Source organism: Asterias amurensis, chromosome 17 (assembly GCF_032118995.1).
Source record: "Asterias amurensis chromosome 17, ASM3211899v1".
Taxonomy (NCBI): domain Eukaryota; kingdom Metazoa; phylum Echinodermata; class Asteroidea; order Forcipulatida; family Asteriidae; genus Asterias; species Asterias amurensis.
In genome coordinates this window covers 3,420,128-3,526,440 of record NC_092664.1, presented here as the reverse complement: position 1 = coordinate 3,526,440, position 106,313 = coordinate 3,420,128, and the positions used below count along the sequence as shown (strand labels likewise).

Here is a 106,313-nt window from a genome sequence, read left to right as displayed (position 1 = left end):
GGAGGACGTCAACATTGATAAATGTTTACACAATTTGATTTGCGGAAAAATTGAATTAAATGCCAGATATACCGGAATAGCTTTCCACATCTTACGGAAACATTTTTCCCCTTGACCGGAAAAAGCCCGTCACTGGCCGCGGGTCGAAAGTGCATTCTCGGTAGTCGTGGTACACTCATCGGCTAAGCATGCGGAGCACTGGCGCGTCTTTTATTTATACATCGTGATTGTGGAGTCATATAGGCTGGATGACAGCGTTGGAAATAAAATGGAAAATGAGAAGGAGAGCTGCTCAGGGGAAAGATAATATACTGACTGACAGTGCGGTTGTCTCGGAGAGTGCAACTGGCTTACATTGGGATATCTGAACATCTGACGTCACACTTCGAGGCTCGTGAATTACTCCAGAAGAGATCAGGGCCCAATTTCACAGAGCTGCTTAGGCATAAAAAGTAACTAAGCACAAAAAAATTACAATAAAATTGTGCTTACAAGTATAAAGTTACCAGCCAAACTACACCATGTCACACGTACAATTTGTGAGTGGCATCCTGTCTGCTTATAATAGACAAAATAGTAAGCCTTATTTTCTGCTTAATCTCAGCGCTATGAAAATGGGCTCTGATGATGGGCCCAGTTTTTAGAGATCTGCTTGAGCAGATATTGCTCAACAATTTTCTGCTACGCAGAAATGAGCAGGATACCAGTCACAAATTGTGACATGTTAGTTTAGCTGGTAACCTTATTCTAGTAAGCGTTATTTCGCTATGCTTTGCTACTTTGTGTGCCCAAAATTAGCAGTTCTACGAAATTGGGCCCTGTCGTTGAGTCCACGTTTAACCTTTGGCCTCACACGGCCTTCATGGTTCTAGAGATTCGCAGTAGAATCCGACGTCCTTGGAAATAAAGTATGACAACAACTCTTGAGTACAAGTCTTGTTCATTGCGACAATGGTATATATTTTTAAGGTCATTTAATCACCTATGTTCCTGATTTTTCAAAAGGCAAAAACATCCAGAAATCAAGCTTAAGTATCATGCCTGCAAATATACTGCATTATTTTCGACGGCTGGTACAGAGTTGCAAATTTGAAGTTCGCCAAGGTGGAAACAGTGCAAGATCGGTGTCAACTACTGTTCAAATACCCAATGGTGCAATACAATAAACCTCGCCAGGTTGCATTTCCATCCCGCCGCGAAGAGTTGAAGATTCTGTCAATCCAATAAATGTTGAAGTTCAATGTTCACTGGCATATTACAAGCAGTACTTTGAGACGGCTTCAAAATGTATAACACTTTAAAGTCACCTGGAAATATAATTTGTTTTTCTTTCAAACATAAGAGTATATGCTTACGAACAATAAAACAATTTTTTTAGTAATTGTTTGTCACGATTTATGTGTTTAAAAAATATATAAAGTTGTTTGGGGGACTGACTCCGCCTACCCCTTTTGTGACGTCAATCGAGGCAGACTTTGCCTGCAATGCGTATAGTAAACACACGTGCAAAGCACATGTACGTCTAAGTCGTGAGTTGGTACATGTCAAAAAGTGTGTCTGCATTCAGCAGCAATACACCTGGTCGGCATTGCCGGAAAAAAAAAAAAAAAAAAAAAAAATGTTTTTTTTTGAAACGTACAAACTCACGACTTGGTCCGTACATGTACTTTGCAATTGTGTTTACTCTACGCATTACAGGCAAAGTCTGCTTTGATTGACGTCACGAACAGCGCCCTCTCGGGTCAGGGTCTACTCTTAAATTTGTAAATAACATAAGAACCGATTTTTTAAAACCTTAGTTAACTGTTTATTCATATTCCACTCATCAAAACACATATATTAGTGACAAAAGCTTTATTTTGAAAAAATACCACTTCCAGATGACTTTAAAGTCACATAAAAGTTGTTAATTAATTACAAATTATTTATGTGTGTTAGCGTTGTATACCCAGTACTTACATGAGTTTTGTGGGGAAAAAATCACAGGCATATTACTCGGGTGGGATTCGAACTAAAAACCTTTGTAATTCTATATAGCAGTGTAATACCATAGACCAACGAGATTGCCCGGTAGCTAGAGGCAGTTCGAATACTAATTATACTTGCTTCAAACTTAACAACTTTATGTTTCACTTAGTTACCTGTTCATGTTTGTTGTGTTGTAATTTAGCCCTAGAGAAAGACTCTGCTAGAGTCGAAACATCAGGCCATTAACAATTTGTTTGCATTTTCAAACTTAAAGGCAGTGGACACTATTGGTAATTAATCAAAATAATTATTGGCATAAAACCTTTCTTGGTGACTAGTAATGGGGAGAGGTTGATGGTATAAAACATTGTGAGAAACGGCAGCCTCTGAAGTGCCATAGTTTTCGAGAAAGAAGTAATTTTCCATTAATTTGATTTCGAGACCTCAAAAATTTGATTTCGAGACCTCAGATTTAGAACTTGAGGTCTCTAAATCAACCGTCTAAACGCACACAACTTCGTGTGACAAGGGTGTTTTTTATTTCATTACTATCTCGCAAGTTCGATGACCGATTGAGCTCAAATTTTCACAGCTTTGTTATTTTATGCATATGTTGAGATACATTAACTGTGAAGGCTAGTCTTTGGCAATTACCAATAGTGTCCACTGCCTTTAACAACATACACTAGTTACGTAAATTTGTGATCACTGAAAATATCAGATAACGGGGTCATGCTGTGCCGCAAATTCATGCCAGGATAAGGGACTGAATCGTAGCAAATAGTATTTATACTAAATCGAAAACTTGTTCATGTTTGTTGTTTTTTGTGTTGTCCCCATTTAGCCTTCGAGAAAGACGCTGCTGTAGGGTCCAAACGTCAGGCCATTAAAGGCAGTGTGATGGACACTATTAGTAATTACTCAAAATAATTATTAGCATAAAATCTTCCTCGTTAACGAGTAATGGGGAGAGGTTGATAGTAAAACGTTGTGAGAAACGGCTCCCTCTGAAGTAGCGTAGTTTTCGAGAAAGAAGTGTGTTTTTCCACGAATTTGATTTCAATACCTCAAATTTAGAATTTGAGGTCTCGAAATCAAGCATCTGATTCTGAAAGCACACAACTTCGTGTGACAAGGGTGTTTTTTCTTTTATTTTTTTTATCTCGCAACTCCAACGACCAATTGAGCTCAATTTTCACAGGTTTGTTATTTTATGCATAATGTTGAGATACACCAAATGAGAAGACGTGTCTTTGACAATTACAAATAGTGTCCAGTGCCTATTACTATTTTGTTTTTGTATAATAGGATTTGAGGCATTGCATGGTGAGGTATCAATAATAATGCATTTGGTTTGCGGTAACACCATGTGTGTGTGTCTACTTGCCAGGTAGAGTTTGTTCAACTGCCTTGGTATACATTGTACTATACCGGAAGAACAAACCGGAACATCACTGTGTCATTCAGGTGTTAACATTACTATGATATTCAGCGCAGCAATTTTATGTCAACTCGCCGCCTCAATATTATATTTTTCAACATGAACACCACATTGTGACTTTATTGTGCGTTTTGAAATCTACAGAGCGGTGGTTTACTAATCTAAATCTACAGAGCGGTGTAGTTATGGAACAGACAAGACACACTGGAGAGAAATATAATGCACTCGCTGTCAGTATACAACATGATATGCATTTCCTATCTCATATCTATACTAAGTTCAGCACCGTGAAAACAGACTATACACGAAGAGGAATTCCATCTTCATAGATTAAATCATGACGTCACCAGTGACCCCCATCCCCCATGTTCCCCGTTTCCATGGCGATTAAGACAGCCCAGGAAAAACAGGCCAGCTTGTGTTTTATACCCCGACGACGCATGCCTGAGTCGAGGCAAAGGCAAACCACCGGTGTTTTCGACGCGCTGCCACTGGGCCCCCTGGGCACAATCATACTCTCAATGATGACTGGGCGAGCAGTTTTTAATAATCTTTTTTCCCGCTTTTTCTTGCAAAGCAATCGCTATGGGTAGTCAAGTGTTACAATTTCAGCAAAGTGTGGCAGGTAACGCCTCGCATTAAAACCCGTCACTGCGTATTAGTAATAGGCTTTTGGGCGAGTTGCTGATACTAATGAGTTTCGCGCCCGACGACTGTTGCATGTACTCTTTATTTTCTTCATATCAGTACAACTGCTATACGGTGCCTCGACGACGGACTTTGAAGTGTTGAATTGGTAAATCACGTGGTATGTACAAGTGTACGGCCAAGGACACACAACTCTTAGATCACCACTCCTTGATTGATGGCGTTGACATTAAAAGCCGTCTGAGTGCGCCCTCTAGCTATTCTGTGTTTGATACTAATGATCAAACCTGTTTGACAACTTGAACTCTACATGTGGCCGCCTATAGCTGAGCATGGCTAATGATTCAGTGCGTACACCAATAAACAGTCTTAGGTTAAGTGACCTCATGCTGGCGACCCACATTAGCTAAATCCCTGCGAAGACGTCAAACGGACAGCTACCATACTCGGTTGGCATGGTCGGCCGAATGTTAGTAAAACACTGAATCGTAAAAACAGATGTTTTATCAAAAATCAACATTTTCTGCAAATTTTCAATCAAATAAATCACCTCTCATGATAAGTTGTTTTGTTTTAAACAAAATCAACAAATTTGGTTACATTGTTACCAAAAATAGCGATCTTTTCTTGACTTGCACTTATGGCTTTCCATATTTTTCTAATCTGGGTTGGCAAAAACTCGGGCTGTGACGTTGCAAAAGAAAGGTCTATATGGGCAGCACGCCTTAGAGACTGGTCCCCGCAAGGATAAAGACACACACATGTTTTACAGACCCAATGGTCATAATTTCATAAAATGATTTCATTGGGTTAACGTGTAGTGACGTTAGTTTTCCATGTGTTTTGATTGGTCTGAGGTGATGTGTGTCAGTTGCACTTTCGGTCGTCTGCATGCAGAGTGCATAATGTTTGTACATGCTCATGTATGACATGCATGTTTCATGTGTGTACATGTGTGTACATGTCAGAGGATTTGACTGCGAATCTCAATGTGAAATGGATGCAAGGTCAAAGGTGCCTTTAGAAGGACCATGACGCAGGCTTGAGGCATGTTTCTGGCGTAGATCACAAGCCTCGAAGTGTGACGTCAGCATTCAAGCTACGCGCCCTATCGTTTACCTCTCATCGCAAACAACGTGTGCAAGAAAAACAACAAAGTTAATGGCGAGGCGAGTTCGATCTCGCCTTGGAACGAGGTTGCATGTAAAGTTATGGCGCCACCTTGCCACGGACGCGGCGGCTAAAATGGGTACCGTCAGTAACACAGGAGAAACCGGACTTTCAAAATGGCGCACAAGGGTTATCGTGGGTGATGACGTCACGGGACTTGTGTCATTGGGGAGTCACAAGTTAGTGTCGAGTATGAACTTCGACTACAGGTTATTTTTCAATTAATCGAGTATGAACTTCGACCTTGAGGTCCTACGATTATACACTGCAACGCATAGGTACCGAGAAGAGAATCAAAGTTATGAATACACCGATGTAGTCGCCTTGGCAGAAAAAAGTTTTATTTTCACTTGGTATAAATCTTAACTCTTGTGGTATATATTTGTTCATTGCAGTACTCCAGTTTTTGCAGTGTGGGTACCATTAACATGGTACTCAAGTAGCACTTGAGTAGTACGAGTTCCAGGTACAACTATCAACATCGAAAAAAAAGTCTGCGACAAGAGGTACTATTGTAGTGTTGTGTTCAATTAATGACCAACGCAGGATGAGCATCTACCATCTCAAGTAGCACTTGAGTAATAGGAGTTCCAAGCACTACACACCAAGAAAGGGAAAGTGTGACAAGAGGTATAAGTTAGTATTTTGTTCAACAACCAATTCACGCAGTATGAGCATCTCCTACTCATCTTCAAAGAGCTGTTTGCAGTGTGAGTACCATCAACATGGTACTCAATAGCACTTGAGTAATATGAGTTCCAAGGACTACAACACCGATAAAGAGAAAGTGTGACAAGAGGTACTAGTTAGTCTTTTGTTCAATTAATGACCAACCAATTCACGCAGTTTGGGTATCTTCAATGAGCTGTTTGCAGTGTGAGTACCATCAACTTGGTAATCCAAGTACACACCAGAGAAAGTGTGGCAAGAGGTATTGGTTAATCGTCTTCTGTTCAATTAATGACCAACCAATTCACGCAGTTTCGTCACCTTCAATGAGCTGTTTGCAGTGTTTGAGTACCATCAACTTGGTACACAAAAAGTAGCACTTGAGTAATACGAGTTCCAAGTACTACAACACCGACAAATGGCAAGAGTACATTTAATAGTATTCTGTTCAATTAATGACCAACCAATTAAACGCAGTATGAGCATCTTCAAAGAGCTGTTTGTAGTATGAGTACCATCATGGTACATGGTACTCGAGTAGTAGCTCTTGAGTAGTAAGAGTTCCAAGTACTACAACACCGAAAAAGAGAAAGTGTGACAAGAGGTATCAGTTAGTCTTCTGTTCAATTAATGACCAACCAATTCACGCAGTATGAGTTTCTTCAATGAGCTGTACTATTGTCAGTAAATTCAAAGGGCGTACCTTTCAAGGCCCAATGCTTTCCCGTATTATTTGATCTCGCCATTATTTCCCCATCACTAATCGCAATCATAAATTCACACTTCGGTGCCTGCTCTAATTTACGTTTCAGATCCGACTACCAAGGGCATCAATAATAGGGTTTCGCACATAATAGCTCTTGACAACGGCAAACTGTCGGTGACGGTCACAAACCAAGAAAATAAAATCATCCACAGAACAGCCGTCGAGAACCTGCCCGACGGCTAAACCATTAATGAACGATGTTGTAAATTGCCTCGCTGATGAATATGTGCGTTTTTGAAAGAGTTTTTATATTAAAATTCCCTCCCCTCAATTTATACAATAATAATCGATGTAATAAAAATATTACAATCAGACACGCAAGCTGACGCCTAAAGATAGAGTCACAGATTGTTTTTTGTTGTCAACTTATTGCTGATAATGGGCAACAGTATAAAGACCTAAATAATAAAAGTCACCTGTGAAACTTTCAACTGAATTCAGTGTCTACTTACCAGTAGTATGTGTTGTTGTTATGGTCAGTGCATTTTTGGAGTACCAGTCTATGACATTACTTTTAAAGGCACTGGACACTGTTCGTAACTAAGTAAAATAATTAAGTATAATAGCATACAACCTTACTTGGTAACGAGTAATGGAGAGCTGTTGAAAACAGTGTGGGAAACAGCCCCCTCTGAAGTGGCGCTGTATTTTTCGAGAAAGAAGTAATTTTCCACGAATTTGATTTCGAGACCTCAGAATTAGATTTTGAGGTCTTGAAATCAAGCATCTGAAAGCACACAACTTTGTGTGACAAGGGTGTATTTTCTTTCATTATTATCTCGCAACTTCGACGACCAATTGAGCTAAAATTTGCACAGGCATGTTGAGATACGCCAAGGGAGAATACTGGTCTTTGACAATTACTTATAATGTCCAGTGTTTTTAAAGACACGTTTGGTACTTTTCAAAGACCCGAATTCAAACCTGTAAACAAATTGGTCAATGTTGGTCATCGCAGTTGCAAGAGAATAATGAGAGAAAAATCTACTTTGTGTGCTTTCATCAGATGCGTAATAAAAGGCTTCGTATTTTATTATTTGAGTGAGAAATTACTTTAGTTATTTATGCGAAGAATTATTTTGAGTAATTACCAATAGTGTCCAGTGCCTTTAATATGCAATGTGCATTTCAGGAAATGCACGCGCGATCCGACATCACAAAACTTTACAGGCAAGTTTGACTGCCAAAAATATGACAGACCAATCCATCATGCGCAGATTGGCGCGTGTGACGTCAGAGAAGGGAGTCTGTATAATAGCCCTTTGTTAAACTACGGCTACGGCCAGTAAGCACCGGCTTTTAGGCACCGGTGGTTGTTAGAAAGCCCGCGCTTTCGGCAGAGCTTTAGATGGAGCCTAGGCCGAAGCGCAAGCCTAAGTCGTGGTTCACGACACTGCTTGTATCGGTTTTGTGTTTGAGTTGAAGTAGGTTTGTTGCACAACTGCTGATAAGCTAAAGGGCCAACAAAGTGGCCCAAATCATAGTTTGTCCTTAACTTGTTTGGTGATTGTCAAACAGGACCTGTTAACATGTCATTTCATTCGTCTCCAAGCTTTCTCACGTCACTATTTTTTTTCACAACAGGGATGGGTTTTTGTTAACACTGAACTACCCAGCATAGATACCACATGATCTTAATGTCACATCGGCTGGTTACTCTACGTTTCGACTACGTTGCTCCAGTAGTCATCAGTTCGATCATAGGTTGACCATTTATAGCGAGCTTAAAGGGTAAGGTCATCGTTTTTTTGTTCATGGAAATCACATATAATGGGAGACTTTGGAGCGCTAGGTGGCATCAGACTTACAAGGTAAATTTCCATTGTTTTAGTAGTTCTGAGCCTGCGCACATTACCGAGAACAATGGATTTTACCTGGTAAGTCTGCTGCCACCAAGCGTCCTAAAAGTCGTCTATTGTAACGATCTTTATTTGTCAGTTATGGTGTATGATCAGCAGAGTTCGAATCCCCAGTCGTGACACTTGCGTCCTTAAGCAAGACACTTAAACATGATTGCTTCGTTAAGTTGGGGAAGTAGTGCTTTCTGCTCTGCCAGCCAGGCTTCTGATGGATGATACCCAAGCCTACATTCATATTGACCGTAAAGGGGGTAAACCTGTTTCAGCCCTAGGAGTAGGTGGCAACGGCCCCTGGGAAAAAAATTGTAACCCACACCTTGAAGTGGCCTTCAGGCCTTCTGTGTCTGGCGTCTTGCATAAATCAACCTAAACAAAACAAAGACACATTTCTAGAGTGGGAATTAAACCAACGACCTCCGGATAACCAGATGAGCTATCTATAATGGCCGTCTCCCAGTTTTGTCCATCTGTGTTCAGGGGTGCAAGTCAGACGAAGCCATTCGACCTGCAATTACACCCAAGTTTACGGTACAGCCTGGGAAGTGTCAGCAGAGGGATCACCTTAAAGCGGATGAAACTTATTATTTCAAAGTCATCTTTCACTGCAAAGATGTGCATCTTCTGTTTAAAATTAAAAGCAGAAAATAATACTTGCTTTGTGGGGGTGTTAGGCCTTTCAAAGTAGCGATGTGGAACAGTGTCTTAAGTTGTGTGCTTTGGTAGATCTTTAGTTCTCATGAAACAGAAGTCTTAACAATTTTCGAGCCATCAATGTTGCAAATCCAGAATATAGTGCTGGTAGGGTAAACTGAAACAAACAATAAATACATCCGGAACATTAATAATAATAATAACAGCAACAAGCTATTAAATAGCGCTTTTCTCACCCGGAGGGCGTCCCAAAGCGTTTCGCATTATTACCCTAACCCTGATCACTGTGCCTTAATTCACTCCTTAAACCATCTCAGCTCTCTGGTTGGGAGTATGCAGCCTGTGCAACATTAATATGCGCTCCTATAAAGCTAAATCAATCACAAGAACCATTTCTGCCCTCACAGGTACCCATTTACCCCTGGGTGGAGAGAACTTTAGAGGGTGTTCTATCATTAATGTAATAAGTTTGTAGGACCTCACCTTTTGTTAGATTAACTAATTAATTTGTATTGTGATAAACATTTTCTGCTGCCATAGTTGTGACGAGAATCTATTTTTGTTTGTGGACAAATTCAGCATAAACGCAACAGCCGTCGTGTATACCCAGTGCCCGTGCAGCCGGGGTGAATCTCAATGCGTTTGCGCCACATCTGACATACACGGCGCTGGGCTGAGCTCAACCCGCATCCTTCCCTAAACTGGCATTAGGCGCCACATTTCCACACATAGCCATGCCTGTGTAACTAGTAGACCTGTCTCTTTGTGTGTGTGTTGTATACGTGGGGGGCTCCATCTGCGAGAGCGAGAGAGAGCCCGTATGGCCGATCACACAACTACAGGGCCAGCCTCATTGCCGTTGGCATCATCAGTTGCATCAGCATCATCCGTGCAGCATATCGTCTACTATAGATATAGCAGCGCTAGAGCATTCCAGTGCGACGCAGTGAGAATTATGGTTTGGACACAGCACCCATTTTTGGATATATCCTGATGATGAACGTTTGGGCGGTGGAAAAGAATGAAGCGACAAAACGTTCGCACCTTGGTTCTTCTGGTGTCGACATTTTTATATCTCCTCGCCGGTGCGGCCGTTTTCGACGTGCTCGAGTCGGAATATGAAGCGCGCGACAAGATACTTTTGAGCGGTGTGATCGACGACATACAGAAACGCTACAACGTCAGCTCGGATGACATGGCCTCGTTGCAGGAGACTATCATCAAATATGTGCCGCACAAAGCGGGTGTACAATGGAAATTTACAGGTTCTTTCTTTTTTTGCATGACGGTGATAACGACAATAGGTGAGTTTGTTTGTTGTTTATTTAGATGATCTTCCCATCAAGGGAACTCAGCAAACTTCCACAGCCAATCTCTTTCACACAAACATTGGTTTAACGTCATGATTATGAATTGCACAATTCAAGAAATATTGTGATTCAGTAAAATAGACGGCAATATTTATTCTAGTCATTGTGAAATCAGCGGTTAGCACAACACCCTGGAAATATGGAGTGTGTTCTGAACAGCCGTTTGTTTTTTTCTTTCTTTGCAATGATAGCGTAAATTATTAACCCATGGACAAATGGCTTGACAATATCGCCGCACCTCCTTAGCGAGCCCTTAGCGAGTGTATAACAGGAATCCATGCAACGGTCGAAATATGATATCAGAATAGAATTGGTGTCCAATGCATCACGCAGGTTCACACACGCTGTTGCACAGTCGTACCGTGTTAGTGAGTTTGCATTCACCAAACAAATTACATATCTATAAGCAAAATATGGCAACTAAATCAATTGCCTATCATAATAATAACGAACTGTAGGTGACACTTTCAACCCAATGCCATTGTGTATAGGCGCTACCCATATACACAACACAACACAAGGAGTTATTGTCGTTGATCGTATAAATCGAATGGCTCATTTTTTGGCCAAAAATAGAATGACACAAGTGTTTGAACATGGTTCACAATGGCTTACTTTTAATATGTCGTAGTAAATGGATATCGCGAGAACCCTCTGCCGTTTTAAAAATAATCGTAAAATTTCAGGATTACAAGATTGATCAAACTGACAAAATAGTCACAGGCAGTGTTGTGTTCCTTTTGTGATCAACCATGATACAGGAAAATATGCGCTTAAAGGCAGTGGACACTATTGGTACAAACTCAAAAATATTATTAGTATAAAACCTTACTTGGTAATGAGTAATGGGGAGAGGTTGATAGTATAAAACATTGTGAGAAACGGCTCCCTCTGAAGTGACGTAGTTTTCGAGTAAGAAGTAATTTTTCCACGAAGTTGATTTCGAGACCGCAAGTTTAGAATTTGAGGTCTCGAAATCAAGCATCTGAAAGAACACAACTTTGTTTGACAAGGTTGTTTTTTCTCTAATAGTTATCTCGCAACTCCGACGACCAATCAAGCTCAATTTTTCACAGGTTTGTTATTTTATGCATATGTAATTGAGAAACACCAAGTCAGAAGACTGGCCTTTGACAATTACAAATAGTGTCTAGTGTCTTTAATCCAATTATGAGTCATGAGAAGAAGAAAAAAGAACAAATAACAACAAATGTTCAGCCTGTAAAACGCACTGACCTTGATTTAGGTAGGTTGTATGTACAAACCGAAATATGCAATATTATTTTTTTATAGGTTTTTATGTACAGTTCTCTTGAATATAACTTAATTTCAAAGGGAATATTTTACAATTGTTCTAGTATGATTTTCATAATCAGTAAGCTTTCAGACTAAAATAAAACAGTGATAATTTGTATTCTTACCAATCCTGTATATTACCTTTAATAGCAGAGTGTAAATTCATAAAAACCAATGTTTTCTCTACCGTATTCAAAACAGCTGTTAATATTTGACTACAATTTAAGTCAACAGAGGCAATAAATACATCTCTTTAAAAATTAAACACAGCTTGAAACAACATAAGTGCTCTGTGTTATTGTCGTTATACGTTGCGACGCTACGGCGGGTAATACAATGTTGACGTACATGACAATACACAATCATACAATGACAACAGCAATGTTTAAAGGGATGGATGTAACGGTGGAGTGCCCCCAGATAATAAAAATGGGAAACAAATACAGCAATCATAAAAAAGGAGTAATCAAATAGTACTCTGAACATCATCCCGGAAACCTATTGTACCCTCTTAATGTTATATTTGCTATTAAGGTGCTTCTCTGATCGGCTGAGTGTGGGTTCGAGTCCCGGTCATGACACTTGTGTCCTTAAGCAATACACTCAAGAATAATTGCCGCGTCCTTCGGATTGGTCCTAAAGCCGAAGGTCCTGTGTTATGTGTATTGTAAAAGAAACCAGTTACACTTATCGCTATTGAACAAAGGGGGTCTTGAACCTGCGACTTCTGGATTAAAGTGCAAGCGCTCTACCAATTGAGCTATATAGTCCTATGTTGGCAATCTCCCTATTAATCAATAATTTATTTGTGTTCGGGTGCCAGTCAGAAGTCTTAACTGCCACTATAGACCCTCATCATGCTGCCACCATCTTGGTCATGTTCCCTGTATCCAACGACAGTAATGGATGCTAATTTCCATTGCACAAAAAGGAACCATGCAGACTAACTCTTCTTCCAGCCTCAGTTTGGTTACATTGGTTTGAATGGGAGAAAATCAAGATGGCCGCAACATGATAAAGGTCTATAGCTAAGGATCACACCTAAATTTACGATACAGCATGGGTAGCAGCAGCCAGGGGGTAACCTTAAGGTGATGTGACTTTTTTTTTCTTTCAAATACCAAGTACAAAACCACTAAGGAAAACTGTGACTGTGTACATTTTGAAACGAAATTTTTCAAACAAACAATAAATGAACAGTAAATTCAAAACGACTACCGCATGATTGTTGTATACACACGGATAAGTATCGGGCCGTCTGTATAAACAAAACCAACGTCTCATTTTGAGTCTCAAGCTCGGAAACCCTGCGGTTAAAATCCTCCTCGCATTTTTAGTGACGAGAAGGATTACATACTTATATGGGCATCCAGCGATTTCACTGTGTAAATATAAGTATGGCCATGATAGATAGGACAGGTTGGTTTATCCCAATTATTTAGTTTTCTTTTTACATTCCTTTTTAAGCAAATTGTAACAAATCAGCACACTTTATTTTCTTTCTATGTGCAAAAAAAACCCCAACAACATTGCGTTTATGTTCAGGGTTTTGTAAACGTCGTTTTATAAATTCAGAGTGTAATTTTAGTAATTTTTGAAGACCAGTACCGTCACTTGGTTGGTGTATCCAAAAATATGCTTACAATAACAAACCTGTGAAAATATGGGCTCAATTAGTCTTCGAAGTTAATAATGACAGCAAAACAATCTTGTTGCATAGAATTGTATGCTTTCAGATGCATGAGAAAAGCTCCATGCCTGAGGCATTTCTCAGATTCAAAAGTGTTTGTGACAAATTCCCTCTCTCTCTTCACATACATTACTTCAAACGGGGTCGTTCGTATTAATGTATTACCACATAAACATCTCTACAGTACTCTTTATCAAGTTTTTTTTATGCACATTCATTTTGGAGTAATTATAAAGAGGTATACCCTGCATTAAAGCCAAACAAGTGCTTTAAACGTACGGCTCAAGAATTGCTTATCACAATGCAAGCCATTGGAATTCTCGTATCTCATATTGCTCTTAATTAAACAGCAGTTCTTAGTTCTCCATAAACAAATACGTCCCTCGTGGCATTAATTATCAGGTCAAATTAATCACTCAACAAACCCCACTTTACAAATCACCCATCACTCTTCCCACGTATAGTAAGCTTCAAAGAAATAGTATTATGCAAATGAAGTATGCAAATGGAGTATCAATGCAAATTAAGTATGCACATTTTTCTAGCTCAGTTAGTCGTCGGTGAAGGTCATGCGCTTTTTGTGCATAAACACTTTAATGACTTGGCGTAATGACAAAACGTAATGTCCCACAAATCGAATTGTGCCTTGAAAAAAGACTAATACTATACCACCTATTTTTATCGTATTTCAAATCGATTAAGCCAATCCGAGTCTGGAAGGCAAAATCCATTGTGTTTCGCATATAGGGGGCATGTCAAAGGTGGTTAAGGAATGCCTGTATTAATATACGTCGTTCATCAACTATCTTCATATGATAGCAAAACACCGTGCCCAAACGATATAGGGTTTACTCGCTAGACAAATAACGTATGGCAAACATAAACACATGATTATTACATAAAGTCCTCTTTATTTCCTACGACCAACTGCTGTATTTTTAAAACAGATTGTTGTATTTACATACCCGTATAGCTTCATATTTGAATTAAAGGAACACTGTGTTAAAAAACAGAATCATCTACATAAAACTATGATACAACTTACACGGTCTAAGTTGATGGATAGTAGAAATTTTTCTGTCATTTTTTGATGAGAAATAAATAAAACTAGTTTCCCGTTTGGAGTTTATCGCTCAGTGAGCATTTTATTCATTTTTATTTTGCACCGAGGTCATGCAAAATGTGTAGTCGGGTTTTTACTGTTTTTTTTATCGTGACCCAGATGGCCGATCGATCTCAAACTTCTACATGCTTGTCAATTTATGTATATGGTGGATAACATAAAGTACTTAAACTGCCAGCAACTGTTTTGATAGCAAAAACCAATTATGTACTGATGCTTTAAAGACCTGCTTGAACGAAAATGTCAAGTCGTGAACTTTGCTGAATTCCACTTAAAATGTTTTCGATGAATAAGGAAATCGAGTCATATGATTATAAATAGGTTTCAATTGTGTAAAAAAAACAATCATTTTGTACGCCCTTGTCCAGAGCTTTTCTGCGAGATTTGCGAAAAGCCCCGTTACGTAATCACTCTCAAAACGTCATAAGTAGATAAAGCCGCTTTGTTGCAGCGTGGATGTATAACAAAGCAAACTCCCACAAATGACGTCAGCGGCATTGTCCTTTGACGCCCGCTCTCAACGGCAGAAGTGTTTTTAGTTTTTCAAAAAACCTTTAGGTAGGGGCCTGATTTTTTAGTCGATAATTCCGAAAAGTTCAGAAGTGTACACATATCAAAATTACATTAAAATGGTGAACGAGTGCATTATAAACAAGTAAAAATACCATTTCTGTTGAAAACATTCCGCTCAGGTAGCTGTTTAAGTTGTTACACACTGGAAATTATAATCATCTAAAACAAGTAGTGTTGTTGAAGATTACATCCATTGCTTCTTTAAAGGTAATAGTCATGGATTGCCTTATTTCAAGGTAAGGCTGACTTATTTTTCACATGAATATCAAATCCATCCACGTTTGAGGTGACAGCGGGTACCAACCGCATATCTGGCCACAGCATTCGCGAACGGACACCAACCCTCAGAAATCTGGGAAATGATTCATGCATGAACCATTTCTCAGATTCAAATGTTTTGGGGTTACAGATTAAACAACCATGGTACTTTACAGGGATCTCAAAATAATTCATACTATATCAACAGCTGCAGTGCTGCTCACCAAGTAAAAGACTGTAAAAGACTTGTCTTGAAATATTATTCAATGAAATGCTTTACTTTTTGAGAAAACATTAAAACAATTATCAGTTCTCGACAACGAGAATTACGGATTTTAGTAAACACATGTCATGACACGGCGAAACGTGCGGAAACAAGGGTGGGTGTTCCCGTTATTTTCTCCCGTCTCCGATGACCGATTAGGTCTAAATCTTCACAGGTTTGTTATTTTATAAATAAGTTGTGATACACGAAGTGTGGGCCTCTGGACAATACTGTTTACCGAAAGTGTCCAATGGCTTTAAAGTTGGATAATTAACATAAACATGTTTCTTGTTTGACATTATTCCCATCAGAGTGGTAGTTCAAACACAGCTAATGGGTATAGTAATTTCCATATCCAGAATCCCTTAAGTACAGCCATGCTTCATTCATTGCATACATGCTGAATTAATGTTGTTTTACTTATGTCATGTTTGCTATTATGGCCCTTAGCAAAATCACTCAAGTAGCTTAATTCTATTGAGGTTAATTATTTCAAAAGTCGAAAGTAAAGCCGAAAGTTAAACTGTATGGATTTTAATGCTGGCTTTCTACCCATATTTTGTCCCTTTGATTACGTCTATTTTTATTAAGTCTCATTTTTTTAGTTAGGTACTGGTTGCTTGTTTGTTGTATTGATTGTTTGTAATACTTGCTTATTATCTATTGTGTGTTTCAACTGTTAAACCTTTTAAGATTTTTTAAAGAATTCTTTTATACTGAACATGTTCTAGTGCAACTCAACCATATCGGTTGTCATTCCTTTGTAATGTTTTTTTTAATGAAATAAACCAATAAATAAAATATAAAACATATATTGAATTTTCCTCGGAGGGTAGGCCATACAATCCCACAAACACAAACACACAAATCAACAGCAGACAAACAAACAATTCTATTTCTAAATATTTCTGCAAAAAATAGTTAAGGGCCTGACGTTTCGACCCTAGCAGAGTCTTTTTCGAAGGCTAAATATTTCTGTGACATAATTACAAACTAACTGTTTTTGCTTTGCATTTGTTGCTTTCCATGGTTTTTCAAGCCTCGGATAACATTTTAAAAAAACAGGCTGTAATGTTTCAAAGAGAAACCTTCGTGAAAAAAACCTAGGCTAGCGTTGCCATATTGTTGGAGGTATGGTTTACAGGCGTGCATGCATCAGCAGGCAGGGTCAGCAACAGTAAGTGTTCTGGCGGTGCCGTACCACGTCGCCTTGGATAATGTGTAATTAAATATGCTGACACGATTTGAAGCAGGAATTTCAATAGCGATGATGCAACCTCGGCGCGTGTAATTTAATTTCTGCCGGTCGCTCAGAGTGTTTCTAATTTGCATATCAATCAGTTTAATGAAAGGGAAAGAAACCAATAAGGATGTTCATCTAAAGCTGGACTAGTCGAATTTTTCTGCAAGAAGTCACTGATTCAAAGTGGTTTTTTTAACACATATTCAACAACACACACTTGTTTTGCGTTGTTATAATCTGAACAAAATTTCAGCACATTTGAAAAATAAAAATAATAAAAAAAATAAAAATTTACATTCGAAAAAGATAGCTATAGTGTTGAACCGTCACGATATCAGCCATTTTCTGCATTTTGATCATGGTCCTGATACCAAACTTTTGACTCCCATAAATGGCCGACCGTGTTAGTTCGAAAAGTAATAGGAAAACCACGCAATTTCGAGTGATACTTGTGTGGATCATTATATTCTACTTTTAAAACATCTTTCCAACCATTATGCATTTTTTTTTTAACGGTTACAAACACTTTTTATGGACCAACTCGACCGATCCAAGGCAACATGTTCCTTTAATGTGGAACCAATTTGCTGAAAGCTCGTATCAGTATTACACAAACCACTAATGTAATATCCCCAGTGCATCATCATTATGCTGCGACTATGCAGGATAACTTATATAGAATACTCAATTGCTATGCTGAAAATGCACTAGTTACTTTTTATTGTTGATATATTATTCTATATTTATGTTTTTAAGAAGTTTTCTGAACGACATTTTTAATATACATGCCATACAGAATGGTTTGTTATAAATTGTCCACAAGCCGCATGCTAACCCTAACTTTTGTAGAATACTCAATTGCTATGACCATATAAAGCTCAAAATACTTTAGCTGCTTTTCGCTGTTGTTATATTATTATATGTTCATGTTTGGAGCAGCGCGTATTGCACGTGGTGGTTTGAACATCGGCAGACCTTTTAGATAGAAGTCACGTGACAGTATTGTTAAAGATGCTATGTCAGATTTTTGGCCCCAAACAATGTGAAAATAAATGATTATTGGGCACAGTTACCGCCCATCTAAACACATACAGTAAATCCGCATGTTTGTCTCATACACTGTTTAAACACACATTTGACGTAAAATCATTGAATTGATGCAGCACGTAAACCAAGCAATGACGACCGGGTCCAAGTATCACCCACTAATTTCTATAACTCAAAATTAAGACAATTCCCCCGAGTTGATCAGGATTCCCTTCCATAAGTCAGAAAGCATCTGCGCTTCAACACAAAAGAAAACAATAAAACCATAATTCCTCAGATAGCTCATTATGTTTGATCCAAAACGCAGATTGCAAAAAAACGGATACAGCGCAATGACCATGTATGGGCCAGGCCACAAGGCCTAGGGTGGTGAAAACTCCGCCGCGTCCGTGGTTGATGCTGAAATACAGTTTCCCCGTAGGCGGGAACAACACCACGGTATATCGCTCAGTCACACCGGAGACAGACTGTTTACTACTTGGTGAATGAAGTAAGAGCACAGACTGCATGAACCATCCATAGGGCTCTACTACTAGAAACAGAAAGCTAAGAAAGGTCGCGTCTTCCGCAAGCTGACGGGGGATTTTTTTTCGATCGCATAATATGCCCCCCGGCTAACCACACAACAGAAATATGCAATTCGTTCGGCAACAATGTCGTATAGATGGCATTGCTATAGCTAAACATTATCATGCTGACGTACAATATGAAAAGGAGATTTAATTTTGAACCCTGGACAGTGGTTCATTTCGATGAAGAAATCTAGGTTGAACCTTTGATTGATGACAGCTAAAAAGGAAAACAAATCACATCCCAAATTAATTATTCAATTTGTTGTATTGCTGTCGGGATTTAAGACCATTCATCAATCAAACAGAATAGAAATTGATTACTTCTTACATCTGGCTTGTTGGGAATGTTTTGTTCATTGTCTCTGTAACTTTTAAGTGTTCGATTTTGTATCATTTGTAATATTTCCTTGTGATACTAACCGACCATCATGTTTTCAAACGGAAATAATAAAGAATGCATAAATAAACACACAAACCAATACATACATTCATAATTTTTAAACCGGCAAACGCGGCATACCCTCAAACCGAAATAATGTACCAAAATTAAATATTCATAATTTCTTTCAAATATCTTCTTGTATTTTATGAGTTTCGAGAATGAATTTCGAGAACTCAACTACCACAATGTTGCTCATTCGGTAAAATTATGGCATCATCGTGGAGCAGTCAACCACATGCTAATTTACATGGTTTTGCCCATAAATATAATTCTTCTCTAATGACAAAGTAGGCTATAAGCCTGCTAGGAGTCTTAGATCTTCCGATTTGTCCTTTCTTGTTGTCTCTCTCACTCAAAAATCCTGGGGGATCGATCTTTCTCTAATGCTGGTCCTCTTTATTGGAATAAACTTCCTCAAAACATTCGCAAAATAGTTTATATTCTTTGAGTAGTTTCAAGGAAACGCTCAAAACATGGTTGTTCACTCAAGCTTATAGCCCATAAAATTTGTGTTCTGTTTTCTATTTGGTTCTTGTAGTAGCTTTGTATTTATTATACTTTCTCTTTGTATTAAATTTCCGGTTTGCGCCATAAGCATCTTGTGTGATGGATACCGACGCGTTATAAATATTCATATTATTACTATTAATTATGTTTGATTGATTACTTTATTATATACAACAAAGGATTCGAACCATGACTCAAAAACCGTCCGACGACCGTTTGAAATAAAATTTTCACATGTGAATAGTTTTATGGTATTTATACATCTAAATTCAAATACGATTCAAACAATCCAACGGTTCAAAAAACCAAAGGTAAACTTTGCCCTTTAAAGGCATGTAGACATGATGACGTCATTCTGAAAACATATACTTACAAAAGATGGATTGCACGTGACGTCATTGACCGCCATCTTTGATGAAACGTGCTTAGAGTTGTGCACTGTGCGTACACGCGTGCACTTTTCAATTATTGATCAACAAATATGGCGGTCGATGACGCTATGTGCATCCATCTTAATACATTAATAAATCAAGTAGAGGGCGCTGTGCAAAAAAATAAATATAACAAATGTAACGACATTGTTTTGTTAACCCAATGATTCATTCACTACCCGCCTAAATATCTGCCATTCAATGCTCTTTATGGACAGGCCGGTCTTGTTGCCTTGGTAGCCAGGGACAATTGCTGCAAATATCCTGGTAGAATCATCGCGATTCAATGAACGCTAATTAATCAGCCCACGGCACAGCGGGGCCGCCATAGAAGCAGAATTTGTAACATCTATCTTATCTGCCTGCACAATCTATATACAGCCATGGCAATGGCGTGTGCGGCATATAGAGCTCATTTTTAGATAGACCAAGGACATAACATAAAATGGGAAGTAGAAGGTCTCCATATAGACCGGGACGATCAACATCAAAGGAATTTGTGCACGAAGTCTGTGGGAAAACAAAGGCAGGGACAAAGTAAAGGACAAACTCCTACAATCTAGACTGTTTTAAGAGGAATACAAATTCCTACCTTCAGCTCCCCTCAGTTCTGTTCACATTAAATACTTGTTATTGTTGTAGCCCCCGTCCAAGAGTGGCTTTTAGCCTGTTTGGGGCGAACATGCATACATTTTTAACAACAAATAATGCTCCACAAGGATGCGTTTTTTGAGAATACGTGACCGTATAACTCTAAATCTAACTAGAAAGGGGCCGATGCGAAAATTTAACACAAAAGTTAGTAGTATCAAATATTGCCAACATTCTATATGTTAAAATAACAAGAACTAAGGAATTGAATTTGTATCTACCCTTACACCGATGTGTGGTACGCGGTATAAGGTTTAACCTATTTATTAAAAAGAAATTTAAAGGACTTCTCATTCCCCATGCAGCATGGTTTCCTAGCGCCCAAGTTTTTCCCTTGCTATATAAGACAAGTCAAACCATAGCATTGTTTATCCTTATGCAAACATGTTCACATCTATAGGAGCGTCTCGTCACACTTTAACGTGATAATTTCCTAGTTTCAACAGCTATCAAATAACTTGCAATAATGGAATAGCACTATAAATAAATTGAATAATGAAGTATACAGGGTGTATATAATATAGTCTTTTATAGTATTAGTGTAATATATAGTGGAAATATAATTGAAATACGGGGTTTATGCCATGTTCGCTGTAGAATGCATTTTACGACCATGGTCGTATAAATGGATATTAAGGCGTATCAAGCTGTACTTTCTGATGGATTGTGGTCATTAGGTCGATCGTTCGTAGCCATGGCATCACTGACGATGCTACATTATAGCTTGTTTGATTTTATTACACCCCTTACAAATATTCTGTTTTTTTCATTGGTTTAGGAGCGCGTCACATGGTATCTTAGTTTTAATAGACGGCGGCCGTGTGATAGTGCATCGTTTGCTGTGTGGTAGTGCATTGTTTGCTGTGTGATAATCCGACGACTTCTGGCGTGCAGTACCCAGACGTCTTTTTAACCACCTCGAACCCAATCAGTTATGCATCTGTGTATCTGAAACGCGCGTACGAACGTTACGTGTACGACGATGATAAATAGTCTGTTGGGGGTGTTAACAAACAAATATTGACTGCTTTAACTCGTGCTATGGTTAAAACTAAGACTCCCTCGGTGATCCCCGGACCGTTCCATTTTCCCTCGGCACGCTCCGGGGATCACCTCGGGAGTCGTAGTTTTAACCATAGCACTCGAAGCAGTCAATATAATACGTGTATATGCCTGCAACCGTGTACCTCCTATGGTCCCTCTTGTTTATACTAACAGCTCCCATTGCTTTGTACACGTTTTTCATCGTGGAGCTTTCCCGAACCGTGACCCCTTACGTTTGGTAATCACTTCGAAGTAATTCTGTTTTGTAAAAAGATATCTAGTTTTATGCCACACAATTTGAATCTGATAAGCGTTACTGTCGTAACGGGTCTTATTTCATAAAAAGTGTGAGTCACATTTAGTGCGGCTGTTTTTCAAAACAATGCTGGCAACTTTTAGACGAAGAAAACAACCATGCGTAAACGAATTTATACTTCACGACTTCAAAGAAAATACAATAATTTGATCTATTTTGTTGAAGACATACCAAACAAATCCCTTAATCTGTATCATTTCAGAGGATTTCATAAAACACAAATTCTTATAAGTCTATTTTGAAAGTAGTCTCCGCATAACGGAATTAAATTTATCTGCGTAATACATGATTTAATACAATATGATTGAGCAAGGTCGGCGGCAAGTAAAACAAAAAAGCAACAAAAAAGCCGACATTGCGAAGATTCTCACAGCGTAATCCGAGGTCACGGTGCTTAGCTTGGATGTCTCTCCGGCCGAATCAGAGCCAGAGACAATCCGGAAAGGATTTGTCGTTAGTCTCCGGTCGGTCAATATAAAGACTCAATTTTGATTAACAAAGTACTGCCGTAATTTCTGCTTTAATTATAAACCCAGTTAAAAGGAAATTAAAGCTCAATGAGTTTCGAGTATAAAGCTCACCGGAGATCCAATTCATTTCCGTAGTGATTTATTTCTGTTATGAAATACCGTCAAAACTTAGAAAAATGGCACAAAATAAAAGGTGTTGCTTACGTAGGTTGCCATAATCAAAATAAGCCTAAAATAAACATGAAAAAGCATATCATTATCGACCCCCCCCCCCCGAAAATGGAAAAACACAAAACAAAAAGCAACACATCAACCACCCCTAACAAAAACAATAACAAAAAAATTAACAAACAAACAAACCAACACCCCCCCTCCCGCCCAAAGGAAAAAAAAGAAAAAAAAGGGGGAAAAACCACACAAACAAAATAAAAGACTGCTAAACTAGCCAGCAGTCTTTTATTCCTATCTGAAAGCACACAAATCCCTCCAAATAGAATGTTTTTTTCTTTCATAATTTTCTCCCAACTTCGATGACCAATTTAGCTCAAATTTTCACAGGCTTGTCATTTAATGCTTATGTTGAGATACACCAAGTGAGAAGACTGGTCTTTGACAATAAATTACCAAACCTGTAACTTCCCTTTAAGCTTTTTGAAAAATAACGTGTGTCATGACTCACGTGTGTGAGTACAAATCTCTCTGTCAGGTTCGGATGACGTTTCGCATACATACCCCGGGCACGTCCCGCTATTCTAATAATTCCCACTGCAGTAATTTATGACCGGGATATGTCCACAGTATTTTGACAAATGAGGTGTTTAAAATGTGGACCTCTGAATTAAGCCCTTCAAACTACGATGTTTTTGTCATTCAGTAAGATAATAATTATGTGATCGCGACTCGCGTGTCTAATAAATGAAGTCCCTCATAAATAAATCGCCAACAGGCACATACATAAATAAATACCGGGGAAACAGAAGTTAGTATGCGGCAAAGTCAGTTTGTGTAGCTTGATTTGGAAAATTGGAAAGTACCTTTGTGCATTTTGTGCCATTAATTTATTGTAAGCAGACAATAAAGTTAAAGGCAGGGTGTAATTTTGCTAATTGTCAAAGACCAGTTTTCCCACTTGGTGTATCCCAACATACACAAACCAACCTGTGAAAATGTGGGCTCAATTGGTCTTCGAATTTGCAAAGAAATAATGGAAGAAAAAACACCCCCTGTTGATAAGACAGGCAAATCCGAATCATAATAAGCAATGAGTTTAGTTAAAAAACCGGGTTCCAAAGGTTGAACATTAACATCAGTCAAATTATTATAAAATGAATTCCCATGTGAACTTGCGAACATTTACGAGAATTAGTTTTTAGAAAGCAGTATTCTTTAGTTGGGCCCGACCATTTTTAGTTTTGCTTTCAGCTTAATAATAATATTGTATGCAATAAGTAGGAATTGGATATCAATGAAACTACATCAAACATCATTCTCAATTGGCCAATGTTATGAATTCGGGTACAGATGCATTGTATGTAATCCATAATAAAAATGCTAGGAAATAAAGATCGCTCATAAATAGTATGGGAAATGATGCTTAGCAAAAGCCGGATGCCAACCAAAATACCACGTCATCTGGCTTCGACTTGTTACGTGCAAAGAATTGGATATCAACAAAACTTTATTCTCAATTGGGCGATGTCATGAAATTGGGCCCAGATGCATTGCTCATAAAACGGACAACAAGGCAAAGTATTGGAAGATTTATCTCCTACCGGCTGGAGGCAATTCCTAGTTATTAGTGATAAATGCTGTCTAAGATATATATATATGGTAATCTGAGTCCTCAAACTGAGCCCAAGTGTTGATCGGATTATATTAGGAAATCATAATGAACAGAAACAGGTGTGTCACACATTTGCGCTAACATATCATATCACCGTTGTCAATATCAATTTAATACAGTTCCATGTCAATAAAATGATGCCCGACTTTCTGGACCTTCCCTTTGGTTCACACGTGCTATTAATATTGTGGCCTAGATACTTCCATATTAAAGCAATGATACAACATTTTGTCTCAACCTAATTTTGCACATACTAGCTGATCGATGTTGCGTACAGTTCGGAAAATGTCAAATTGACAAATAACGCTTACTATAACGAGTACACCAGTTACAGGGCCTTGTCACACGTGGCACGTTTTACATTGAGACAACCAACTGCAGTGCTTGCTACAATCTCACTGTGGTAGCACACGAGTAATTTTTGGAACAGCCAGGGGTGAGAGTCTTTACTAACGAAACGAAACTTGGATACAAATTCAAAGGTATGCTGAAATGATGGCATTTATACTGTTTGGTAACCCCTGGGGTTATAGATTCCAATGAGCTTTTGGAAACAGTATCCAAAGCACTAGAGAAGTAGACAAATGAGCAGGATTTCTTTATTTGTGGAAACAAATATTGTTTGATTTTCTTCACCAGGCCGACATCCAAAGTCTGAACTCAGCCAAATGTCTGAACAATCTCATCCCTCAACAGCATATTACGATCAACAAGAACAGTGTGAACACTGAAGTATTATTGGTGGTGTTTTTTTTTTGTCTTGGATACTGCCTGGAAAAGGTTGCCTGTTAATTGTCTCGTGTGACAGAGCCCTTATATTCCACAACTCAAAAAAAAACCAGGCGGTACTTAACCATCACTAATTAAAGTTATTCTGTCCGAATTACTTACTGCCTGATGTTTTTAGTTCATGAGTATTGTTTTGTGGTTTGCAAAAGGGAGGAAGGTTCGGAAAAAAATCTCTATTTTTTGGTGAGCGAGATGCATTGCGGTATATTTGTGCCGGTGCATATTGGCACATGTATCAAGACGTCTAAAAAATAAGGGAAGCAATATATTTGATATTTGAAAGTCACACTTCCAGGGGTTAAAATGGCAGCGAGATAGAAACCACTGAGAACAAGGTTGCACCCTATACTCTAATATGAACTATCAAGGGCATGATGTAAGTCCTACAAGGTCCCCACAACCCCCCATCCCGCATGCACCATGCGTCCGTCCACCGTGCCCAATGAACCACTGCCCTTAACATACATCGTAATTGGGTTTCAATCTATTAAATACTCATACAGCCAGCGAAGGGTGTCGCAGGCTTCACACGTACCCCCCCCCCCCGTATTCCCGAAGGGATCTATGAATAATTAAATGAATTAAAAACGTACAAAGTGATTTAAGCGGATCGTTAAGAAATGAATAGGTCAGATAGATAATAGAATTAGGAACAAACCCGCTCACCTGCTGTAGTATTTATATGATTACGATTAAAATGTTTAAATGCAACAGTAAACGGTGTGTTTCACAATAGAGGGTGTAGACTGTGTCACAGCAAGGGGTACATATACAAGTTTTTATCACAGCAAAGCAAAGGTTGTACATTGTAAACCAGCAACGGGTGTACATTATATCCCAGTAAAGGGTTCACATTTCGTCCTTCGGATGGGACGTAAAGCCGTCTGTCCTGTGTGTTATGTAACGCACATAAAAGAACAGAAAGTGGGGATCGCCCCGGTGGTACTGGTTTAATTGGCAGCATATTGCGCAACAGCACATTGTAAAAAATTACATGGTGCTTTGTAAAAGGAGTAGGTCTCATAATTTAATTCCACACACCTTGCGGGACAATACTGTATGTTAAAGCACTTTAAGCGTTACTGAGTGGATGGTTAGAACGCTATATAAGAAGCCACTATTTGCTGCATTATTCATTTATATTGTTTTCAGTGAAGGGTGCACACTGCATAACACCAAAGGGTGTACATTAATATTTAATCCCAGTTACGAGTAAACATTAAAGTCACCTGGAAGTGGTATTTTGTCAAAATAAAGCTTTTGTCACTTAATTATATTATGTGTTTTGATGAGTAGAATAAGAATAAACAGTTAACTAAGGTTCTAAAAATTTAGTTTCCATTTTATTACCAAATTTAAAGGAACACGTTGCCTTGGATCGGACGAGTTGGTCTATAAAAAGCGTTTGTAACCATTTTTTATAAAATGCATATGGTTGGAAAGATGTTTTAAAAGTAGAATACAATGATCCACACAAGTTTGCCTCGAAATTGCGTGGTTTTCCTTTGACTGTGCGAACTTACACGGTCGGCCATTTATGTTTTGACTCCCATAAATGGCCGACCGTGTTTAGTCGACGAGGTAAAAGGAAAACCGTGCAACAAACTATTTTATTGTGCATTAACTTATACTCCAATGTTTGAAGAAAACATGGACACATATGGACACATATATTTCTCATAACACTCTGACTGTGTGACAAAATTCCATATCATCAAAGGTACAATCCCCAAAATACTGTACCACTAATGTGTCAGTTCTGTAGCCCGAAATGTCCCCATATTGTAACCCTCCACGCTGTAAACACCACACGCACAAAACTCTTGAATGCCATAACCTCGGCTTCGGGTCTGCGTAGCATATTGGATTTCAAAGCACGACCTCAGTAAGTCCTACAGGCTGTATGCTAAGTGTAGTTTTACATGATTGTGTTTCAAAAGGAAACATATGGAGACTCCCATGTTTGTTGTTGAAAAGTGTCCATATTGTATATCCAAGGTTCTAAATGCTAAAATGTCAGGGTTTTTGTTAACATTTGGTTAATGTCGATTGCAAAACGAGCGTCTTAAAAATACGACCATAACCTGACATGTACATTCTTTTACGTGTAGATAATTTCAAAAGAATTTAACAAGTTTTCACTGAAAATTGAAAATAAATAGAGCTGAAAATGTAACAGGTTAAAGCACCAGGGCCCAATTTCATAGAGCTGCTAAGCACGAACATTTGTTTAGCATGAAACTTCTTCCTTGCCTTGATAACAACAGGATTACCAACCAAATGTGATTTTCAACAGCTGACTACTAGTAGTAAGCAATATGCAACAAATAGAAATTTTGATGGTAATCCTGTTTGTATCAAGGAAAAATATCATGCTAAGCAAATTTTTGTGCTTAGCAGCTCTATGAAATTGGGCCCAATTGTCAATTACAAGTAGCCACACTTGTATTAAAGCAACATACATAATATAGCCCACATGAAATAACAAACCTGTGACAGCTCAAGTTTCATTTAAGTCACGAGAAGAAGAAAAACTGGGGAGGGGGACCTTAAATGTTTTACCTGTTTGCAAACATTGAGTTAAAACAAATTGCTTTACCTTTGCTAAAAAAAGTAGTGCACTTCAAGCAAAGAAATTTCAAAGGGGTTTCCCAACTTGTCCGCCTTTATATCATTACATACGTTGTTTGCAAATCTGAAAACATTTTTATATTTACCCTTATCAATGTTGTACACCCACCAAGACAAAACAAATGCCCCTAAACCGTATATCAATTATTCTAAAGTGCACTGCTTTCATCCCACGATAAAAGACAGTCTTCACATGAACAGTGAGTGCAGACCTTTGACCAAGTGGGCTCGTTCACATCTTCTTATACTACTAATAGTATTGCCACAAAGTAGCTCTTAATAATATTCGCTCATCACGACCTATTTTTGGCATAGACCTCATGTTGTTTAGATAGTCATCATTAAGTCACTAGACTCTATTCTAACCCATGACGCACGAGTTGTTTCTGTGCACAGCTATCTTGGGTACACTTGTTTTGCTACAAAGATGCCGAATACACCACAGATTAATATAGGTTGTCTCTGCCAATTTCGGCAAATGAGCAGCCAGTTTGAACACCAAGCTATTCTATTTCGCGCGAAATCGAATGCTACTGAAAAGGGTCATTCGATTTCGTTTTATGATTAGTCAAATGTAATGTTGCGTCATTCGATTTAACAATTTATAATCATTCACTTTAACAATTCACAAAAGCAGCATTCAAATTCACAGACGCTTCATGAGGCGTGTGTGTCACGAAAATGAAAGACGATACGCTAAATTGAACAGAGTGCTTTAGGAATTTGACTCGACTCAAAACGAAATTGAATGGCCGAATTCTGAATTTAAAACGCAGAAACAACTGGAAAGGAAAAACAGCATGAACATGAAATTGGCTGCTCATTTTCTTAAATTGACCGGGAAAACCTATATTGAGTAACTCTTCGCAGATCTTGTGTTCGACAAACTAGAATGTTTTTTATTCATTATCCCACATTGATACAGCGATTGTTATTTGATGCATTAAACGCACCGGACACTATTGGTAATTTCTCAATTTCTTAGCATAAAAATCTTATCTGGTAACGAGCAATGGAGAGCTATTGATAGTATAAAACATTGCGAGAAACGGCTCCGTAGTTTTTGAGAAGAAGGAATTTGTCACTCAGCTGAAGCCTTTGCATCTGAAAGCACACAAAGTAAATGTAATGCAACAAGGGTGTTTTTTCTTTCATTATTCTCTTGCAAATTCGATGACCACATACCCCATTAGCCCAAATTTTCGAAGGATTGTTATTTTATGCATATGTTTGGACTTGGGATACACCAAGTGGGAATACTGGTTGTTGACAATTATGAAATGTGTCCAGTGCCTTTTAAGGATTTGTGTACTTTTTGTTACACAAAACGCAATGTCCACGGATGTACATTAAACTTGCACCGTTTGAAGAGGATAATCATAGTAGAAAGCGTATCTTAAAATGTTAGTTGCTGGGGTGCTGTAGTTTTTGAGAAATGGGTAAAACATGAAAACTACCACGTTTTTACATGCTAGAATAAAGTTCGTCTCTTGATCACTGAGACAAAAATTATTGTCATGACTTACACCTCAGCAAGTAACATTTTTAGGGAAGCTAATATCTACCATCTTCAAAGTGTGTTAATGTAAATCTGTGGACATTATGTTTCTTGTCCTACAAAAAGTACGTAGACCCTTAATATAACATTGGTTTAACTGCTACGTCAGTGGTTTTTAAACAGTTTTTCATACATTGGAGACACCAACATAATGTGTACTCACGACCGAGGTTCTGCACATCTGCAGTATGCTTCAAACTGGGCGTAACGCGGCTCGCAAGTATAATTATCAAGTTTCTCAACTCAGTTGTTTGAGAACATCTACGTTATTCTAATGGCAGAAACACCTGTTTATGAATGGGTCTCATGCGTGAAATTAATTGCAAACAAGACACATAAGTAATCTACTTCGTATGGAAAGTATGTTGACTGGTAACGTTGTGTTTCCAATAACGTCGGTTTAATTAAAAAAGTCAGTTTTCATAATGCGCCCAGTTTTATAGGGCTGCTTAAGCAGAAATTAATGCTTAAATAGTAACTGCTTAGCAGTAACGAGCAGGATACCAAGCACAAATTGTACATGTGATATGAAGTTTTGGCTGGTAACATAATTCTGGTTAGCAAAATGTTGTTTTGCTTAGCTTGTGTTTGTGCTTAAAGCAGCTCTGTTGTTTTGGGCCCAGATGTCCATATAACGTTACTTCATGAGCTAACACAACATCTTTTCCCTCTGTATGAAATTAAATCCAAACTCATTTTGTCCGAGTAGTTTGTTGATGAGTTTTCAAATTTTTATTCAGTAAAGGTATAGGGTGTGGCATTTGCATTCAGAGCAGTAGACTAAAATTGAGATAAGAAGCTACTTTGCAGGGGAAAAAAGTATTCGTGAATACAGGGGCCAGACTAGTCTGTCGAATGGGTTTTACTGCAAAATGGCGTCAAATAAAAACAAAAACCGCATTGGAGAGGTCAGTTTGGCAGACTAGTCTGACCATTGTGTTGTGCTGCATTTGAACCAAAAATGGTGTCCATATACCACGTGACTGACGAAAACAGGTCCCTCAAGGGATTTAACAAGGGGCCCTGGACACTCCATAAAAATGATTGTCCTTTCACACGAGGTACATTTTGTAAAATGTTACAACCATGCTACATTTCAGCAAGGGACCCTGCTAAATTGCTCTCGTGTGAAAGTGGCTTTAAGTCGCAACTCTCTACAGCTCTAATTACATTACTCACAATGACTGGAAATCCATGTCATTATAAACACACTTTAAACTTCCACATTTCCATTGCCGTATACAAAAACATTACAGAACTGCAATAATTACATTCACATTGTCATGCGTATTTTCTATACACACCAAACTGAGAGCGGTTGCGCATTATTATTCCATGAGCATTTCATCAATTTCAAGTATCTTGGAGTATTTTGAGAGTGTTGTTTTGCCTGGAGGCTGTAGTAACCTCGCTGCAGTGCAATCTATTTATTTGATTTGAAGGGGGAATGTCTATTGTGTTTTCCTCAGCGGATGTCAGTGCAAAACAACAGTGGCTTGTCAATGTGCAGCCTATTAATTAAAATACATGTTATTCACGGGCGTATGGGTGCGGTACCTTATGGACCATTGACAAAACAAAAAAGGAAATACAATTTAAGGCACTGGACACTATTGGTACTAACTTAAAATAATAATTATCATAAAACCTTACTTGGTAACGAGTAATGGGGAGAGGTTGGTAGTATAAAACATTGTGAGAAACGGCTCCATCTGAAGTGACGTAGTTTTCGAGAAAGAAGTAATTTTCCACGAATTTGATTTCGAGACCTCAAATTTAGAATTTGAGGTCTCGAAATATTAATCTGAAAGCACACAACTTCGTGTGACAACGGTGTTTTTTCTTTCATTATTAACTCGCAACTTCGACGACCAATTGTGTTAAAATTTTCACAGGTTTGTTATTGGATGCATATGTTGAGGTACACCAAGTGAGAAGACTGGTCTTTGGCAATTACCAATAGTGTCCACAGTGTCTTTCAGCATTCTTGTTTTTCTTCTATGATTTAGGTTACAGAAAACAAAATTGTTTGTTTGGTATCATTAATTACAGTTACAACTTAAAATTACGTTGCCATACAATTAAATACTGTAATTAGGATTTGAAACTTTGCATGGTGGAAATACGATATAGAAAGGTTTGCGGTAACGCCATTAAATGACTATCTCTAAAGAGTTGGGATGGTTCTGAAAAGAACCGTTGGTTTCAACTCGACGTTCCGATCAGTACGCTCTGATCGTCTTTTGGAGAAAGCTGAAGAAATACTGAAATGTTGGTTTTAAATTACGGTTGCGCTCTACCACGTCACACATTACGTCATTTGAGTTGTGTCTTTGCATATTGCATTCTCATGGAAAGTGAACTGTGACAAAATAATCACTGAAGCGTGTACCACTGGTATAAGAACAATTGACGTCACGTTTAATTGGACAGTGCCTTAAAAAACATCAACATGTTTGTGATGTCGCAAAGCTATTAAATGTCGCAAGCACAAACATTCTTCCATCGGCTGATGTTTCAGTTCAACCTATAAATGTCAACTATTCAGTGCAGTATTTCAAGTTGATGCTACAAATTTGTGTTGTGTTCCGCAACGTAGAAAATATATTCTCCATAAAAACGTGACAAACTCATACCATATCTCAAATTGCAGAATTAAACGATACAACAATACCTTTCAATATCAAGTATATGGCCAAGTTTTGAAACAACATTCATATTCAAAGCTGTAAAAGCCGAGAACAAAGTTTTTAGTTTGCGTCGGCCATGTCTCCCCAATCCTTATGTTTAATATAATGATTGTTACATAATCTAATTTTAGTGCAAAATATCACCAAAGGCTTCACCCATTTAAAGTCAGTGGACGCTATTAGTAATTGTCAAAGACTAGCCTTCACAGTTGGTGAAAATTTGAGCTCAATCGGTCATCGAAGTTGCGAGTAAATAATGAAAGAAAAATAACCCTTGTCACACGAAGTTGTGTGCGTTTAGATGGTTGTTTCGAGACCTCAAGTTCTAAATCTGAGGTCTCGAAATCAAATTCGTGAAAATTACTTCTTTAGGTTCGTAAGGTTTTAAGCAAATAGTAGTTACCAATAGTGTCCATTGCCTTTAAAACACAAGACTTATCTTGACTCATCTTGTTCCATTGCAATGGTAAAGATAAAAAACATGGTTCACATTTCCCTGGCCCCATGTCCCATGGTGGACATCATGCGACTCTCGGTAGCAATAATCCGGTTGCACTTCAGTGCTAATCCAGTTCCGTAAATGCCGTCCCGATGGTTTTGTAAGGCGTTGTTGTCTGCAAACGATGTAGTAATCCCGTTTAGCAATCCCTCCACGGATTCATAGGGGCTTAAAATAAGTAAACTAGACATGGTGTGTTTGTCGTGTGCCCGGACAAAGGACTTTAAAGGGTTAATATACGTTTGGTAATGACTCATGGTGAACTAATGGCAAAACACATTCATGTGGTTAGAATTAGAAAAACAGCAACTTAGGATAGTAAAATGCATTTTGAGAAACATTTCACTTCGAAGTTATATCATTTCCATCCCCTAAGATTTGTAAAGCTTCTCTTATTGTGTATTCCTATCGGGCATACTGTATGAGAAGCGATACTGACAGCAACGTTTCTTAGATAGTATTCCGATAGCAAATTTCAGATACAGTCTCGAATATGACTTCTATTCAAAAGAAATATTTCAGAAAACAAATGGTTCTAGTCTGAACTATGTAGTCATAAAGACACTGGCCACTATTGGTAGTTATCAAAGACCAGTCTTCTCACTTTGTGTATCTCAACATTAACGTAAAATAACAAACCTGTGAAAAATTTGAGCTCAATTGGTCGTCGAAGTTGCGAGATAATAATGACTGGAAAAACACCCTTGTCACGCGAAGTTCTGTGCTTTCAGATGCTTGATTTCGATACCTCTAATTCTAATTCTGAGGTCTCGAAATCAAATTCGTGGAAATTTACTTCTTTCTCGGAAACTACGTTACTTCAGAGGGAGCCGTTTCTCACAATATTTTATACTATCAACATCTCCCCATTACTCGTTACGCAGGTTAAGTTTTATGCGAATCAATATTTTGAGTAACAACAATTATAGTGTCCACCGCCTTTAAGACGAAAATCAAACGATGATGTTTTTATGGTTACCAATATTACTTTAAGCATTTAGTGTAAGTACATTCAGAAATTGTACCCCAAATAACATCAATTATTAGTGGTTTCTTTTAAATCGAACAAATCTGTGACTCAATGCCGCTCAAGGCGCATAACAAGCAGTTTTTCCCCTGCAAGTGTGCGGAGCAACGTTTGAGTTATGAGATGTGTTTAAATAGTACATACACTTAATATCCGTAAAGATTACGCCTCTTAAGTGCCGTCAATTTCACGATGGAAGTTTCGTAAATTGTGCCTTGAAGGGGTAGTTTAAAAAAACTTCCACCGTGAAATTAACGGCACTTTACCTGGCACCCTAGCTGCCAGGTAAAGTGCCGTAAATTTTACGAATATGTTTTACACAATGTAGCACCATGGAACGCTTTACAAGGTGCTGTGGAAATATGCTATTTATAGTGAACATACTGCAGAATATTGCGGGTACCAACACTCACCATTGGGCAAAAAAAAGCCCACACTTACAATACCATATAGTTGAATGTGTACACTGTCATCATTTCAATGTAATATTAATTATTCGTTAGTTGCTTTAGAACACAATGAACATGCAATCTGTAACGAGCGTCCTTTGTCTTGACGCTTCCGTCTAATTGTTGCTCATTTCGTCTTTTATTGAGTTCCTATATAATGGTTTGCGTCTAAATAAAGACAGCTCATTAACATCCATAGACAATTCCTCTTGTTTCAATAAAACCGTCCACTTAGCTTGTTTGCATAATCACCCAACGGCTTTTTCACTTTCGACCGCCCTCTAAAACTACCATACGGCTGTTTCGATTTCGACCGACCTCTTAAAGTGACCGTTTGGTATTATTACTCCGCACATATTATCATAAAAACTTACTTGGTATAAAGCACTGGATGGCTGTTGATATTATAGAAAATTGTAATAAACGGCCCCTTTGAAGTAATGTAGTTTTTAAGAAAGGGGTATTTTCACTCTAAAATCTGATGTGAGAAATGCTTTAGGCAAATATTATGGACTATAGCAAAATATCTTTCTCATGACATACTCTAACTATAGAGGAAGGAACACTATGCGCTGACTATATGGCAAATAACAAGCCTGTATCATCAAATCCCCATCACATCTGCTGTACTATATTCTGCTGTACTATATGGTATACTTATGATGTACATTGTACAGTAAAGTACACTCGTTTACCAAGAGGCTACGCAAAACAATATGCAATGTAAACGGTTTTTTGTAAAACGGGTTAAAAAAAACTACACAATATGTGCGTGTTTATCAGCACAGCAATCTCACACACAAATTTGAAGTTCCAATGGCGTCGAATTTTGCAATTCAAGTTAGTCTAAAGTCGTGAGATGAAAACAAGATGAGTTGAGATGAAAACAAGATGACTTAGCACCCAAAATATTCCGGGGTGTAGGGGCCTACACCTGAAATCGGTCATTTATCACAACCCTTTTTTATCAACATTCAGATCTAGGGTCTACATCAAATTTGGTTCACAATGTAAGCCGAAATTGGTTTTGTTGTGTCGTTTGATTGTGAGCTTTACAATAATTTATACAGGCTATGGTGTACTTCAGTGCACTGGCTTCCGTTTCGAACCAAGCCCGTTCTAAAAGTGTGTTGACAGCATAGATCAGCATAGCTTTCCTAGAATCGTTAATATCAAGAGCACGATTAGGTTTATTGGCCGTGTCAGATAGATCTGCGCCTGCAGTGAAGACTACAGAGAATAGAACACAAACCAATGCAGAGTGTAGTGTGGACATGAGCGCTAACCGCGCCTGGATGCACCGAGACGACTACTTTGCCTTTGGCTTCGAAAATGAGATTTAAACTGCTTAAACCACATTGATCACATTACATTCATATGCTCTTCCTTTCGTCCGGTCTGCTTTCTGAAATATAATTAGGTTGAGTCCTAAGTACAGTTTAGCAGAGTGCTTCAAATCAAACTGTCTTCCCCAAATGGTTTATTATTAAGTAAACGTATTATCGGTGTTTTTTTTGTTTCCCTTCCGACGAATCAAACGTGCAGGGGTCGAAGCTTTGCAAGGAGAACATTCTGAACACATTCAATAAAATGGTGTTATATACGAATTTGAATTCGGGATGGAAGTCGGTGTATGCTATCGGAGTATAATGTACAAATAAGTGATGTGAACAGTTACACAAAACGTGTACGGGAGGGCTGGTGACACTAAGTCATGGCACCTTGTATTCATGTCACTGTTTTCTCCAAAGTGCATTGCCCTGGGAGAAAAAAATCATTGATATCATAGACTGGACTGTTCCATTTTTCTAAGAAGGGATCGGTTGCAAAAATTGTAGAATACTGGTTCGACATTTACCAAACGTGTCCAATGCCTTAAACGAATCATATGTTTCAACTTTCGTGCTTTTTACTTATACGACACTTTGTCTGTTTTTTATTCTCCCCGCAGGATACGGTCACTCCTACCCTCTCACGGATGGAGGAAAAGTCTTCTGTATTATTTATGCCTTAGTCGGGATCCCATTGAACCTCGTCATGTTTCAGAGTGTCGGCGAGCGTCTGAATATATTCATGGGATTCTGCGTGAAAAACTTCAAGCGTTGTGTACGCTTCAAGAAGGCCGAGGTATCGCACACGGAGCTTGTGATGCTTGGAGGTCTGTGCACGATGTTGATTACGTTAGGAGGCTCTCTTGCGTTCGTCAAATTTGAAGAGTGGACACTGCTCGATTCTTTCTACTACGTGTCTATAACGTTAACAACAGTTGGGTTCGGGGATTTTGTAGCCTTGCAGCAGAATAATATGCTACAGGAACAACCCGAGTATGCAGCCTTTGCGATTATATATATCTTAACGGCCTTAGTGGTGGTTGCCTCAGTTATGAACCTCCTTGTGTTGCGTCTACTAACCCTCAACACTGAGGACGAGAGGCGCGAGGCTCAGCAGCAGGAGATGACGTCACGCAGCAGTGGCCTGGACCTCAACCACATCGACGGCCACCTACCCTATCACCATTTGCACGCCGGGGGTGCCCTACTCGGTACCAAAACGGACCCGCGGCTATGTTGTAACGACTGCAAACATCCACACAGAACTCACCAAGATCCGTTTGGGATCGGGGCTAATGCAATACACCTCCAGCGGATGGAGACAACTCTATACCACGCCACCAACTCGGACGATGACACCTTTGAAAATTTTATGGCGAGTGAAAGGGCCACGAAAAGGAAGTCCATATAACGTGTACAAATTATTAAGGTGGGATTTTTGAATCTGGTTGGAATTATTAATCTCTCCAAAGATATCCTTGCGACCCTCTGACCCCAAAAGGGATGCCGTTCAAGGATCCATCGGCCTATCAATGTATGGTGTCTGAAGTAAACTCTGCGCAAATATCTCTAAGTCTAACGTGTAGAAATTTTGGAGAGTGGTGATTGAGTTCTAATTTCGCCATAAGAAAATACGATCCTCTGACCCTCAAAGGGATAACCCCAAACGGGATGCAGTTCAAGGATCCATCAGCCTGTCAAAGGATGGTGCCTGAAGTAATCTATGCGCAAAACTCCATCTGTTTATAGTCTGACGCCACAAATTTACTGTAGAATAACGTGTGCTGCAATGAGTCTGGGAACCATACCGAATGCGCCAGACTTATGTTTTCCCTCAGCGCGGTCTAGTTGGCGGGTAAATGAAAGACATAAGGTACAGGAGTGATACAAAAGGACCAAACGAGATATTTCATATTGGTTAAACTCTACTGCTTTTTTCAAATTAGGTGTATATCACGATTACATAAAGATGTGCTGTAGGTTGTTTCAAATTAAAGCTCATGCTCAAATGGTATCAACGCCTGACCAGCTTCAGTTACGGGATATAATATAAGCCACCTTCTAAAAACAGTAATACAGGAGGACTTGCGGATAGACTTCTCCGCAGTTGATTTACCAACCAACAAGATATCCGGGGGAAAATCCAATACATTGCGGATACGTTTGCGGGGAAAGTCAGGCAATTTATTTGACAAGATGACCACACAGACTAAAATATTCCCATCTATTGATAACCTCTTAGTGGTCGAGGCTATGCTTTCATTCACATCCCAGTACCAAGACTAACGTGCTACGACTGGTACTGAGTACTAACACTAAAGTGCTAAGACTAAGTGCTAAGACTAAAGTGCTAAGACTAGTACCGAGTACTAAGACTTAAATGTCATTGAGCGAAATTCATGTTCCATAACATTAACAAGGGCTATGAGACATTTAATATCAGTTGGCCAAAAAGCTGACTGCTCAGTTTCGAGTCTGTCAACAAGTTTGCGGATAAAATGAGCTTCGTATCGGGCAAAAACCAAAATCCATCCGCAACTTATCCCCAATGACTTTTCCTTTGTGGACAAACTTTCCCGTAACTTATCCTATAATAGTTTTGAGAGAGTTCTTTATTTCACACAACTCGTAGCCACTAAGCCAGTAAACATGTAAATACAAGGGCTTCATACACTGGACATCACGGTAGACATGGCAAGGTTCTTCTGTCAATTTGCTTTCATGGTGTTATAAGTGCTACTATGCCTTGTTATGTCAAAAAGCCAAAATGAAACAATAAAGGTACGTCTTTTGGACCTATCTAGATTTTGGTTTAAAGGCTGCCTTACAGTGTGAACAATGTACTATGAACAACTTGTGGCAATCGCAGCTATGCCTTTGTAATGTTAAACAGCCAGTTTGCTTTTTTCAATAGTTATAGATTTCCTATTGTTCATTGATCTTATGATACCAACTGTTGATTCTGTACAAATTTTTATTTGAAAAAAGTTACCATTCTACAACGGTTAGATAATTAGTTAATATGGATTGTTACGTAACATCTGATGATGTGGAGGCTAGCAAAACAACCGAGGTAAAAAAAAAGTAGTGTATGTAGTAATTATTTGTTGAAGTTATGTACCTCTTTAATACTTGGTTGAGATTATAAAAGTATTTTTAACAGGGGGTGAAATGATTTGACACGTGTAAGTAATAGTTAAAAAAAAAACTGGTACAACATTGGTAACCCGCGATTACAATAATGAGCGTGTAGTTGGTGGTTGCAGAAGTCTCCTTGGAGCTATGTTCAGTTTGATAGTCGTCGCTTCTTTAGGGAGGAAGGAGGGCTGAACGCAAAGTAATTGTCAATTTCCTTACTGAATGATAACTCGCGGGCCGGAATAATCGACCTGTTTTAGCATCACATGGGGCCACATCCATGTTTTTGTTCTGAATTTCTCGACCGGTTATATAGAATGATAAAAAGAGCAATCGAAAAGACTCCAACTACTTGTCGATTTGAGTATATTGAGTTCTAAACTCGAATGAGTTTAGATTTCCCACGGCCATAACTTACACAATCGAAGTAGGTCAAGTGAGTCTCCCATTTCAGATAGTGCTTGTGTTTGAATTGTATTTTTTTGTATTCACAAAAAACATGTACAACTAAAAATAAAACTAGATTAAATAAAACTAGCAATAACGTATACTGCTGTACTGTACGAGTTTAAAGTTACTATATCCTATCCTTTGTCAAACTGATCACTAAAGTTAAAACTACAATGCGTTGGTTAAATCAGTTTCTCATCTTCCCCAATAAAAAATGAGCACATGAGTTTGATACAAAAAGAAACCGAACAATACTTTAAAACAGAGGTCTGACGGGAATTAGTTGTGACAGAGAGTCAAATGCCTGATGCGGATATTCTTTGTCTTACCTTTTTTCAAGTCGAACCAATTGTACGTTTTCCGTAAATTGAACATTCACTACTGAAACAGTTCATCTCTTTCTTAGAAACTGGTCAAACGATTGGAAATAATTATTTGTTCTATGAATTAATCCTGTATCAATGTAAATTTACTTATTTTCGAGAACTCCGAAACATTAAATGCATTCTCTGCATGTTCTTCGGGCAGTCACAAAATACCATAAACATGTCAACAAACCCTGCAAAAACGGGCGTGTTAAAATTGACAAAATGTGCGATGTCACTTAAAGATACCGAAGAGAGAATCGAAAGCTGGTGTTAAATACATACCAATGTAATTGCTTTTATGAGACTGTGCAGAAATTAGTGTTATTTTAACACCCAATGGTGGAAACATTGATTCTTGTTTTATATCAATATGTGACAACACCCACGGTAGCGATCTAACGCCCCAGTTTTGTCAGTGAACCTTTCAAATTCATTATTGAGTGCTGGATGGCCAGATGCAATTCTTCCACATGACAAATTAATTAGATCTTAAAACACTTTTGTAAAATGTCAAAGACATAACTAAGAAGGGGGAGTTGAAACTGCTTTAAATGATTGAAGCCAAAAGAAAAAAAAAGTACGAGTGTTCAAAAAGGAATCAATATACTAGGTCATGCGAGGTCTCCATATGTTAAAAGTGGAATGGAGATACAGGCAGCCAGACTGTACGGCAGCATTGCTTCTAGCACCTAGTGTGGAGAGCTGTTGCGCCCGTTGTCTGTTAGTCCCCATCGGGAGGTGGACCGGGGAGCTCATCCCCAGGGGACAACTCGACCATTGAATGGCTCAGATGCGTCAATATTAAAGTGCGGGCATTGAGCTACAGGGATTCAGCAAAACAAGGTATAACTCGAGTCCAGTCCCCAAACTCAACCACTCCTCCTGCACGTTAAGCAAATGGAGCGTGGCACTCCATGCGTTCATCGATATAAAAAGAATCTGTCGGTATTTATAGAACCTGCTTTTTCCTAAAGTCAAGCTCCATGGGACATTATCAAACCGGAACTGATATGGGATATCCCCGTTCTGATGGGATACGCCCACGATTACCCGTAGCTGTATATCATAGTATCGTGGTACTATTTGTGGGTAATATTGCGAAAACAAAGAACTAGTGTTAATCTAGAGCTTGCATCAGACGGGTACAACGATTTTTAACGTAGAGAATGTTTCCGTCGGAAATATTATTTTTCCTTGAGAAGAAATTGTTAATTTTGTTGTCTTAAAGGAAAGAGATACTAAACCTACTAATGGTGTATGTGAACCTACGCAAACTACATGTCATTTAAAAGTGTCATGTAAAGAGAATAATAATACACTCTCCATGAACCGAGTAAAACGTGACTTTTAGTTACCTATGTTAGTTCACAGCAACGATGCTTTGTAATTGATCGTTTCAACGCTCGTAGTAAGACAAGTCTACATTTGGAAATGTGACAGAGTGGATATAAGTTTACTTAAATAACTCCTCACGTTCAAACAGCTTTCATACTGAGCTCGGTGAGCCGTGAACAAGAACACCTGTGCGTGAAATATTACATTCATTTCGACGGTTTCATCTTGCCTTGATACACAAAATGAGGGCAGGTCGAGGTCTAACGATTGCATCAATGCAGATATTGCTTATACCTGTATAAAATTACTGGCATGCATGACGTGCCTTGTGTATTCAAACAGAACGGGTTAATTTTTCCCGTTCAGCATTATTCACTTGATGAATTACAAATGGTATTATTTACACATCTGCATAACACTTTGTCTAGCTTTGAAGAGAGCAGACGGTTGTCTTGTTTTGAAGGGTAAAACAAATGTTTGTTACAAATGTGCATAACATTTCACACACTTTGTCTAGCTTTCAACGAGAGCAGGCGGTTGTCTAGATTTGACGGTTGAAATAACTTTAAGGTTTGAACGGTAAAATAGTATCCGTTAAAAAAGTGCATAAAGTTTGTCTAGTTTCAAAGAGAGCAGACGGTTGTAAGGTTTTGAAGGGTGAGTTTACTTTCCCTTAAACAAGCACATGGCCTCAATAATGTTTAAAATAAAGCAATAGAAAAATATCTGAAAGCTATTTTTACTGGGGACCATTTACACACATTGGCGATGGTAACTATAAACTTGGTATTGCAACAAATTGGAACCAGACTATTCTCCCTAACTGGTTACACGTGGCACACTTGGGACGTCAGTCAAGATGGCGGCAAAAAAAAAAAAAAAAAAAAAAAAAAAAAGGTTAATTGACTCACCCCTGCGCAGCAGTCTGCATACTCAGGTTTAATATGCTTTGACCTCGCGTATGATGAGGGTCTCCTGGCTCATTCTTCCCTGTCAAAGCTCACATTGGTTGCCTCTTGATACCGCCCCGAGAATGTAAGGTCGGTCTCATTCAAGTAGATTACATGATGCATGTTCCTTCCGGAGTTGTTGCACTGACGTATGTACTAATATGAGGACAATACATACTACATGTTAAACCCATGTGTAGTGTACGTGGAGTTATTCGCGCCTCAAGTTGAGGAGCAAATGAGGAGTTTTTAATACAATTCAATAGAACACTTTTTCCACATTTGCACATGTCAGCATCATCTTAAAAGCAGCGGCTTTTGAAAAATGTGCCCGTTACAACAATACAAAACAAGATAAACAACACTGGGCTGAGTTGGTTCATCCAACATGTATACATTAAAAACAAAATGTTAAACAATTTTACCAATAATACATATAGTATAGGAAGGACTCTGAAATGTGAGGCAAATCAAAACGAACTAAACAACACCAAACGAGTTCAGTTGGTTCATCTAACACCTGGCATCTTCAAACAAAAAAATAATATAAAAACAAGACTACGCATTTTACAGCTTTGTGGAAAGATATTGAAATGTGCAGCAGTCACACTTTAACAAGTAATACACTGTTTGATATAACTAATCTAGTCCAAGCTTCTAGAATTACTACATAAAACCATTTTCGGAGTGCGCAATTTGGAGTCCATTTCTTTAGAGAAAGTTGGTCATCAGTCAATAGCTCGTTTCAATTTATCTATAGATTTATTTGGCGTTTCTTCTTCGTATAACTCATTTACAATTAAAATCACAATAAAATCACCGAACACATGAACAAAAAGGTTTGACAGGTACAGCTAAGATTGAACCCTGTTTCTTCAGAAAGGGGGTTTATATTAAAAACTATGGACCATTCTTTTGCGAATCTTGGTCATCAGTCAAACGCTCGTCTCAAGTTACCTATTGATTTATTTGGCGTTTCTTCTTTGTATATTTCAGATGCTGCATGTACTTGCTCCCAATGGAATCACTGAATAAATGAAAACAAAATCTGACAAGCGCAGCTTATGATTAAAGCCTGCATCTTATCAAGCGGGTTTATATTAACAGCATTGGACCTTGTACTAATCAGTCTGCCTTAACTCGTTTGTAATTATAATCATGTAATAAAAGACAAATCGGTTGTGTAGAAGGACGCGGCCAAATGCGCTCAGTGCCATGACTTATCGGTGTAGTTATCTTATTGCTCAACTATACACTGGGAACTAGACCGTTATTGAGTGTCCATCCTGGCTGGTCTCCCATTCAATTGAATGCATTGATACCGAGGTCGAAAGGGAACTTTGTGTGGTACCGTTTTTCGGAAGAAAGGGAACCAGGAGTAGATTGTACAACGAGTTTAAAGTTCTCGTAAGAAACTGTATTATTCTCGAAAATTTGAATTGCTCGTAATTGTTCAAAAAGCGCCCAAAAATATACAAAAAATACAAAACATTGCACAACAAACAACGCACAAGGATTTAAAAATATAATCCAAACACACCAGGTCAGGCCATGTATACATTGAGATAAAAAATATGAGGGTATTAGGACTAACCTTACGGTTCTAATAACTCCTGAAAAGTCCTAGGACTAGTCATAAGTTAAGACTTTCATTGTGAAATCAACCCCAGAACTAATGATGTCGAGATTATAGGAACACACGATTGGAAAGTTGAAACCAACGAGGTAGTGTAGGTACGTCAGATTTAATTGTTATCGGGTTTTCTTTAACAAAACCAATGTTGTACCATTTTTTTATAAAGCAATTGATGATAGAATTTAATGGGACTCTTGTCTTTCGATGCTACAGTATCAGAAAGAATCATGTAGGTTTCAACCATTCACCTTTTTCCCAACTCAGTTGTGTTTGAGTTGTTTTAGCAATTAGAAACATTTGTAAGAAAAATAAGAAACGACAACAAAACATTACGGGTGTCAACGACTTTTACATGAGCTTTTAGTAAAAAGAATTTATCTGCATTAATACTGGGGAGAGAAACAAAATCATTCGGTCCGTAACTGGATACCAATAATACAGTTTGTATTTACTCCCTGCGGCATTTTATCTGCAAAACAGCAAATAGGATTTTATTGCTGACCAGACGGCTGTTTCAGTTGCACTTCTTATTACAATTTATTGTGGTTTCTTCGGTATCACGATATATAAAGGTTTGGTCAGTTTGGTGACAGAGAACCTTGAAGATACAAGGGATTCGGGAGAACATGACTCTACTGGTTGAACAGTTAAAGGGATTATATACGTTTGGTAATGGAACCTACTGTTTGTTTCAATCTTATTTGTAAATAAACACCATGGAATTAACCTGTGGAAATTTCATTATACAGAAGGTGGTAGCGTTGTAATATATACACGGAAATCCAGAGCGGTTATGTCCACGCAGGAAGAATAATATGCAATTGGAATACACAAATTGAGATACATTACTGCTGTAACGTATTTCAGATTTACATTTTTGGTAATAAAAAGTGATATCTTTTCCCATAACCGCAGTACTTCGAGAAGTGAAAATGTTCTCAAAATGCATCATACTGCTGTACTTCTTACCATTGTATTGCCTTTAATTTCCAGAGTCATTACCAATCGTATGCATACCCTCAAAGTTGCAGTAAACAACAACATAGCCAGCCACACTAGTCATTTTAGACACGTGCGTGGCGTCTATAGAGATCCTATGCGGGAAAACAGTTGTAGCAAATTTGTAAAGCACTCTAAAATTTATTTGTAAATACATAATTAATATATCGTTTCGGGACGAAGGTTCAGCCTGAAAGCCATCAGTGTGTCATAAAAGTATCAGTGTAAAAAAATAATGAGTACTTTCTGTAAATTATTTATACGGTCATCCAGGTATACTAAACAACATACAGTTTTAACTGTTAGGCCTGACTCTCTTTTAACTATTTTCAAATTAATATTTCCATTAACTTCTTTTATCCAAGATCCTTTTTCAAAGTTTGATATGGACAACATTGACATTTCTTCGAGATTTTTGGTTTCGTGATAATGTTATATAGAGTTTAGAACAGAGTAGTGATTCGGGCTTTTTCCCCTTCCAATAGAAAGGACACTTCGTTTCATGGAGTAAACCGGTTCGGGTAGCCAATTTATTATGACGTGGTGTACGTTGTAATAAAAGCAAATGTATAGAACAATTAGATTCGTAGCGCATTTGATCTACGAGTTGGTTTGCGGAGCAGTTGGGAATCTTGGATGAGTTAAACATAGGTTGGTGTTCAAAGCACAGGAGGGCAGCAAATAATACAACTAATATCATTTGAACAGTTACCCATTTTAGGCAAACATTTTTGTACTTGTTTATTGTTTTATTTCATTATTTATTAATAGCAAAAGAAATTGACTTAAGAATTGTGCACAGCCTCGAATACACCTACACACTGTTTTATGAACAACAGTTTGAAAGCCAATTAAGTGGCATTTACCTCATTGTGATTATTATAAATGAACAATCGCTGGTCAATGATGAATAACAAGTCACTGAGTTTTTCCAGAACATGATCTGCAAAGAGTTACTCAATACTCTTCTTCAATTGGTGTCCTTGTAGCGACAAGTGTACCAATGCTTGTGGCTGTGCACAAATACAATTGTACAATCTATTTATTGGCCTTTTCGGGCCTTATGCTTCGTTTTTGAAATGGCAAGGGCACCAAGGCGTTTTCCCCCTTGGTAAGGGTCACCCTATGTGGAAATTATAAATCAATACTGGAGCATTGTACGGGCACCAAGGCAATAACTAGGGGGCATGGATGCAATCACCTCCTTTGCCTCCGTGAAGTATCAAGCCTGCATTTTGAATTGAATGTTTGCCGAGTACCACTGTCATTCGATACCTTCATAGTTAGTGTGCATTACAGGAAGTTACCGTATTCATCCTGGATCAATTTCTGTGCCAGTATTGTATTAATAATTAAATATCAAACCATATTTGCAAAATGTGTTACCAAAAAGAAAGCCATCTGTTGCCGTCTAGAGTTTTTGTATCTTTGACATGCAAGACATTTGTTGCATCTGTGTTGTTAAATTGATTTAAAATGCCTGGACAGTTTGGCAAGATGGGGTTGAAGTTTTGAAAACTCCCGGATGGAATTGATTCTGGGTTCCAGGGGCCTGTGGTCGGTGCCCCCCCCCCCCCGGAACTGGCGACCAAAATGCGTTTTTGACTAAAATGTGCTTTAATTTGACAATTATTATGGTCAATGTGACACAAATTGGGTACGTTTGACATAAAATTGGGTAAATTTGACACACAAATTTGCTCAAAATGTAAACTCACTCATATGTATCACTATCCGAAGGTTGGGCTGATTGTTCGTTTTCCCGCTGTACCATTTAACTTCTTTATTCTTGAAAGTAGTTACAATTTTTAACCTTAAACAGAAACCTGCAAACTTTACCCAAACTACTCAATCTAATGATTAATGGCATTGCATTTGTTGCTGTCGTTTGCAACTTGCCGTTAAAGTAATTACTAATTTAATATCATGTACGAATTTCACTTTGAAAGTGCAAAAGGGGAAATTGAAATTTAACCGGTGCGTTATAAGCCAATTAAATACGTCCAATCAGTTATTAACTGTAAAAAGGAAGTACAGTTGCTCTTCGTTTGTAAAAATGTCACGAATGAATTTTATGGGACATGAATGAATGACCAGTTTTCCAGGACCCCCGGCCATTTATCTGTGTAAGGTGTTGCGCAATACAGTATTTTGCCTATGGCCGAAAGACTACGACTGCATATGCCTCAATTATATCAGGCACTGCAAACCCGTAGTGTTTAACTTGATTCTCAATTGTCATACACAGATCCGAGCAGACAATCAAAATTTACACCACTAATTTATTTGCAAAAACAATTTCCCATGTCTCAGTATTACCGTTAGACTGCAACAACTGAGGTGACACCATTGGTATTGTCCATTATAAACATGTAGACACCAAAGAATACAAATCTACACCAAAGGGTGTTTAAACAACCCTAAATTCTCCTCAATTTCATTGGTGTAATTCAACACCCAAAGATAATATTTTGGAATTCTGTTTCGGTTTGTATGTGACAAGCTGAAGTCGCAAGAATAGTTTTTAACAGCGAGAATTAAGGGAATGCATTTCAGTTTAGACGAGGTGTTTTTGTTTGTACGAAACGAACCAATAAAGTAGTACAACCACTAGGGCTTGCTAGAGTAAATGTTTCCAGTTTAGATTAACCTTCTAGAATTCGTTCAATATCAAAGTGGAAAGTTAAACTTTCCTCTCTGTTTTTTTAAAATAAAATCTTTCTCTTTTTGCTATAACAATGTTCTTTTGTTTGCTTATTCTCTATTGATTATAACAAACTATTACCATTTTGTATAAAGCTTTCAGAAAGGCTAGTTATGATAGTATTTCTTTTTTCATATACAATGACATAATTGGAGTTTGTGGTTAAAATGGTAAATAAATAGAAGATGGTGTTTTCCTATTACCGTAAAGGGTTAACTTGTTTTAATTGATGATAAAATGATTTCTACAATGTATGAATTTATGTATAGGGAGCTATGACAATGGCGAAACGGGACGAATAAAATATTGAGCTTTTTATCATAATTATGATGATTTTCAAACTGTTTCATTTAAAATTTATATTTGTTGTTTTAAATTGGAAGGGAAAAGGCGTGCTCAATGTCGAGCCCAATGAGTAATGCAAAACGTCATTCACTTTTATAGGTATATTAACAATTCATTTGTGATAAGATAACCCGATGACTATTTCATGGCAAGTTTCAATATAAACTTGTTGGCATGTTTCTTTGAATTGCTGGAGCCAAACAAACACCTTTGGGTATTTTGAAGCAAGTTACCAATCAAATTCCCATAGCAACTCCACAAAATGGTGGACCGTGTCACACGAAGTTGAAGGAAAACCCCGCAATAATGAGGCATATTTATGTGGACCATTATATTATATATTTTTATTTAATTTTTTTAACCATTTCGTTTCATAAGGAACGCCTTGAGGCGCCTTTTATAGCCCAATGCGCCCAAATCACAGGCGCAAAGCAAGTCCGGTTATGGTCGACCATTGGGCGACTTTGTTTGGTACCCAGGATGAATTGCATGAAGAGTTCATCTTTGAACATTGACAAGTGGTCGACAGATGGTCGCTGCTCGAGCATGCCAAATGTATCCCTTTAATGATAGAGTTTTGTATCTGCCAAGATGCTCAAGTAAACATTGACGTCGCTGTGTGCTTGGTAAATAAGTCCCCGCTCCCTCTGTATATTTTACCGACGCTCGATACATGATGTTGATTTTTGAAGACTTACATTCGTGAGGTATTACCACAAATGTATTGATTCTCAGAGAGCTGCTTCTTTGAGAGCTGCGCTGAAGAATTAGTGAAGTTTTTTAGTGAAGAGTTGACATTCAGCAAACCATGTCAAATCATGCGGAGTGACTCCACATGAATGATTGTTTTTCACATTTAAAATCATTTGTTTACTGTCGATCATGTGAACTCATTTTTCCTTATTGATTGAACACATTTAAAATGAATTTCAGCGAGAAAAACCTTTTTGTCATTTCCTCAAGGACTATCAGTCTGTAATTGCGTTGCAACTATTTAACTGTAGTGTTCAAAAACAAAGGGTATTGCGCAGTACTTGAAGGTTACAATATCATTTTTATTGCCGCATGTAAAAAAAATTATCGAAAAATGCGCTGGTATCTCGTAGATATCTCACGATTTAGGAGATTTGGGACAAAAAATCTTAACAGTCAGATAAAAAATTGCAATCAACATAAGGACGAACTTTCCATAATTTAGGGAGATCATCAGAACACGAAAATATTGGATTATTTTGTGCAGACGCGGGACAGTTGGCAACTCTACTATAAGTGAAACTGATTCAGGTACCAGCAATACGTTATAAAATGTTCATAAAAAACTTACCTTGGAAGCTCAATATGGTTGAATGTCATTAGTTCACCATGAGTGATCGTGCTTTCTGCGAACTGCAGAGACAAATTAAGACAAAAATATAAATTTATGTTAGACTTTGCACCAAACTTCTACAACTCCCGCTGCAGGGTGAGGTGTGGGTAAACTAACAACTGTGGTAATAAATCATTCTGGTATAGACAACACTTTCCTGGTGTTAAGTATCCCAAAAACTTGGGTAATGATTAGAATATTCTGGAATAGACAACACTGGCATGGTGTTAACTATCCATCTAACTATGGACAGTTGGCATTTAACACCCTGTCAGTCTTGTCAGATAACAATACAAATAAAATCAAGTTAACACTTGAGTTTTCACAGATTGGTGTGGGGTGGATGTTGGGGCACCCTTTGAAAAAGTGCAGTCTTAGAAAAAGTGGTAACTGTTCAACAAAACATTTGAATCTGAGAAAGCTAGAAGCATGAAAAAAATATTTGGCAAAGATACTTTGATATTAAAAACATTGTGAGAGAAGACTTCCTCGCATGAAGGCATACATTACTATATAATTTTTTAAGTGATGTTTTTGTAATTAATTCCTCCAATGACCAATTGAGCCCACATTTTCACAGCTTTGTTATGGTATGCATTATGTATAAGATAATGCCCGAGTGAACAAGCTTACGTAATACATACAAACAATTGACTTAAAAATTAAACAATATCGCGCCATTCGTGCGAAATAATGGAGCGATTTTAACAATAGCATGACGTCACAGGTGTGGGTTAAGTCGCATAATGCCCTCGGTGAACGCGCCATTCGTGGGTACGAATGGCGCGCACCTCGGGCATTATCCTATACATACACCAAGTGATGGTAAACCTAAATAATGGGCCGACTTTCATAGAGTCGCTTCAGAGGAACATATTGCTAAATAATTGTCTGCTTATCAGAAGTGAGCAGGATACCAGTCACAAATCAACCTGTGACATCATGGTAGTTGGCTGGTAACCTTATTCTGGTAAGCGTAATTTTGTTGTGCTTACATACTTCCTGTGCTTAAGCAGCTCTATGAAATTTTGCCAAAATTTGACAAAGTACCACAAGTATACACTACCTTTAAGAGCCACATGGGAGGAAATATATTCCTTCATTCTATAAAAAAAATAGCTTTTTTTTAGTCATAATTATAAATACAACCTCGCTGATTCTCGATCGGTTTCACGCGAAATCAATTAAACTACACCACACCGACCAAGGTCGGACATGCTATTAATAAAACATGCTCCGTGTTCACCAATGTAGGATTGGGGCTCATAATTGCTGATTATAAACTACGTGGGTTAGTCACATAGCATGGACAACTCGACATTATAATGACTTACTATACGCGGTCAGCATCTGTCGTATTCATTTGCTCACTATTGATTAGCGTCAGAGTTTCTTAATTTTGAACCAAGGCTTGTTTTGTATTTACATAATGCTACAACAACACCATACCGTACTGCTATTGTATAACATGATTAAATAGCTGGACTCAAGGTGTGCATAACATTGGTAAGATTGTATATTCAATTCATGTCAGGGCCTTTGCAGCGATGGAAATAAGTAGCAAGAAAAATTCCCAATGACTAAAAACCGTATACAATTCAGCAAATACAGAGACAGGGTGTTTCACATGCAATGCATAAAAACAAAAATATTTTAAAAACTTAAATTAAATCTGATCACAGATTTGCAAATGGTCAACGAATTTCTTGACACCAAATCAACACGCGTGTTAAAATAACACAATGGTAATTTGTTTTGCAGAAATTAGTGTTATTTTAACACATATCGAGGTACAATTTGTATATATACTGTATATTATTTGACAACACCCATTGTGTACATTTAACACCCCATGCTGTTGCAGTGTAGTTTTCGATAAATGAGTAATTAGTTTTTATCTCGCTAGTCAAAAAAACTGATGCTTGAAAACTGAGGAAAAATGTATTTTACATATTGTTCGTTACCGTGTAGGCCTACTTGTTTTCCGGAGTGGGCTAGATAATGTATTGACTGGTTGTTGTAAAAACAACGGCAACTCGAACATGTTTCGACTCAAAATAAAATTACAATTCTCCATCTACATCAATAACACAGGGTACCAGACCAAACTGTTGTTTCTCATAAAAATGTTCAACCATAAATCCGCCAACGGAAAATTATAAAATTGACACAGGGTGTCAGACCAGACTGCTGTTTGCAAAACAGCAGAGGGTGCCAGACCAGACGGTTGGTTTTCGTTAAGTTTTCAACATAAATCCTGAAATGAACACAGGGTGCCAGTCGACTGTTTGCAAATTGACACAGGATACCAGACCAGAACGTTCGTTACATCACCGTATCATTTTTTTTTTTACCGAGTTCAACAGCCTGGAAACCGAACTACCACAAGCATGTAACAAATATGGATGTCTAGCAAATTGAGAATCAATACATACGAAGGCCGAACCGGCGTACATTTTTTTTTAACTGGGCGCCAAAAAATTACCAAGGTTGGTCGGTGCGTTCGACCTTTTGATGTCGTCTGCTTGAACACACTTGTATTGATTGGACATCCACAGCTGTACATTATCACATCATGTGATAGTATTTCTCTTCTTAAAAGCGAGTGATAAATGACACTTTCCATTTAGGGCTCGTCCATCTGGTAACTCGTGGTGCGTCTTAATTTAATAAATTGCAGGACACACGCCGAATAAGAATTCATTTGTATCGCGGGGAATAGTAAAACAAAACAAAAATTGCGATCGGAACTTCGGAGCGGGAAGCAGTGAAACTGACGGCGTACAAATATTGATCAATAAACAAGCGACCGGGAGAGGTCACTTGACATCACGAAACATGATTTGGAAATTTGACGATCATTTGACTCACACGCATTTGTATTATCATGTACGTCTCAACACTGGTTACGAGCCCCATAATTTCATGGATTCCAATGTTCGCACATGACTTTCACAGACTGTACCTCCAGGCCCCTATTTTTTTAGGACAAAAAGTAGTTAACAAGCACAACAAAATGATGCTTACCAGTTATCAGCCCAAATACCAGGTCATGTACAATATATTACTGCATCCTTCTCACTATATCAGCCAAGCTGAACATTGTTAAGCAATATTTTCTATACTGCCAGGCCCCTGTTCTTTAAGCACACAAAGTACATCTAAGCAAAACAAAATGATTCTTACCAGAACAGGGTTACCAGCCAAAATACCATGTCACGTGTACATTGTGTTACTGGTATCCTTCTCATGTCTGCTAAGCTGAAAATTGTTGGCCAACATTTTCTGTTATAGCATCTAGGCCTAAATGAAATCGGGCACGAGCTATTCTCCCTCAAAAAGAAAAAAACACCCTAAACCGCAGTGTCATATTCCAAACATCCGAGCATCAATCTTGCAAATGTCACTACACCTCTCGGCAAATAGGGCCATTTATTTCAGGGCCTATTGTCCAAAATACATTGAGTTGGAAGCCAACAACACTCAGGTTGCAATTGGGCATTTTTCTGTATGCTGTTTCCCTTTTATGGGTTTTTCAAATTTGTCTACAAAAGAAAACTCCGATGACAAACAAAATAGTACTGAGGCTGACGTTCTGGGTTTTTTTTTTCCTTTAAAGGTAGTGGACACTATTGGTAATTGTCAAAGACTAGCATTCACAGTTGATGTACCTCAACATATGCATACAATAACAAACCCGTGAAAATTTGAGCACAATCGGTCAACGAAGTTGCGAGATAAAAATAAAAGAAAAATAACCCTTGCCACACGAAGTTGTGTGTGTTTAGATGGTTGATTTCATGACCTCAAGTTCTAAATCTGAGGTCTCGAAATCAAATTCGTAGAAAATTACTTTCTTCTCGAAAACTATGGCACTTCAGAGGGAGCCGTTTCTCACTATGTTTTATACAATCAACGTCTCCCCATTACTCATCACCAAGAAAGGTTCTATGCCAAAAGTGTCCACTGCCTTAAAGTGGTGCTACCAAAAGGCCTTCTGGGGAAATAAAGAAAATGACGCGGCGAGATCGAACGCTTACACCACTGTGACTGCACGATGCTAGTCGATGCAACAGTGCTTTGCACTCTTTTAACTTGACCCTGCAGTAAAAATTAATGATGGGATTGATTTCTTGCCCGGATATTGCCGTATTAAACCTGGTAGGTTTGACGACTCCAAAATATAGTAAAGAGAAAGCCAAATTTGTATGGAAGTTAATTAAATGTCTATTTCCTATGAAAATTATTCCATAATGTTGCTCATTTATGAATGGATAGGCCTTTATAGTTGGCCGGTTGCGCGTGAAGACCCAAACAAAAATGTAAAATTTTGCTAGAATATTGCTTTATAGTTTTTACATTTGTCAATTAAATGATTAATAAAACAATGAACACAACTTTATGTTTTGCATATCCATCGCATTTATTCTTAATGAACATCTGACATCAAACTTCGAGGCTCATTGATTATTACACCAGAACTATGCCTTGAGCGACCGTACGGTTCCGTGCGGATGTACCATTGACCTCGCATTAATGTCATGTGGGTATTCGTAGTCAAATCCTACTTACATGAACATAACAATATACCACAACATTACACGCATGCTGATACAATTGCATGTACATGAACAATATGAGCGAACATTATGCCAGCAAAATGCAAACGACATCAACTTACAGCTGACAAACGACACCTCGGACCAATCAAAACAGATATTTGCAAATCTTACGTCACTTCAAGTGACGTTTATCCAATGAAATCATTGCGTCAAATGATGTCATCGGGTATGTAAAACCCTTGCGTATAAAGACAGGGGCCAGTCTACATAGGATTTGGCAATAAAGTGGTGGGATAAAAAGGTGAAGGCGGACAGGAAACGACATTGAGAATAAAGAAAGAAGACGAAACAAATTGACACACAATTCTGGCGGACCGGACATTGTTGCCCTAAAGCAACCCAACCATGCTGAGGGTGGTAGGTATGGATATTGTATAGTGTTTCAAACCGAGCCAAGAATAGGAAACGAGAGGTCATCGATTAGATTTGTGTGCAAGACCAACTGTTATTGTTTTCTTTGGCGAAATAGTATCCAAATATTGACTGCTTCGAGTGCTGCGGTTAAAACTTCGACTCCTAGGGTGATCCTCGGCGCGATCTATTTTCCCATCAGGGAAAAAACTTTCGCTCGAAATTGCACGGTTTCTCTTTTACGTCGCGAACTAACACGGTTGGCCATTTAATGGAGTCAAAATTTTGACTCATTAAAATGGCCGATCGTGTTTCTTAGAAACAAGAAAAACCGTACGAGGCATGTGTGTGTTGATCAGTATATTCTACTTTTAAATATCTATCTAACCATATGCAATTCATAACAAATTCAAACTCTTTCCAAAGACGAACTCGACCGATCCAAGGCAACGTGTTCCTTTAAACAAACAGTATTTCAACAAACACCCACTTCTTTATTGAGGCAAAAAAAAAGAGAGTGGGTGTATATTCATAGGAAAGGTTACGTCCAGGCCAATAAAATATAGATGGGATATTGGAAGCGAGCGGTCGATGTTGCCGATACCTTGTAACCTGATACACCTCAAATATTAAAACAAGTATTGCAAGAAGGTTGTGTCAATCCGTGCACGAACGACAAGATAATCATTAACTGACATTGTGTTTATTTAAGACAGGATGTATCAGGATGCTGTGTTTCTGTTCAAGAGATGGCACAACTTCAGTTTGTATGAAATTTTCACCATTTGCATTTCTTAAGCATGTCGGTAAGAACCATTATGTAAAATGTTCTGTAAATTAAAGGCGTTTTTCGTGTGTGAAAGATATCTAAGTACGGCATCTTAATTAAAGCAGACATTGGTTAAACAGACTGCCGAACTTGCAATGAAAAGGTTGTGGGCTCGAATCCTACCTAGCTAACCGCTGATTTCACTTATGACTAGAATAGTAAATTAATATTCGTTATGCCCGATGCAAATTTAACATCCATTATGTCTTTGCGGTGCCCGCTGCATACCAAAACATGGGATTCGGACTGCCTCTGGCTGCCGGGCAGCCTCGGTAGTCTAGTTGGTAAGACACTGCTCTAGAATTGCAAGGATCGCGGGTTCGGGTCCCGCCCGAGTAACATGCCTGTGATATTTTTTCATAGGACTTGGGAAAGTACTGAGTAAACAGTGCTAACACACATCGGTGTATGGGTAACAACCAAAATTAATATGACCAGAATAAATTATTGTCGTCTGTAGCTATCGGAATCACAAGTTCATTATTTGTGATATTCATATTCATAAACCAATGTATGAGAGAGATTGGCTGTTGCCGGCTTGGTGATTATATGCTGTTGGAGATTGTTGAGTTCCCTTGATGGGAAAATCAACAAACAAAAACAAAACAACAATGAATATAGACCCAATCGCATATCATTAGCTGAAGGCCTGGCCAAGAGAGCCAATCCGCCTGTCTGTTTTTGTAGGCCGGGCCTAAACCCACCCCTAACGCGCGTCTAACAATAGTTTTGACATAAATGTACCCCAAATATTGCCCAGGTCAAAATGTATAATAGGTTTTATGCTAAATAAAATAACTTTGCGGCAAAATAAAAAGCGGAACTACATTACATTGTGAATATATTTAAACTTATAAGAAGAAGCAATATGTAGCATCAACACCCAGTATTACGTTCACAAAATCAACATACGACGGTATATTCCCTTTAAACTAAGTTAGCTATGTCAATTTATCAGCATCTGCATAGAGCCAATGTCACGGACTAATAATATAATGATAATCAAATTGTTAAGCTAAGCAAATATTTACGAGGAGACCAGTTACAATCGTAGATCAAAGGCATGGTGTACTTTTTGTAGCTGTCGAAAACCAATATCCTCACTTGGTGTATCTCAACATATGCACCTGCTCAATTGGTCAACAACGTTGCGCGACAAAAAATAGAAGAACAAAAATACCCTTGTTGTATCTTGAATTGTGTGATTTCAGATGCCTGAGAAAAGGGTATGCCTGAAGCATTTCTCACATTCAAAATGTCTTGTTGAAAATTACCTCTTCTCTAAAACTACACTACTTCAGAGAGAGTCTTTTCTCGCAATGTTTTACATTATCAAAAGCTCTTATATAAGTGCTCATTTCCAAGTTTTTTCAACTGTCAATTACCTGTGCATGAGCAATTACGAAACTCTGCATTAAATATGCAACACAATTGATGTTAAGCTGTCGTTAAAATACTAATGCTTTTAAAGTATTTCCAACCACGAGAGCGAGACTAACTCGATGCCCGGGCAAATTATCGAAGATAAGCATGATGCCCGTTGCTAGGCCCGTTCCCGCCACCGAGCAAAATGCCACGAGTTGTTTGTTCAATCCAAGGTGCTTTAGATTGTGCATGACCGCAGTTTGGAGTCGAACATAGTTTTTTTTTCTGTTCCTAAGTGTTTCCGACAGGTTGCAGTGCAGTGCAAACGCAATGCTCTCAACGGGATGGGGCGACGGTATTTTGTTATCAAAATGCTGACGGCAAGTAGAATTGTTGATGAACACAGCTATATAAGGGAAACGCGGGTAGTTTAGTGTCCCCTTAAGCGAGCACTGGTAAACCTAAATCAAGGCACGTTATTTCAGTTTTTTTCCAAAGTGCGATGCCCTGTGGACTCATGGTCCTTGGTATCCAGACTGCACTCTTCCACATGTATACTAGGTATCCAGGTACAAGAGATGTGGAAATAAATGTATACAAACTTTGTATTCATATTTTTTTTTAACAACTATGGGTGTAATAGATGTTAAATTTGCATCGGGGATAAAGAATATTAATTTTTGGTTTTTACCCATATACACCGATGTGTGTAGCATTGTATACTCAGTACTTTCCAGAGTCCTGTGAAAAAAATCACAGGCATTTTACTCGGTTGTCTAGTTGGTATGACACTGCTCTAGAATTGCAAAGGTCGTGGGTTCGAATCCCACCCGAGTAAAATGCCTGTGATTTTTTTCACAGGACTCGGGAAAGTACTGAGTACACAGTGCTACACACATCGGTGTATATGGGTAAAAACCAAAAATTAATATTCTTTATCCCCGATGCAAATTTAACATCTATTAAAACTATGGGTGTATTATAATTAAAAGAAGATTATGCAAAGTCATTGATATCCTAGACTGGACTTTTCCACATTTCTAAGAGGGGTTCAGGTCCCAACGTTGTGGAAATTGTGTTTACAAAAAAGTGCGATTGGTATTGCTATTGTAGAAAAAACACTGAATACTCTTTAAATAATATTCAAAAAGAAGATAAATTCATAGACTAATAATTGTCTTTCTGATATCGAAAAGCATGACCCAGTATTTTGAGCAAAACAATGGTCGGATGATATAGCAGACTGCATGTCAACGTTTAAAACCAGACTGAACTCACACCAAGTCAAAGGACTTGGGAAGTCTACTACAATTAGTCAACAACGTCTCCAACATGGAACACTAGAATGAAGTAGATAACATTTGGGCGTTGTCCTTTACAGCAAGCACTAAGCCGTTTTCAAACTGTATTTTCTGGCCTTTTTCTAGGAAGCACTATGCCCGTTTTCAAACTGTAATTTCCGGCCCTTCTCTAAAACAACCCCCCCCTTCAACAAGCATGATTCTTTTTATTATTATTTCTTATTTTATTTTATTTATTTTTTTGAGGGAGAAAACCCTCGTGGCACAGCAGGGAACCAACGCACAACTCAACTCACATATGGCCCCGACCGGGAATCGAATCGGGGTCCCCTTGGTGAGAGGCGAGCGCTTTGCGCACAAGCCAACCGTACCACTGGTACAAACCAAATTCACACAAAAAAACTTCCTCGCAGTCGTGGTAACATAATTCTCGCATGAGTTAAATTAACACGACTGTACTGAAGTGTAATAATTTCCTGGGCTTTGCCTCACTTGCCTCTATATTGATTGAAAGGGTCATGCCATCTCTTAGATGCCATTGCCCTCCCCTCCCCTCCCCCTAAGGGACGTACTACGTGGAAATGTGCTCTGAATGGTTAGATGGAGAAGACCTTTTTTATATGAACTTCATGACTACATCTTCGACTTCAGTAAAGTGGAGAGTGCGGACATGCCCCAGCTGTTGTGTTGCTGAGGAAGGTACGTGCCTTGGCAACAAGGTCTCGGGTAACTGCAACATTATTACAGCGTGCTAGCTGAGGGTTAACGGCCAAGTTTAAGAGTTAATGCTATGGCGTGCGGGTCATTGCCATTATGTGGTAAAGTCTAGTCTGGGAAATCAATGACTTTGACTTCGAATCCCCGGGGCATTGTTCTTTGGAGAAAAACTGTCAGTGAAATAAATAACAGTTCTCGCAACTGCAACATTATTACAGCGGGCTACCTGAGGGTTACCGGCCAAGTTTAAGAGTTAATGCTATGGCGTGCGGGTCATTGCCATTATGTGGAAAAGTCTGTTCTAGGAAATCAATGCATTTGACTTTGAATCTCCCTAAGGCATTGTACTTTAAAGAAAAACTGTCAGTGAAAAATAAAAGCTATCGGGTAACTGCAACATTATGACAGCGAGGGACCGGCAAAGTTTATGAGTTGGCGGTGGCGTACAGGTCAGTGCCACAACAGTCTAGTATAGGATATCAATGACTTTGAATTCCCAAGGACATTGTTCGGCCATTTATGGGAGTCAAAATTTTGACTCCCATAAATGGCCGACCGTGATAGTTCGCGACGTAAAAGGAAAAATGTGCATTTCGAGTGATACTTGTGTGGATCATTATATTCTACTTTTAAAACATCTTTCTAACCATATGCATTTCATAACAAACGGTTTCAAACGCTTTTAATAGACCAACTCGTTCGATCCAAGGCAACGTGTTCCTTTAAGGCTCGGGCTACATTTAGGTGGCGCACAGACGGCCTTAAATATACATTTGAGAAGCGTTACTGTCAGTGAAGTTTCTCAGATTGTGTTTTCCTTCATAGGGATTGTTCTCCCTGCGTGCACATATTGGCTAGGGAATTTCTAAAACTGGAAAAAACTTTTAAAATGAAATTTTCACATGCTAGTTTTGTTGTACACATTTACATTTATAAAGGAATAAAACAAGCGAACGGTTACCAAAACGTATTGCCTTTTAACCGAGTTCCCAAAACAATAATGATATGATTCATAAGATATTGACTTTTTTATTTAAAGTTTATTTTGACTCAATAGATTTGCATTTCACGTAACGCAAAGTTAATGACATTATTTTGTTCTTCCAGTGTCTAGTGAGATTGGTGGTAATCGAACCACGATAATATGGGGAACAATAGATTCCATTAAGAAGGTCTTTATTGGATTATGACAACACTACAATAAGCCCTCAGACGAAACTGCATTAGATTTATAGAAATAGAGCTGTGGGAACACAATGAACATAGCGATTTGCTTAAACTTCAGGAAACGCCATCACATGTTTAAGCCATTTGTGAGTTAGATTTGAAGAAAAAAACATTAATAATAATGTTGGCGCAAAGACTTGCTTAATCGTGGCATTTAACTTAAACTTCAGAGTAATTTTTTTAGTCAAATGACACCATCACAGACGCACAATCTAACAAATGCGCTGCGATTATGAGAAGTGGTAAATACACACTGTTTTTACATTGACTATGCATGTTATGGTGAGCTTAAAACAAACTCAATTCTTAAAGGCTTCCATAACGAGACACAGAACGACAACAAAACACACCAAGCTGTCCTAGTCCTATGATAATACAGTCTGTTAAACAAAGAATTACTTGGAGTCTGTTGTCTCCGATTCTCCCCAAAAGCACGGCTTGTCAATAACACAAACCACTTTGTAGGTTTTCTTTTATAACCCAGCACGTCTGGACCAAGTCAAGGACCGGAGCCATTTGTGACCATTTTGATCAGGCACTATCTTAACAAAAACCTTTCTTCCTAAGTCCGGTCGGACGGTATCTAAAATTGTTTCAGCTCGGAACATCTCGAACGGGCATTTATTAATTTTATTTATTTGTTTATTATTTTTTTTCATACCCCTTTAAAGACACTGGGCATTATTGGTAATTGCTGTCAAAGACAGTCTTCTCACTCGGTGTATCTCAACATATTACACAAAATAACAAACATGTGAAAATTTGTGGACAATCAGTCATCGAAGTTGCGAGATAACAATGAACGAAAAAAAAAAAAACTTGTCACACGAAGTTGTGTGCATGCTTGATTTCGAGACCTAAAATTCTAAATCTGAGGTCTCGAAATCAAACTCGTGGAAACATCTCGAAATCTACTTACTTCAGAGGGAGCCGTTTTTCACAATGTTTTATACTTTGAACAGCTCTCCATTACTCGTTAACAAGTAAGTTTTTATGCTAACAATTATTTTGAGTAATTACCAATAGTGTACACTGCCTCTAAAACTATGACATTGGGATTCTCCAAAGTAGGGACGGTCTCAAGGAAATAGGGACAGTTGAGAGGCATAGATGTTACAAGTGACATCGTGTATATATATATATACACACCTCATACTATTTGGATGATATTACTTCAATTAAAGTGGCTTGTAGCAGGAGACATGCTCCAGCTAACTAGCTGACCATGCTGAATGATCAATAACGGGTTGAACGATCAAAGAGCGGTGCATGACAGCAAATTAGAAACAAGTTAGTTCTGTCATGCATTCCTATTGCGCATGGTGGGTCATTAAGGGCAAATCCATAAGGTTGGGATGTAAGGTACAATTACTCGAACTTAACTTCCGTGCTGCAGTTTACTTCCACATGTTGAATGTATTATATTGTGTTCAGTGTGTATAACAGTGTACTGGTCGATATAGTCGTTGATAAATGATGATCATTACCAGACAAACCAAAGACATGTTTCAGTCTAACCCATAAGTAATATTATGTTGGTTAAGCTACAATATCTTACAGTGGCAATTCGTACTTCATTTTCTGAGCCAACTCATCGCAGACATATATACGTAAAATTGATACAGTACTCGGCATGTCTATCTACATCAACAATTACGTATTTGCGTATGAGCGCTTACGTCGAGGAGATGAAATTACTTGAACACGACGTTAATATTGCCGGAATCTGAGCTTTAGTAGTTAACAATGATGTCATAGTGAAATCAAGTAATCGCAACGTTCAAACAATACAAATAATAGTTTAAACACAAATGTTGTATGCCTACCCACATTTTTAACAAGATAAACAAGTTAAGGAAAAAACTCTGATCAATTCGCCACCTGCTCAAATTATTTTAAGCATTCAAACAAACACAAGAATCTAAACATGTTTTAGGTTATAAAATATGAAAAAGTGGTTACAAAACGTATGCTTAAATAGGTGTTGATATTCTACACACTGTTTTTAGAGTGCAGTTTTTTGAAGCCGCAATTTGTAAAACGCTTGTCAACAAACGTCAATATAAATTGGGTCATTTTTATCAGAGTGACAGCAGAACACTCAGAAACATGACATGCATATATTTTGGTTTGTGCACATCAGAGCTGACTTATGTTGACACGCCGCTCGCTATTACGTGTGTGCCTTATCAATTATTTCCCAAATACTTCAAAATGTTAAGGTTTGTGTCAAACACAACTGCCGTATACTATACACGATTGATTTTTAAATTGAAGACTGATAACGGCAGCGGTGAATAGATAAGGCACATTTTTAAGAACCAAAAGTGGGTGCAGATTTCTTTCTGATCGACACAATCACTAACATTCTTTTAAAATAATGTTTACAAAAATCGAGTGTCCCGACAAAAGAAAACTTACTACTATTCTGTATTTAGTTCTTTAAAGGTATTGGTCAAGCTTGGTAATTGTCAAAGACCAGTATTCTCACATGGTGTATCCCAACATATGCATAAAATAACAAACCTGTGAAAATTTGAAAATAATGAAAAAATATACACCCCTTGTTGCATTATATACTGTAGATGCTTTCAGATGCGTATTAAAAAAAGGCTTCAGCTAGTGAGTGAGAAATTACCTCAATCTCAAAAACTACGTTAATTCATATGGAGCCGTTGCTCATAATGTTATACCACCAACAGCTCTCCATTGCTCGTTACCAAGTGAGTTTATATGCTAACAATTACTTCAAGTAATTACCAACAGAGTCCAGGGGTGGATTTCACAAAGGTAGTCCTAACTTAGGGTAGTCCTAACTTAGGACTAGTCCTAGGCAATGCTAAGAGATAGGACTGGTCCTAACTTAGGACAAAGGCAGTCCTAACTTAGGACTAGTCCTAGGCAATGCTAAGAGATAGGACCAGTCCTAAGTTAGGACTAGTAACTCATTCTAAGTTAGGACCAGTCCTATCTCTTAGCATTGCCTAGGACTAGTCCAGAGTTAGGACTACCTTTGTGAAATCCACCCCAGTGCCTTTAACACGATTTTTGATTTTGATCGAGCTGATCTGCAACTGTAATTTACAAAAGGCACACATAACGCAGAATTCCCCCAGTGGCAAAAAGGGTGGCGTTTTTTCTTCTTCTCGTTTTCGCAAAAGCACCTGATTTTCCAAATCGATTGAACCAAATTGAGGCAGAGCTAGCCGAGATGAGTAAGTGCATCTTGTGGATGAGGCAACATGATCCAGGAGCGCGTGGGTGGTATCTTCTAGTTCACACCACTATCGGCTCTGGTGACTTGGAGTCAACTCTTGAACGGGGCATCAGCCTGTAGCTCAACCCGTGTTTGTGCTTACGTAGCGTCCCTTAGAAGAATTTCGATTGCATAAAGCTGTTAACCGTAAGCAAGGGAAAATTCTGGCTGACCCGCGGTTAGCACACGAGTGACGTAACAAAGCAAATACATGGTGAACGTGCATGCACGGTTAGAAACTTTCTGCTAACTTGAGAAATCATGGTGAATACGTTTATGCTTACGCAAACTTGTCTTCAACAGTACGAACAAAATGTTTTTATCGGTGAATAGCTTCATAGAGCTGCTTAAGCATCACTAATTGCACAAAAAAATCTGCTTAGCAGAAATGAGCAGGATACCTATCATTGTACTTGGGACATGGTATTTTGGCTGGTAACCAATATCCTGGTAAGCAAAATGATGTTGTGCTAAACTTATTTTGTGCTTGAGCAGCTCTATGAAATTGGGTCCAGGCTAATGAGAAGGATACAAGTCACACATTGTACATGGGACATGGTTGGCTGAACCAATATTCTGGTAAGAAAAACAATGTTGTGCTAAACTTATTTAAGCATCTCTATGAAATTGGGCCCATGCCATGCAGAACGTGATACAAGGTAGATGCTACCGAAGTGATATCACTCTTAGACCGGCTAAAGGAGCCCTACACAAGAAGACGACACAGGGATATAACCTTACGCCGCGTAACGACAGGTGCAGTGCCGCAAGGGAAGATGCCCAACGGGGGTGTTGACCGCGTGGGAGAGCCGTAGATATAAGACAGCCGGCCGGTCGGAGGCAACTCGTGTGGTGACCTCAACAGAAACAACCCGTGAAAAAAAGAATTCACGTCTTTAAAGGCACTGCCGTCGATTTCACCAAACTGTTCAAAACTTAGGATTAATCTTGGGACCTTGGACGAGGTCAGTTCCGTATTCGAAGACGTTACAGGACGTATTGAACCCATCCTATAAGTTAGGACGAGTTACTCGTCCTAACTTGAGATACTATCCGAAATTGGCTGCTGGACACGTTCGGTAATTGTCAAAGACCAGTTTCCTCACTTGTATTCCAACATAATATGCATAAAAATAAAAAGCACAGAGCTGTGAAAATTAGGTCTCAATATTGGTCATAAAAGTTGTTTAAAATATAGACATAAAAACTCTATTGTTGCAAAAATGTGTGTGCGTTCAGACTTCAGACTTTAAGGCTTCAGACCTGAAATAAACTCTTTCTCAAAAGAAACGGTTTTTTCAGTGGTGCCGTTTCTTAGAATGTCTCATACTATCAACAGTCTTCATTGCTCGTTACCAAGTATTTTTTTATGCTATCATTTTGAGTAATCAACAAACGTGTCCAGTGCCTTTAAGTTGTGATCTTACACAGTACTTTACATTCATGGAAATGTTAACGCGCACCATACCCGAGGAAGCAAAATCGGTGGTGGAACATGACAGACGGTGATTATATTGGATGCGCCGATGGCCAATTCCACAGCTGTTCTAAATTTTCGCGTCGCCAAGAAGAAAATGACCGTAGAAAAATATTGATCACGACTCTACAGGGAATGCCATTTGGCTTTTGGATAATTGCCATACATTTTATAATTTCATATTGACAAAAATATAAAATGTTGATTACGACTTTAAATGAAGGCAAATTGAGTGTTGGTCAATTTTTTTTGTCAAACATATTTCATAACTTAATATGGACACAAAGCAAATGACCATAGAAAAATATTGATCACGACTGTAAAGGGAAATGGTAGTGATATGATAGATATTTTCAAAAGAAAAATGGGCGTATACAAATATTGATCACAACTACAGGGATTGTCACTTGGGTTTGGATCAATTGCCATTCATTTCATAATTTCATATTGACAAAAGAAAATGACAGTAGAAAAATAATGATCGCGGCTGTAAAGGGGAGGCAAATTTAGTGTTGGACTGCTTGCTTGCCAAACTGTTGATAACTTCATGGTAGACAAAAAGGAAATGACAGTAGAAAAATATTGATCACGACTGCAAAGGGAACGCAAATTGAGTGTTAGTCAATTATTTTGCCAAACATTTCATAACTACAAGTTGAACAGCAGAAAATGTCAGGAGAAAAATATTGATTACAACTGTAGCAGGGAATGCCACTTGAGTTTTTGTCATTTGCCAAAAATTTCATTAATTTGAAATTGACACACAATAGAGTCTCGACATTTCAATTGAATATTCATACAGACTGTGATCATGGCAAATATAACAAAATCCTTTGATGGAAACATAACGCACACATGAGGAAATAGATCAAATAGGGTTATCAATTTACAATCGATCCACAAAATCCAGAAAAGAGACTCAGCTTGACTTACAAAGAGTATGATAACATGAGAGAGAAAAGTTCACTGGCTCTTGTGAAAAGCCAACTGAAATACAACACGCTGCAGAATCATGGGCTTTAGGGAATAGGACAAAGCGTGAATCTAGGTAAAGGGGACAGGGGAAAATGCACCAGGATGTCGAAACAAGGTGATATGGAACGGGTCCGGACGCTAAGAAACTAGGCCTGAGCAATGATGCTCTGAGTGATTCCGTTCTTATTAAAGAAGGTGCATTTGAGTTTGCTTTCTTTGCGCGGTCAGATCTGAGAAACAGAGTATCTATAGTGGGCGAGTTTCCCCACTGGGCCCACTCAACACGCTTCGAAGGGACATATAAGGATGTATATAATGATGATCGGAATCGGGAAGACTGCGGCCAAACAAATAAAACAACTTGTTTATAGAATATAGATGAACAAAATTCCTTTTTAAAGAGATGTCGCCTAACCTCAAAAGGGAACACATGTACGACCACTTCAAGGTGAGGGCTACACTTAACTGATTTGGACTGTTGACCCAAATAAACTGCCGCCAGGGGCAGGTTGCCATACCCATGGGGCTGAAATAGGGTTACCCCTTCACAGTCCAAAAAACACGTAGCCTTGTTAAATCATCCACGATGCCTGGCTGGTAGAACCATGGAGCTATAGCTCCATGGTAGAACAGACTGCACTAGCTTCCTAACTTACCCGAGTATAGAGACATAGGCCTTCAACACACGGTTCAATTAATAACCTTATAGGACTATTACTTGATTTTGTATCACAAACCCAAAAGTGTTAAGACAATGAACCGTATAGGTTGCCCAACAACATGCATTGCACAATTTAGTGAAAAGTATTGACATATAATTTGCTGATTAAATTAATGAAGATGACACCCCGGAACCTACTGACAAAAAACCGGCATGTTTAATACCGGTTTTACTGTTTAAATTGTCTCCACATCCAAGTTGATGTGCTTTTTCGCAGACCGTCATCGGCCCCTGTGTATAGAGTGACCAGAAATAAAGTTTAATCAAATCAAAAGATATCTTTGACAATTTACATGATATCATTACCAAAGAGGGCGACAGAATATTTGGAACCCTGTCACATGAGCAATTTACGAGGGACCGGGTTTGGCAAAGACGCGGTTTGAAGTGGTCCTCTGTCAAGCTCGGAGTGATTATTATGCGTAATTCGGAGACAGTTGATAGCGGCATCCGATACGAGCGGTCATTTTGGTTTGCAGCAGTGGCTCGTTAAAGCAAGAGTCCCACAACATAACATCTTGAGAAGAGAAATAAAAACAGCAATAAAAAAACTAGTTATTAAGTAGTAACGCCTTCTACAATAATGTAGCAGTGTGCTTTACAAAAAAAAGTGACCTGGTTATTGAGCGAATAACAACCTTTTCAGCGCCCTGGGGAGTATACAGCCATCTGAGCTGCCACGCACATGTGCTCCGAAGGCCTTTTCAAGCACATCATCCACCTCTAACCCTACAGGCACTCATTCATACCCCTGGCAAAAATGAAGTTAGTACAGCATCCTGCTCAAAAGCACAAGTGTCGGGACCCACTCAGTTTCAGGCCTATTACTTCACGGAGGCAACGAAGGCGATTGCCTTCATGTCCCCCATTGCCTCGGTGCCCTTGAAATGTTCCAGTAGAAATTTACCTCAAAGAATGTCCTTAACCAATGAGGAAATGCCTTGGTGTCCTTGCCCTTTTAAACACAAACACACAGGCCTGCAGTATTAAGCATGTAATGGTCTCTTCCAGGGTGTTTGTTCTGAACAGAAACGCAACGGTTTCTTCTTGACGTTTCGGCTTGCTGCTTTAAGCAGTCGTAAAGAGACTGGTGACATACAACAAAGCAACGATTACATGTGGGAACAAGGCCAACAGGCACAATGTAGTCAACAACTCTCCATACAATGAACATACTCTACCTCACTACTAAATAATTGGTTTCATCTACCATTGATAACTGGCGAACTGATTTTGTACACAAATATTGCTGGCTGACTTTTGTTTCCCACCCTCTCACAAATCACGGCCGGTGTTGAGTGACACCCCTCTAGGAAGTGTGGCATGGTCCTGCTTAGGATATCATGCATATGCTATACCTAACTAATGCAACTTGACACCACATGAATAGCCTCAAGTCTCGGTCTAGTGGTCAAGAATTTAAATACTAGTTTGCATAATAAATGAGAGAACAAGATATCAATACTAAAGTTATTCAGTTAAACTGAAACTTCAAATGCACACAGCATGGTATTACTACAGTATCAGTGTTCATTGCAGATTGAGTCGGTACCTGTATTAAAAAATGTATATTCAGAAAAGAAAAAAACAATGATGCTGTTTGCCCTTTCTAGGGTCGATTCCAATAAGATAGGGCATAGCTCTATAGGACAAGTACAATGATATAAGATAACGCTATTCTTAACTCTTTGTGAAGTTCACCCCTTTACCCTATAAAGGTCCTCTAATTTTGCCGACAGTTTCAACACCATAAAGAAATATGGGAAAGGCAAAGAGTGAAGTCTGATTTAAACATGGGCGGTGTTGATTCACATCTCCCAAATGGAGTCACTTTCAAATTGTTGATGTTTACGAGGGGTTTGAGATGGTGTAGCGGCTAGCAAACACACACTGACTTAATCAAATTGGTCCGAGTTCTATTCAATAGGTTGACCGGTGCTAACTTAGTTAAGGGAACCAAATGACATTACCAGGAAATTTTAACAACACTGAGTTACACGTACAACCTTAAAGGTCCCTTTGGTTAAACTGCGAAGACAGTATTTAGGAGATCGTAACAAAAAAAATATAAAATACACTCCGGGCCAGTATTGACCGGTTTCCGCGTCCCTTGAGGCCTGACCCATCTCCGGATCAAGTCGGAAAGCGGTTGAACGAAATGGATTTTAACTGGGTTTATATCCATTAATACTGGTTCAATTTGACACAAATTCCGGGTCATATCTGACCAATTTTTTGGTAATTTAGATGCAGACTCCGGGTCATATCTGACCCATTCCTGGGTTATTTAGACGCAGGTTCTGGGTCTGACCTATTTCTGAGTCATTTTGACACGTACACTGGGTCATATCTGACCCATTTCCGGTGACACAGACTCATATCTTAGGTATCTACTTCTAGGTATTTTTGACACATGTTTCGTGTCATATCTGACCCATTTCTGTGTCATTTTGACACAGATTCTGGGTCTGACCTATTTCTTGGTCATTTTGACACAGACTCGGTCATACCTGACCCATTTCCGGGTAATTTTGACACAGACTCTGGGTCATATCTGACCCATTTCTGTGTCGTTTTGACGCAGATTCTGGGTCATATCTGACCCATTTCTGGGTCGTTTTGACGCAGACTCTGGGTCATATGTGAACCATTTCTGGGTCATTTTGACGCAGATTATGGGTCATTCTGACCAAAAGTGGGTCAGTGGACCCAAACTTGTTAACTTGAAGTTTTAAGAGTGCAACAGCAGAAAGAGTGCAACAGCGAGAATTTACCATGGTATCAATTATTGACAACGGTGTTAGCTATCAATAGCCGGAATGAAGCACAAGGTTGGTCCTCGAAAATCCAGTAACGCGACTGATGTATTTATACATATCGTCAGAGAATAATATTAAAATAAATCACAGACAGTATCCATTTCAAAAACACAATTCGATAAATATGTTGCGACGAACGCCGGGAACATTGATTTAAAACAAAGCCACACAATAATTAATCTTGACTTGGTGTGGAGAGATAAACAACAAACAGCCAGATCTCTAGCTCACGTGTCACCACTATTCAAACAATTGTTCTGATGGCGTTCTAAAAATAGTATAATCATTAATTCAACATGAATTGTATTATTCTGAAACACAGCAACATGGTGGATTTGGTGGATTTTTTTTTCTTTTTTTTCAAAACACGCAGCCGACAAGATAATCACAACGACAGAAGATTTTACGTAAACCAGGCAAGCGCATAGAAAACTAGTCAATTATAGGTACTGGACACTAGTTTGGTAAATTCTCAAAATAATTGTTAAATAAAGCATTAACACTTGGTAACCAGCAATAGGGGCTTTTGATTTGATAGTGAAAAACGGCTTCCTCTGAAGTAAGTAGTTTTACAACAAAAAAGAGGTAATTTCTCACTCAAATATTAAAACACTTTAGACCTTAAGCCTTATGCATCTGAAAGCACATACATTTGTGCAACAAGGGTGTTTTTTCTTTTAATATTCTCTTGCAACTTCGATGAGCAATTGAGTCCAAACCTTCACAGAGTTGTTATTTTATGAAGCATAAGTTGGGATACTACAAGTGAGGACAGGTCTTCGTTAGTAAACAAAGACGTACAGTGTCTTAACTATAGATACAGTTCGTGAACATGCATAGAGTTCGAGCCGTCTCAGTCACAAACAGCGCCCGATCGGTTCGTTCACATTAGCAAATGCAAATACTCCGGCCTGGGAAACCGGAGAACCTATCACACCTTGTGGAGAAGAGAAAAAAACGGCTTGCCGCACCTTGAAATTTTCGAGCAGCAGAAGAATTTGATCAAAGTCCTTGCCTTAAAATTCATGGCTCTTGAGATATTGAAGCATCCTTGGTCAATATTCTAATGTACTTCCTTTCATTGACGATGGCACTTTTATCCATAAAATGTAGGAGTCTCGGGTCTCGGGTTACTTTCACACTTGCATTGGGCTATCAGTGAGTCTACTTTAACGTTTTCTCGTATCTTAATTTTTTTCTTTCACTGTCTTCTTCTTCTTTTTCTTACTCAATATCTTTACTCTTGTCACTTGTCACTCTTACAGGAAAAATTCCTCTCTGTTATTAAAGAGATGATCAAATAATCAAATTTGTTGTACCTTTGGAGACCAAGGACAAAACAAAAAGGAATAATTTGAAACCAAAAAACAGTTGGTTTTCCTGAAAAGTACAACAGAAGAAGAAAAACTATGATGGAACTGTGAAAATGTGCAAATTTGCTAGAAATTCTAAATTTTCCAATGACAACAGAAAAAGGCAAAACTTAAAGTCACCTGGAAGTGGTTTTTTTTTCAAAATAAAGCTTTTGTCACTAATACATGTGTTTTGATGAGTGGAATGTGAATAAACAGTTAACTAAGGTTTTAAAAAATCAGTTCTTATGTTATTTACAAATTTAAGAGAAGACCCCGACCCGAGAGGGCGCTGTTCGTGACGTCAATCAAGGCAGACTTTGCCTGTAATGCGTAGAGTAAACACAATTGCAAAGTACATGTACGGACCAAGTCGTGAGTTTGTACAATTCAAAATTTGTTTTTTTTCCGGCAATGCCGACCAGGTGTATTGCTGCTGAATGCAGAAAAACACGATTGACGTCACAAAAGGGGTAGGCGGAGTCAGCCCCCTAAACAACTTCATATATTTTTTAAACATATAAATCGTGACAAACAATTACTAAAAAAATTGTTTTATTGTTCGTAAGCATATACTCTTATGTTTGAAAGAAAAACAATTCTATTTCCAAGTGACTTTAAACAAACAAACAAACAAACAAACAAACAAACAAACAAACAAACAAACAAACAAACAAACAAACAAACAAACAAACAAACAAACAAACAAACAAACAAACAAACAAACAAACAAACAAACAAACAAACAAACAAACAAACAAACAAACAAACAAACAGACAAACAGACAAACAGACAAACAGACAAACAGACAAACAGACAGACAGACAGACAAACAGACAAACAGACAAACAGACAAACAGACACAGTCAAACAGACAAACAGACAAACAGACAAACAGACAAACAGACAAACAGACAAACAGACAACCAGACAACCAGACAACCAGACAACCAGACAACCAGCCAACCAGCCAACCAGACAACCAGACACACAGACAAACAGACAAACAGACAAACAGACAAACAGACAAACAGACAAACAGACAAACAGACAAACAGACAAGCAGACAAACAGACAAACAGACAAACAGACAAACAGACAAACAGACAAACAGACAAACAGACAAACAGACAAACAGACAAACATACAAACAAACAAACAAACAAACAAACAAACAAACACACCAACACACCAACAAACAAACAAACAAACAGTTAAATAAAAGAAGAAAAACTAGCCATGAAACAAGGCAAATTGTGCAAACTTTCTAAACAGTTGAACGACCTTAAAAACAAGAGTCTTGCACCGTATTGAGCATGACAACTGCATTCTATCGTGCTGATCCAACGGTAATGACGACCGACGTTAACTTAAACACGTCATTTACGATAATTCCGGCTCGAAAAATAAACCCCCACCGAATAAATAATTGCTGTGAAACAAGACATCTTGGGACTAGAATGATACAACAATGAAAGAGTTGCTAATGCACAGTTCCGCTCGTGAGCCCGTAGGGGGTACGTTGTCCCAACCAAACAGGTTCCCTTTCATCGCATCAGATTCGTTAGGAGCAACTGTCAAAACATGAAAAGGAGCAGGAACACAAACATGTCATCTGTTGCCGTAAATAAACCTTGTTTCCGCTCGCTTATGGACCTTAAAACATCTAGTAACAGTTTTGAGTAAACACTTGACTCAAACAAAACCTCGAAAGAAAAAAAAACGCATATGCGGCCCTGCGCATTTTGCGTTGCAACAGTGTATAAAAACACGGTGTACGTTTCTTGTTGTATGCTTCGCCTACAGTCTCCTTAAAGGCACTATTGGCGATCTCCAAACTAACTGTTAGATACTTGCACAAGCAATGAAGAGTTGTTGATAGTGTAAAAGATTGTGAGAAACGGCTCCCTCTGAAGTAATGTAGTTGTTGAGAAAGAGGTAGTTTCTCATCCAAGTATTAAGAGACTTTATAGGCCTGAAGCCTTTTATTAAAATTTAGGCATCTGAAAACACATATTTTGTGCAATAACGGGTTTTTTTTTTCATTCGTTACTCTCTTGTAACTTCGATGACATTGAGTCCATTTTCTCAAAGGCTCGTAAAATGGTTCATAAATATGGAACACTCTAGTCTTTGACAATTACCAAAAGTGGACAGTGCCTTTAAGAAACGGGGAAAAAACGTTGTTACGATGGATGCGTTGCCAAGCAACGGGGAACCTATACTTTATTTATGCCCCTCATTATTTTGAACACGAGTCAGTGAGGTCGCAGCAGTCGCTTTATCGTGATCGCCATCGCCCTTTTTGTTCCTTTCTTTGAGATAAGGAGCGTGATTTGGATGTTTCGCTGCTGCTGAAATCCGAACAAATTGGGTGAGTCGGATGACGAGTGATGACAATACCACCGGCTGAAGGAGATGTAGACTGAACGGGGGTGGGGGGGAGTTAGGTATTCGCATCTCAATGATCAGCACGGTGTGTTTTCTTTACATTACAAGGCATGCTCTGTGCAACAAATTGTATGGTATTCAACGCAACGATCATTATGTGGTGACAGGCAAGTTTAAATTAAAAACACGAATGATTCGTGTCAGACCCATATGAGATGACGGCAAAAATGCTGACAAAACTAAAACGAGAACGAGTAGCAGGTTTTGTGGGTGATATCGAAATTGTTACCAAATGTTACTTTTTATTTTACCTACACACCGATGTATAAAGCACTGTATACTCCATGCCTTCAGAGTCTTTTGGAAAATCCCTAAAAATATAAAGGACTCGGACCCCCGTCCCCGTATTCTAGAGTAAGTGGCAAGCAGATCACCAACTACGCATTGTGTTATTCAATTTTAAAGGTTTTTTTTATTGTATATTATAGTATATCTCGTACTTTTACTAGTACGCGTAGGCCTACTTGGTACTCGAAAATCAAAGCATTTGGTACTCGACTGATGGACTCGCTACTGGAATATCAGACAACCCAGTACTCGGACACTCGCACTCAGTGGCCCATAGCTCTCTTACGCGAGTACTAATCGGGAGTACTTACACCTTGGGCAGATGTTGGACTTGGTACTTGGGTATCAGAATACCTGGAATTCAGACACTCGTACTAGATGGCCAAAGTACTCAAACTCGAGTACTACTCAGCCAGCCTAGTACTCAGCAGTACTTGATACTCGACTGACAAGTACGTGCAACAATGACATCAAGTTTGGGTTTAATTCACATCTCAGAATACTGTTGACCTCGGTACTTTGATATCAGAGTATCCGGTATCCTACACACGTACTCGATGCCCCAAGTACTTGTACTCGAGTACTACTTGGCTGTACCAGATAGTCGATTCCAATTTACCTAACAACAACAACAACGGGTTCCGATTTGGGATCTGTTGGAATTGTACTCAGGTATCCGAATACCCGGTATTTAGAAATTCGTACCCAATGGCCCAAAGTACTCATACTTGAGTACTCATCAGCAGTACATGAAACTCAACTGAAAAATGCTTCACTACAACAATGAATTTAGGTTTTGTTTTCATTTACATGTTGGGCTATCTGTAAACTCGGTACTATCAGATTACCCGGTATTCGGACACTCGTAGTACCCATGGCCCAAGTACTCATACTTGAGTACTCATCAGCAGTACTTGTAACTCAACTAAAAAATACTTCATTACAACAATGGATTCGGTCACACCTCGGGGTACTAATATACTCGGTACTCACAAATCAGAATACCCGGTATTCAGACACTAGTACTTGCACTCGAGTACTACTTAGCAGTACTCATCAGCAGTACTTGAAACTCAACTGAAAAATACTTCATTACAACAATGGACTCGGCTACATCTCAGGCTACTATGGTAGTCGGTTCTAAGAAATCAGAATACCCGGTATTAAGAAACATTCGCACTTGATGGCCCAAGTACTCGTACTCGAGAACTACTCAGCAGTACTTGATAAAATACATAAAGTACTCGAATACAACAGTGGGTTCAGGTTTGGTTTCATTTTCATCTCAGACTCGGTACACGGATATCAAACAACCCGGTATTCAGACACTCATACTCGATGACCCAAGTACTCTCACTCGGGTACTACTTAGCAGAACTTGGTACTCAACTGAATAATACAGGTCTCCAAAAGTTGATTCAGGTTTGGGCTTAGGGGCTACATTTAATACCGTATTATGTGCTGCATAAGCGTCTGGTACCGGGTCAGCCTGACCCACTTCCAGGTCAGGTCCCCTAGTGCACGGGATCCAGGTCAACTCCGCACTCTCATAGTCAGTGAACACTCCTCTAACTTAACGCTATCATCAAATTACGAGTTATTATAAAGTACTTGGTGTCGAGCATTATAATGACCTGACCTGCTTTCAATCAAACACATTTACCACATGGCAGACAAATCCACGGCTGTGCCATTTAAACAAATTGTACAAATTTCAAACAAACATCTTTCTTCGAGATGCTTATTGAGCGATGAAGCCGGCATGATCGGTGACGCTACCGACGCGGAGTAATTTTGATGGCTTTTTCTCGCCCCCTTCTCTCTGACGATAGCCGCGGGCGATGACTTGTGGATGAACTTCCTCCTCCGACGTCGTCTGGGTCAGAAATCGATCGTTTCCCATTCCATGAAACACAGCCGACGAGAGCGGTGATTTATTTGCAAATTGAGCCTTGGTGTTTCATAAATTATTTTGTGTAAAGTACTAAAGGGTCACATATACATTTAGTTGACTCTGAAAACTAATAGCAATGACAACTTACGTGGTAAGAATTACTTAGTGGATAGTTTAATGCATGCTGCGAAAAATGTTACTTCGAAGTACTGCGGTTATGAAACAAAAAATATCACTTATTATCCCAAAACATTTGAATTTAAGGAGCGTTACTGCGGTAACCCTTCTAAATTATGTATTCCTATTGGGGTTATTCTTCATGCATGGACACAATCACTCCGGAGTTTTTGTGGTATCTCAAAAACGCGACCAAAACGGTTCCAAAAGCCGAAAGTATATAAATGCCTTTACAATCGTTCCTTCCCATCAGCGTAAAACATGATCGTATTTAGAGGCGCTTTCACACATCGGTATTGAAAAAAAAAATACATTGTGTTTTCTCTGTTCTTGACAAAGGCCGTCAATCTCAGAGTGACACAATTAAAGCTCCCGTTTAATTAATCTCGCAAAAATTAGTCTCGAGTCAAAACAACCAAAACGACACTCAAATTGTTGTGCCGAATATTGGCATTGACGTCAGCGTGAGATTCTTTGATTTGAATATCGCGTATATTTATTTTTTTGCAATGACCATTCAATTATCTAAGTGGAACATTATTAAGTGTGAAAAATTGCTGGAGTTGGAACATATGGCTACATAGTTTTAATGTTTTCGCTCAGCAGCTGTATATGCAGTCTAAACTGGTCCCCTGTAGACAGGTACTTGCTTTTCAGAACCAGTGTTTTTATTGGATAAACGTGCAGTGACGTAACCTTTCTATATCTGTGTTTTGATTGGTCCGAGGTGACGTTTGGCAGCTGCACGTGCGGTCGTCTGGCATGGGTATAGGTGAAAGGTGCAACCGGACAGGGAGTGACCTACCCTAGAAGCCACTCTATGGCGTTATTCACGAGCCTCGAGGTGTGACGTCAGAATGTTCAGGCTATATGCAGTCGTGCCTTGATCGATGATAACTTTCCAACAAATTTCACCCATTCAAAACTTCATACTTGAACGGAAGATAATGCCTTAAGGAGTTTCTGGGGGGTAACCACTGCAGAGCCAAATAAGGCAAAGCATTTAAATATAACAAAGACACAGAATAACTACCTACTGGCCCTGCCTACTGATGAATTATTCATGAGGTCAGCAAACTATTACTAAGCTCACAGCTACTGAGGAGGGAAATACTATATACACATGTCTCCATGAGGTTAAATTCTGACACCATCCCCCTTGAACCCAATTTCCATCAGGCTGTGATTCTTTATATAACAAGTTTGAAGCCATAAAACAAGGCCCTGACTTTAGAGCAATATTTGTGTGGCTCTTGAACTTTTGTTCTACAACGAAGACAAACAGCCCAGCACCGCGCTCCTTCTTCTGAAAACAACTCACAGGTCATGTATAAGTGCACCTCAAGTTGCTAGCAAGTGCAGACCTACGTTTTTGCTCCACCAGACCCCAAAAAACAAAACTGCTCGCCCGGAGTCAAAATAGTGCCTCTATTATGTATAAAAAAAATGATGAGCAGCTGCCTCCATGTTATACTTCTAAACAGACCGTAGAAATCAATGGTGTTTCCTGCTCTCTCTCTTGTTCAGTAATGATACACATCCCGAAGGGCAGACAGTCTGGCATGTTTGAACTGTTTCAATTGGGTACGAGTTTGCAAAGGTACGACTTTTTTCCTTTTTTTTTTTTGAAATTCCGGAGATACCACAAAAGGGAAGCAAATGCCCTACTTGTTAATTACATAACCAGATCAAACTAATGTGCTCCTATTGACACAGTATAGTTCCTTGTGGTATGTCATAACCCACTTCAGCCCCTTAGACCGTTTCGCAATTACCCATGGCGCAAGTGCTAACTGCGGAATGAAGTGCACGCTGGTCTAATTAGCGATCAAAGCTAGATATACCAGCATGCACCTCATTCCTCGCCTAACGTGCGGTTACCGAGCGATAAGGTCTACGCAGATTCTGGGGGCAAGGTTGAAATGTTACAAATGGGTGCGAAATTGCAAGGGTAATACTTACTTTCTTAAAGAGGGGCCAGCGATACGAGTGTACATGTACAAGTTAAAGAACATGAACAGATATATTATGTATGTATAATCTGACAGCCGGTGCCCCCCCCCCCCTGAAAACAGGTTCCTCGTTGCTTATTATTAATGATACACATCCCAGAGCAGACATACTGGCATGGATCAAGTTCGAGGAAGACACTATATAGTTTACTCCTGTTGACCATTGGGCGCTTTTGCCTGTTACCCATGATGCATTGCATGGAACATTGACTATGTGGTTCCCCATTGAGCTGTTACATATTTTGGGTACGAGTTTGTAGTTACGGGTACGACTTCCTGAAGAAGAAAAAAAGGTTCGGTGGTTTGAGAATACACTGGTGCACATGTACAAGTTATATAGGTACAAATGATCTTACAGCCGGGCATCCCCCCTCCCCCACTGAAAAACAGGTGCTACATGAGATTATTATAGAATATAGAACCTATCAGGGTTGTTAGACTGTTCCCTTTGGGTACAAGTTTGCAAAGTTAAGGTTTCTGCAAGAAGGTTCAGCAATACGAGTACGTACATGGCAAGTGATCTTTCACAGCATGTGTCCCCCTTCAAAAAAATTAAAACTGATATCTTAAGTTAAAATTATTCTTTTTTAAGGTTTATTTTTACAAAACCACACGTTAACATATTACGTCAGAAACATTGGCGAAACGCAAAAAATAAGTCCCTCCAATGCTGCCCAACCGTGCCAAAGGCGATCACCAAGACGTTCATAACCTGCCCTGGCCGGTAAACAATCAAAGATTTGTCACGCTATCTTTAAGCTAAGTAATTTGGACCGGTCAAGATCGCTTGCGTAATTTACTGAGGTAGCCGTACGGTAGATTGCGCTTTAGGGAAACCGGACATTAAACGCGTGGTCGCTGTGAGATTAATTATTTGCTGCAGGGCAGGCAAAGTGTACTTTCTTGGACGACCCGAAGGGGACGTGAGTTCGGGGTAATCACGGCCAAGTTAACGCGAGAGTTCTATCTTTCTTTACGAGCAGTTCTACGGTTACTTACGTTACAATGCTCGCCCATAGGTATAAGGAATCTGGGTTTTTATTCCCTTTCTTGTGTGAACTGACATGACAATATAGTTGAACAGTGACAGCGTCCACAAAAAAAATACCAATGATGTAACTTCCCTTTAAACTCTTGAGTTCTACAAGTTAGTATCTCCGAGCGATTATCCTAAGTGTCGATGTAATATTCCCAAACGTACTTCCCTGATTGAAATTGATGTAATTTTGAAATATTAAACGGACGCAAACACGATGCCCTGTGAGTTTTTAGCCCCAGGGAATGCGCTATAAAAAAAATTACTCTTCGCTTTTTTTCCCCGTCAATGTTTTTTCGCTTTTGTCACTTCTTTCATGACGGGCCCATAGAAAGAATCATCAGACACATCATAATCGAAAGGTTTCACACAGAAAAAAAAATACGCAAATTTAGTTTGGTTTAAAGCACATGTTTCAACAGAAATATGTCATCTCAGTAGCCTGGTTTTAAATCTCAGCGAGCAGCGCTTTGCATTGTATGATAGTGTCCCATTAACTCAGTGTGCAGCCGGCGGCTGCTAAATGTTACAACAGACCTTTATCACGCTGCCTCCATCTTGGTCATGTTCCTCGTATCGAACAATAATAATGAATGTTAATAATCATTTTGCAAATATGAACCAGACTATTTTGTTCTTCAAGCCTCGGTTTGGTAACATTGATATCAATGGGAGAAATTCAAGATGGCTGCACCATGATAAAGGTCTCATACAGATTGGTCTAGTTCCCCGCATCAGCTGATACGCCACAGACTACTGAGGGCAAGTCTAAAAAGTTTGATTTAGTATCTTACGCTGTGGCTCTAAAAAGTGAGAATATTTCAACGAAGGATGGCACGTGGAATTAAATATTGTGTTCATATTTTGGTGTGCAGAGTAAAACAATAACGTGCAATCATAACTATATAAGTTTTCACATGACAAGTTTAATATTGTCCTCCCTCCACTTGGTGTTGTAATAAACACACTTTGAGGCATTGCATGATCAATATATAATAGTTTTCTTCTTGATAATTACCTCTTCCTGTACCTTGCCTTTAAATACTTAGAAACAGCGACTCGCTAGGGTTCGCTGGCCGTTCGTCTAAGAGGCCCGAGGCCCTAAGAGGGTACTTGATATAAGCCGCAGTTATCTGATTACATGAGCCTCATCTATTGAGGTCCCGTATTGCCTCACGGCATATAAGACGCCTCCAGAGAATGAACCTCATCTTAAAGGAGGTGCACAAGACTATTTTGTTCTTCAAGCCAATAGGAGAAATTAAAGATGTAGATTGGGTTGCTTAATCAAATATTGGTTTGGTCTACATCAGAATCAACCATTTTGTTTTAAGACTAACATGTACAAATTAGACCGTGCCTGACATGTGCTGTGCCCCTTCACGAACGAAATCAAGGCTTGACTGACTCACACCAAAATCAGCAAAGATATATCAAAGCTGTGTAGTGTTAATAACGCAATGCCGAATGCATTGAATTTTCTTGTGCGAATATTTATATTGAAAAGTGATACAAGATCAAGGAGACTTGCTCCTAAATAATTGTTTTTATCCAAGGCATGGATTAACACTTTACACCCGAAACAAAGCTTTGAAGAAAAATATATGGAAAATACTATAGCAGAGATACCAAGTATCGCTTCTCAGATCGCACTAACGCTTCTCAGATTTAAAATGTGGTGCATGAGCATTGACGTCTGTTTACATAACCACACTAACTCGAAGTGAAATGTTTCTCAAAAAATACTTTAAATTGCCACTAAATATTTCTCAAAATGCATGACACTACCGAAAGTTGCTGTGTAGGTTTCTAAATAAAAAGTTTATTTTTGCCATTAACGGAATATGTGCTCTACCCAAAGTTTGTTTCTACTAATTTCAAAAAAAAATTTTCCAAACGTATACCTACCCTTTAAGCCACCATCGCATGAAAATCGTGCTCCAAACAAAGTTGTAATTGCCATTAATAATTATTAATAATTTTAGGAGTGATTTCCAAACGTTCTCCCTTCAATTCTCTAGCCGTCAAGGAGAAGGGCTCCAAAAGGAAGTCACAGTTTGTATGCCATTAATTTTAAGAGTGATTTCCAAAGTCCCCATCGTGTGGAAAATGTGCTCAAAACAAAGTTGTTCTTGCCATTAATTTTAAGAGTGATTTACAAACGTAAACCTTCCCTTTAACTCTTAAGCCGTGAAGGAGATGGTTTCTTAGAGGAGGAAGTCACCCAACTGTTGAAATGAAGTGAATCTGAGTGATTTCACTTACAGATTGTCCGAGGCATGTTTACTAATTCCTCCCATTGCATTGGTTAAAACCATTTTATTATCCCCCTCAACACCCAGAGGCAGCAGGTAGGCATTAAGCCAAAACGAATCACGACTATAGAGATTCTTTAGAAGTCTTGTTTTTTTTCTATTTCCTTATCTCCTTTCCGGAAAGAATATTTTTCATTTCTATCTTCGCTTATTGGATTACTTCGACGCCGATCTAGAGTTCACAAAGGGAACACTGCAAAATACTTACGTAAAGTAATTATTAACTTTAAAATAAACTTGGTGAATTTGTTTCACTCCGGTTGAACTTTCTTTATTTTATTTTACTTCTGATTAACCCAGGGGAGACCTCTCAGCAAAACTATAATGGCCCTTTTCGAAACCACGGCTTCTCGGCTTTTGATTCGGCTTCAGGATCCGTCCTCTCGTTTGAAGCACTGAGCGCATATAGTATACGCACAGCACGCGCAATTGTCAAAACAACCACGGGGCCAAGCTAGCCTGTGGCCGAATCCAAAGGGCCTCAGTTTTTCAGAGGTGCAAAGAAGCTACAAACAAACATTAGAATTAGAATTAGTTTTACTAATTCTAGAGTGGGATTCGAACCAACGACCTCCGGATTAACGTGCCGGCGCTCTACCAACTGAGCTATCTAGCCCTAAATTGGCGGTGTCCCTATTTTGTCAATATCTTTGTTCGGGGGTGCCAGTCAGAACCCATACAACCGTCAACTGCCGTGTAGCGTTAATCCGGAGGTCGTTGGTTCGAATCCCACTCTAGTCAATTCTTTGTTCAACCCCAAAAATCTTTTACTAAGAACATCACTTTACTGAATCTATGTCAAACTCCCTGAATACCAAGTAGCAAAAATGTTTTAAAAAGATCTTTACAACGCAGGGTGCCAGACTATTTTTGTTTTGCAGAGTGCCCTTCACCAAGAACAAAATGTCTTGGTGCCCTTGCCCTTTAAAACGAAGCATACTGGCCTGAGTACGATAAGCAATGGCAGCTAATTTGAATTCTCGTGATTTTCCGAACTGTTGCTATGCACGTGCGCGTGATATGTTATTCTTCATAATTGGTAATACGTTATCAGCGATTCAGCAGCGTGCCTCTTGATTAAGCGAACATTACAGAATTGTTTTTGCTAACAAAACAGTCGCTGGCAGTGTAGAACTTTATGTAATCCACCATATACATTAAGTGACAAACCTGTAGAAGTTTGAGATCGATCGGCCATATGGGTCGCGAGAAAATAGAGAAAAACCGATTACACATTTTGCATTGCATCGATGCCAAAACAAAAATGAATAAAACGCTCACTGAGCGACACACACCAAACGCGAAATTAGATTATTTATTTCTCATCAAATATGACATTTCAGACAGAAATATTTCAAGGGATGTTTTCTACTATCATCATCATTAGACTGTGTAAGTTTTATGTAAATCTGTGATCTTCACGATTTTTGTTTCTTACCAACTCTGTAACGTTCCTTTAAAGATTACAATGAATCAATGCGTGTTGTGGACCTGGGCTCGTGACTGTAGTGCAGGCGTAATTACCAAAGCACAATTATACTTGTATTTGCTACAAATAAATTTGTCCGTTAAGGCATTACAGTGTATCTATGCGCACGAATAGTGGTATTCATTTTAGTTTCGCTAGCATTATACCACTGGCATGTTGCTTCGTTTTGAAAAGGGCAAGGGCGAGGCATTTTCTCCCTGGTAAATGGCACCCTGTGAGGAAATTGTAAAATCTACTGTAGCATTTCAATGGCACCAGGGCAATGACCAGGGGGCATGGAGGCAATCGCCTTCGTTGACTACATCCTTATTGAATGTGAAGAGGGTAACCCTGTTTCAGCCCCAGGAGTAGGTGGCTTCTAAAGAGGATGATACCCATGCCTACATCCTTACGGAGTGTTTCATCCCCAGGAGTAGGTGGCTCCCAGTGGATGATACCCATGCCTACATCCTTACAGACTGTGAAGAGTGTAACCCTGTTTCAGCCCCAGGAGTAGGTGGTTCCTAGCGGATGTTACCCCCGACTACATCCTTATTGAAATGTGAATAGGGTAACCCTGTTTCAGCCCCAGGAGTAGGTGGCTCCAATAGAGGATGATACCCATGCCTACATCCTTACAGACTGTGAAGAGGGTAACCCTGTTTCAGCCCCAGGAGTAGGTGGTTCCTAGTTGATGATTCCCATACCTACATCCTCACGGAGTGTTTCAGCCCCAGGAGTAGGTGGTTCCTAGTTGATGATTCCCATACCTACATCCTCACGGAGTGTTTCAGCCCCAGGAGTAGGTGGCAACGAGGCCCTATAGTGCCAGTTGATTTGGGTCGATATTCCAGTGTAGCCCTCACCTTAAAGTGGCCGTCCGGCCTTGTGATGACAGCCGATATCTCATTATATGAAAACAAAAATTTAATGGAAAACATAATCATGAAATGATTACGCTCTCCACACGGTCTTCCATAACAATGGCAGCTATTAAGTTAATGTCAATTAATCTAGAACATATCCAACTCCGGCAAACGTGTCAACCATAGACACAATTCATCCTAAAAGAAGTAAAAAACTTCTCTTCAGCAGACACACTTATACAATAATTGTGACATGCCCGGACTTCTTCTTTCTCATTCAATTTCCTCTCTGCACTCCATTTTATCTAGTACCCTGGATATAAAATGCTAATAAGAAATATTCTAATAGTTTATTATATAGGGCGCCCGATAGTGAACATTATTATTTTTTATCTAATTTAGGAGTAGCGGAGTCTATCAGTTACCATTGAATCGAAGGAAATGGAGTGAGTTTCAACATTGAATTTCACAAGTCCGGGCGTGCTTTGGAAAGTAGGTCGCAGTGCTCGAATTCGATTTTCTTTTTCCCCCAAGAATACGTTAAGAGTTCGGAAGAGTGCAAAGTGCTATCACTTTAAATACTATACCTCCTGATACAAACGAATACCTACAATAAAAGCTTCGCAAAAACAAATTCTTTCTACTTTTATATATTACGGTTGTTTGAAGGGGCAAGGGCACAAGGCATTATCTTCCCGGTAAAGGTCATCCAGTGAGGAAATTGTAATTTCTACCAGAGCATTTCAAGGGCATCGAGGCAATTGCCTCCATTGCCTCCTTGAAGTACCAGGCGTAGAAACGAATAACTAAAGCAATAGCTTCGCAAATAAACATGTATATCTACGTTGATATAAAAACGTTATATCCGCTTAAACTATACACAAAAAGATCGTTGAATAATATTTGTGTTTTTCTATCGTTATGATTTCTTTTTCTTTTACACTGCCATTTTTCATCTGGCTTTAATGGAAGAAAACCGTTGAAATCGAGCAATAATTTGAAACCACATGAATCTTTCATTACTTTCTTGCAAACTTCATTGCCCAATTGAGCCCAAATGTTCACAGGTTTGATGATCTGGTTTTTGACAATAACCGAAAGTATACTGCCTTCAAATGTAAATCAATTATTATCAATGTGTGCACACATGGAAACTATTGATAATGTATAGTGTTTCAAGAAACGATTCTCTTCAAAGGAATGTAGTTTTTGAGAGAGGGATTCCAAAAACATTCCAATAAAAAAAAAAAACACTTTGGCATGAACAGATTCTCAGATTTTGTGTTCCAATTATTAACGGACTATTCTTCCTGCATGATCGTAACCAGTCCAGATTTTCAGTATCATCTCTAAAACGCTTCCACCTTTAGAAGTGAAATTTTCACATTTTTATTGTAAGCATTGAAACAATCGAACAGTTCAAAAAACCAAAGGTATATACACTGCCCTTTTAATTTAAGAATACGGGATTATATCCGCGAAATTCACAAACCATGGTTTTGTTTTTCATTCGGAGTAAAAAAAAAAGAGCTTCAAATGTCCAAGGTGCATTTGAAGAGATCGGTGTTAAAGCACACCTAAATTCATTTTGCGATGTAGGAATTCAACGGAGTACGGCGCCAGGGAACTCTTAACACGATAAAACCCCACTTCATCAACTTCATTCTCATAGACACGTCCGTCTTTTAAGCACTATATACCTGCGTTGCCATGGATACTGCCAATTGTTCAATGCAACAAAATTTGGGTAAACTACGTCAGAGGTGTCAGGTTACCGGGGAAGGGGGGTGGCTGGTTGTGTGTCTCTTTGTCCGTGGCCAGGTATACAGTATCGATTGTTATTTTTTCTCTCTCTTTTTATTTTTTTTTAACACTGAATGCCTTTCTCTCAAAGGTGACCTTAGATTTGTCTGACTTTGCAGTTTGTCTCAGGAGAAATGTCTGGCAATCATGAAATAAAAACGGGACTGACGCAAGGATTGTTTGTTTGTTAGAGAGAGGCTATGTTTGTATTTGTATCAAGTTGTGAACCCTTCTCTCCGCGCCAGACAACTGTAGCATCTTGTCAATGAAGGTTTTCAATTTCTCTTCAATAAAAATCCTTTGGGCATTAAAGGTTAGACAAGGGTGAACTTTATTTCTGTTTTAAACTTTCCTTTAGATTTGGTATCAGAATGAAGACTAGGTTGAGGTTTTTAAGCACACTTAGGTAAAAAGGGGCATGTCAAAGATCAATAGTCTTCTATCTTGGAATCAGAACAACTATAAAGCTTTGAAGCACTTAATCGAATCAAAACAACACGGAACAACAGCTTTGTGGTTGTTCACAAACAACACCTATAGTTTAGAGAATATTTTTGAACGAGTAAACATACCGGGGCATAACAACAACAGAAATGAAATACGATAGCAGAAATAGAATAAGATAAGTTAACTTCGAAAGGTCATTTTGGGAAAGTGATCCTGGATCAGTGCGTAAGCAAAGTGGAGAAAACAAAGTATTTATTTTTCTTCGAGTTGCAAAGAGTCGATACTTTGCAACCATTTCAGAAACGCAGGGACTTACTTGAAGGCAACACAAACTCGCCATGTTTGATGTTTGAGTTCATTTGTATGGAAGAGTTTAATTAAGTAACTTTATAAATTGTTCTGTTGTGATCTGAATATACGTATGTTAAATAAGTTCTCAATAATTATACTAAGGTTTGCCCTTCACTTTTTTTATTTTAATAAAACTGGCCAGCAGACCAGTTAATTTGTCATTTCACAAAGCTTGTTCACTAGTCCTTATTTCATATGAAACAGGGCTGGGATGCTTTGAGTCCTAGCTGTATGCCTTCTAACACGGAACAAGCCAGTTAGACTGCTTGGAGATAATTATTACTGATCCTATAGGTGTTATAACTTGCATTTTGACCAGCGGACCACATGTTCATAGACAACGCTGCGAAATGTGTTTTGCTGTTAAGTCCACCACCATCAGCCATATGTTGATATTTCAGCATTGATGCGGCTACATCGTAAATTGATGTTCAGAAAACAGCATGGGCTATTGTGTTCATAACAGTCCAAAGCTCACAACATCTACCATTACAACTTGGATAACACTATCAAGGCGTATACAGGATGCGGGTACCAGCTAAAGAATAAGACAAACCAGGGTACACAAAATAAACCACATGCCAATGTATTGATTATTGAGGTCAATTAACTTCATATCTTGTAAATTGACTCGACCAGACTCAAACGTTCACCAATGAGATGACTGCATTCCGGTTTTGCATTAACCAAAATGACATAGAAATTGATTGCAAGAAAGGGACACCCCTGGAAGGGCATTTTCGAACCCCTGGATCAATCCGTGTCCGTGATTGGTCCGTGATTGGACCAATCAACTGCGCAGACCGCTGGGCACGATCAGTGTAAAGTGTCAGCTTTCCTTCATCCTCACTTCCAGGGGCACACCGTCAATTAAACGACCCCGAAGGAGAGAATTACCCAGGGAATCGATTTTCTGGGATTGATCGCGAACACTTGAACGGCAGGCCACCAAGAAAGTGGCTTGTTTTGAGGTATTTGTGAAAATAAGGTTCCAAGTCTAAGGATTTGAGTTGTTTAATAAACCATTGCATTGTCGTGATGCAGCCTTCAAAATGGCTGAGAGAAAACCATCGAAGCTTTAGAAGTGGTTTCGCAAATACATGTTGTCCCAATTTAGATATTATTTGCGCAAGCGGGGTGGTTTCTCTGATGGCTGACTTAAAACATAAAACAGAACAGTTGTTTCCACGATGAGTTGTTAAAAAATATGAATATACAAAAGAACACTCACAAAAAAGGCAAGCGTTCAAAATCGTTGAAATCTTAGAATTCAAGCTTTTCGTTGAGAACTGTTAAAGGTATAGGCCTACAATCACACAACATTGGTGTTTGAAAGACCACATGCAACATTTTCCCCAGTACTTCGGCAAATGTGACTAGCCACTGGCCAGTGAAAATAAACATTTATTGCCCTGTACCAAAGACAATCAGTTGTTTTCGGAAGAGCTTACGCACAATTTTATACAAGAGTACTACCGAGACAGTTCAAACACGCAAAAATAATGTCCAATGTAAAGATTTCTCCTGACAAAAAAAACACACACACAAAACCAGGGATACAAATGCTTTACTTTCCCCGGCAAATGTGACTTACCGCTGATTTTGTAAAATCAGTATTTTTAAATAATTTTTTTGAAAGTAATTTTAAAATGGGCTTTCCGGTTGAAAATTGACATTCAAATTCCCTAATCATCATCATAAATAACCAAAATCGTGAAATAATTCTTAACAGCAAAAATAAGTATATTGGAATCTTACCTTCCCCAATCTCTGCAACGGTGGCACAGAAAGCTGTCAGTTTTAAATATTCTGCATTCCCAATTCTGAAAATTTTTATAAAAGAAAGTTCAATACTATTGAGTTTATAACAAAAGGGAGCTGTCGTATTAATGGTATATAGGTTTGAAGTAAACAGTATTGCTGCTCATCTTTATTTTTCTTGATTTATTTTGTATTAATTTTGGTTATTATAGTCCCATATACCGTTGTGTTATAGCACTGAAAATTACTCAGTACATTCCCAAATCATGTGAAAAAATATCACAGGCATATTACTCGGGTGGGATTCAAACCCACGACCCTTGCAGTTATAGAGCAGTGTCTTGCCAACTAGACTACCGAGACTGCCCGGTAGCTAGAGGCAGTTCGAATCCTATGTTTTGGCAGCGGGTTACAGCAACGATATATAATAGATGTTAAATTTGCATCGGGATGATTTGTTTTGGTTGTGAAGACAATTATTTTAAAACCGTTGAACTTAATTGCTGCACTAATGGGGAGAAGACAAAGGGAGTTTCAGGTGTGAGGAAAACCACAGGAACCTATTCCAGGGAAAACCCATGCAGTCTGAAACCCAACCCACACCAGGTACCCCGGTGGGATTTGAACCAGGGGTCGATTTCACAAAAAGTCCTAAGTTAGGTCTTAACTATGGTGGCCCCGAAGGGACATCGCATAACGCAAACGTGTGCGCACACGTATGCAATGTCGTGAAACAAATCGCGAATATATGCGCACACGTATACAATATCGTGAAACAATTCGCGAATATGTGCGCACACGTATGCAATGTCGTGAAACAATTCGCGAATATGTGCGCACACGTATGCAATGTCGTGAAACAAATCGCGAATATGTGCGCACACGTATGCAATCTCGTGAACCAAATCGTGAATATGTGCGCACACGTATGCAATTTCGTGAACCAAATCGTGAATATGTGCGCACACGAATGCGATTTGTTTTGCAATGTCGTGAATTTTATTGCATACCATGTTGCATACCATTAGGATGATGTCATAGTTGTGGATAATTTGTTACCGATCTAGGGAGTACTGTGGCGCTACAGCAGGCTCCCTCTGTAAAGCATGTGTATACCCAGGAACTTGGCATCAGGCCAAGGAAGACCACCCGCCTCGCTTGCCTCACAACAAAGACTACTGCTGCAATGACTACCGCTTATCTCACTGTTGGAAAGAAACCCCCCAGATCATTAGACATTTTATTCAAAGGTATGCAACATGGTATGCAATAAAATTCACGACATCGAAAATAATATTCGCAGACGTGTGCGCACATATTCGCGAATTGTTTCACGACATTGCATACGTGTGCACACATATTCGCGAATTGTTTCACGACATTGCATACGTGTGCGCACATATTTGCGAATTGTTTCACGACATTGCATACGTGTGCGCACATATTCGCGAATTGTTTCACGACATTGCATTCGTGTGCGCACATATTTGCGAATTGTTTCACCACATTGCATACGTATGCGCACACGTTTGCGATATGCGATGTCCCTTCAGGGCCACCATACTTAACTCTTTGCGAAATCCACCCCAGGGTCCTTGAAGGCGAGGAATGATATCAGTACGCAAACCCACAGAGTAAGGACAGACCTGACCTTCATAGAAAAGTGTCATGGCTTCGTTTGTGTTTAACACCTTAACACATTCACAACACACGCGTTGTTATTTGCACCAACACTGCACCGATACACAGGCTGATGGAAAATGTAACCTACAACTATAAGATAAAGGAAACCCATTAGTACAACCGTACCACTAACGATCAATCAAACATTTCGTTGCATAGCGAAATACAGCAGACTGAGTGTAGAAAACTTGATAGTTATCTTGCCTGAATTAAAGGTTTTAATGGACAGAAAACGATGAATGTGCTGATGACAATCTAAGAATAAATTTAATAGAATTATGGCAAGTGCATCCGGAGATATTACTTGATAATGGTTCAAAACAAAGGGTGTTGATTCTGAAGCTCAACCAAAGTGGACGCAAGTTATTACCGTTTTTTTTTTTTATAGAATCACTAAACGGGCAAAACAAATCTTGTTTTTGTCTTTCTTTTGTGTTGCTGTGTAGAGCAAACTCGATTGTGATCGTGAATGTGTCCGGTCGTCTCATGGGTCAAGTGTTGGTCATCTAGTGGCAGCCCCTCCAAATCATGTTTTTATACGGTTGCACTACACCAAATAAACTCCCATAGTAATCAATGCTAAATGCTAAATATTCAAGAATTCTCAACAACTATTTTAAAGTCTCCCAGCCTCTTAAACACCAAAGCGACACAATATTGCCAGACCACCACTAAACTTCTTGTTTCTTTTCAATTTATCGCAGATCAGCCGTTTTGAGTTTTTGCTAATTACCCTAGAAAAAAACACAATCAGAAAAAAAAGTGTTTTCCCGAGCCGACTCACTGCCAGTTTCCACGATGCTATCCTCCCCTTCCCATGTTTTAACTTATAGGAGATTTTGATAGATTTAGGCTTTACTTTAAAGTTGGCACCAACTTTAAAGTAAAGCCTAAATCTATCAAAATATTCTCTATAAGTAAAAGCACAGACCCCGGTTTTGATAGATTGTTATATTTTACACAATCTATTAATTGCATGACCCCCAAAACGTTCTCGTTCAAAAAAAAAAACTGAGGGCACATACTATTTATGATAATCAGCCCGCTAGCGCATGAATTGTGGCCTATTCACGGTGCACCCATAGATATAGCACAATATCTTATAAGTTCGCCTCAACTTTTCCAATTCCCTTTCAGAGTTGTCAACATTTATATTTTGCAATCCTGGAGATATTAATAATATTGCCTTCAACATAACAATGAGAGAGAAATGTTTCCACAATCAGGGAGATTTTCAATCTTGCCCAACAATAGATTGCTTTACTTGCAGGAAACTGTTGTAAAATTTTGTGCCTTTCATTTGCTTCAATATGTCTATTACATGCAAGTTGTATTTTTTCGAGTTTGTGAATTTATTAACATTAGTTGAAGATCATGTATATTTGTTTATGTATTTATTTAGACAGAGTAACTTTATCAGTGTATTAACTAACAACTATCCCTAAGACAGTAAAATAGTAAAAATAGTGAAATAGTAAATAAAACAGAGCACTATAAGAAAAGAGAGACAAATATAATATAAGAGCCAAGATATACTTTGCATCTGTAATTGAATGTACAGTAGAAGTATAAATTATTCAATATGGGTGTGCTGAATTAGAATCATGAATACCTGATGGACGTTTGGGAGCTGTGTAATTTGCCCGCTCTGCACGATTAAACAATTACATCATCAATCAACTCGAGGTTACGGAAATAAATACAACAAGACTAACGTTCAGTTGAATTTACGATGAGTGTCTCTCTCAACCCTTGTGATCAATCATGGGTGTGAACAACTAAAAATTATCTTAAAATTATAGCACTTTTCTTTGAGACCTTCTCAAAGACACTGGACACTATTGGCAAATGTCAAAGAAAAGACTAGTTGGTGTTTCTCAACATAATATGCATAAAAATAACAAACCTGTGAACATTTGTTGCTCAATAATTGGTCGTCAAAGTTGCAGAATAATAATAATGTAAAAAAAACTCCCGAAGTTGTGTGCTTTCAGATGCTTGATTTCGAGACCTCACAATCTAACTCTGAGCTAGGTCTCGAAATAAAATTCGTGGAAAAATTGTTTCTTCCTCGAAAACTACGTTACTTCATAGGGAGCCGTTCCTCACAATGGTTTATACTATCAACCTCTCCCCATTACTCGTTACCAAGTAAGATTTTCTGCTAAATAACTTTTTTTCAATAATTTCCAAGTGTACACTGCCTTTAATTAGTTCTTGTTTGAAAAAAAAAACCGATCGCAAAACACGACTTCAGAATATATAGGAAGAAACTGGCAGGGTAGAGGTCTAGCCAATTGACCATATTGTAGATCTTATCAATAAATTGATTAAAAGGGGTTTATATAAAGGTCACATCATTGGCATTACAAGCCTCATCAGCCCATCAGTGAGTTAAACCCTTTTTACGCATACCCTAGCTATATCAAGAGCATTGAACGTCAGGTAATCGGTCGCCATAGACGCCTACGTCTCTCTAAAGATGTCCACCTCGTCTCAACCGACGGCTGTTTTATGTCTCAATTAAACTACACGTTAATATTTATAATTTACAAAAAGAAAAAAAGAAAACAAAATCCATGTATCTTCACTTCACTGCTTATGAGTTACCAGCTCAGGTTTGTTGTGTTTCCATGTAGCCTGTGAGAAAGACTCTGCTAGGGTCCACGCGTCAGGCCGTCAACTATGTTTTGCATGTGTTAACCATCTGTCCATTTGGTTGGTAAATTGTTTGCAAATGCTAACATTTTCTCCCCCAAAAATCCAGATCATCTTTTAGAAAAGGAATCCCATCTGACTGAGGAACGGTTTGATGGACAATTAGACAAATGAAATCACATTAAAGTGAAGTTCAAGCAGACAACGTATTACATCAATAAAAGCAGGGGCAAAATAACAGACAAATAAAAAAAGATTCATGGTTTTTCGTTTGAATAAGAAATCCCATGATAAATAAAAAATCAGTTTATGTGACCACCTTAAATCACTACCAAAATCCGAACAAGGAGATTTAAAAGGAAAAGCAAGCAGTGAAAATTAAAACCCAAAGCATTTCGAAGATATGATAAATAGCAGACCAAAATAAAAACTATAATGTATTTTTATTTATAAAGGTAATTTCACTATAGAGTTAGATCTAAACTCACTACAAAAATCTCAGAAAAGGAGAATTAAAAGTATTGGTTTGCGATAACACTGTATATATACTTGCTAGCAGAGTTTGTTATTTAGAGAACTATCTTGCTATATATTCCACTATCCCGCAGAGAAGAATCGAAAGTAAAAAGACAAGAATAAGTAAGACATAAAACTAAAAGCAAAACGAAGGAAGGATAAATAGCAGACCAAGATAAAAATATTCTGTTTTTTCTTCTTTACAAAAGGAATCCCTCGTGGATGGGAGAATCATTTAGTGTGACTTTGACCGAGAGATAGTAGGGAGTAGAGACCTTGTAATTGTAGTCACAATGCTTGGTTACGATGGCAACCGGAATAGCATAATAAACGACCATGGGCGGTTCCGCCGGACAGACACTAGGGCCGTCGTAGCTTCTGTCTAACCCCGTGGTCAAATTAAATCAGATGAAAGCAATGCATGGCATTAAATGCTGAAAATGGGGTCCACTTCCTATACTATAAACAGTGTTTGAGATTTTAAGGTCAATTCGACCATGTATTTCAGCAATTTGATGTGCCGACTCGGCAGGGAAACAGTTGTAAGATATGTTGTAGAAAAGGGTGTGTATAACAATCGATAAATGCAAATTACTTTTCGTATAAATCAACAAATACATAAATATTTTATTTATTTATTTTTTATTTGTTTGTGTGTCTGTTCTCAACAATAGCATTTTGTGTGGACTTTATTCTTGTGAAAGTGATGTATTATCGTTTGTTTTGTTATTAATTGTTGGTGGTGAATAAATGAAGCTGTAGCTGTAGACCTATAGCTTCAAAGCAAGAAGAAATTTTAAAAAAGGGGGAAATCTTTAAATCACCGGGGAAAAAAAGATTGGCCTTCAAGTATGTGGATCATATTTTTATTTATTTTTTTATTTTTATTTTTTTTGCTGTTGAAAACTAACGTGTTGTGAAGTACAACCGATTTGGATGGTATAATGCATTTTGAGAAACATTTCATTCAAAGTATGGACAAAAATCACTTGTAAAAAAACATGTATAAATAAAAGCGTTAGCACCGCAACGCTTCTCAGATTGTGTATTCCTATTAGATATAAGTCTTCCATGCATGGACATAATTGCTCCAGATTGTCGGGCGTTATCACAAAAACGCGACCACCTTTTGAAAGGCAGTGAACACTATTGGTAATTACTCAAAATAATTATTAGCATAAAACGTTGCTTGGTAACAAGTAATGGGGAGCTGTTGATAGTTTAAAACATTGTGAGAAACGGCTCCCTCTGAAGTAACGTAGTTTTCGAGAAATAGGTAATTTTCCACCAACTTCGAGACCTCAGATTTAGAATTTGAGGTCTCGAAATCGAGCATCTGAAAGCGCACAACTTCGTGAGACAAGGTTTTTTGTTTTTATCTTCTTTCATAGTTATCTCCCAACTTCGACGACCAATTGAGTTCAAGTTTTACAGGTTTGTTATTTTATGCATATGTTGAGATACACCAAATGAGAAGACTGGTCTTTGACAATAAATAACCAATAGTGTCCAGTGTCTTTGAATGAAATTTTAAATGTATACATTACGGTTAGGGGACTCAATCGAACGATTAAAAAAGGTTTAAGAAATATTCTTCGTTCTCCTTCTCACAGTACGAGTTGAACAACCCTGTTACTTTCGTCATCGCTAGCGTGTCCCAAACCGTCAATGCGATTGTGAATATGCTAAGTGTATTCTCTTAACGGCTATATTAGCGGGGCACTTGTGTCAAATTAAAACATCAAAATCGTTTGAGATAAATTTCCTTGAAACATCCCGCTCCGGATCCATGCTCCACCTGCCGCTGGTGAAAACAGCTGCTAAGGCCAAGTTAAACAAAATACCAGTTGATCGTCTGGGTTCCCCAAAGAAAAGGAGGATGGGTGCCTTTTCTATTTCTTTTTTTCAAAGCTAGCCATCAAGCTTTTTAATTTACACTTCCATAAATTCTTCAGTTTAAGTCACCACTTACTTGATTTGGTTACAAGTTCTTAACCGATTTTAGTAGGTTTACTTTTACAGGGAGTGTGTCTTATAAAAATGTGAAATAAAAAGAAGTTAAAAAAAATATTAATAAAAAAAAGCCTCAAAACGGATGAGGGAGGGGACGATCAACTGGTATTTATTTTCATGTGGCTTTGATGAGAATTGTGCGATGGACAGGCGTATTACGGAGTGTCGGCTGCATGTCGTCAATCGTTCGGTCATTTAAGTTTGCGGTCATTATTTCGCAATATTGTTAAAACCCTGCAGTAAGGGCCGCTGTCAGCACATAAATGCTAATATTATTTGAATGTCTCCATTGTCTTTAAAGGGAAGGTATACTAATAATTATAAATTTATACGTTTGGTAATTACTCTGACAATTTATGTGAATAAAAACTAATGGTTAGAAGACTGCAGTAGCATTCGAAAGTAGAAAGTGTTTTGAGAAACATCGAAGTGTATCAGTTTGTATGCCCTAAAATGTGTGTATTTCTATCAGGGATTGTTCTTCCGGCTCGGATGTAACTATGAACACGCGATCACCTTTTGTTTTATTGTATACATCTACATTTATATTCGAATTAAGTTAATTGAATGGCCCAAAAACCAAAGATATCATTTGCCTTTAACCACATTTAATTATCTTACACACGGGCCCGCTCATTGTACCATGATATCCTAAGCTGGACCATGCCACGCGTCATAAGAGGTGTCAATCAACAGGGGTCGGTGATTTGGTGGAAGGGGCAGGATCATGCCCGCATCCGTGTGCACAAAATCGTTATGTCTCTTGTATGTCGCCAGTAGATAAAATGATTTACACAACTTAATTAATTAGGAAAACAATTAACTTCAGATTAAATTAACCCATGATTGTGGCAAAGCGCAAGTCTGATTAAATCTAAATACAAAATCTAATTAAATCAAAAATAGCAAATTTTATAATTATATCATCAAATACAAGTACAGTAAGGATTTAGATTCAAGCGGCCTGTTGTCAATCAGACAGCCATGGTGTTAGCCAAGGTTTGGTAAACTTGCTGTCCAAATTTGCTGGAAATTTAAAAACCCGACGACTGTCAATTTTTTTCACAGGTACAACAGGGTGTCTAAATAGGGTGTCTAAGACACCCTTCTGGCTAACACTACAGACAGAGAGTGACCAATTAGAGAGCCAACTGATGGGTCCACCAAAAACAGACATACGTAATTTTCATTTACGAACGTGGAACGAAATAACCCCCCAAAATGAAACCATCAAAGCATCTCTGCCACTTAGATTCCCCGATGGCAAAACCGACTGACGATGAAATCTTCCATCATAAATGCACGACAAACATCCTGAGCTAAATTTAGAGTGCACCTTGTAATTGGTCCTCATTTTGACCAATAACAGCTAAAAGCCCTTAACACCCGGGGTAACAGTGCAAATCTATTAACTTCATTAGGTGACAGACACCTTTCATTCAACTGGCAAATGGCGAGCTGTGAAGCCAATCTGTGGTTGCTAGGCCACCACACGACTGTTCAATCCCGGGAGGGTAGGCCCAGCTGACGGCCTATCATTCTACTGGCGCCTCCAGCCAACGTTGGCCCCTGAATCACAGCCACCTCGTAAAGGCTTTCTCTCCCCGTGGATGAACCAAATTTTCCACCAAAGTTACTTGATAACTAATATTAATTTATTATTGTTTGGTGAACTTAAGTCTCCTGCTAAGTATTGTTGGTGCTCATTACAACAGTAGAACGCTGCTATTCACCAATTCCGATATACCGAACACAACAAAACCGGACACCGATATAACGATTACAGCTGTAACGAGCAAGCAATACCGAGTCCGCAATAACGAACACCGCAATAACGAACAAATAACGTAAACCGCAATAACGAACATCGCAATAACAAACACCGCGATAACGAACACCGCAATAACGAACACCACAATAACGAACACGCAATAACGAACAAATAACGAACACGGGAATTATAAACAAATAACGAACACCGCAATAACGAACGCCGTGGTAACGAACACACTAATAAACGAACGTGGCACATCCGTGCACCGCTATAACACACACAAATAACTAACACCGCAATAACGAACAAAATAACGAACACACCTAACTAAAACCGCAACAACAAGAACACAGCTAATCCGAGCGCCGCAATAACGAACACCAATAACGAACATCGCGATAGCGAACACGAATAACGAATAACGAGCACCGCTATAACACACATAACGAACGACGCAATAACGAACACATAGGCCTAACAACACTGCAATGACGAGCACGCTATAACGAACATCGCAATAACGAACACCGCTTCAAAGACTTTATAGAACTCCAAGTACAAGTAACAATCTGACAAAATGTAAGCCTGATATTGTCCAGAACTATGTACTGTGTGATTTTCGCTACCCTGTGAAAAACAGGGCCTGGATGAAATGTTCTTCTTCCTAGAAATCCTGAAAAAAATGGTCCCTGGATTCAACCTCGATCCTCGTGTATCCATCCTGCCGGGTATTAGTATAGCAAAGCTTAGACTGGCCCCCTGTCATTATCCACATTATGCTTGTATAATTTACTTGTTCATGTTCATGCATGTCAGGTTGTTTTTTTTGTACGTAGGATTTGACTGTGAAACTGACGCGAGGTCAAAGGTGTATTTGTAGGGATTCGGACGTACGCTCAAGGCTGGTACATGGCGTAATTAACGAGCCTCGCACCTCTGTATATCAGATTCTGTATATGTACGTCGCAGAAACCAAAAACTGGCATAAACGCAACGGGTGAGAGAGAGGGGTGTACGTGTAGATTGTTTATTCGGAGGAGAGAGGACTGTGACTGAGGAATGATTTGAAGGTCGACTGCGCAGTTTGAACGACGTTATCTTCCAGGTGTAGTGTGACATCATTATGTTCCGGCTAAGCAAAGCTTTGTATTCAAAACGTGCCATCCAGGCATTATGTTTTTGTTTGTCTGTTCTGATTCATGTGAATTCATTAATTTGATATCACTGTTCTCCCTGTTGCGTGTGTTTACAGTGGAGTCTGCCCCGATGATCGGCACTCCGAGACCATGCAGGATAACGGCCAAGCTACGCCTTAACACGTCCGATAAAAGCTTTTGAAAGTTCTCTGTCTATTTATGGCCAACGATTGCTTGATCGATTTCTGAGTATGAGGCCCTCGTTTGTTACGCGGATCCCCCCGGAATTTCTCTTCACAAAAGCAGTCAATATTAATAACTCGTGTTGTGGTTATACTCAGCAGGCACGTACATTTTAATGAGTTACAATTGATTTGACGGTCAGTGGAATAACGGGCGTTGACCCCGAGCCCGTATCTTTTCCACACATGTTAGACTTGATTCAGGTCCCGTTCTCATATGAGAGGTCCCTACGCACATCGTGCCAACTAGCAAACAACATGTAGCTTCTGTGGCACAGGTTGAGTGATGCCGGCCGCGCAAGGCAAAAAACAAAAATCGGAAATCAGACATAAGTAGAAAGGAAATCGTTCCTGCAAAACCCTACACCATTGTGTGCAAAACATCGTTTTGAAAGCTTGTCATGTTAAAGATGCTTTATCAGATTTTTGGCCCTAAACATAAAAAAAAAAAAAATTGAGTGAATGGTCACTCAAAGAGTATCACCCGCTCTAACGAAAAAAAGTTTAACTTTTACTTTTAATGCTCAGGAACCATGACACAAATTTAAAACGTTTCTTATAAAACACATAAGAATTGGTCACATGATATATTGTTGGGATCCCGACAAAAACTAATTCTGAGCACTTTATTTTACTGCTACTAGAAATTGGCAGACTTTTTCGAGCAATGGCTCAGATGAAAGCTTGTTACTTTCTCGACCCCCATCAAAATACCTTTTGAATTTTAAATCAAAATTGTTGGGTCAAATCGGCCAAAAAATCTGACATAGCATCTTTAAACCGTCATACCAAACGCACTCATGAGGTATCGAGATGTTAACTCTTTAATCGACTGTTTAATGTATTTTTGTCAAAGCCATGAGTCGTCTAGTGGCTTCATCACAACAACACAATCCCCTCAGCTCTGGATTGAAAAATCTCAGGTTTCAAAATCCATCAAAAAAAAAAACTTGACTAGTCCTATGTACACATACAAGACAAACGACTGTAACAGCTTCACACTGTTAGTTTAAAATCAAACATGCTAAAATCCAATTTAAATGCACATTTATGGCAAAGGTCACCACTAAAACTTCAGAGACACTAAATCGACAAGAAAATCACTTCGCGTATCATATAACAAGACATTTAACAGATTGTTGGTTTAAAGAAAGTAAGCTTCTTATAATTGGCTTTGTTTGCATTGATGTTAGTAAGGCAGTGTATACTCAGTACTTTCCGGTTATATGTGAAAAACATTGACAGGCACATTCTCGGATGAGATTCGAACTCATAACCTTTGCCATTCTAGGTCAGATGTACCAAGACCAGGTAGATTGTCCCGCAGCTAGGGCAGTTTGCATTAAAGGCAGTAGACACTACTGGTATTTACTCAAAATATTTGTTAGAATAAAAACTTACTTGGTAACGAGTAATGGAGAGTTGTTGATGGTTTAAAACATTGTGTGAGAAACGGCTCCATCTGAAGTAACGTAGTTTTTGAGAAAGAAGTAATTTTCCACGAATTTGATTTCGAAACCTCAGAATAAGATTTTGAAGTCTCGAAATTAAGCATCTGAAAGCACACTACTTGGGGTGACAAGGATGTTTTCCTTTCATTATTATCTCGCACATTTGACGATCAATTGAGTTCAAATTTCACAGGTTTGTTATTTTATGCATAAGTTGAGATACACTGGGAAGACTGGTCTTTGACAATTGCCAATAGTGTCCAGTGTTTTTAAAGACAGTGTACACTTATGGTACATGTCAAAGAGAAGTAAACTCACTTTCTGCATTGATTGCAGTCATGTATTATTAATTATTTTTATTTGAACTATAGTTTCGAGTTGTTGTTTTGTTCATAGCTTTCCCCACGGACACCTTTACGTCAAGCCCTTCCATGCCAGATGTAACCCGTTTATATAATCCGGGGCTCCAGGTATCCTTCCAGCTTCTGTGGATCCGCCACATCACGAAGCCCCCAAGGCTGCCCACGTTTCAGCCTGGATTCATCCACAGGAATCCCTAACCTTTGTCTTAATTAAGACTAACCAACACAAGACTCATTACAGCTGCACGTACTCCTGCTTAATGAGTCGTATGATGAAAATCATAGCTCTCTGTCCATGACATTTGAAGGGTAATTAGAATGCGCGGTCACATAGCCACGATGTTGTGGTTTAAAGGCACCTTAATCACACCTTTGGTAATTGTCTAAGACCAGTATTCTCACTTGGTGTTTCCCAACATATGCATAAAATAACAACTCGGTGAAAATGTGGACTCGATCGGTCATCGAAGTTGCAATAGCACAATGTAAGAAAAAACACCCTTGTTCCACAAATGTGATGTGTGCTTTCATCTGCCTAAATTACCTCATTCTCAAAAACTACGTTTACTTCAGAGGGAGCCGTTTCTCACAAACCACTCCAAAACTCCCTTGCTAAGTAAGTTTTTATGCTAATAATTATTTGGCGTAATTACCAATAGTGTCCAGTGTCTGTCTTTAACATAATTGAGTCATCATTATAAAACCATCGTTCAATATATCAATACCTCTTTATTCTATAGACACATCTCGAAAGTCTAAGAGTTCCCTGTGACCAGCCCGTTGATTTGACACATACGGCAAAGTGTGCATTTGGTTTTGAGGTATACCGTTCAATTGTTTTAATTAACCTAATATAAATGTAGATGCATACAATACAACTAACATGTGAACATTCCATTACAAAAAGTGGTCGCGTTTTTGAGACGTCACCGAATCTGCGGCAATTATGTCCATGCAGGAAGAATAATCCCCAATGGGAGACTTTAGGACGCTAGGTGGCAGCAGACTTACCAGGTATATTTCCATTGTTTACGTAGTTCTGAGCGTGCGCACATGACCGAGAACAATGGATTTTACCTGTTAAGTCTGCTGCCACCAAGCGTCCAAAAAGTCTCCCATAGGAAAACACAATCTGAGAAGTGTTACTGCAGTAACGTTTCTCATCAGATTCAATTGCTGGGGATAACTAACTGACCTAGTTTTACAAATTATCACATTACTTGTGAGACATATCTAAAATTGCTTTATACTATCGAAGTATGCTGTAGGCCTCTAACCAATTGTCATAAATTTTAAGAGTGATAACAAACGCACACCTTTCCTTTAAGTCTTACGTCCGAATTAAGGAAAGTTTAAAGTTGAAAGCCAGACAGAAGCTACAGAAATAAAGAAAACAGACGCAAGTGCCTCTGGCGTACAATTTATACAGTGTCAATTTCCTTTTTTTCACACCCCAATTCCTCATACAAGCCTGTGTCCATCTGTTTCAATCTAAATCCCTCACCATTGCACGGCTTTTAGATGAAGATGGATAGTGCTTTATTGTGTGGTTTTCTTTTTGTAATGGGATATGGACACGCTATCATTTAGAATAAAATCCCAATCGAACTTCATACAATGTCAGGAAAACCCAGTTTTAGCCTAGTCTTGGATCAAGACGTTTACTCAAATTGTTCACATTATTAACTCCTACTTTGAATATGATCAATTCCCGAATATTAAAATGATCAATTATCGAGGTAATAATAACGATCAGTTCTCAAGTTACTCCGTAAAGATAAGTTCTCAAGGTACTAAGTTGATCAATCCTCTAGGTACTTTGATCGAATCTCAAGGTACCAAATAAATAAATACCTAATTAGGTAATAAAACGATCAATTATCGGTGTTCTAAAATGATGCGTTCTGAACGTACTCTACACTGATCAATGGTCAAGGCACTAATACCGATTACCAAATACCGAGGTACTATAAAAAGATCAATTCTCGAGGTACCAATTATTATGCATTGTTGAGGAACTACAGCAACTAGTTTTCGAAGTACTTAAACTGTCAATTATCGACTTTACTATACAAGGTACAAAACGGATGAATTATCGAGGTGCTATACAGATCAGTAACTACTCAGATGTAGTATGGTAATGATAAGGTGTCAAAGTTAGAACAGCAAAAAAAGTGTGACGTCAACAACATCAACCCCAGCAGCAACAATAACAGCACACACAAATCATCAACAACAACGTCGACAAAGACGACGACAACAACGGCAATATCAGCAGCAACAGCAACAACACAAATCAACAACAGCGACATTAATGACGACGACGATGGCAACAACAACAACAACACGACAACACAACAACAACAACAACAACAACAACAACAACAACAACAACAACAACAACAACAACAACAACAAAAACAACAACAACAACAACAACAACAACAACAACAACATCAACAACAACAACAACAACAACAACAACAACAACAACAACAACAACAACAACAACAACAACACCGACGACAACAACAACAACAACGACAACAGCAACAACAACAACAACACCACCACCACCACCATCAACAACAGACAATCCCATGATTTTGAAACGCCTTGATCTGAGCTGAACCAACTCATGCAGAGTTATCACTCAGCAATTACTTTGATATTAGTGCGGTGATGAAGCGGACGAGTTTAAATTGCAATCGGCATAGAAGAAATTACCGGCGTACAGTTTCAAGGGGGGTTGGAACCTCTCCAGATATGCAAGGACAGAGGGATGTGTAATAGGCTAGAAAATATTAACATTCTTGGGCAGGTATCCAATTAATAACATTCTTGGGCAGGTATCCAATTAATAATTAGACCTATGTGGAGGGCTCGAAAAAAGGAGAAGAGAAAAAAACACATCCCTGGACATGTTGTAATAATAACCTATGCGCAGAGCAGTCTTATTTCTTGATGTGAATGAGTATTCTGTGCTTGTCTTTGAAGTACGTTCGTTAGATGAATCAGAATCAGGTAATTAAACAGTTTAGTGCCTAAACGCCTTTCTTAATATTTATGCATGAGGTACGTCACAACGCTAATCCAAAACGAGGCGATGGGCGCAGTCACTGCAAGTGATGGGGGACGTGCGCCGATCGCCTCATTTTGGGTAAGAATTATGACGTCATGCATAAGTATTAAGAGAGGCGTATGGTGCAATATACCTAACGATGTGGTCATCTTGACTTTACTCCATTCCAACTCATTGTAACCAGACTGAGGCTGGACGAAACAATAGTCCGGTGCAATGTTTGCGAAATGAATGCGAGCATCCATTGCTGTTAATGGAAACAGGGAACATGACCAAGATGGCGACAGTGTGATAAAGATCTACTCAGGCATACTTTGATGGTTTAAATGCGATTTTGTTTCTTTCACATTTTGCAGGCATAGTATACTTTCGGCAACTGTCGAAGACCAGTATATCCCACTTGGTTTGCCCCAACAAATGCATAACACAACAGCCTGTACAAAAGTTGGGCTCAATTTTGGTCATCGAAGTTGTAAGAATATAATGCAAGAAAAGAAACAGATACAAACATGTTAATAACATGAAATATATATATAGGGAGGTCACGTAGTAAGGATGGCAGACAACAAATGGACAATTATTAGAATCACAGAATGGCAAACCCAGAGTAGGAGTAGAGGTAGGCAAAAGAACAGATGGAGGGATGATACCCGGACGATCATAGCCAAGATCACAGGGAAGACCTGGTCCCAATTTCACATTAAAAGCAAAACACAATGCATCGCAAGACAAATTGTCAGTAATGGTATAATACCATGGTGATTTGTATTGTGAAATTACACTGTACTTAGTAACTACGATTGATTTGTAGTTAAGATCGTTCTTTTGTGAAATCGGCCCAGGACCAGAATGGTTAAGGAAATAACAGCAGAAGTCTACATGCTTTAGATGGATGACGCCTAGGTACCAGATACAAGAGAAACCATTCATGTTTTGTCACCAATTACTTTAGGTCATCACATAAAACATCGTGTATGTAAGTGGTTTAGGAAAACACTGTTTTAAAGACAATGAGATAAAAACTTTCAAAAGGTACAACTACAACCAACACGTTTTTCAAGCAGCTTGCGATTTATGGACAGCACAGATGTGAAGATGTCAAAACAGCATGTACCGAACACGTGAGAAGTCCCCCCAGCCGTGGGCGACAGAGGGTAACGCACTGAACAACCGGGGATGCGTTGTTTACCCGGAGATGCGATCGAAGTCAGATCAGTCATGTGTGGTCAATTGAAATGGCTTGCTCGGTTAGCGAGGTGGAGCACGTGTTTGCGATGATTCCGCTCGTCCGACCATCTCATCATCCTCTTGCTGGGATCCCGAACCGAGAAGGGGGATCCCGAACGGAGAAGGGGAATCCCGAACGGAGAAAAGGGATCCCGAGTTGATAACAGGGATCCCAATCGGAGAAGGGGGATCCCGAACGGAGAAAAGGGATCCCGAGTTGATAAGAGGGATCCCAATCGGAGAAGGGGGATCCCAAACCGAGAAAGGGGATCCCGAATTGAGAAGGGGGATCCCGAACCAAAAAAGGGGATCCCGAAATTAGAAAAGTCATCCCGAACCCAGAAGGGGGATCCCGAACCGTAAAGGGGGTGATACAATTGTGCATTACCATGAACTAGGTTGAACCAAAATAATTGAAGAAACAGGATCGCATGCGCGTACAACTCAATACTAGTGGGACCAACTTGGTCATGGAAGTTAGAATAAATGCAATACCACCAAAGTCTACAAAAGCATACAAGGAAACAAGATTAATGTGCAACCGTGGTGGACGGAAATGGTTCCAATAAATACCTGACCAGAACGTGTATACAGCGAGTCCATTACATCAACAACAACAAAATATCGTGCTCATTTGCCTCCTAATTGTTTCGTAATTACTTAATATTTAGGAATAAGAAAGGGCCTGATGGATGGGGAGAATGTCTACTTCAGACACCCCAATTGTCATCCTCTTTCAACTAACATGATTGCACAGGCTGATTTATTTGAAGAAATTCAATTCGATCCACGCTGATGAAACAGACTCAATTGAAATGCAATGGACAGCATCATTTCTATTAGTGTTACCCCAGTGATTGACAATACACAGTTAGTTTGATAATGGACAAAGGACATTCACGTAGGTTTGTACAGCGAATAATTCAATATTATGTTTTTATCTGCATTAGAATTAAAAACTTCACATAGGTTTATACAGTACTGTACAAACATACTTGAATGTCCAATGTCCAAACTCGATGTACACGATAGACATTCACTTTATAAACCTATGTGAATGTCCAATGTTCAATATCGATGTACAGGGTAGATATTCACTTTATTGACCTATGTGAATGTCCAATGTCCAATATCGATGTACAAGGTAGACATACACTTTATAAACCTATGTGAAAGTCCAATGTTCAATATCGATGTACACGATAGACATTCACTTTATAAACCTATGTGAATGTTCAATGTCCAATATCGATGTACAAGGTAGACATTCACTTTATAAACCTGTGTGAATGTCCAATGTCCAATATCGATGTACAAGGTAGACATTCACTTTATAAACCTATGTGAATGTCCAATATCCAATATCGATGTACAGGTTAGACATTCACTTTATAAACCAATGTGAATGTCCAATGTCCAATATCGATGTACACGATAGACATTCACTTTATAAACCTATGTGAATGTCCAATGTCCAATATCGATGTACAAGGTAGACATTCACTTTATAAACCTATGTGAATGTCCAATGTCCAATATCGATGTACAAGGTAGACATTCACTTTATAAACCTATGTGAATGTCCAATGTCCAATATCGATGTACAAGGTAGACATTCACTTTATAAACCTATGTGAATGTCCAATGTCCAATATCGATGTACACGATAGACATTCACTTTATAAACCTATATGAATGTACAGTGTTCAATATCGATGTGCACGATAGACATTCACTTTATAAACCTATGTGAATGTCCAATGTCCAATATCGATGTACAAGGTAGACATTCACTTTATAAACCTATGTGAATGTCCAATGTCCAATATCGATGTACAAGGTAGACATTCACTTTATAAACCTATGTGAATGTCCAATGTCCAATATCGATGTACAAGGTAGACATTCACTTTATAAACCTATGTGAATGTCCAATGTCCAATATCGATGTACAGGGTAGACACACACTGTCCTAATCTATGTGAATGTCCAATATACAATATTGATGTGCGTTTACAAGTTAGGTATACATTCACTGTACAACCAATGTGAGTGTCCATTGTCCAATATCAAACTGACTTTACTCTCAAACCCCAGTTTTTGTTTATTTCCATGTACTTACTCAGTGTAATTTTGAAAGAAAGACTATTTCCAAGCAGAAATCATCTGTAGCAGTAAAGAATAAAGGCCACTGTTCTTGTTTATTTATTGTTGATGATATCTGACGTAGGCTAATTTTACAGCCTTCATTCATTGCCTATTGGGCGTGTCTGCAGTGGCTACCGGACGCTAGACAGGGGAATGCTCACTAACGCTATACTTTAATGATCGCAGACAACAAAAAACACATCTGCAGTTTATACCAAATTTGTTTTTTTCCATGGTAATTTAATTTGAGGTGTCCTCAATCTTCGTCACCATCATCGCTTCCCACGATGGAAACCCACAGCCAGTGAGTTAAAAATGTTTCATCGCATAGGCACCCTATTTCAACCGATTAACGGCCGCCGGCTCTACACAACGTCCGTCAACCCACAGCCCTCCACTCCACCCCCCCCCCCCTGCAACAGCCGGCAAATCATGCACACAATGTGTCGTTGACGTCATCGTCGCCATGGCAACGATCGTTTTCGATTTGCCTTGTGGATTTGGCGCGCTACCATCTGGCCAGGTTTTTTCTTTTCGGGGGTGGCTGGCTCGCATCGCTAATGAGTCAAATCAGAAATAAAGGCATGCAACAATTTGCCGTGAAAATAGAGGAAATACCGGGAGCACTGAGCTGTACAAACCGCCTATTCACACATTTTTACCGAAGGAGGATTCCGGGGAACGCCTTTTCGACTTCAATTTATAGTCTGGTTCATGTACTCATTCGTGCATCATCCACCAAATGAACAGCTTTCTGTTGTCATTATTTTGCATTTTCCCGCCTAGCCTGTTTATTAATTATTCCCTTCTTCTTGTTTCTGTTCCCAAAACGCTTTCCACTCTTAAAGGAACACGTTGCCTTTGATCGGTCGCGTTGGTCTTTGAAAAGCGACTTGTAACCGTTTGTTATAAAATGCAAATGATTAGATGGTAAGATGTTGTAAAAGTAGAAAACAATGATCTACACAAATATGCCTCGAAATTGCGTGGTTTTCTTTTTACCTCATCCAATAACACGGTCGGCCATTTATGGGAGTCAAAATTTTGGCTCCCATAAATGGCCAACCATGATAGTTTGCGACGTAAAAGGAAAACCGCGCAATTTAGAGAGATACTTGCGTGGATCATTATATTCTACTTTTAAAACATCTTTCTAACCATATGCATTTCATAACAAACGGTTTCAAACGCTTTTTATAGACCAACTCGTCCGATCCAAGGCAACGTGTTCCTTTAACTGCCCCATTATAAAAAGTGAGATCTATTTTTGACTATTTATTTTAGTTTCACATACAACAGTATAATTAGCGCCAATCGGGAATGGGAACGAGAAGAAACATGTGGCATCTGAAATCACACAATTCTATGCAACAAAGCTGTATTTTTTCGTTCATTATTTTATTGCAACTTCGATGACCAATTGAGCCCAAATGTTCACAGGACCGCTATTTTAATTTATGCATATAATGTTGAGACCAATTAAGGAGCATGGTCTCGTTGACGTTTACCAAATGCAATACACTCTCCAAGTGGCCTACATTATTAAAAATGGCAATCATTA

The 106,313-nt window shown here is 38.7% G+C and overlaps 1 protein-coding gene and 1 non-coding gene across 2 annotated transcripts; both read left to right on the top strand.

The window, feature by feature from the left end:
* Positions 1–9,879: 9,879 nt before the first annotated feature.
* LOC139949792 (two pore potassium channel protein sup-9-like) lies at positions 9,880–47,173 on the top strand. The gene is made up of 2 exons (XM_071948334.1): positions 9,880–10,476; positions 35,908–47,173. The coding sequence occupies exons 1-2, from the start codon at positions 10,194–10,196 to the stop codon at positions 36,696–36,698; spliced, it is 1,074 nt and encodes a 357-aa protein (XP_071804435.1). The 5' UTR covers positions 9,880–10,193; the 3' UTR covers positions 36,699–47,173.
* Positions 47,174–56,510: 9,337 nt separating this feature from the next.
* Positions 56,511–56,583, top strand: Trnas-aga (transfer RNA serine (anticodon AGA)). Its single transcript has one exon. It is a non-coding gene; the product is annotated as a tRNA-Ser (tRNA).
* Positions 56,584–106,313: the final 49,730 nt, after the last annotated feature.

Coding starts and splice junctions, on each gene's coding strand:
- LOC139949792 (XM_071948334.1), top strand. CDS start 10,194: ATGAAGCGACAAAACGTTCGCACCTTGGTTCTTCTGGTGTCGACATTT. Junction 10,477..35,907: donor GACGGTGATAACGACAATAG/GTGAGTTTGTTT, acceptor TTCTCCCCGCAG/GATACGGTCACTCCTACCCT.